This window comes from Phyllobates terribilis, unplaced genomic scaffold, assembly GCF_046119375.1.
Source record: "Phyllobates terribilis strain yellow unplaced genomic scaffold, ASM4611937v1 Scaffold_3__8_contigs__length_932513732, whole genome shotgun sequence".
In the NCBI taxonomy this organism is placed as follows: domain Eukaryota; kingdom Metazoa; phylum Chordata; class Amphibia; order Anura; family Dendrobatidae; genus Phyllobates; species Phyllobates terribilis.
In genome coordinates this window covers 732761994-732906172 of record NW_027362763.1, presented here as the reverse complement: position 1 = coordinate 732906172, position 144179 = coordinate 732761994, and positions in this window count along the sequence as shown.

Sequence of the window (144179 nt, the reverse complement as noted above, 5' to 3'; positions counted from 1 at the left end):
AGGCAGGGACGGGCTGCCCCCAACCACCAGCTGCCTATTTGTACCTGGTTGGACACAACAATATAGGGAAGCCCTTTTTTTCTTAATTATTCCATGAATTTCATGAAATAATTTAAAAAAAAAATGCGTGGGGCTTCGCCCTATTTTTGTGCCTAGCCAGGTACAACTAGGCAGCTGGGGGCTGGAATCTGCAGCGCAGGGAGGCCCAAGCTTTCTGGACCCCACCCGCTGCATATTGCAGTCCGCAGCCGCCCCGGAAAATGGCGCGTTCATAGAAGCGCCATCTTCTGGCGCTGTACCCAACTCATCCAGGGCCCTGGTGCGGTGGCTCACTGGGTAATAAAGGGGTTAAGGCCAGCTTGGCATTATCAGCTGGCCCTAAGCCCGAAATTCATGGGGTCACGCCAATATTAGACATGACCACCATGAATTTCTAGTAAAGTATTTAAAAAAACACAACACCCAGAATAAAGTCCTTTAATTGAAATAAACACACAATTCTTTATTGTTCTAAATTAAACCATACTTACCGTCACGCCCATTCCAGCTGAAGCCAATGTCTTCTGCAATAAAAGTAAAATAATAAAGCAACCTCATCCTTACCTTTCCATGGTTCCCACGACAGCTTCAGCTCTGCTACATCGAGATGACAGGCTGGACCGCAGCAAAACGCTGCCATCCAGCCTGTCATCCCGCGGACACTCAGAAGCGCAGGCATGCTTGCGCTCCTCAGTGTCTCGCTGTGACGGCATAAAGATGAGACAAGCTCATGTCCAATGAACTCGGCGCACCTCATGCACGTCACTGACAGTGTGGGAGAATTCTCCTGCACTCAGCACTTCAGCGTGAAAATTCTCCCACGCTGTCAGTGACGTACATGAGGTCAGCTGAGTTCATTGGACATGAATGAGCTCACCTCATGCACGTCACTGACAGCGTGGGAAAATTCTCACGCTGAAGCGCTGAGTGCAGGAGAATTTTCCCACGCTGTCAGTGACGTGCATGAGGTGAGCTCATTCATGTCCAATGATCTCAGCTCACCTCATGCACGTCACTGACAGCGTGGGAAAATTCTCCTGCACTCAGCGCTACAGCGTGAGAATTCTCCCACGCTGTCAGTGACGTGCATGAGGTGAGCTCATTCATGTCCAATGAACTCAGCTGACCTCATGCACGTCACTGACAGCGTGGGAGAATTGTCACGCTGAAGTGCTGAGTGCAGGAGAATTCTCCCACGCTGTCAGTGACGTGCATGAGGTGAACCGAGTTCATTGGACATGAACTCGTCTCATCTTTATGCCGTCACAGCCAGACACTGCAGAGCGCAAGCATGCCTGCGCTTCTCAGTGTCTGCGGGATGACAGGCTGGATGGCAGCGTTCTGCTGCGGTCCAGCCTGTTATCTCGATGTAGCAGAGCTGAAGCTGTCGTGGGAACCATGGAAAGGTAAGGATGAGGTTGCTTTATTATTTTTCTTTTATTGCAGGAGATCGTTGGCTTCAGCTGGAATGGGCGTGACGGTAAGTATGGTTTAATTTAGAACAATAAAGGAATGTGTCTTTATTTCAATTAAAGGACTTTATTCTGGGTGTTTGTGTTTTCTTTTAACTTTGACTATGGGTTAGTAATGGGGGTGTCTTATAGACGCCTCTCCATTACTAACCTGGGCTTGATGTCAGCTGGCATTATAAGCTGACATCAACCCCAACCCTATTACCCCCTGCCACCGCACCAGGGCAGCGTGGAAGAGCGAGGCTAAGTGCCAGAATTGGCGCATCCTATGGATGCGCCATTTCTGGGGCGGCTGACGGCTGGTGTTTCTAGCCTGGGAGGGGGCCAATATTCATGGTTCCCTTCCTGGGCTATTAATATCAGCCCCCAGCTGTCTGCCTAGCCTTTGCTAGCTATTAAATTAGGGGGGACCCCACGTCATTTTTTTGGGGGTCCCCCATTTTAATAGCTAGTAAAGGCTAGGTATTCAGCTGGGGGCTGATATTAGTAGTCTGGGAAGCTCCGTGGGTATTACCCCCTTCCCAGGCTTCAAACATCTGCCCCAGCTGTCTGCTTAACCTCCGCTAGAGACTAAAATTACGGGGAACCCCACGCCAATTTTTTTTAATAATAAATCCTTTATTTTAATACTAAATGACAAGTACAGTAACCAACACTGTCACTGTACTTATTATATATGTGACTGACATGTTTCTATCTATTTAATCTATGTGTGAAGCTCTATTCTGTCTGTTATAAATTGTCGGGTACAGATGCTGAATTGCCGGCCGGCTTTTTTAAAGAGACGGTGCATGAAAACACTATTATTTTTTTTAATAAATCCTTTACACTAAATGACAAGTACAGTAAGAAACACTGTCACAGTACTTCATATATATGTGGCTGACATGTTTCTATCTATCTAATCTATGTGTGATTCTCTATTCCTTCTATTCTAAATTGTCGGGTACAGATGCTGAATTGCCAGCCGGCTTTTTTAAAGAGACGGTGCATGAAAACACTATTATTTTTTTTAATAAATCCTTTGCAGTAAATGACAAGTACAGTAAGCAACACTGTCACAGTACTTCATATATATGTGACTGACATGTTTCTATCTATCTAATCTATGTGTGAAGCTCTATTCCTTCTATTCTAAATTGTCGGGTACCGGTGTATGCCGCTGCTGAATTGCCGGCTTTTCATGTTTCACTGTGAGCACTGTTCCCATCGATTTGGGCAATCACTGTAATGCTACAACCACCATGGCTGTGGCATTACAGTGAGTGGCAGACAATCCCTGCATGATTGGTGCTCTAAATAGCGCCAGACATGCAGGACACGCTTTTGGTGCACGAACAGTTATCGAACATAACCTCGAACAGCCGAATTTTTTGCAAATCGTTCGGGTTCGTCGAACAACTCGAACACCGCCCAAAACAGCTCGAATTTGAGATTGGCGAACAGTTCTAGTCGAACACCGCTCATCTCTAATCACTGCTTTTAGCCAACTCATACACTGACATCTCCTGATTCCGGTTTCTATCTCAGTTCAATATATACACCACTCACTACCATGTAATACCACTTATTAACTATCACAGTGGCCTGCAGCTGTTCCAATTAGTCTCCCTGGACTCAATCCATACTTACTAATGGCACTGAGATCATTTTATAACTCTATTCTAGGGAGAGCCTCAGCTCTTTTAGCAAAGTTAGTTGATTGTCCAAGATGACTGCTAGGTCCAACATGGCTGTTCAAAATATTAGGACTTATCATTCTCTTACACAACTCACTTCCGCTTTGATGGCGTTGCACCTAAGCACCACTGCTGGGACACATACACAATTGTCAGGGATTGTGCACATTTTCTACTCTGAATAATTAGAACACATATGCAATTCTTTCTGATAGTGGATACACCTCAGTGACATTGCTACAAATCCATGACACCACAGTAGGTACTAGGTTCAATCTCCTCATCATCCTGCTCATTAACGGGTTTTTCAATAGCCTAGTGCCTTTTGTCAAATGCCATTCTTGACGCATACAGACAGAGACAAATTATCTTTTATGATTTAGATTTTTACATTTGCATTTAATTCACATGAGCCATTTGTCATTTAATCTACTTACAACAGAACAAAAATTACTTTATATCTTTATGTATATTGAAGTAATAAAATTCTCATCACTGCAAACGGACACCAGCAGCTTTATACCTGTCATCTCACTAAATAATCATCTACTACTACCAGAATCCAATATAAGAAATTACATAAGAGTTATAACAAGTGCAAGACCTTGAAGAGAAGCCGAAAATGACAGAGAAGTATTTCTTAAGAGAAGTTAAGACACTGATTTTTGGAAATTGGCCAAATGGCAAACTCAAAATCAACAGTAATTATGGATGATGACAATTACAATACTAACAAAAGGTCCCAGTGGTGGTCACACCCACAGAGATCATACATTTATGACCTATCATATGAATAAATGATAAATGTGTTTAAAAGAGCAACCCTTTTAAATTTTAGATTGTTTTAGAAGAGCCTTCTAATTGTTTCAAACTCTTCCCATAAGCTGTACAAGTCATCATGTGCACGATCTATGTGCATTTTGCTTCCTTGTGCACAAAACCCAACTGTATTTTGCACAGTAATGTGGTCACTTACTTTTGCACGTTTCCATTTTTTTCCGTACAAGAACAAAATTGACTTTTTTCATCAGTGTGCAGGATCCAATTTCCATAATTTTTTTGGTCCGTATCCATCAGGGTGGCCTCCATTTTTTTAATATAACAAATAAATAAATATAACTTCCAAACTACTCATATCCATCAAACAATACAAAATGGACAGTATTTGGATAACAGTTGAATAGCATTTTTATTTCACAGACACACTGCGCAAGGTTGATCCACAAATGTGATCAAAGACTGACATGTCAAAGACAGATACAGTATATAAGAAGTGTCATAGAATAGTGAAAAACAAAGGTCCCATTCATGAAACATGGACGTCTGAATGAGGCATTAGAAACAATAGGTTTTATAGCTGGGTCGCCGAGAGGGAGAAACTCCCACCAGACCAGTGGGCAGAGGTACTGGCACCATACTTGATGGGAGAGCCCCAGAAGGCATACTATGACTTAACTTTGCAGGATGCCAAAGAGTATGGCAAGCTAAAGTCTGATATCCTCACACGCTTGGGGGTGACAATGACTATCACGGTACAGCAGGTTCACGGCTGGGCATATCACTGGGATAAACCACCTCGCTCCCAAATGTTTGACCTGTTGCATCTGGTCCAGAAGTGGCTGCAGCCGGAGTCCTCCACGCCTGCGCAGATGGTAGAGCGGGTGGTGATGGACCGGTTTGTGCACTCTCTACCGAGGCCCATACAGTCTTGGGTTGCCCAGGGTGATCCCCGGAATACAGATGACCTGATTGGACTGGTAAAGAGATACCAGGGGGTCGAAGATTCTTTGGGAAGGCAGCCCACTATATACTGGGGGTTCCATCAGGGGTCCGAGGCCCAAAAAGGGGTGGGGCATCCACGATCCAAAGGGGTGGGGGAGGTGGTGCCCAAGGTCCCTACGAATGATGTTGTTTGCTGCAGGTGAAACGGCCCAGGTCATATACAGCAGCTGCCCATTGTCACCTGACCCCCGAGCAGATGGACTGCTGCATAGGACACCGTTGTTCTTATTATACATATCCGGCCTGCAGTGTGAACTGTCCACCCAGCGAGGGCCCACAAACCTGTCCTGTGAAAGTGAACGGGCGGCAGGTAAAAGCACTGCTAGACTGCGGGAGTCTGGTGACCATATTGAGAGCCACTCTTCCCTTCCAACTGATCCCGGGGAAAAAAGTCGGCGTGCGGTGCATTCATAGTGATGCAAAGGACTATCCAATGACTAGAATGGACATTGAAACAGCCCACTGTACCAAGTCCCACGAGGTCGGCGACGTTCAGGACTTGTTGCACCCTATCATTATAGGCCGAGACTTTTGTTTATTTTGGGATCTGTGGGGGAAGGGTTCAGGGTTCGCTGAAGAGGTGACACCACGCCCAGAGTGAAACGGGTTTCCTTTTTGTGTTCTTGTGGGGGATGAGGAGGTAGTGTCCCCTGAGCCTGACATTCCAGAGTTAGGGGTGGCCAGCGAAAATTTTGGGTCTGCACAACATAGGGACCTAACTCTGAAGGAAGCCATTAATAATGTCACTGTACTAAATGGGGTTGCTCAGGAGCCGGGGGCTGACAAAAGGTTTCCCCATTTTTTTATGAGTGGGGAGTTATAGTACCGCATCACGAAAGTGAGGGAAGAGCGTGTGGAGCAGTTAATAGTGCCAGGCCCCTATAGACGGAAGGTGTTGGACATGGTTCATTCGCATATCTTGGGGGGAACATCTAGGGGTAGAAAAAACGCAGGAACGGATTATGCAAAGGTTCTACTGGCCTGGGTGTCACCAGGAAATATTAAAGTACTGTAGGTCCTGCCCTACATGTCAGCTAACCGCCCCCACCTCTCACTTTCGAAGTCCCCTTGTGCCATTACCCATTATTGAAGTGCCATTCGAGAGAACTGCCATGGACTTGGTCGGTCCCCTGGTTAAATCTGCTCATGAGCATCAATATATCTTGGTCATCCTGGACTATGCTACACGTTATCCGAAAGCAATTCCCCTGAGAAACTCATGCGCAAAGAGTATAGCCCGCGAATTGGTCCATGTTTTCTCTCGTACAGGCTTACCAAAGGAGATCCTGAGCGACCAGGGAACACCTTTTATGAGTAAGGTGATGGGGGAGTTTTGCAAGGTCCTGCAAATCTCCCAACTAGGAACTTCAGTGTACCATCCTCAGATAGATGACCTGGTGGAGAGGTTTAATAAAACGTTGAAGAGTATGCTGAGGAAGGCCATAGAATAGGATGGTAGAGACTGGGACTGTCTCCTACCGAATTTCTTGTTCTCCATCCAAGAGGTTCCACAGTCATCTACGGGGTTCTTGTCATTCGAACTGCTCTATGGCTGACATCCGCGAGGTCTCCTGGATATAGTTAAGGAACACCTGGGAAACTGAGGTCACGCCCCACAGGAGCGTTATCGAGCATGTCGCTCTGATGCAGGAGAGGATTGCGAAGGTGATGCGAACATCTCCTCCAGGCACGAGAAGCTCAGGCCAGGGTCTACAACTGGGCAGCCAGGGAGAGGCAATTCAATCAGGGAGACTGAGTCCTCATACTAATACCTACGGTGGAGAGTAAGTTCTTGGCAAGGGCCGTATGAGGTGGTGGAAAAAGTTGGTGAGGTGAACTACAAGATTCATCAACCGGGATGACGTAAGCCATACCAGGTATACCTCATCAAGCCGTGACAAGACAGAGAGGCTGTGGAAGCTCCATGCTTGCTAGGCAAACCAGAAAGTGACGATGGAGGAGTCGCAATAGCGGAAACGCTCACGAAGGCCCAAAAGCAGCAGTGTCCGGAGTTGCTGCACAAGAAGAGGGATCTGTTCTCGGAATTGCCGGGCTGCACAAGGGTCATGGAAGACAAGGTTCTGATGGAGCCACATGTGCGGGTGAACATGATGCCCTACCAGACACCTGAGGCCCAACGAGAGGTGATCTCCAAAGAGGTGGCTCGTATGCTGAAACTTGGTGGCATTGAAGAATCCAAGAGCGGTTGGTTGAGCCCGATTGTCTTGGTCCCAAAGCCCGATGGTGAATGGATATTCTGCAACGACTATCAGAAGTTGAATGAAGTCTCCAAGTTTAAAGCATATCCCACGCCACGTGTCGATGAGCTGATTGAGCGACTTGGGAAAGCAAGGTACATAACCACCTTGGATTTAATGAAGGGTTACTGGCAGATCCCCATGGCACAGGGAGCCAAGGAGAAGACTGCGCTTTCTACACCGGACGGATGCTTCCAGTATGTCCGAATGCTGTTTGGACGGCAGGGGGCCCCTGCCACCTTCCAGAGAGCCATGGATCAAATCCTGGTGCCCTATAAGAAATACGCTGCAGCATACTTGGACGATATTGCTATATTCAGCCTAGACTGAGAAAGTCATCTGGCAAAGGTCCAGATGGTGTTTGATGCACTAAGGAAGGCAGGGTTTTCGATAAACCTGAAGAAATGTGCGATGGGTAAAGAAGAGGCCAGATACCTCGGTTATGTGGTTGGTAGAGACTAGATCAAACCCCAAATCAGTAAAGTTGAAGCAATCCAAACCTGGCCGAGACCCCTGTCAAAAAAACAGGTTAGAGCCTTCCTGGGGATAGTGGGATACTACAGGAGTTTCATCCCAAACTTCGCCATGATGGCTGCACCCCTGACTGACCTTCTTAACAAAATCAGCCATGGCCAAGTGGACTGCAGAGGCGGAGACAGCCTTTCAAGAGATGAAAGTGGCTCTGTGTAGGCAAGTGGTCCTGGTTGCCCCTGACTTCAAGAAAGAGTTTATACTCCAGACAGATGCCTCAGATGTCGGTTTGGGAGCAGTCCTTTCCCAGGAGATGCACGGGGAGGAGCACCCTGTCCTCTACCTGAGTAGGAAGCTGTCCTCCTGCAAGAAAAATTATGCGGTCATAGAGAAGGTATGCTTGGCCATAAAGTGGGCGGTGGGCACGTTGTGGTACTGTCTGCTAGGTTGAAAATTTAGATTGTTATCCGACCATGCTCCACTCACATGGATGAGGGAAACAAAGAGGAAAAATGCCAGGGTCACCCGCTGGTTTTTAGCCCCACAGGATTTCAACTTCCATGCTGAACATAGAGCAGGGAAGCTACATGGTAATGCTGATTGATGCCCTCTCCAGAATCCCCTGTCTAGTGGTAGAAGGTACCAAGCCCCACGGCTTTAGGCAGAGGGAGGAGGTATGTAAGGTGGCTAATGGTCTTGTAATCGATGGGAGGTATGTATCTCAGAGATGGCTGGTCTCTGGGATGTAACCCGGTGTATTTTCTCTAGTGCATGCATGCACTAAGAGGATTGATTAGTGCAGCTGGGAGCCTGGGTATGGAGAGATGGGCAGGTCCAGCAACCCACATACCTCACCTCTGGGTGTGGTTAACAGCCTATAAAATGGAGGTTGTTTGTTTGGCACATGAACTGTGTTTGGAAGGAGAAGGCCTCCAGTGTGTTGTTTCCAGATGGAGCTGTGTGCTGTACGCTCACCAGCCTGTGTGACCACAGGTTCGGTGTACCAGAGACTTTGTTTAAAGTACTGTTCTCCTTTGTTTTGCCTGCACTAAAGGCTGTTTATTTGCACTTTTTACTTATGATGGTTTATGAAGTTAATAAACTGCTGTGGACATCTAAAGGAACCTGCCTCCTGTTTGCCTCTCAACGCACCTGAGTGAGTACCATACCTACAAGCTATTATAATTTATATATTTTTATAATACATTTTATATTTTGGGGAATTTAACACTAGGACTACTGGACTCGTGACCCAGCCTAGAACTACTGAAAGGAGTCATTTTGACTCCTTGCTTGTTTTCGTTTATTTTTAGAGTTTCATTTGTGGTTATTTATTAATAATTATATTTTTTGTAATGTATTATTATTGTGAGATCCAACAGTAATGCTTTTGATTGTTTTTTTTCTGCTTTTCTTATTTTTCTACAGAAAATAACAATAATTATAATAGACGTTTTTCAAACATTTTTTTTTATTCAAGTGCACACATATAAACAACAACTGAAGAACAAAAAGCAGAGAAAATGTAGGTGGAGGAGCATAAAAATGAATATATGGCGCAGAATTCACCTTCTAAACATTTGGTGTTTCGCATTTTAGGCATTGCCTTTGATTTATGGCAGTACATTGCCCACACAAAGACTTACCACAAGTCTTACAATTTCCGACAGATCTATTTTTCTTGCACTTTTCTTTGATCTGGCAAAATTTTGTTTGAACCATCACTTCTGAGCATGTAGAAACTTGGGACGTGGAACCCTTTTCCCTATCTGTGACATAAGGACCACTCAACTCTCTCACAAGCGTTTGCAAAAATGCCTTGCGTGACATTTTTTGGTGGGTAATCTCCTTGAATATTATCCATGCATTTATACCCGCAAAGTCTAAGGCATTTTCAAATGCATGAACAGGCCATCTCCTTGTGCATGTTCGTGTGGTATATTTTCGTGCCATCTGATCCACTACATCTACTCCATATTTTGTTTCATTGTAAAACTTTACCGTTTCTGGAGTTTTTTTAGCGGAATCAGACGCAACAACAACATCTGGATGGACGGAACTCAAAATGACAACATTTTTGTTGGGCTTTCCTTGATATACTGTAAGTGTAAAATTGTCTTCATTTCTAAACATTTTAGTGTTGTACAATTCCTCTTTCATGGATTTTATTTCTTTAGGCACTTCTCGCCTTATCTTGTTCAATGTTCCCACGATGGTTGTTCCTTTGCTTTTTAGCTGTTTAGCTAATTTTACTGAAGTAAAATAATTATTGGTTGCAACATTGCGACCTTTTTTCAAAAACGGGTCCAATAACTTCATTACCACATGGTCAGCTAAACGGTCCTCAGCACGGCGTGTGTCATCTTTGCCTAGATAAGGGAAGCCATTTGCCAGATATTTGCTCCTCTTATCAACAGCTAGCCAATATTTGTGGCCATATTTATCTGGTTTGGAAGGCATGTACTGCGTGAATGGACACCTAGTTTTGCTTGGGAAAAGTTGCTCAACCACCGTTATGTATGGGCCAGGTTTGTAACACGCAATACAATTTTCAATAAACCTGTCCCACACAGTAGAAAATAGAGCAAACTTGTCCGTTTGCAGTCTCTCCGATCGAGTAGATTTCTCATCAAATCTGAGAAACCTCATAATTTCAACAAAGCGGTCCCTAGACATTGTCGCTTTGCAAAACGGTATTCCTCAGTCATTACACCAAATACTGCTAATCGAGTGACGGTTCGTGCCAGATATTCCACGAGCATAGAATATCGCAATGAATGCATCTAGCTCCTCATCAGATAGAGTAAACTGTAAATTATTGTTCCTGCATGCTTCTGCAAGCGTACAGTTCTTTATATGTGTCAATATATATGAATCAAAAAATAAACGCCATGCGCTCAAAGGACTATCGATAATGATATTTCTTCTGGCGTATCCTGTAGGGCCAGGTGCTTCTCGAAGAATATTTTGGCTGTCACGCCTACCAGGCAAGTGTTCTCCAATTTCAACAGGTTTCCATTGAATACCATCCGCTGAAACTAGTATTCCTTCAGATTCGCCTTCTCTGGTGTTTGTTGTTGCATTACCTTCGCCGCCATCGTTATCTGTTGTTCTTTCATTTCTGGGACGTTTTGCAGATTTTTTCTGTCCACGACCAGGAGGATGGTCACGAGGCAACATAACTGCATGAGCCCGATCCCCAGTTGATGTGCTTGGAATATCTGTAAAAAAGTTGATGAATATTTAGAATTTTTGTTTTGTAAGGGTCCGTGCACACTGGCTGGATTAGCGGCGGAATATCCGACCGGATATTCTCACCACAATCCGGCCCGTACCTGCCCGCTCAGGTACAGAGCGGAGTTTCATACCTGAAGCTCCGCTCCGAACCCCGGGCTGGAGCCGCTGTCTGGGACGGAGCCGTGCTCGCGCGTAAGCAAGCGCTGCTCTGTCCCTGACAGCGGCTACAGCCTGGGGTTCGGAGCGGAGCTTCAAGCATGAGCGGGCAGGTACGGCCTGTATTGCGGCAAGAATATCCAGATGGCTATTCAGCCAGAATTCTGCTAGTGTGCACAGGCCCTAACTCAGTGTGTGGAAGAACAAATAAATACACATAACTACTTACCTTCTGGATTTGTTCCTTCTGAGTCTTCAGATTCACTTGATATGTTCTGAGGAATGAAATCTTCATCACTGTCAGAATCAAATACATGTTCCTGCAATTCGGATTCCGATTCATCCTCCGGTATGGATTGCAAAGTAGCCAGAATATCCTGAGGCTTTATCAAACGTCTTCTCTCCATATTCCTCACAAATTCCATAATTCTATATAGTTCCCTGCTGAAAAATAGAAATGAAATGAAAACTAAAAGAAATAATATCTGTTCTGCCACCTTCAAAAGTAGGTGGGCTGAATCAGTTGACAGACAGCTAAACTATTTCATAACAATTCATACCTGTATGAGTCTTCAGAACTCGTATGTCTGCGTCTGTTCTCTTTGTCTCTTCAGCTGAACTGAAAGTAAAGTTACTATCCAGAATACTGTCTCCTGCTAGGACCTTAGAAAAACACCACCCTTCATTAGCATAAGATAAGAGCCTAGAGTAAACAAGCTATTTTGTTCAGCATTACACAGTAATACAAGCAGGTAAAACACAAGGAAAATGTGAAAAGTTGACATGTAAATTGAACTACATCTATATGAACATCGGAGTAAATAAGACAGAGTGAAAAAATTATGCACAAAACTTTATAGCAACATTTAGTGACAAAAGGACCTCAAAATATAGTAGGGAGTCAAAATGACTCCCTTCAGTAGTTCTTGGTAAATTTTGAAAAAAACGCGCAAATTTTTCACCAAAATTATTTATTCTCACAAAATCTTTTTTCACATCATATTTGAGGAAAAGTCACCGAGTTTCAAGCCGGAATTCTGAAAAATGTAGTCACAGAAGAGAAATAAAAAACGAAAGGAGTCAAAATGACTCCATCAGTAGTTCTAGTGTTAAATGGTTAGGTTCTTGGAATATACATGAAGCAAATTGTTGACGCGTTCTTAGCAGTTGACTAGAAATGCTGAATGTAAGCCAGTAAAAATTAACTATTTTTGTGCTATATCTCTATTTCTTGATAATAATAATTAAATTAACAAGCAATACTAAGGTTAATAAAAAAGCAAATAATAATAATAGCTGATTAGTAGTGATAGGCAAACACTAAAATGCTCGGGTGCTCGTTGCTCGAGTCGAGCACATTGGAATACTCGGGTGCTCGACCCGAGCAACGAGCCAATGTAAGTCTATGGAAAACTTGAGTATTTTTCAGGCGGCTCCCTCCAGCGGTCTGCAGAGGGCCTAAAATTGCCCAAATCTGTCAAAACAGAGCTCAAATGGCATGGGAACACCCCGGGGAAGACCCCTGGAAGCATTTCTGACTCCCAGGTCACTGCTGTCAGCAACATTGTCAGGTATTATGACACTTTTACGGACTCACAATAAAACATACAAAAACAAAAACAAAATGGATTTTCCTGGGAAATATGTTAAGAAACATCCTTGCCAGGGTAATGACTATTGCTTTCAACGGTGACATATGCATTCACTGGGAAATGTCACTTTAACATTTTACAACCTTATTTGGCCATGTTGTATGTGAGACATGATCAGAAACATCCTGTGTCATTTATGAAGGATGGACTCTGAAAGTCACAAAGCCTATTTTTATAGGGCCATCAGGCAGCCTTTACTATTCTTAAAGGGCCAGCAGTCGGCCCTCACTATTCTTAGAGAGCCATCAGCTGGCTATACTTTATTGTTCCCATAACTAAAGAGTGGGGCTCCTATACTGTTACGGCGTATGCAGTGAGTGGCAGGTCTGCCCAAAATTTGGACACACCCCAATACCCCTTTGATAATTTTAATGCACCCCAATACCCCTTTGAAGAGACTTAGAGGAGGGCCTCCTGAAAACAATGTTCCCATTATTAGGAAGTGGGTCTCCCATAATGTTTGCCTATGCAGTGAATGCAAGGGCTGCCAAAAATTTGGACCTACTCCAATGCCCATTGGAAGAGAAGTAGAAGAGGGCCTCCTGAAAAAAAATGTTCCCATTATTTGGAACTGGGTCTTCCATTTTGTTTGCCTATGCAGTGAATGCAAGGGTTGCCAAATTTTGGTGGCACTCCAAGGCCCCTTGGAAGAGATGTAAAGGTCATAAGGCCTCCTGAAAACAATGTTACCATTTTTAGGAAGTAGGTCTCCCATGGTGTTGGCCTATGCCATGGATGCAAGGGTTGCCAAAAATTTGGTGGCACTCCAATGCCCCTTGGAAGAGACATGGAGGTCAGAAGGCCTTCTGAAAACAATGTTCCCATTATTAGGAAGTGGTTCTAGCATTGCGTTTTCCTATGCAGTGAATGCAAGAGTTGCCAAAAATTGTGAGGCACTCCAATGCCCTTGGAAGAGACGTAGAGGGCCTCATGAAAAAATGTTCCCATTATTAGAAAGTGGGTCTCCCATTGTGTTGGTCTATGCAGTGAATGCAAGGGTTGCCAAAAATTGGGAGGCACTCCAATGCCCCTTGAAAGATACATAGAGGGCCTCATGAAAAAATATTCCCATTTTTAGGAAGTGGGTCTCCCATTGTGTTTGCCTATGCAGTGAATGCAAGGGCTTAAAAAAATTGAGACGCACTCCAATGCCCCTTGGAAGAGACGTAGAGGGCCTCATAAAAAAATGTTCCCATAATTAGGAAGTGGGTGTCCCATAGTGTTGGCCTATGCAGTGAATGCAAGGGCTGCCAAACAGTGGGAGGCACTCCAATTCACCTTGGAAGAGATGTGAAGAAAGGCCTCATAAAAAAAATGTTCCCATTATAAAGGAGCGGGTCTCCTATACTTGTAATACCCATGCACTAAATGTATGGGCTGACAAACATTTACCCCTGGGGGGTATACATGAACATACTGTATAATTTTTTTTTTTACTGGCATCATAAACACCCTTTAAAAAAAATATGTGGGTGTTGTATCACGGACCACAATCACCCTAGTGTTATGGTAGTGGAGGATGAGGATGAGGAGAAGGAGGAGGACAAGAGCAAATAGCCAAAATCAGGACGAGTATACCCATGTGTGGGTGTGAAAAGGTGCATGGGAATACGCTTCCCAAAAAAAGACACTGGATTTGAGTTTAAGTTATGCTGCTATCATTCGGTGGTGCTGAGAAGTCTGGCCCAATCCAGCCCTTGTTCATTTGTATAAGAGTCAGCATGTCAGCATTTTCAGTTGACAGGCGGATCCGCTTATCTGTTATAATTCACCAGCGGCACTAAAAACCCGCTCTGATAAAATGTTAGTGGCAGGGCAGGCCAGGACCTCCAAAGCGTACAGAGCCAGTTTATTCAGCTTGGATACCCAATAATTATAAGGCACAGAGGAATCACAGAGGATGTTGGTACGATTGGCAAGAAACTCCCTCAGCATCTTCCCAATCTTTGCACTCCTTGTGAGAGTAGCCCACGCCTTAGGGCCTGTGCGAGGGGCTGAGAAAATTCTCCCAGAACTTTGACAATATTCCCCTGCCTCTGCTGGATTAGAGTTAAGCCTCTCTCGCCTGTACTCCTTGGATATCCAATGAACTGTGACCTCTGCCGCCAGCGTTTTCAGATGGGAATTTTTTAATAGTTCCGCAACAAAGGCCTTCTGGTACTGCCCCATTTTTGTAGACCTGTTCGCCTCAAGAATAAAAGATATAAAATTCTCCATGTAACGTGGGTCTAGAAGTGTCAACAACCAGTAATGTCTGTGACCCAAATTTTTGAGAACACGAGGGTCATGGGAAAGACAGCGTAACATAAACTCAGCCATGCGTGCCAGACTGACCATGCTCTCCTCCTCCTCCTTTCTGTCCTCAGGACATCCATGCTGAACAGACGGTATGACAGTTGGGCAGGTAGTACCTTCTATAGCGCATTAAACTAGCTCCTGTTCTTCCTCCTCCTCTTCCTCATTGTCACCCAATCCATGATGGGATGAGATGAGGCTGGGCTGTGTTTAATCACCCTGCATGGTTCCTTGCTCCATCTCATCATGCTCTGTCTGCAAAGCATCCTCTTTGATTGTGAGCAGAGAGCGTTTCAGAAGACAGAGAAGCATGATGGTGACACTAATTATGGCGTCATCGTTGCTCACCATCTTGGTGGAGTCCTCAAAGTTTTGAAGGATGGTACAGGTGTCTGACATCCATGTCCACTCCTGAGGTTTTTTGTGTGGAGTCTGAACTGAATACCGATGGCCTTGTTGATGCTGGTACTCAACAACTGCCCTCTTCTGCTCACAAATCCTTCCCAACATCTGCAGTGTAGAGTTCCAACGCATGGGGACATCACACACCAGTCTGTGAGCTGGAAGCTGCAAACTCTGCTGAAACACGGCAAGGGCGGCGGAAGCTGAGGTGACTTTCTAAAATGGGCACAGAGGCGGCGTACTTTAACAAGCAAATCTGGCAGCTCCGGGTAGGATTTGAGAAACCGCTGAACCACGAGGTTGAGCACATGGGCCAGGAATGGTACGTGTGTGAGCTTGTCTCGCCTCAGAGCCGCCACCAGGTTCTGGCCATTGTCACACACGACTATGTCTGGCTGTAGGTTCAGCGGTGTGAGCCACAGATCTGCCTGCTCTTTCAGAGCTGTCCACAACTCTTCAGCATTGTGCGGTTGTGTTACAACCCTCCTGTTTGTTTTTTCCATCTTGTGTTTTGTGGTCACGTGACCATCTGTCTTTATATTCCAGCTCCGCCCTTATGGCTGTGCTGGACTTCAGTGTTTGACTGTTTCTCTAGCCTGGTGCTTCGGTGCCTTTTTCTGTCAAGTTCGCTTGGTCCTTCTGGGACCTGTTGTACATTTTTGTCAGTTTGTCTTTTTGTGTTCTGCAACAACTTCTCTGTTTAGGAGGTGTACCATTTTTGTCCCAGTCCTTAGTTCTTTTAGGGACCCCTCCTTTAATGCTATAGGTCTTCGTTCAGACTAGCCGAGGACTAAGGCGGTTCTGTTCGCTAGGAACAGGCTGCCCACTACATCATAGGGATTCAGCTTAGTCTTACTGCAGGGACAGCTTTCCCCTATCTTTCCTTAGTACATGTTGCAGATCATAACAGTTTGTCATCCAAGCATATTAGCTTTGGCAGTGCAAAAGTTCTTCCAGCTTGTGACTCATGTGGTCATTTCGGAGATGGAGGCTGAAAAGGAAGAGGAGGCTAAGGAGGATGAGGTGCAGGAGCTGTAGACTGTGGGGCAACCCTGACTGACCTAGGGCTCGCAATCCTTGGCGTTGGGAGGATGTGTTCCGTCCCAAGGTCCGACAGAGTCCTGGCTTTCACTATGTTAACCCAGTGTGCCGTCAGCGAGATGTACCGTCCCTGCTCACAAGCACTTGTCCACATGTTCGTGGTTAAGTGGACTTTCCTGGTAACTGCGTTGTTGAGGGCACAGCTAATCTTTTGGGACACGTGCTTGTGTAATGCGGGGACGGCACACAGGGAGAAATAGAGGCTTCTGGGGACCGAGTACCATGGAACGGCTGCCGTCATCTGGTTGAGGAATGCTTCCGTCTCCATGAGCCTACAAGGCAACATTTCGAGCGCAAGTAGTAGCGAAATGTGGGAATTTAGTAGTGTGGCCTGTGGGGTGTTTGCTGCATATTTGCCCTTATGTAAGTCTATGAGAGCCAGATCAAGGCCAGAACAAGGGTCTCATAGACTTACATTGAGAGCTTGTGACTGTACCTCTGACTTTAGGAAACTTACATTAATGGCACCACTCCAGTGCTGAAATGAAAAAAATGCTGGCGTTGCCATCACTTCCACTGTTCACCTACAGTACCAGGGGCAGTTGGGTTTAGGATCTCAGGTTGGGATGGGACCAGTTGGGGTGGGAGAAGCTAAACTTGATTTGATTGACTTTGTCCGAAAAAGACTTGCGGCCTAGCGGGAATAACCGGTGACCCCCGCTAGGGCCATATACAGACTTAAAGAATTAATGTGGTGACTCCCACGATTGGGTGCATCACACTACCTTGAAAGACTTTGCATTATTTCTTCAAATTACCGTTTGCTATCCTTGTTACTTTTCCCTAGTTTAGAACACCTGTTACATATATATATAAACTGTTTATATCCATCCCTGACTGTCCTCGTCTTGCGTCTCTGCGCATTGCATTCCGGCACCTGCATTACACTAGCATGAGAGGTCCGGGTATTTCAGCAAGAGTGGCGGTGATCAGAAGATGCTGCAAGGTCTGAAGAGGTGATGGTGAGGAGCGGAGGGGGTGGAGAGGTGAGTGGTGAGATGAGAATAAAGATTTTTTTTTATTTTTAACCATTTGATGGCCCTTTTTTGGTTCAGAAAAATGGTGGTCATTGGACGACATTTTGCTGAGTCCTCGTGAAAATGACTAATTTGTAAACTTCAAGAAGAATTCAATTTCACTCAAATATATTTGCTCATCTCTAGTTTGAAACCTTTGTCCACCCTTGAAACCATTTTTGATGCATCAGAAATAAAAATACCGATGCACTTTGTAAATAATCTCAATTGCATGTTTCTTGCAATTCTTTTTCTACAGTATCTACGCAGATTTTTATGTCTCCATAATTACAAACAACAAGCAAATTCCAAGAAATCTAATCCTCCATTGATATTGCCATCCGTCAACTCTTGATTTTTGCTTATGGTAGATTTTCCGAGGAAAGATGGGAAAGTGAGAATCAATCTTCTACGTCTGGAGGAAAGAAGGTTTAATCATAATCACAGATGAGGATTCTTTACTGTAAGAGCAGTGAGACTATGGAACTCTCTGCCACATGATGTTGTAATGAGTGATTCACTACAAAAATTTAACAAGGGTATGGATGCCTTTCTTGAAAAGTATAATATTACAGGTTATATATACTAGATTCCTTGATAGGGCATTGATCCAGGGAACTAGTCTGATTGCCGTATGGAGTCAGGAAGGAATTTTTTTCCCTAATGTGGAGCTTAGTGTTTGCCGCATGGGTTTTTTTTTGCTTTCCTCTGGATCAACTTGTTAGGCTATGGGTTGAAATAGATGGTCTTAGTCTTCCTTCAACCTTAAAAACTATGTTATGTTACTGCAGGATCAGACTACACAAGAGTTTATTTAGTCCATTACTAGAAAAGCATTTGTGTTAGAGCAGACCTAACTCCAACTTAAAATGTTCTGGGATTCAGTATACAGCTGGTGAGAAAAGAAGAAATATGAAATATGAAATTTCCAACACTCTCCAAAGAGAGTACTCATTTACTTATAGTCTTTATGAATATGGGCATATCATGCATACATTTAGGCATGTCTTTCAGGATAGCAGAATTCATACCTGCATAATAACTAAAGACACTACATGTATCCACCCAGCTTAGTCACTCCCCTCAATGAGTCTTTGTTTTAGTGTGCTCTCCTAAGAATTACAACACCTTTTGAGATTTGGCAGACCTGAAGACATTAACACCTTCCTTAATCTAACATCTTGAAATTAATTTTAAAAAAATACAGCTACAGTCCATTATACTTGGATATAATGTCATGCTGTAAACATTCTTTTTCACCTATGCATTTTGTGACTTTGCAAAAACATCTTACAATATTCCTAAAGTTTAATGCTTATTTTATGTTGTTTTGATATCATGGAAAGTTACGAGAGATGGAGGTGTGGGGACAATGTGTATTAATGTAGACTAATTGCTGTATATTTGATAGAGTGCGGCTGAACTCATAAATTACTCATTTAACTACACCTAATATAAATGGATTAGAAATAAAAAAACTAATGTTGGAAGCCTATGGAGATAAAAGGTTTGGCAACAGTGTAGAAGTGCCTGGATTCTGTATTCAATATACATGGTACAAAGCGCGATCTCTGTGCAATGTTATTATTCATTCTCTTTTCTAGCTTTATGTTAACAGTGGGGACTTGGGGACTAATCCAAAGCAACTAAAACTTAATCTACATAAAACCGGTATTACATCATTTAGACACTTTATTTACATATTGCATCTTGATGGAAGGCAAAAAATTACATGTTTGGACATTTAAAGTGGTTACGCCAGGACTTTAAAGGGGTTCTCAGAGAAAAAAAAATACAGAAAGAAAATATAAAAAATAAATTCATTAATATCTTTAATCAAGAAAATAAATTAGCTTTACCAATGAAAGTGATTGCTGTAGTATATCAAAATGACTGTTGTCTTGATACACTCACAGAAACCTACATGTTCCTATAGGGATATGCAGTAGGAAGCTTCTCTGATATGACCTGGAGATTATTATTATTATTTATTATTATAGCGCCATTTATTCCATGGCGATTTACATGTGAAAAAGGGGGGTATACATAGCAAAAACATTTACATAATCTTAACAAAACGAGTCAGCGACTGGTACAGGAGGAGAGAGGACCCTGCCCGCGAGGGCACCCAGTCTACAAGGGATGGGTGGTGATACAGTAGGTGAGGGTAGAGGAGGTCATGCAGTAAAGTGGTGGAGTGGTGGTTACTGCAGGTTGTAGGCTTGTCGGAAGAGGTAGGTCTTCAGGTTTCTTTTGAAGGCTTTCAAGGTAGGCGAGAGTCTGATGTGTTGGGTTAGAGAGTTCCAGAGTAGGGGGGATGCGTGGGATAAATCTTGTATGCGATTGTGGGAAAAGGAAATAAGAGGGGAATAGAGCAGGAGATCTTGTGAGGATCGGAGGTTGCGTGCAAGTAGGTACCAGGAGACTAGATCACAGATGTATGGAGGAGACAGGTTGTGGATGGCTTTGTATGCCATGGTCAGGGTTTTGAACTTGAGTCTCTGGGCAATGGGGAGCCAATGAAGGGATTGACAGAGGGGAGAGGCCGGGGAATAGCGGGGGCACAGGTGGATTAGTCGAGCAGCAGAGTTTAGGATAGATTGGAGGGGTGCGAGAGTGTTGGAAGAGAGGCTGCAGAGCAGGAGGTTGCAGTAGTCAAGGCGGGAGATGATGAGGGCATGCACTAGTGTTTTTGCAGAGTCTTTGCTGAGGAATGCACGGATCCGGGAGATATTTTTGAGTTGGAGTCAGCAGGAAGTGGAAAGGGCTTGGATATGTGGTGTGAAGGAGAGATCAGAGACCAGGGTAACCCCAAGGCAGTGAGCTTGTGGGACTGGGGAGAGTGAACAGTCATTGACGTTGATGGATAGGTCAGATGGGGGATATGAATGAGAGGGTGGAAAGATGATGAACTCTGTTTTATCCAAGTTAAGTTTTTGAAATCTGGTAGAGAAGAAGGATGAGATAGCGGACAAACATTGTGGGACTTTGGTTAGTAGGGAGGAGATATCTGGTCCAGAGAGGTAGATCTGTGTGTCATCAGCATAGAGGTGATACTGAAAGCCGTGAGACTCTATGAGCTGTCCCAGGCCAAAGGTGTAGATGGAGAGGAGCAGAGGTCCTAGAACTGAACCTTGGGGAACACCGACAGATAGGGGGCGAGATGAGGAGGTGGTGCGTGAGTGGGACACGCTGAATATCCTGTCTGTTAGGTATCTAAGGAGGAGATCCAAGATAGGGCCAAGTCCGTGATAACGAGATGAGAGAATCTGTAGTAAGAGGGAATGGTCGACTGTGTCGAAGGCAGATGACAGGTCCAGAAGGAGGAGGATGGAGTAGTGTCGCTTGGATTTGGCGGTTAGTAGGTTGTTGGTGACTTTGGCCAGGGCAGTTTCAGTTGAGTGATGCGGTCAGAAGCCAGATTGTAAGCAGTCAAAGAAAGAACATGAGGAGAGATGGGAGGACAGTTCAAGGTGAACATGTTGTTCTAGTAGTTTTGAGGCATATGGGAGAAGTGATATATGGGGCGGTAGCTACTCAGAGAGGATGGGTCAAGGGAGGGCTTTTTGAGGATGGGTGTGATTGAGGCATGTTTGAAACATGAGGGGAAGATACTGGTTGTTAATGACAGGTTGAATAGGTGCATTAGGGTTGGGATGAAGACTGTGGTAAGGTTAGGGATGAGTTGGGATGGGATAGGGTCAAGTTCGCAGGTGGTGAGGTTTGATTTGGAGAGTAAAGAGGAGACTTGACCTTCTATAATGGTGGAAAAGTGGGGTTTGGAGGAGGAAGGTTGAGTAGATATGAGGAGGGGTTGTGCGGACTTTAGGCATAAGCTTTCTCTGATGGTGTTAATCTTCTGCTTGAAGAATGAGGCAAAGTCTTCAGCTGAGATGAGAGAAGAGGGAGGAGGCGCTGGGGGATGAAGGAAAGAATTGAAATTGTTAAATAGCTGTTTAGGGTTGTGGAACAGGGAAGATATGAGAGATGAGAAGTATGTTTGTTTTGCTGCAGTGAGTGTGGACTTGAATATAGTGAGGGATTGTTTGAATGTGATGAAGTGCTCGATGGAGTGAGACCTTTTCCGTTAGTAAGGTTGGTGTGCCAGGATTGCCTCTTGTTTGTGCAACCTTTAGTATGTGTGAGAGGGGCGATCGAGTCGAGAGCTGCAGCTATTGTGGTGTTATGCAAAGCAGCAGCAACATCTGCCTCATGTACGTGTAAAGAATTTATGTCTGTAAGAGGGAGAAGGGATTCAGAGAGTGAGTGTAGGTCAAGGTGTTTGAGGTTTCTGGAAGGTGTGTAAGTTTGTGGAATGGGGATTGTGGACCTGGAGAGGAGAGGGTAGAGAATGTGAGGAGGTTGTGGTCAGAGAGAGGGAGAGGTGAGTTAGAGAAGTTAGATAGGGAACAGAGGCGGGTGAAGATGAGGTCCAGTGTGTGGCCATCTCTATGAGTAGCTGCAGAAGACCATTGAGCAAGGCCAAGGGGGAAGTGAGGGATAGGAACTTACGAGACAGACGAGTGGGAAGTGTCACCTATAGATAATCTATAGCTACATTTTGTCATTCTATCTTCAGGTCCCAGCAGGGGTCAACATTCAGAAAGACAGCAGTGTGAGCAGCCTCTAATTACACACTGCTTGTACTGGCTCAGTGGTGCTTCTATAGTGCTGACTGGGGAAGGTACCAGAGCTTGCAATCTTAGGCCTTATCCACATGTCAGTATTTTTGCATCAGTGTTTGTATGCCAAAGCCAGGAGTGAAACTGATAGAGAAAAACTATAATTGAAAGATTGACACCTGTTCTGTGTTTTGGCATACAAATACTGATGAGATACTGATACAAAAAGACTGACGTGTGAATGAGGCTTTAGTGTGTGCTGCAAATCTTCCAGTCCGCAGAATGCCATATATTTCACAGGGTTCTTTTAATAAACCTACCTCTAGAAATGCTGAGACAGCTATATCCTTAACCGATGCTGAGGAGTCAGATATCGAGACCCAGGCAAAAACTCCAAGAGGAAGACAAATAGACAAAAAGGGGAGTGGATGGGCTAGATTTACCAATTGACAATTTACACAAGGGGTGGAGTTTTTTGGAACAACCGTATCCACTACGAAATTGTTTCAACTAACAGAACACCAACAACCCACTGGAAATAGATGATAAATCTCTCATCCAGTTATCTATAGATGAAATTAATTTTCTCAGAAAGGGCCATTCATTCGTTCTGACTTCAACTTATTTAAATGCATAAAATATATCCACCTTTTTGAGAGGAAACTCAGATGGCACTTTACACGGGAAAATAGACAACTTTGCAAGATTATGGTATTCCTGATTCTCTTCTACAGGATGTTAGATTTTTATATAATTTATCGAAAACTAATCCCAATGATCCTGTATTAGGCCTATTTAAAATCTGAAAAATAAAACTAAAAAGATGCCCCCAGCCCAAAGTGACGTCTTATCTACAGACCTCTTTGGACATGTGGTATGTGGTGACTTGGAAAATTGGAACAAGAGAAAAATTATGTAGGAAATAATCTAACGAAGACCGAAATGTAGAGTTTGTTGAGCCTTGAGCGCGACAATCATATAACAATAAAGTCCTCTAACAAGGGCAGAATGTGGTCATGATGGATACAGTGATTTACCATCAAATATGCTCCACAATTTGGGGTGATAGGAATTGTTATCCAATCCTTTCATCAGACCCCACCACACTTTACTTAAAATAACTTAAAAACATACTTTTGGAGAGTCTTTCCATAGGTGTAATAGATAAGAATGAGTATGATTTCATTTTTCCTTTACACCATATAACCTCCACATTTTACAGTCTTCCCAAGGTCCACAAAGGTCTCGCTCCTTTCAAAGGGAGTTCCATTGTCTCCAGCATAGGTAGCATCTGCCAGAATGCTGGTACTTACATGGATAAAATTTTAAGACCTTTTGTATTATCTTTGAATTCATACACTATGGACACTACCGACCTTTTGAGGAAGATCAAAGGGATCACTTTCTAGTCGGATATGCTGTTAGCAATCATAGATGTGGAGGCCCTAGTCTCGTCTATTCCCCCACAACAGGGGTTTGGAAGCAATAGAATATTATCTAAAAGCACGGAGTCTCCAAATGAAGTCTCACAATGAATTTGTCCTGAAGGTCTTGCGCTTTTGCCTAACCAGTAAATTTTTTCTCTTTTTTTTTTCTCTTTGACAGGAAGTACTTCCACTAGCTCAGGGGCACAGTAATGGGGAACCACTGTGCCCCCTCATATCATAATTTGCTCTGCACTGGTGGGAGGAAACTATAGTTTTTGGCAAAGGGACACATCCATTTGTTGAAAATATAGTAATATGGTCACGTTATATCAATGACTTTTTCATAATTTGGAACGGTGGTACATCTGAGTTTTCATCTTTTGTGCATAGTCTGAATACAAACAATTTGAGCTTACAATTCACATTTGAAACCAATTGAAATAGGTTACCTTTTTTGGACATTCTTATTGAGAGAGCTTCGGAGGTAACGCTGTATACACAGAGATAGAGGAAGACTATCTCTACCAACTCACTCTTGAGATAGGAAGTACAGCCATCCTGTTACCCTGAAAAGAGGAATGCCCAGGGGCCAGTACCTCAGGATCTGGAGTAACTGTTCTGATCGCACTTAAAAAGACAAACTAGTTCCTTGAAAGAGAGATATCAATGAAGCATTTTATATTGCCAACCAAAGGGACACGACACAATTATTAACATCTACATTGGTGAGGAAGAAAGATAATGTTATAAGACTCATCGCTACCTAAAACATTGGTGCTAAGGAGATAAGGTCCATACTGGAAAAATACTGGCCGATCCTCAAAATGGATAATGAAATAAGTGATTCCATAGCATCTTACCCTCAAATCACCTTTAGAAAAGGTAGATCTTTAAGGGACAGACTATACACAGCCATTATGCACCGCCTCCAGAACCAATAACCTGACTTGCCTCTGATATAACTAGCTACTATAGATGCAGGGGGTGTGTTGCTTGCCCTTTCCTCATGGTGACAAAGTCATTTAGGAGCACTGTCACAAATAGAATGTTTCACATAAAATCTTATATTAACTGCTCAGTCTGGCTCCAGACAGAAGACTGCATCCAGCTGTTACAGGTAAGAGGAGTGTATGGTGCCGGAGATTGCGGTATGCATAGTCACTGAATGCATACTGCGATTTCCGGCACCATAAGGACATACTTACCTGACCGGGAGGAGTGTTGCCCCGGCGACTCTGTTCTGGCCGGAGGCCGGGGCAGGAGTTTGTCATCGGAATCGGCGCATGTGCATAGCGCGCTGTCCAACGCCATTTTACTGACGACACATTTGCAGTGTGTCTTCAACAAAATGGCGCCGGACAGCGCGGTATGGGCAAGCGTGTACTCCAGCGCCAAACCCCTCCCCTGGCCTCTGGCAGAACAGGACGCAGCGCTGGAGCACAGGGAAGAAAGGTGAGTATAAGTGTTTATTTTTTTGTGTGTACAGCGTGATAGCGATGAGGGGCCATGAATACCAGGATAGGGATGAGGGGGTACCATGCATACCAGTATAGGGATGAGGGGGTACCATGCATACCACGGATGAGGGGGTACCATGCATACCAGGATAGGGATGAGGGGGGCCATACATACCAGGATAGGGATGAGGGGGTACCATGCATACCAGGGATGAGGGATGGGGTCCCATGCATATCAGGATAGTGATGAGGGGTACCATGCATACCAGGATAGGAATGAGGGGGTACTATGCATACCAGAATAGGGATGAGGGGTGTCATGCATACTAGGATAGGGATGAGTGGTGTCATGCAAACAAGGGATGAGGGATGGGGTCCCATGCCTACCAGAATAGGGATGAGGGGGCCATACATACCAGGACTGGGATGAGGGGTGCTGTGCAAGCCAGGATAGGGATGAAGGGGGCCATGCATACCAGGATAGGGATGAGGGGTGCCATGTGACTCGCCCAGGGGAATGGGGATGACTCGGTACCAGGGCCTTTAGCCTGGCCTTTAGGGATGTCACGGTGGTCGGCTCCCATGCCCATACCCTGGGGTTGCTCCTTAAAAGTGTTTATAGTTGTTTATTTTATTAAAGAGTTCGTGACTCCACCCTTGGCTTCTGGTGAGGATCACCAGGGCTGCGCAGTCCACTGAGGCCGATGATAAGGCAGCTCGATGGTATAGCTCCCCACAGGTGGAGCTAGGCCTCAGGGCAGTGTATGACGGGGAATGCAGGACAGGCGAGACCGAGCCGGGTCAGAGCAAGAACAGGGACAGACACGATAGTCACTTCAGTACCTTTTACTGATGTAAATTCAGGCACGTCCCGGAGCACTGTAGGGTGAAGGGTGCATATCAGGATCCTCCCCAATGAGCGGGTGTAGGGCCTCCTGTTTCTTGCCTCTGCATAGTAAGTTTCTGACCTGCCTGGAGCTAGGCCTTACTTCGTCTCTGTCCTGCGCTGGCTGACCTTGTGGTAGGGCCTTCTCTTGGAGTACACGCTCCTCAGCTTGCGGGGCCTATGTGTCTCCCGGCTCTGTTACGTATCAGCACTTTAGCGATCCTGGGACTTGTAGTTCTCCAGGGATTCCGGTTATGCCTTACTGGGTCATAGAGATCCCGGTAAACTTCGGACCCGGTGTCCGGTAACTTCTTCGGGGTGAGCAAGTTATGCTCCTCTGCCCCCTATGTACTAACTCTCCACTCGCCTTCGGCCTACTCGGGCCCTCACTAGGTTTATCACACTAACGGCAGCTTGCCGCGCTTCACCGATCTTATGGCGCCGGCACACCTAAAACTCACTTCTCTGAGCTACAACTGAGTCTGGACTGTGCTCTGCTGCAGACTGACCTCTCTCAGGCTTCTCTACTACAGGAACTCTCTCAACAGGTTTTGCTCTCTGTCGACTCCAGTCTAGACTAACTGCTGCCTGGCTCCACCTTCCCTATTTATCTATCCCTAACGGGCTCCCTCTGCTGGTGGAAGGTGAAGATGTGTGAATGGTTATGGGGGCCTCTTGTGGAGGAAACCATCGATACACCCTTCCAGGATCTGTGATACCAAGCGCAGCTGGGCGTCACATTCCCCCCTAGTTAAACTCAGCACTCCCGAGCTGAAGTACATTTTATAAAACAATAACATTAGGAAACATAAGCAATACAAGAACAATCTTCCCTTTATGGGAGGCACCAAGCTTAAACGTTACATAACAATAACAAATACAGAGTGTCCTCAGAATTCGAGTCTCCTATAGTGAGGTTCCCAAAAAGGATGTCCATCTCACAAGGTAGAGTACTTGGTGGTTTTGAGGGACCTGTTCTAAACCCTCAACGTAGGCCCTGGGGTGGCTGCAGGGCATGAAGATCCCGAGTTGGACCTCCATTAGAGCCACTAAAGACAGGTTTTTCTTCTGAGGTCACCTAAAGGGCACTCCAGGGAGCGCAATTATATACACAAGCAGTTTTTGGGCTGCACACAGTCCTCAGCTATGAAGTTCTTAGGTAAATAAGGAAGGAATTAATGAGGTAAAGCACAAATTAATGAAGACATACATTCAAGAAAGTGCACAATCAATACAGTACATTTCAATTTAATACACAATACCCCAGGGGTAACTATCTACATTTTCAGCAATTTGACTACTTACTGAGTGTACCTAGCAGGCGGTTTACCTCTCGTGCTATGTGTTGATCTGTTTAGTGCGGTGGTCCGTGGGGTATCAGTGTCTGTATTCTCAGTTACTCTACCAGTTCTACTTGTGACCATGTTGTAAAACTGCCTTAACCTCTCTCTTGGGTTGGCAAGTCTACCATTGGCTGGGCCCTCTTGCTCTGCTCCTACCAGGGATCCTTCATCCGGGGATACTTCTTGAGCTGGCTCTTCTGCAGCACTTACAGGTTCAACTTGCTGTGGAGGGTTTTTTGGCTGTTCATAGAATTGGAGTACTGGGATGATTGCTGCTCCTCGTATCTGAGGCCAATCTGCTGGGAAGTCTCCTAGGTCAGTGTGTATCACTGTTTCTTTAGGTTCTTCCGGGATTGTGAGAAGCACTTCATCTTGGGGTTTCAGTAAGTCTGGACACAATTTTAGGTGGTCCCTGGACACTGTTGTAGACGTTTTTCCTCCATCTCGACTGATTATGCATGTCTTCTTGTTGTCAAACCTTGACTGTAACACAGTGTAGGGGTCTTTTTCCCCACTGATCATCAAGTTTGTGGTTACGTCTTTTCCTTTTCAATACTGTTTCACCAGGTGTGAAGGGTTCTGCGGGTGCGTTTTTGTTGTAGTGCATTTTGTAGTGCATTTCCAGCTTTTCTCTCATCCGAGTTAGACTGTCCTCAACACAGGCTTGTACTCTTCTGCACTGCTCTTGTCTTGTCTTGTCCCAGTCCTCAGTGGTCATATCAGCTTCAGGCTCAACAACACCAAGCTCCAGATCCATGGGCAGCTTTCCTGGCCTTGCCCGCATGAGATATGCCGGAGTGCAGTTGGTGGAACTGACTGGTATATGATTGTACAGATCCACTAGGTCAGGTAGTAGGTCTGGCCACTGATTCCTCTCCTCAAGTGGTATGGTCCTTAGCAGGTCGATGATGATGTTGTTCATCTTTTCGCAGAGACCGTTTGTTTGCAGGTGGTAAGGTGTAGTTCTTATCTTTTTACAACCGTACAAATGGCAGAACTCCTTGAACAACTCAGCCTCAAAGGACGGGCCTTGGTCCGTCAGCACCGGCTCAGGGTATCCACGGGGTCTACAGAAATATGTTTGGAATGTCTTTGCTGCTGTCTCTGCCATCAGGTCTTTAATGGGGGTGACCACCAGGAAATGTGAGTAGTGATCCACCATGGTAAGAGCATAGGAGTACCCTGACCTGCTGGGGGACAGCTTGACATGGTCCAGAGCCACGATCTCCAGAGGTCGAGTCGTCTTGATGGGTTGCAGGGGTGCCTTCTGGCTGCTGAAGTATTTTCTTCTTAGGTCACAGGGTCCACAGTCTCGGCACCACCGTTCAATGGAGCTGCGCATTCCTACCCAGTAGAATCGACACTTCAGCAGGGTCTCTAGCTTTTTCCAGCCAAAGTGCCCCGCCTGATCGTGGTAAGCTTCTAATACCATCTGGATGTCTGTCTTCGGGACCACTATCTGCCATACCATCTCATGGGTTTTTGGATTGACGTACCTCCGGCACAGCTTCTCACGGTAGATAAACAGCCGGCTTCTCTCGTTCCACAGCTGCTTTGCTTGGAGAGACGCTTCCTTCTCCAGGTAGGCACCCTCTTGGGTTATCAGCTCCTTGATGCGGCTGACAACCGGGTCACTGTCCTGGGTCTCTTTCCAGCTGTGGTGAGGCAGGAGGTTTAACGTCTTTCCACGCTGCTTCCTGGAGACTCGTTGCTCGTGAATCATCCCACTCCGGTGAAAGGCATATAGCTCTATCTCTTCCAGGTCATCCACTTCTTCTTCTGTGTCTGACTGGTGAGGCATCCTAGACAGGGCATCGGCGTTGGCGTTCTTGCGGCCTGCCCGGTATTTAATTGTGAATTGGTAGTTTGACAGCCAAGCCATCCATCGTTCTTCCAGTGCCCCCAACTTAGCTGTTTCAAGATGGGTCAAGGGGTTGTTATCAGTGGAGGCAGTGAACTTACTGGAGGCTAGATAGTGCTTGAACCTTTCAGTGATGGCCCAGACCAAGGCCAGGAACTCTAACTTAAGGCTGCTATAGTTCTCTGGGTTTCTCTCGGTCGGGCGGAGATTCCTGCTTGCGTATGCGATCACCTTCTCTTGGCCATTCTGCTTCTGACTTAGGACAGCACCCAACCCTTCATTGCTGGCATCTGTATACAGCAGGAATGGTTGGCTGTAGTCAGGGTAGGCTAGGATCTCATCACCTGTCAGGATCTCCTTCATCTCCTGAAATAACTCGGCTTGCTCCTTACCCCAGTGGAATGGGGGATTTCTGCCTTTGGGGGACTGCCCTACCAGGAGGTCTTGCAGAGGAGCTGCTTTCTTAGTGTAGTCCTTTACGAACCTCCGGTAGTATCCTACTAGTCCCAAGAACTGACGCACCTCCTTGAGGTTCTTCGGCACCGGCCACTTCTGGATGGCTCTGACTTTCTCCGGGTCTGGTGCTACCCCTTCCGGACTGACAATGTGCCCCAGGTACTGTACCTTTCTCTTGAGCAGGTGGCACTTTGAGGGCTTCAACTTCATCCCGTACCGGGACAGTGACTCAAATACCTCTGACAGGTGTTTCAAGTGGTCCTTGTATGTTCTGGAGTACACAATTACATTGTCCAGGTAAAGTAACACAGTCTCGAAATTGCGGTGTCTCAGGCAGCACTCCATCTCTGGAACGTTCCGGGGGCATTGCAGAGTCCAAACGGCATACTTTTGAACTCACAGAGTCCCATCGGGGTGGTAAAGGCCGTCTTCTCCCGATCCTCCTCAGCCACAGCTACTTGCCAGTACCCACTAGTGAGGTCAAGGGTAGAAAAGTAATTTGCAGACTTTAAGGCAGCTAGGGACTCCTCTATGCATGGTAAAGGGTATGCATCCTTATGTGTAATGCGATTTACTTGTCGGTAATCTACACACATTCTCATGCTCCCGTCCTTTTTCCTAACCAGCACTAGGGGAGCTGGCCAGGGACTACAACTATCCCTTATTACTCCCGCCTTCCTCATGTCATGCAGCATTTCTTTTGCCTTTTGGTAGTGAGCTGGGGGTATAGGCCTATAACGTTCTTTGATTGGGGAATGGTTGCCCGTGGGGATATGATGTTGAACCCCCTTAACCCTCCCGAAGTCAAGTGGATGTTTACTGAACACCTGCGAGTATTCTTGAACCACCCGGTGTACACCCTGTTTTTGATGGGCAGGAGTGGTGTCTGTCCCAACATGGAGCTGTCGACACCAATCCTCCACCTGGGTAGCAGGGTCATTCTCCTCCACTTCGTCTGGTGAAGTTAAGGACTCCACCTCGTGAATGCAGTTGTTATAGACAGCATGTAATTTGGCAACAGTGGCATAACGTGGCAGTTTGACCTTCTCTTCCCCTAAATTGAGAAGACGGACGGGCACCCTCCCATTACATACATCTAACACTCCCCTGGCAGTTAAGAGTGTGGGTCTATGCTCGGAGCAAAGGGGTTCTACTACCGCCTGGTAACTCTGTCCTCTAAGACCTACAGCAGCTCTACACCAGATGAGCATTTCACTCATTGGGGGGATGACATCGGGTATTGGGTCCGTTACCCGCAGGTTACCGATTTCACCGTCTGTTAACCTTACTTGCTGTTGATACATCAGGACTCGGATCTCCCTTTGCAGTGCCCTCCTCTGTCTTGGTCTGGCAGTGTCGGCGATCTGTTGGAGTAAGAACACAACCTCTCCCAAATAGTTAGCAACTACGTTAGTGCCTAATACCATATACGGATTGGTGTCATCAGGATTAGTCTCCACTACAATTAGTCCCTGGTCCTTCAGCTCCACTCTCCTCACCTTTACAGTCACATTCTTAACCCCGAGTAGGTTAAGGGGGAGTCCATTTGAGGCATATACTGACAAATTTGGAGCTGGCGGACGTAGGTCGTCCATGGACCAGAACCTCTTGTAGAGGACGTCAGGCATGATGGTTACCTGAGATCCTGTGTCCAGCAGGGCATGCGTCGGGATCCCGTCCAACACAATGGACAGGAAAGGTCTTCCTCCGACGAACCTGTTGTACCAGTCTGATGGGCCTGGTGAGTATACTCCTGGGTGTCGGCATTCGGACCCAGGGTTTTCTCATTTAAAGGACAATTCTGGGCGATGTGTCCGGTCTTTCGGCAGCGGTAGCAGACAGGGTCCTTCTGTGGACGGCGCTGGTCACTGGTCCTCGGCGAGGGCGGTGTTGGCCTCCTCCTCCTACGCATCCAGGGGACATCCTCAGGGCTATCGGCTAACAGGATTTCCTTCCTTCCTCGGGCTCCGTCCGCAGCTGCAGAGCACTCAGCACAGTGGTCAGGGTTTTGCTCAACTGACGCACTTCAGAGCGCAGACTGTCCAGTTCTTTAGGGGACGTTGCTGGAACTTTAACTTCAGTAGCCACTGGGGAAAAGGTGGGTGTAGCAGGTACTGGGGTAGCCCCACCCTGGTAACATTGGATGGCATTTGTTTCCAGGGGCTGCAGTCTTGTTATAGCCATGTCCTTAAGGTTGTCAAAGGTGGCATCTGGATGATCCAGGGACCACCAACGCACAGTCCTACTCTCCTCTGGAGACCTCAGTCCCCGGACAAACTGTTCCTTCAGCATCTTGTTCTTATTCTCAACGCTGGTTGGACTAACCTGGTTCAGAGCCCGCAGGGCCCCTTGAAGATGCCAGGCGTAGTCCCGAACATTGTCCTCCGGTTGTTGGGAGCAGCTGTAGAACCTCATCCGGAGGTCCGCCTCAGTAAGATCCTCAAAGACAGTCTGTAGTTTTTGAAAGATTGCGGACACTGACTTCTGGTCTGCGGCCGACCATGTTTCCACTTCCCGTTCCGCAGCACCGGTCAGTTGTCCTAATACATAATATGTCCGGTCATAGAGGACATATCTAAGATACCACATATCTTCCGTTTGAATCCAGACAGGATATCTGGTTTGCCGTTGTACTGGGGGAGCCACTTTGCTCCAGGAATGTACGGCAGAGTCATAGGAATGACAGGGGTTACAGGCGCTGCTGGTGGAGAGGCTGCTTCGGCCTGCTCATCATCGGGCGCGGGTTGAACCTCAGGGACGTTGACCGGCATGTCGGCGTTCTGCTGTTCGTCGGACATTCTGGCGCCCCCCTAGTTAACCGTGGCCTACCTTCTAGTTTTTCTTCCGGTAGGCCGCAGCTCCGCAGGTGATGGTCATCTTCAGGAGCTTGTTCAGCGACGCTCCTTACAGGACCTGGCGCTTCCTGGTTTGACGTCGAGGATAGGGGCGTGTCCGAGGCTTCGCGCTCTTTTGCAGGTACGCCCCTTAGTTTCCCGCCGTCACGCCCTTCTTCTCGCTCGGCGGCCCAACAATGGCGGCAATCTTCACCACAGTCAAATCACACAGTTCAGAATAAAGGCGCACAGAACCCGGTGGCAACGGGTATAACACTGCGGCATGCAGGGGGCACGCGATCCTGTTCGTGATGCCAGTTGGAGATGACTCGCCCAGGGGAATGGGGATGACTCAGTACCCGGGCCTTTAGCCTGGCCTTTAGGGATGTCGCGGTGGTTGGCTCCCGGGCCCGTACCCTGGGGTTGCTCCTTAAAAGCGTTTATAGTTGTTTATTTTATTAAAGAGTTCGTGACGCCACCCGTGGCTTCTGGTGAGGATCACCAGCGCTGCACAGTCCACTGAGGCCAATGATAAGGCACCTCGATGGTATTGCTCCCCACAGGTGGAGCTAGGCCTCAGGGCAGTGTATGACGGGGAATGCAGGACTGGTGAGACCGAGCCGGGTCAGAGCAAGAACTGGGACAGACACGATAGTCACTTCAGTACCTTTTACTGATGGAAATTCAGACACGTCCCGGAGCACAGTAGGGTGAAGGGTGCATATCAGGATCCTCCCCAATGAGCGGGTGTTGGGCCTCCTGTTTCTTGCCTCTGCGTAGTAAGTTTCTGACCTGCCTGGAGCTAGGCTTAACTTCGTCTCTGTCCTGCGCTGGCTGACCTTGTGGTAGGGCCTTCTCTTGGAGTACACGCTCCTCAGCTTGCGGGGCCTATGTGTCTCCTGGCTCTGTTACGTATCAGCACTTTAACGATCCTGGGACTTGTAGTTCTCCAGGGATTCTGGTTATGCCTTACTGGGTCATAGAGATCCCGGTAAACTTTGGACCCGGTGTCCGGTAACTTCTTCGGGGTGAGCAAGTTAAGCTCCTCTGCCCCCTATGTACTAACTCTCCACTCGCCTTCGGCCTTCTCGGGCCCTCACTAGGCTACTCACACTAACGGCAGCTTGCCGCGCTTCACCGATCTTATGGCGCCGGCACACCTAAAGCTCACTTCTCTGAGCTACAACTGAGTCTGGACTGTGCTCCACTGTAGACTGACCTCTCTCAGGCTTCTCTACTGCAGGAACTCTCTCAACAGGTTTTGCTCTCTGTCGACTCCAGTCTAGACTAACTACTGCCTGGCTCCACCTTCCCTATTTATCTATCCCTAACGGGCACCCTCTGCTGGTCTGAGGTGGAAGGTGAAGATGTGTGAATGGTTATGTGGGCCTCTTGTGGAGGAATCCATCGATACACCCTTCCAGGATCTGTGATACCAAGCGCAGCTGGGCGTCACACATGCATACCAGGAGAGGGATGAGGGGTGCCATGCATATCAGGAATGGGATGAGGGATTGGGATGAGGGGTGCCATGCATACCAAGATTGGGATGAGGGGTGCCATGCATACCAGGATTGGCATGAGGGGTGCCATGCATACGATGATAAGGATGAGGAATTCCATACATATCAGGATGGGGATCAAGGGTGCCATGCATACCAGGATGGGGATCAGGGGCGCCATGCAAACCAGGGTGGGGATCAGGGGCGCGATGCATACCAGGATGGGATCAGAGGTGCCATGCGTACTAGGATGAGGATCAGGGGCGCCATGCGTACCAGGATGGGGATCAGGGGTGCCATGTGTACCAGGATTGGGATCAAGGGTGCTATGCATACCAGCATTAGGGAACAGGGGTGACATGCATACCAGCATTAGGGATGAGGGGGCCATGCATACCAGAATTGGGGTTGAGGGGGCCATGCATACCAGCATTGGGGATGAGGGGGGCATGCATACCAGGATGGGGGATGATGGGGCCACGCATACCAGGATTGGGGATGAGGGGGCCATGTATACCAGGATTGGGGATGAGGGGGCCATGCATACCAGGATGGAGGGGTGCCATGCATACCGGGATGGGGATCAGGCGTGTGATGCATACCAAGATGGGATGTGGGCCACGTATAATAAGAAGGGGGGGCATATATAACAGGATGGGGGATATTAACAGAATCGGGGGACATCTATAATATAATCAGGGATGTGTCCTTCTGTCCAAAGCCTCTATAGACTGCGCATGCACGATGCTCCTGCGCAGTCTGGCTCCAGACAGAAGAACACATCCAGCCATTACAGGTAAGAGGAGTGTATAGCCCTGGAGATCAGTGTATGCATAGACACTGAACGCATACCGCGTTCTCCGGCACCATAAGTACATACCTGATTGAGAAGATTGCTGCTGCGGTGCCTCTGTTCGGGCCGGAGGCCAGGAGAAGAGTGCGGCGCTGGAATCGGCGCATGCGCATAGCACGCTGATAGGTGCCATTTTACTGAAGACACATTTGTAGTGTGTCTTCATCAAAATGGCACAGGACAGCGTGTTATGGGCACGCACATACTCCAGCGCCACACTCCTCCCCCGGCCTCTGGATGAGTGAGCAAGATGGGGGCGCAGGATGGGGGCAGCACAAAAAAGAATGGGACTCAGCACAAAAGAGGGTGGGGTTGCAAGATGGGGGCAGCATATAGCAATAAAAATGCTCCCCACCCGGGTATAGAACGTGTTCAATAGCTAGTTTGTATATATGGTTATTGGTGTGTGGTTTAATACTGGGCTTATTGATTTTAGAGAACCTAGTAAAGGTTATATTTAGATACCTATATATTGCATTTTACATTTATGAATACCAGTGGGTCTTTTTCATTTATTGTTCTATTGCTAGATTTCTTTGAAGATTTCTACCAGGAAAAATTCATTGAGAATCTGAAATAAACATCAGTCTTATTTTGGATGTACAAAAATTCACATCAGAAATACCATTACATCTGAACATATTCTTAAAGGGGGCTATCCCATGAACTGAAAAAAAAAATCAAAACCCTCTGGAGAAATACATACAGCTCTGGTGAAAATTAAGAGACCAATGCACAGTTTTCTAAAAATCACAATCTCTACATGTCTGACAGCCATTCCATTCCAGTGTCAGTTGAATTCCAACCAAAGTCCACCTCATTCTACTTAATGTGCTTCTGATTAGGTGATCACCTGAACCAAATCTTATGTAATGAGGGAAAGTATAAAAAACACTGCTGTGGTCTTCACAATCCTAGTGCTAGGAATAGCCCTAAAGAAATTTGAATGAAAAAATAACTTTTAACCATGCCAAAGGAGTTGAAAAGAAAAGTCTTGAGTGAGGAAAAGAAGGGCTCAATTCTGGCTTTACTAGCAGAGGGATACAGTGAGCATCATGTTGCCTCCATCCTTAAAATTTAGAAGACGGCGGTCCATTACAACATGGTCAAGCAGCAGACATTGGGGACAACAAAGCTACAGACCGGCAGAGGGCGAAAGCGACTCTCCACTGACCGTCATCTTATTCGAATGTCACTCAGCAACCGCAGAATGACATCAAGTGACCTACAAAAGGAATGGCAAATGGCAGCTGGGGTGAAGTGCACGACAAGAACAGTTCGTAACAGGCTCTAGAGGCAGGCCCCAAGTCATGGAAAGCTAGAAAAAAGCCTTTCATCAATGAGAAGCAAAGGAGAGCCAGGCTGAAGTTTGCCAAAGACCATAAGGATTGGACCATAGAGGACTGGAGTAAGGTAATCTTCTCTGATGAGTCTAATTTTCAGCTTTTCCCAACACCTGGTCGTCTAATGGTTAGACGGAGACCTGGAGAGGCATACAAGCCATAATGTCTTGCACCCACTGTGAAATTTGGTGGAAGATCGGTGATGATTTGGGGATGCTTCAGCAAGACTGGAATTGGGCAGGTTAATCTTTGCGAAGGACGTGTGAAACAAGTCGGAAAAAAGATTATCCTTGAAAAACACTTGCTTCTGACGCGCCCCCTGGGGCCGTTAGGTGCTCGGTGGCCGGGCCGGTCCTTTTCGGGGTAGTCATGGTGGCAGTGACCCAGTCCATGGCCCCGGGCGGTCAAATAAATGAAAGGAAAAGTAAAAGACAATTTGAAGAAAAGAAGTGTTTGGGGATAAAAGTTTTTGGGATAATGTTCGTGACGCCACCCGTGGTATGCGGCTATATGGGGCCGCCGCTGCGGTGCAGATCCACTTGGGCTGATGGTGACGCAGCAGAGTTGGTTCAGCTCTCCACGGGCAGAGCTAAGCTCCAGGGCAGTATAGATGATTTTATGAGGTAGATGTTGTCGGCAGGGACAGTGTAGTGCAGGGCAGGTGACGCAGTAATTAGTCAAGGACACAGTAGAGTGCAGTCTTCAGGCTTTACTTATAGTTGTTAAGCTGCTCCAGGTTACAATGTCCAGATTATAACCGCCCACGTCGTCCTGTGTCCTCCGGGGAAGTGATCCAGCCAACTCTCAGATATCTTGGAAGCCCTTTCTGTGTACCTCTCCAGGTCGTCTCTCTGTGCTGGCTCTCTCCCTCCTGCCCTGCGCCTCACACACAGTGTCCCAAGCCAGTGGTCGCGGGCCTTATCAGGCAACGTCCGGTATGTCCCCTTGGTACTATATGGCCACCTTTTTGGCGATTATGTGTGGACTGTGGGTACGACACATAAAGATACCGCAACCTCCGGTTTGCTAGCTGAGCCTTAAAGTACTCCACTAGGCTGGGGCAAGTCCCCTACTGCGGCCTGATCCCTCCATGTCAGCATGACTTCGGGCGCACGGGTGGCATCCCGCACTTGCCGTGCCCCTGGGATCCCTCCTGTCTCTCTCTGGAGCCCTCCTCACTGCTCCGGTCTCTCTCCTCTCTCTCCTCCTGGGCCTCTCTGACTGGGCCCTAACTGAGCTGAACTACCCTCCTGCTCCAAGCACTGGAACAGGAGACTGGACTCTGCACTCTTCACTTGCTCCCCTGGGCAGACCCCCTTCTAGATGTTTCTATCTTCCTTTTATACTCCTACTTCAGTGATCCTGCAAACTACTTCCTTCACCCACCTCCTCTACTTGGTTCCACCCTCCAGACAGGGACCAGGGACTGTGCTCTCCCTCAGGAGCAATCTCACTCTTCCCTTATGAAGTGGTGTAGCATTGGATGTGAGTGTGTGGGTCCCGGGTAGTGCTCCCTTCTTACCTGAGAGTGGGGTACCACACCTCTGGCTGAGATGCAGTACCTCTGTGGCAACTGGACCCACAGGGGCGCCACACTTCCTTCTGCTCAGGCAATGTCCCCCAACTCCAAGGACTGGTTTTACCAGCAGGACAGTGCCCCATGCCACACAGCTAGGTCAATCAATGTGTGGATAAAGGAGCACCACATCAAGACCCTGTCATGGCCAGCCCAATCTCCAGACCTGAACCACATTGACAACCTCTGGAATGTAATCAAGAGGAAGATGGATAGTCACAAGCCATCAAACAAAGAAGAACTGCTTACATTTTTGTGCCAGAAGTGGCATGAGGTCACTCAAAAGCAGTGTGAAAGATTGGTGGAAAGCATGCCAAGTCGCATGAAAGCTGTGATTAAAAATCATGGTTATTCCAACAAATATTGATTTCTGAACTCTTCCTGAGTTAAAACATGAGTATTGTTGTTTCTAAATGAATAAGAACTTGTTTTCTTTGCATTATTTGAGTTCTGAAGGCACTGTTGTTTTTTTTATTATTTTGACGATTTCTCATTTGCTGCAAATAAATACAAAATTTTTAGCTTTGAATTTCGGAGACATGGTGTCAGTAGTTTATAGAATAAAACAGCAATGTACATTTTACTCAAAAATATAACTATAAAGAGAAAAATCTGAGAAAATTAAAATTTTGCAGTGGTCTCTTAATTTTTGCCAGAGCTATATAATTACTTTAACTGTATATAGTGTAATTGTCATACCTTTCAGCCTCTTTACTGACTTCTCTTCAATTTTGGTCTCTTCTCCTGTTGTGGATAGGCAGCAGCCTGTCTCTGTCTCCTGCCTTCCTCCCCTGAACAAGCTAAAAATCCCCAGCTCATTTCTATCCATTAATTATATTTGTTCTATCTAACTACTCGAGATAAGTGATCGATTTGAGGAGGTTCAAATAAGCCTCAAATTTTACCAAAAAAATGCAGTCGCCAGAATCCATATTTTTTGTGATTCACTTTTGGTGAATCCAGCTAATTGGCAGTTGGCCATTTACTAAGTTTTGTACTTTTTACTATATCCTTAAAGAAGTTAAAGGAGTAGTCTGTCTATCAAGGAACACACAAGTTTTGAAGGGTAGCTCCCCTGGCTGTTGAAAGTTCCATAAGAGCCAGCTGAACTACAGTAGGAGATGCAAATGAAAGCCGGACTGATTTTCCAACACTCAACGTTAAGTCAAAGTGAATGGGAATGGACACACTTTACAAATAGCAGAGAGAGCTGTCATGTTGGCTGCTGCTACATTAGTGCTTAGAGTAAAATCTGTAATATGTCCCCTCCCAGGTATCACATGCTTTTCCACCCCTATTGCCACAGCATTGGCATAAAGCTTCTCAACCCTAATGAATAATTTGCAATGGGCTCCAAAACTATTACACACTATTTGATTGCAGCATTAGTAGGATGCACAATAATCATCTTTGACATTATATTCTTTCAGGACTCATGTACAATCACACCTGGTCCAGTCCCTATAGCTACATCCATGTTTTCCACAAAAGGGCACATGAGCATATTGTCCAATCATGAAATTTCCATTTGAGAAAATTCACTGGATTTACTTACCAAATGATACATTCAACACTGATACTTGAGAAAATCTGTTTTAATGCTTGAATATGTAGAGAGAGTAACATACCATGTAAAAGTATATTTTATATTGAGAACTACAGTTATTATGGTCGATAAGATTTCTAGACTTATACATTGGGCCCTGCACAAATATTGTTCTTTTTCGGATAAACTGAGTTTGCACTTTAATAAATCTTCTGTACAGTCAGAGAAAGCACAAATTAGCATTCAAGACCTGTAAGAAGTAGTACTCCTTTATCTGACCTCTTCAGTTTTTCATCCAATAATGATGTTTCTGGTAAGATATCATTGTCAGTTCATTATTCATTGCACATCTTGGCCAACATCCACATGCTTTCAAAGTAACTTGGTCAGGCAAAAGAAGAATGGTACAGCTGGGATGAAATTTTCCTGGAGGGCATTGTAGCAATTAGATAGATGAATGACCATAAGTTTTAATTAGAACGCTAGGTACACATTCCATATCATTACTCCTGGAAACAAAGCTAATGCAGTGCCGAATGCCTCGGCTTTACAGAGCAGTCGATAACTTAGAGATACACAATCTTTAGCTTGATGTATCATTTTTAACACTGCTGCTTTCTTCTATGTCCAAGTGTTAAATAATCACTATATATTTCCCCATGAACTTTTCAATGCCAGGTCTATACATAAAGTTACTGTAAAGTAAAGTGGTACTATAAGAAATTATCTTTAGTAAAGTTAGGGCATTCTATCTATCTATCTATTTATCTATCTATCTATCTATCCATCTATCATAAATACTGCATATGGATACATTGTACATTGTTTCATAAAGGTTACGTGTTACTAGCCCATCCTCACTTTTGCTTACAGTTGTGTCTTGAGACTTTAAAGGGATAGTCTGGTGGAAATAAATTAGGTTTAAGAGGGCTTGGGCTGGTAAACAAAAGGAGGAAAACTGATTTCCAGCAGCGCCTGCTCCACATCTTATTTAGACCCATATAGTTTTAATTTCTAGTAATTTTTGACCTACCAGAACTAGCAGGAGATGCCTTAATCAGCCAATTGCTGGATGCAGCCCGTAATTATTTGAGCATGCATGCTGCCCATTTTAAATTTTTTGCAATGGGAGATCATTGATAAGTTAAATTGAACAAAAAGATTTGTAGGACCCTGGTCTAGTGTCCATGTTGGTACTCCATGGCAGTGGAAACCAGAACATTACGAACCTGTTGCTACCTGCAAACTCCTCTATGCCTATTCTGATTAGTAGGAAAAGATGTAGTTTAGGTGGTGCTCAGGTGGTAGAATAGAAGATGATGGGTGAAGAGTAGAGATGAGCGTTGTTCGACTAGAACTGTTCGCCAATCTCAAATTCGAGCTGTTTTGGGCGGTGTTCGAGTTGTTCGACGAACCCGAACGATTTGCAAAAAATTCGGCTGTTCGAGGTTATGTTCGATAACTGTTCGTGCACCAAAAGCGTGTCCTGCATGTCTGGCGCTATTTAGAGCACCAATCATGCAGGGATTGTCTGCCACTCACTGTAATGCCACAGCCATGGTGGTTGTGGCATTACAGTGATTGCCCAAATCGATGGGAACAGTGCCAACAGTGAAACATGAAAAGCCGGCAATTCAGCAGCGGCATACACCTGTACCCGACAATTTAGAACCGAAAGAATAGAGCTTCACACATAGATTAGATAGATATAAACATGTCAGCCACATATATACGAAGTACAGTGAAAGTGTTGCTTACTGTACTTGTCATTTAGTGTAAAGGATTTATCAAAAAAAATAATAGTGTTTTCATGCACCGTCTCTTTAAAAAAGCCGGCCGGCAATTCAGCAGCGGTACCCGACAATTTATAACAGACAGAATAGAGCTTCACACATAGATTAGATAGATAGAAACATGTCAGTCACATATATATGAAGTACAGTGATAGTGTTGGTTACTGTACTTGTCATTTAGTATTAAAATAAAGGATTTATTATTAAAAAAATTGGCGTGGGGTTCCCCTTAATTTTAGGCTCTAGCGGAGGTTAAGCAGACGGATGGGGCAGATGTTTGAAGCCTGGGAAGGGGGTAATACCCACGGAGCTTCCCAGGCTACTAATATCAGCCCCCAGCTGAATACATAGCCTTTACTAGCTATTAAAATGGGGGACCCCCCCAAAAAAATGACGTGGGGTCCCCCCTAATTTAATAGCTAGCAAAGACTAGGCAGACAGCTGGGGGCTGATATTAATAGCCCAGGAAGGGAGCCATGAATATTGGCCCCCTCCCAGGCTAGAAACACCAGCCGTCAGCCGCCCCAGAAATGGCGCATTCATAGGATGCGCCAATTCTGGCACTAAGCCTCGCTCTTCCACGCTGCCCTGGTGCGGTGGCAGGGGGTAATAGGGCTGGGGTTGATGTCAGCTTATAATGCCAGCTGACATCAAGCCCAGGTTAGTAATGGAGAGGCGTCTATAAGACACCCCCATTACTAACCCCATAGTCAAAGTTAAAAAAAACACAAACACCCAGAATAAAGTCCTTTAATTGAAATAAAGACACAATCCTTTATTGTTCTAAATTAAACCATACTTACCGTCACGCCCATTCCAGCTGAAGCCAACGATCTCCTGCAATAAAAGAAAAATAATAAAGCAACCTCATCCTTACCTTTCCATGGTTCCCACGACAGCTTCAGCTCTGCTACATCGAGATGACAGGCTGGACCGCAGCAGAACGCTGCCATCCAGCCTCTCATCCCGCAGACACTGAGAAGCGCAGGCTTGCTTGCGCTGCTCAGCGTCTCTCTGTGACGACATCCAGATGAGCCGAGTTCATGTCCAATGAACTCGGCTCACCTCATGCACGTCACTGACAGCGTGGGAAAATTCTCACGCTGAAGCGGTGAGTGCAGGAGAATTCTCCCACGCTGTCAGTGACGTGCATAAGGTGAGCTCATGTCCAATGAACTCAGCTCACCTCCTGCACGTCACTGACAGCGTGGGAGAATTCTCCTGCACTCAGCGCTTCAGCGTGAGAATTCTCCCGCTGAAGCGCTGAGTGCAGGAGAATTTTCCCACGCTGTCAGTGACGTGCATAAGGTGAGCTCATGTCCAATGAACTCAGCTCACCTCCTGCACGTCACTGACAGCGTGGGAGAATTCTCCTGCACGCAGCGCTTCAGTGTGAGAATTCTCCCACGCTGAAGCGCTGAGTGCAGGAGAATTTTCCCACGCTGTCAGTGACGTGCATGAGGTGAGCCGAGTTCATTGGACATTAACTCGGCTCATCTGGATGCCCTCACAGAGAGACACTGTGGAGCGCAAGCAAGCCTGCGCTTCTCAGTGTCTGCGGGATGACAGGCTGGATGGCAGCGTTCTGCTGCGGTCCAGCCTGTCATCTCGATGTAGCAGAACTGAAGCTGTCATGGGAACCATGGAAAGGTAAGGATGATGTTGCTTTATTATTTTTCTTTTATTTCAGGAGATCGTTGGCTTCAGCTGGAATGGGCGTGACGGTAAGTATGGTTTAATTTAGAACAATAAAGAATTGTGTGTTTATTTCAATTAAAGGACTTTTTTCTGGGTGTTGTGTTTTTTTTAAATACTTTACTAGAAATTCATGGTGGTCATGTCTAATATTGGCGTGACCCCATGAATTTCGGGCTTAGGGCCAGCTGATAATGCCAAGCTGGCCCTAACCCCTTTATTACCCAGTGAGCCACCGCATCAGGGCCCTGGATGAGTTGGGTACAGCGCCAGAAGATGGCGCTTCTATGAACGCGCCATTTTCCGGGGTGGCTGCGGACTGCAATTTGCAGCGGGGGTGGCCCAGAAAGCTTGGGCCTCCCTGCGCTGCGGATTCCAGCCCCCAGCTGCCTAGTTGTACCTGGCTGGACACAAAAACAGGGCGAAGCCCCACGTCAATTTTCTTTAAATTATTTCATGAAATAATTAAGAAAAAAAGGGCTTCCCTATATTGTTGTGTCCGGCCAGGTACAAATAGGCAGCTGGTGGTTGGGGGCAGCCCGTTCCTGCCTGCTGTACCTGGCTGGACACAAATATAGTGCGAAGCCCCACGTCAATTTTTTTTAAATTAATTCATGAATTTCCTGAAATAATTTAAAAAAATTGAAGTGGGGCTTCGCACTATATTTGTGTCCAGCCAGGTACAGCAGGCAGGAACGGGATGCCCCCATCCACCAGATGCCTATTTGTACCTGGCCGGACACAACAATATAGGGAAGCCCTTTTTTTCTTAATTATTTAATGAATTTCATGAAATAATTAAAAAAAATTGAAGTGGGGCTTCGCACTATATTTGTGTCCAGCCAGGTACAGCAGGCAGGAACGGGCTGCCCCCATCCACCAGCTGCCTATTTGTACCTGGCCGGACACAACAATATAGGGAAGCCCTTTTTTTCTTAATTATTTCATGAATTTCATGAAATAATTAAAAAAAAATGAAGTGGGGCTTCGCACTATATTTGTGTCCAGCCAGGTACAGCAGGCAGGAACGGGCTGCCCCCAACCACCAGCTGCCTATTTGTACCTGGCCGGACACAACAATATAGGGAAGGCCTTTTTTTCTTAATTATTTCATGAATTTCATGAAATAATTAAAAAAAAAGTACGTGGGGCTTCGCCCTATTTTTGTGTCCAGCCAGGTACAACTAGGCAGCTGGGGGCTGGAATCTGCAGCGCAGGGAGGCCCAAGCTTTCTGGGCCCCCCCCCCGCTACAAATTGCAGTCCGCAGCCACCCCGGAAAATGGCGCGTTCATAGAAGCGCCATCTTCTGGCGCTGTACCCAACTCATCCAGGGCCCTGGTGCGGTGGCTCACTGGGTAATAAAGGGGTTAGGGCCAGCTTTGTATTATCAGCTGGACCCAAGCCCAAAATTCATGGGGTCACGCCAGTATTAGACATGACCGCCATGAATTTCTAGTAAAGTATTTAAAAAAAACACAACACCCAGAATAAAGTCCTTTAATGGAAATAAAGACACAATTCTTTATTGTTCTAAATTAAACCATACTTACCATCACACCCATTCCAGCTGAAGCCAACGATCTCCTGCAATAAAAGAAAAATAATAAACCAACCTCATCCTTACCTTTCCATGGTTCCCACGACAGCTTCAGCTCTGCTACATCGAGATGACTGGCTGGACCGCAGCAGAACGCTGCCATCCAGTCTGTCATCCCGCAGACACTGAGAAGCGCAGGCATGCTTGCGCTAGTCACTGTCTCGCTGTGACGGCATCCAGATGAGCCGAGGTCATGTCCAATGAACTCGGCTCACCTCATGCACGTCACTGACAGCGTGGGAAAATTCTCACGCTGAAGTGCTGAGTGCAGGAGAATTCTCCCACGCTGTCAGTGATGTGCATGAGGTGAGCTCATGTCCAATGAACTCAGCTCACCTCCTGCACGTCACTGACAGCGTGGGAAAATTCTCCTGCAATCAGCGCTTCAGCGTGAGAATTTTCCCACGCTGTCAGTGACGTGCATGAGGTGAGCCGAGTTCATTGGACATGAACTCGGCTCATCTGGATGTCGTCACAGAGAGACGCTGAGCAGCGCAAGCAAGCCTGCGCTTCTCAGTGTCTGCGGGATGACAGGCTGGATGGCAGCGTTCTGCTGCGGTCCAGCCTGTCATCTCGATGTAGCAGAGCTGAAGCTGTCGTGGGAACCATGGAAAGGTAAGGATGAGGTTGCTTTATTATTTTTCTTTTATTGCAGGAGATCGTTGGCTTCAGCTGGAATGGGCGTGATGGTAAGTATGGTTTAATTTAGAACAATAAAGAATTGTGTCTTTATTTCAATTAAAGGACTTTATTCTGGGTGTTTGTGTTTCTTTTAACTTTGACTATGGGGTTAGTAATGGGGGTGTCTTATAGACGCCTCTCCATTACTAACCTGGGCTTGATGTCAGCTGGCATTATAAGCTGACATCAACCCCAACCCTATTACCCCCTGCCACCGCACCAGGGCAGCGTGGAAGAGCGAGGCTAAGTGCCAGAATTGGCGCATCCTATGAATGCGCCATTTCTGGGGCGGCTGACGGCTGGTGTTTCTAGCCTGGGAGGGGGCCAATATTCATGGCTCCCTTCCTGGGCTATTAATATCAGCCCCCAGCTGTCTGCCTAGCCTTTGCTAGCTATTAAATTAGGGGGGACCCCACGTCATTTTTTTGGGGGGGTCCCCCATTTTAATAGCTAGTAAAGGCTATGTATTCAGCTGGGGGCTGATATTAGTAGCCTGGGAAGCTCCGTGGGTATTACCCCCTTCCCAGGCTTCAAACATCTGCCCCAGCCGTCTGCTTAACCTCCGCTAGAGCCTAAAATTAAGGGGAACCCCACGCCAATTTTTTTAATAATAAATCCTTTATTTTAATACTAAATGACAAGTACAGTAACCAACACTATCACTGTACTTCATATATATGTGACTGACATGTTTCTATCTATCTAATCTATGTGTGATGCTCTATCTTTCTGTTCTAAATTGTCGGGTACCGCTGCTGAATTGCCGGCCGGCTTTTTTAAAGAGACAGTGCATGAAAACACTATTATTTTTTTAAATAAATCCTTTACACTAAATGACAAGTACAGTAAGCAACACTATCACTGTACTTATTATATATGTGACTGACATGTTTCTATCTATCTAATCTATGTGTGAAGCTCTATTCTTTCTGTTCTAAATTGTCGGGTACAGATGCTGAATTGCCGGCCGGCTTTTTTAAAGAGACGGTGCATGAAAACACTAATATTTTTTTTAATAAATCCTTTACACTAAATGACAAGTGCAGTAACCAACACTGTCACTGTGCTTCTTATATGTGTGACTGACATGTTTCTATCTATCTAATCTATGTGTGATGCTCTATTCCTTCTTGTCTAAATTGTCGGGTACCGGTGTATGCCGCTGCTGAATTTGCCGGCCGGCTTTTTTAAAGAGAGTGTCTTCTGAGCAGTTTGTCAGCTTTTGGACACCTTTGCAGGTGTTTTCTATGTGTTTCTATGTGTTTTTGTTTGCCTGCCATTGGTTTTAACGGTGTTCGACGGTGTTCTAAGGTGTTCGACGAACAGTTCGACGAACAGTTCCTCGAACATCCCGGTGTTCGACGAACCGAACCGAACCCGAACACTACGGGGGTGGCTCAACACTAGTGAAGAGTTAACTTCACCTCTGGGACAGGAGATGGCACCAGAAGAGAACTCGGACAGGGAAGGAGCAGTTAACAACTGATAGAAGAAACAGCAAGGTGTCAGTGCGCTACCAGGTAAAAAGGTACAATAAATAATTTTGAGGTACCTTTATAAGCTAATTTAGTAATATGTTTTTATGTGTTTTTTACATAATTTGTACAATATAACAAATGTATAACATAAAAGCCATTTAAGCAGCCCTTGGCACATACTCTTCTGTATAGATACCTGATGAAGGCCCCTGGTTTGTAATCTGTGTACTGTGGACTTTCAATAAAGGTAACTTAAAATGTACTGAGTATTGTACCTTTATACTGGGTAGTTTACCAACATCTTGCTGTTTCTTCTTCTGATTAGTAGGCTTCATAACATCATTATTATGTTGTGGTGCAATGCATTCTTGATGTCACGGGGTAACTAACCAGAAGAGGAGCTGGGGATGCCACAGGCAGTAGGAAGCTCTCAGTGCACTAGTCCAGCAGCAATAGAATACTGACGTGGCTACTGGAACTGTGTCCTTTGAACATTTTTGATTAACTCTATTGATAAGTATTGATTTTTTCATGATGAACCTGATGAGGATCCAACTACTTGATCGAAAACGCAATCGTTAAATCAATCTAAATCTAATTTTAATGTTTTAAATGACTGTTCTTTGTTTTGTTTTTAAATAGCCTGAAATTAATCCAGTAGTTTTAAGCTTCCTATGGAAAGTGCCAGAGACTCCAATTTTCCTACACTATGTATATCTTCTTCTCCTGACTTATCTGACATTCCGGATTGGAGCGGAAGCAGTCCCAATATTGCTATGCTTTGGTTCATTGCTCACAAGGCAGATAAAAACTGTAGGAAACAGAGTGCACCAGAGCATAGAGTGATACCTTTATAAAAAGGTATATTAGATCCAGGTAATGTGCTCAGTTGAGCAGGTTGTGGAGGCACAAATTCTGTAAAAGCTCAATAATGGCTGCTGCTGGTGGACGGACTCCACCAGGATGCTTGAAGGAAAATACAATTCATGGATTTGGGAAGTGCTAGCCAAAATTAAAATCCTTGAACTAATAATATAAAAAAGCAGTTTTTATCCCACAATGCATTTCCATGCCAGACTGGCGTCTTTCTCAAATGTAAAAACCAACCATACCACAAGGCGAAAATGTTTTATTCTTTATTAATTTTCACTAACTTTACTATAATACCTATAGGAATGCTCCAGTCTCTCTTATATTTTCCCAATGCTACTATATTCTAACTAGGAAAATCTTCCTTTCCAGATGTCTCAATTTCCACTTTTTTTGCCTACGGGAATTTTCTAAGAATTTGGTTACCTCCTTAAGTACACAATACACAGAAAATAGAAGATATGTTTCTCTCTGTGTTTCTACCACTTCATCTCTTTCTATCTATGAAATAACATTTGTGGAATGGAAAAACATAAGAAGCATGAAGATATCTGATGGGTTTAGAGTACTTTACAGAGAATTTGTCTGCACAATTTTTGTAATATAGAGTAAACACATGGCTGTCATGGTTCTGTAATACTGATTAAATTAATACCTTTGATGAAGAAACCAGTTTTGTGGTTCTTCTTTAATCTCTATTTGAAGTTTACTGTTAATTAGATTTTGGTTCACAGGGGCCGGACTGTGCATTGGGTCTTTTCCCTGTCTGTGACTCTCCAGCCCCTCTGCTGCCTCCGGTCACTGTTGAAATTTAAAGTAGAAGAGGGAGGCCATTAACAGACCGGAGGCAGGTGAGAGGGCCGTGGAATCACAAACAGGGAGAAGAAAATCCAGTGCACTGTCCGGCCCCTGTGCACCAAAATCTAATTAGCAGAAAACTTCAAATGGAGATTACTGAAGAACCACACAGCGGATTTCTTATTCATATGTATCAATTTAATCTGTTTTACACCATCATTACAGCCATGTGTTTACTTTACATAACAAAATCGAACTGAAAGAAAGGTTCTCTTTAAGTTCTCACCAAGTTGAACGTATTTGCTCACAAGAGATGTCGGGAGAAGGAAAAAGAGGCATCGCAATTTTAAGCTGCACTACATTTTCTATACTGCTATAGCTATCTAATGAGTGACCCTTTTTTTTTTTTATTGTTTAGCTATGCTTTCAGTATTTTGACTTCAACCACTGTTTTCAGATATTAGAAATGTTCTTTACTTTGCCTCTCGTTTTAACTTTGTCACCTATGCCACCTGGCAAGTGACACCAGAGGATGCAGTAATTTTATGTGTTTGTAATTTCCGGTGCCTGAAGGAGTCTTAATTAGAGATGAGCGTTGCTCGACTTGAACTGTTCGCCAATCTCAAATTCGAGCTGTTTTGGGCGGTGTTCGAGCCGTTCGGCGAACACGAACGATTTGAAAAAAATTCGGCTGTTCGAGGTTATGTTCGATAACTGTTCGTGCACCAAAATCATAACTGGATTTTTTCTCAGTAATGATGAAAATTAATGTTAATACGCAGTTTGAGTGTACAGCAGGGTGGGGGGAGGGGCAGGGGATGGATCTCTGCAGGAATAATGAAGATCTCCATTTTTTTTTCTCTTTCCCGCATTTACAGTGGGGAGGTGCAATCTGTCAGCCTATCAGCAGCGCACACACGGAGCGAAGTGCTTTTTTTCACACAAGCAAGGGCATGTGTCATTGGCAGTGTATGTCACATGTCCTTGCCCTATAAGACCCAGCCATTTTCCCCGTCGCCACCATTTTCTCACTGCTGCAGCTGCGTGTTAGACGGCACCGCTGTTGCTGTGTGCGCTATACCTTGTTAATTTCAAGCCAATTTTCGCACAAATCTACAGATAGCTTGGGAGTAGGGAATAGTTGTGATTGCAGTCCTTTTAAGGACTAGGTTACAGCATTTCCTGCGACTTTTATCAGGCAGGTCTGTGCTCTTAAATAGATAGGTTGGGAGTAAAGAATAATTGTAATTGCAGTCCTTTTCAGGACTAAGTTAGATCAGCTCCTATCAGTTTTTGCCAGGCAGATCTGTGCAAGTGCTGTGCAAGTTTTTTTCACGGCATTTGGCTAAATCTAGCAAAGCTAATACGTTTTGGCCTATTGCAGAGTGTGTTAGTCAGTGGAGTAGCCTATCTGTGTTGCAAGCTACACCACCTGTGTATAGAATACCAATTTTTTTACTGCACATAGTAAAGTAAAACCTTTTGGGCATAGCATCATTCTATTAGTCCATCTATACTGACCTCCATAAGGATGCAAATTGAATATAATATTTTTCTGCATCTAGCTCTGAAAAAATATTTGGCCTTCTAGCAGTGTGTGGGACTTGTTCTATTAGTCAATCTATACTGACCTTCATCAGGTTGCAAATTGAATATAATATTTTTCTGCATCTGGCTCTGAAAAAATATTTGGCCTTCTAGCAGAGTGTGGGACTTGTTCTATTAGTCCATCTATACTGACCTCCATCACGTTGCAAATTGAATATAATATTTTTCTTCATCTAGCTCTGAAAAAATATTTGGCCTTCTAGCAGTGTGTGGGACTTGTTCTATTAGTCCATCTATACTGACCTCCATCACGTTGCAAATTGAATATAATTTTTTTCTGCATCTAGCTCTGAAAAAATATTTGGGCTTCTAGCTGTGTGTGGGACTGGTTCTATTAGTCCATCAATACTGACCTCCATCAGGATGCAAACTGAATATAATATTTTTCTGCATCTACCTCTGAAAAAATATTTGGGCTTCTAGCTGTGTGTGGGACTTGTTCTATTAGTCCATCTATACTGACCTCCATCAGGTTGCAAATTGAATATAATTTTTTTCTGCATCTAGCTCTGAAAAAATATTTTGCCTTCTAGCAGTGTGTGGGACTTGTTCTATTAGTCCATCTATACTGACCTCCATCAGGTTGCAAATTGAATATAATTTTTTTCTGCATCTAGCTCTGAAAAAAATATTTGGCCTTCTAGCAGTGTGTGGGACTTGTTCTATTAGTCCATCTATACTGACCTCCATCAGGTTGCAAATTGAATAAAATATTTTCTTGCATCTAGCTCTGAAAAAATAATTGGCCTTCTAGCAGTGTGTGGGACTTGTTCTATTAGTCCATCTATACTGACCTCCATCAGGTTGCAAATTGAATATAATATTTTTCTGCATCTAGCTGTGAAAAAATATTTGGCCTTCTAGCAGTGTGTGGGACTTGTTCTATTAGTCCATCTATACTGACCTCTATCAGGTTGCAAATTGAATATAATATTTTTCTGCATCTAGCTCTGAAAAAATATTTGGCCTTCTAGCAGTGCGTGGGACTTGTTCTATTAGTCCATCTATACTGACCTCCATTAGGTTGCAAATTGAATATAATATTTTTCTGCATCTAGCTCTGAAAAAATATTTGGCCTTCTAGCAGTGTGTGGGACTTGTTCTATTAGTCCATCTATACTGACCTCCATCAGGTTGCAATTTGAATATAATGTTTTTCTGCATCTAGCTCTGAAAAAATATTTGGCCTTCTAGCAGTGTGTGGGACTTGTTCTATTAGTCTATCTATACTGACCTCCATCAGGTTGCAAATTGAATATAATTTTTTTCTGCATCTAGCTCTGAAAAAATATTTGGCCTTCTAGCAGTGTGTGGGACTTGTTCTATTAGTCCATCTATACTGACCTCCATCAGGTTGCAAATTGAATATAATTTTTTTCTGCATCTATCTCTGAAAAAATATTTGGGCTTCTAGCTGTGTGTGGGACTTGTTCTATTTGTCCATCTATACTGACCTCCATCAGGTTGCAAATTGAATATAATTTTTTTCTGCATCTAGCTCCGAAAAAATATTTGGCCTTCTAGCAGTGTGTGGGACTTGTTCTATTAGTCCATCTATACTGACCTCCATCACGTAGCAAATTGTATATAATGTTTTTCTGCATCTAGCTCTGAAAAAATATTTGGGCTTCTAGCTGTGTGTGGGACTTGTTCTATTAGTCCATCTATACTGACCTCCATCAGGTTGCAAACTGAATATAATATTTTTCTGCATCTAGCACTGAAAAAATATTTGGGCTTCTAGCTGTGTGTGGGACTTGTTCTATTAGTCCATCTATACTGACCTCCATCAGGTTGCAAACTGAATATAATATTTTTCTGCATCTAGCACTGAAAAAATATTTGGGCTTCTAGCAGTGTGTGGGACATGTTCTATTAGTCCATCTATACTGACCTCCATCAGGTTGCAAACTGAATATAATTTTTTTCTGCATCTACCTCTGAAAAAATATTTGGGCTTCTAGCTGTGTGTGGGACTTGTTCTATTAGTCCATCTATACTGACCTCCATCAGGTTGCAAATTGAATATAATATTTTTCTGCATCAAGCTCTGAAAAGATATTTGGCCTTCTAGCAGTTTGTGGGACTTTTTCTATTAGTCCATCTATACTGACCTCCATCAGGTTGCAAATTGAATATAATATTTTTCTGCATCTAGCTCTGAAAATATATTTGGGCTTCTAGCAGTGTGTGGGACTTGTTCTATTAGTCCATCTATACTGACCTCCTTCAGGTTGCAAATTGAATATAATTTTTTCCTGCATCTAGCTCTGAAAAAATATTTGGCCTTCTAGCAGTGTGTGGGACTTGTTCTATTAGTCCATCTATACTGACCTCCATCAGGTTGCAAATTGAATATAATTTTTTTCTGCATCTAGCTCTGAAAAAATATTTGGCCTTCTAGCAGTGTGTGGGACTTGTTCTATTAGTCCATCTATACTGACCTCCATCAGGTTGCAAATTGAATATAATTTTTTTCTGCATCTAGCTCTGAAAAAAATATTTGGCCTTCTAGCAGTGTGTGGGACCTGTTCTATTAGTCCATCTATACTGACCTCCATCAGGTTGCAAACTGAATAAAATATTTTTCTGCATCTAGCTCTGAAAAAATATTTGGCCTTCTAGCAGTGTGTGGGACTTGTTCTATTAGTCCATCTATACTGACCTCCATCAGGTTGCAAATTGAATATAATATTTTTCTGCATCTAGCTGTGAAAAAATATTTGGCATTCTAGCAGTGTGTGGGACTTGTTCTATTAGTCCATCTATACTGACCTCTATCAGGGTGCAAATTGAATATAATATTTTTCTGCATCTAGCTCTGAAAAAATATTTGGCCTTCTAGCAGTGCGTGGGACTTGTTCTATTAGTCCATCTATACTGACCTCCATTAGGTTGCAAATTGAATATAATATTTTTCTGCATCTAGCTCTGAAAAAATATTTGGCCTTCTAGCAGTGTGTGGGACTTGTTCTATTAGTCCATCTATACTGACCTCCATCAGGTTGCAATTTGAATATAATATTTTTCTGCATCTAGCTCTGAAAAAATATTTGGCCTTCTAGCAGTGTGTGGGACTTGTTCTATTAGTCCATCTATACTGACCTCCATCAGGTTGCAAATTGAATTTAATTTTTTTCTGCATCTAGCTCTGAAAAAATATTTGGCCTTCTAGCAGTGTGTGGGACTTGTTCTATTAGTCCATCTATACTGACCTCCATCAGGTTGCAAATTGAATATAATTTTTTTCTGCATCTAGCTCTGAAAAAATATTTGGGCTTCTAGCTGTGTGTGGGACTTGTTCTATTTGTCCATCTATACTGACCTCCATCAGGTTGCAAATTGAATATAATTTTTTTCTGCATCTAGCACTGAAAAAATATTTGGCCTTCTAGCAGTGTGTGGGACATGTTCTATTAGTCCATCTATACTGACCTCCATCAGGTTGCAAACTGAATATAATTTTTTTCTGCATCTACCTCTGAAAAAAATATTTGGGCTTCTAGCTGTGTGTGGGACTTGTTCTATTAGTCCATCTATACTGACCTCCATCAGGTTGCAAATTGAATATAATATTTTTCTGCATCAAGCTCTGAAAAAATATTTGGCCTTCTAGCAGTTTGTGGGACTTTTTCTATTAGTCCATCTATACTGACCTCCATCAGGTTGCAAATTGAATATAATATTTTTCTGCATCTAGCTCTGAAAATATATTTGGGCTTCTAGCAGTGTGTGGGACTTGTTCTATTAGTCCATCTATACTGACCTCCATCAGGTTGCAAATTGAATATAATTTTTTCTGCATCTAGCTCTGAAGAAATATTTGGCCTTCTAGCAGTGTGTGGGACTTGTTCTATTAGTCCATTTATACTGACCTCCATCAGGTTGCAAACTGAATATAAGTTTTTTTCTGCATCAAACCCAGACAATAGTTTTGGCCTAATACCACAGTTTGGCCACTCAGCTCTGCTCGGTTCCCATCCATTGTTTTTTTTTGCAAACAACTCCAGAGTTGGGAATTAGTTAACCACCAAAATGAGTGGAAAAAGGCCTGCTGCTGGTGGAAAGGGGAATGGGCATGTTGGGAAGGGGAAAAAAGGTTGTGTCCGTGGAGTAAGTGTTAAAGCAACAGTAACATCTACAGAAGAAAGACCATATTCCAGCAAAACTAAAATGTCTACTTCTTTTAGCGGACAATATGATAAGATCCCTTTCTTACGGCCACGCCAATCGCTACAAATTCCAGATGAGGCACAAAAACAGCAGGTGCTTCAACGGATATCAAGTGCTCCTTTAAGTTGGCTCTCCTCCACATCAACTTCAACATCACAAATACTCCAGTCCTCAAAGGTGTCACCCCAATCGCACTTGCTTCCTCACAGCTCCCAAATCTCCAGCTGCCCATCTGAGTATGAGGTAGAACAGATGGTTGAGTCTGCAGAGCTGTTTACTCATACTATAGCCTGGGAATCAGAGGTCGACTCCAGAGCTTCTGTGAATCCAGACGAGGAAATGATCTGCACTGATGCCCAGAATCTTTATGAGTCGGATCCAGGACCAGACGCAGAAGGTTCTGTCCATAATGTAGACCCTCATTCCCAAACTGTAACTCCTGTTGGTGGAGACAATGAGGAAGACGATGATGAGACTCAAATACCTGATTGGAGCGACAACTTTAGTTTTTTGTCAGGGCAGGAACAGGTTGGCTCTGAGGACGACGGGTCTGATAACACACAGGGTGATGATGATGAGGTTGGAGATCCCACTTACTGTCAACCGACAGTCAGCCAAGAGATGAGGTCAGCAGAGGAGGTGGAGGAGGATGCTAGTGACGACGAGGTCAGGTTGCGCCTTCCTGGACAGAGACGTAGTACTGGAAGCAAGTCAACAACTGCATCCTCAAACACAACTCTGCCTCTGACCACAAGTCGTGGTGGCTCTTCAGGTCGCATGGGTGCTAAGCCTTGCATAGCCTGGGCATTTTTTCAGATCGATAAAGATGACCCAACTCGTGTTATCTGTAACATTTGTCAACAAAAGCTAAGTAGAGGCCAAAAAATACATAGTTTGAGTACTTCATGCATGAACCGACACATGGACATGAAGCATAAGTTGCAGTGGGAAGCTCACTGTGCTACAATGCGGCCTAGCCGGCCGGGCCAACCACCGTCTGCCCCATCTTGTGCATCTGCGGCCTCTTCATCCTCTGTGACTGGGGGGACAGCAGTCACACCTGTTTTGGGACACAGACCTGCCACCTCTTTACCCGCAACAGCCAGCGTGATTGGCAGGTCATTTTCTTTGGAGGTGGTAACACCAGCTGGTGTTGAGCGCTGTCCGACATCGATAGCACCACCTTTGGATCAAGGCAACCTAACATGTCCGCCTGCATCTTCCTCTCAGACCGGCAGTTTGCCGGGGACACCCTTATCAACCCCGTCTAAGCACAGCAGCCAGCCCTCAGTCCCTCAGATGTGGACAAGTAAAAGACCATTTCCTCCTAGCCATGAGAAAGCTAAGAGGTTGAATTTCACCATCTGCAAGCTCTTGGCTACAGAAATGCTGCCTTTCCGCCTGGTGGACCCAGAGGATTTTCGAGACCTTATGTCCATCGCAGTGCCCCAGTACCAGATGCCCAGTCGGCACTACTTCTCAAAGAAAGGTGTGCCTGCGCTCCACCAGCATGTCGCACACAACATCACCGCTTCTTTGAGAAACTCTGTGTGTGACAGGGTGCATTTCACCACAGACACTTGGACGAGTAGGCATGGACAGGGGCGTTACATGTCGCTGACTGGACACTGGGTAACTATGGTGACAGCAGGAAAAGGGGCTGCTGTCCAAGTCTTTCCGTCCCCACGAGTTGTGCGTCAATCCTCTTTATGTCAAAGTTCCTCCACTGCGTCTGCCTCCTAAACCTCCTCTCGGTCCTCCACCTGCACCCAAAGCCTGTCTGGTCATGCCACAAGCTTTCAAACTGCGCAGAAGGGATCCTGCACACCTCCTTACTATGCTGGCAGTAGGGCTCAACGTCATCAGGCGGTTTTTACTTTGAAATGTCTGGGAAATGTGAGTCACACAGCTGAGGAGTTGTGGTCAGCTCTGGAGAACCAATTACATGAATGGTTGTCTCCACTGGACCTGAAACCAGGGAAGGCCGTGTGCGACAAGGCTGCAAACCTGGGTGCGGCCCTTCGCCGGGGCAATGTCACACACGTGCCCTGAATGGCTCACGTGTTGAACCTGGTTGTCCAGCAATTTTTAGCCCACTGTCCCGGACTAGATGGCCTTCTGCAGAGGGCACGGTCGCTGTGTGCTTACTTCCACCATTCGCATCCCGCAGCTCAGCGACTTACATCTCTACAGAAGTCGTTGGGCCTGCCACTTCACCGGCTAAAATGCGATGTGCCTACCCAGTGGAATTCAACTCTGCACATGTGGCAGCGACTGTGGCAGCACTGACAAGCCCTGGTGCAATACGTTCTGACGTATAGCCTGGGCCAACGGGATCCAGAGGTGGGGCAAATCACGCTGGAGGAGTGGTCTCAGATCAGGGACCTATGCACCCTTCTGCACAGTTTTGAAATGGCGACGAAGATGTTTAGTGGTGACGATGCCATTATCAGCATGACTATTCCGGTGATTGACATGCTGGAGCACATGTTAAACAGAATTCGGAGTCAGGTGGTGGCACAAGAGTAGGTGGAGGAAGTAGAGGAGGAGGAGTTGTATGCGGAAGGGCTAACATCTGCAAGGTCCAGACGGTCGGCAGCACCAAGGCGGCAGGCATGTGAGGGTGGGGGAGATGGTTTTACCAGTGCGCATGGTAGCAGCCAAACTAGTAAGGAAGGTGCAGGAGCCCAGGAAGAAGTGGAGGACGAACTGATGGAAGACTCATCAGATGAGGGAGACCTTGATCACATTTCTGTTGTGCGAGGTTGGGGGGAGAGAACAGAGGAAGGAAGCATGATTGTTACCTCGCCACCAACACAACAAGGACTTGGTGCTCCTGGATGCGCAAGACACATGAGTGCCTTCTTGCTGCACTACCTGCAACATGATCCTCGAATTGGGAGAATTAGAAATAATCCTGACTACTGGGTTGCCACACTGTTAGATCCCCGGTACAAAAGTAAATTTGCAGAAATTTTTCCTGCCATAGAAAGGGATGCACGCATGCAGGAGTATCAGCAGAGACTGTTGCAGAATCTTACATGTGCTTTTCCACAAAATACCAGTGGTGCATGTAGTGAATCTCACAGTTCCAACTTGCCAACCGTGGGACCGTCGAGTGTTCTGCACTCAAACCGTAGCAGAAACACAGTATCTGCTGGTAACATCAATTTTGCGGAATCATTTCACCAATTTTTTAGCTCATCCTTTGCAAGGCCACAGGAGACAAGAAGTCTGACACATAGTCAACGCCTAGAGACGATGGTACAGGAGTATCTGCAAGTAAACATTGAAGCCATGACTGTGTCACGGCGCAAGACACATAAGTGCCTTCTTGCTGCACTACCTGCAACATGACCCTCAGATTGTCAGAATTCAAAGTAATCCTGACTACTGGGTTGCCACACTCTTAGATCCCCCACACTCTTCGATCAACCTTTTCATTTTAATAAAGACCAAAAAAATGGTCATTTTTGAAATTATAAGCATTAGCAGGTTATTAGAAACTGAAATCAAACAGTTTTCAACTCAAAACTTTATTCTAGGTGATGTTACATTTGCACATAGGACCCCTTGTTCGAAAGGAGCTTCTGAACTCTCTCGTCCATTGAATTTGTCAGGTTTTGGATGGTTTCTGCTTCAGTTGTTTTGCATGAGGACAGAATACCCTCCCAGAGCTGTTGCTTAGATATGATCTGCCTCCCGCCATCATAGACACTCCTTTTGATGATGCTCCAGAGGTTCTGAATGGGGTAGAGGTCAGGGGAGCATGGGGGTCACACCATAAGTTTGTCCCCTTTTATGCCCATATCAGCCAGAGATGCAGATGTGTTATGTGCAGCATGAGACGGTGCATGAAAATGATCTTGCTGCGGAATACACGGTTCTTCTTCTTGAACCATGGCAGGAAGTGCTGTTTGAGAAACTCCACATACATTATGGAGTTCATCTTTACCCCTTCAGGGATCCTAAAGGGGCTGACAATCTCTCTCCCCATGATTCCAGCCCAAAACATTACTCCACCTCCTCCTTGTTGGCGCTGTAGCCGTGTTTGCGTGGGGTGTCCATCAACCAGCCATCCTCCACTCCATCCATCTGGACCATCGAGCGTTGCACGGCACTCATCCGTGAACAAAACAGTTTTGAAATCAGTCTTCATGTAATGTTTGGCCCACTGGAGCCGTTTCTGCTTGTGTGCAGTGGATAGAGGAGGTTGACAGGATGGCGTACGCACAGCTGCAAACCTCTGAAGGACCCTGCATCTTGATGTTCGGGGGACGTTGGAGGCACCAGCAGCTTCAAAAACTTGTCTGCTGCTATGGCAAGGCTTTTTTGCCGCTGCTCTTTTAACCTGACGTAATTGCCTGTAGGAAAGAGTCCTCAATTTGCCCTTATCAGCACGCACACGTGTGTACTGTGAATCAGCTACATACTTCTTGATTGCCAAGACACTTCATCCTGATCATCGCACAATGTTGATTGTAGTCATGCCTTGACCTAAACACTCCACAATTTGTTGCTTCTCAGCAGCCGACACATCCTTTTTCTTTCCCATTTTGGCAGAAAATGTAGGCTGCTTAATAATGTGGGACAGCCTTCTTAAGTAGTCTTGCCGTTCATTGGACACACCTGCCAAACTAATTAGCACAGGTGTCTGCAATTGCTTACAGTGATATAAAGAGCCCTGACACACATCACCATCAATGAGTTTAACTGACAAACAAACAAATTCTTCCCTTATCACTCCTAAACACTTTTTGCATAATAATTTGGAGCACAGTGTACATGTGCTTTTCCACTAAACACCAGTGGTTCACGCAGTGAATCTTATAGTTCTAACTTGCCAACTGTGGTCTGTAGGGAGTTGTTCATTAAAGGGCCCAAAATTAAGATAACATAGACGGGAGAGGTCTCTATGAATAGGAATTCCTAAGAATTTGATACCCTGTGAGGGCCAGGCAAAGGGAAAGTTGGAGTGGATGGAATCCTGTATTGATTTGGGGAGGGAGACATCGAGGGCCTCAGACTTCGCTGTATTGATTTTAAAATTTGACCATGTAACAAAGTGATCTATTTCAGCCATAACAGCAGGGATGGATATATGTGATTGAGTGATATATACTAGGACATCATCAGCAAATAGAGAGCACTTGTACTCGGTGCCTCCCACCTCAATCCACCTAATATTGGGGTTATGGCAAATTGATGAGAGCAGGTGCTCTGTCACTAGGATGTATAAGAGAGGGGACAGAGGACATCCCTGCCTTGTCCAATTGGTGATTATGAAAGGTGATGAAAATGTTCTGACGCGCCCCCTGGGCCTTGGGACATCTGGAGCCGGACCCTTTTTGGTGGATGCTGGTGGTTGTAGTCTCCGTGGCGGCGACCCGGTTCCGTGGCTCAGGGTGGTCAAACCAGTGGCGGAACTATTTATGTGGTTTTGATGTTTAAATGTCCGACTATGCCACCCGTGGATTGTGGTCAGATTGAACCGCCGCTGCAGGGCAGACCGCTGAGGCTGGTGTTGTGGGTGCAGCAGAGCGTAGCATAATTCCCCACGGGAGGAGTATAGCCTCAGGGCAGTGTATGCGGATGATGGGGGTGATGGTGCAGGGCAGCAGCAGTAATGACACGGAGTCAGTGATGCAGTGCTGGGCCTTTACTGACAGTTCTTATTATCCAGACCACTTCTGAAGGTAACGGCTGCCCACGTCGTACTGTGCTCACCAGGTGAGGGGCTCAGACAACTCCCAGATAACTTTGGAGCGCTTCACAGGACCCCCTTTGTGTGTGTCCTTTGTCTGGCCTTTCTTACCAACCCTTCTGTCCGGCTGCCTAGGGCCTCCTCTTGGTAAACTTGGCGCCAGTTTCCCTGACCCTATGTGCTGCCCTCCTAGCGGGTGTAGCGAGGGGCTGCGCCACATAAAATGTCACAGCCTCCGGTTTCTAGCTGAGGGTCGTTTCCCGCCTCCACTAGTTTCGGGGACCGGTCTCCCCCTTTGGCCTGACCCCTCCACGCAGGTGGATTCAGGCGTGCGGTGGCGACTCGCCCGTCCACACCCCTGGGATCCCTTCGTTCCTCGTTCCTGGAGCCTTCTCCGCTCCTCTTCCTTCCTTCTCCCTCTTCCAGGCCTGGGCCTCTGTTACTAGGCCCGCCTCTGGAGCAGAGCTCATGCAGAGCCCCTGCTCCCTGTCACTTCTGCTCAGACTTCTCTGCACTGAACTAAGATGGTGCCCACCTTTTATACTCCCTTCTCAATGCACCCAGGAACTGCTTCCTCCCTGCTCCTGCACTACAGGGTTCCCCTTCCTCAGTGTTCCCTCCCCCCACTCCAGCCAGGGACAGGGACTGTCGTGCCCATCTCAGGGGCATAATGGTCGCCCTGCCCCACGGCAATGTGGTGTAATACATGCAGGTGTCGGGGTCCTGATCCACACTCCATCTTTACCTGAGAGTGAGATATTACACCTCTGGGTGAGGTGCAATACCTCTGCAGCAATCGAGCCCTCGGGGTGCTACAGTTCCATTTATCTTCAGCCTAGGTGACGCATTGCGATACAGGGCCGTGATTTTGGCTATAAAAGGGTCCCCTAGACCCCTACCCCAAGCTTTTTAAGAGAATAATATATGGGGTACCAGGAGACTCTATGGAATGCTTTCTCAGCATCCAACGAGAGTATCTAATTACAAATTTTTAACTGCATCTAGCCCAGGAAATACTTTGTGCCTAGTAGCAGTGTCTGCTAGTCAGCGGATTATCCCGGCTGTTAAGCAAGCTACACCACCTGTAGTTTGGACACTTAATATTTTCAAAGTAAATGCTTCGGGACCACGGGATACTCAGTGAAGAGCATCAGGAGGCACCCCAAGGCATAGGGGCTGGAACTGGCGGTAGGACGCCTTGCGGTGGACAGCCGAGCTCGATCCTTATAAAAGCTTTTTAACTGCAGCAGCTTTAGTGGACGCCACTGGAGCTGGAATTACGTGGCTGCTGGCATGAGACTTGCCCTTCAATAGATCCTTGTAAAAGGATTTAAAGTGTATTCATTCAAATTAGAGAGACAATTTAAATTAAAAAGCTTAGAGCTGCCTCCACCACAGGGTGGCTCACTCGACCCACCAGCGGACAGGCACCAGTATTGGGAGAGGGGGGCTGGAAGTCAGGGTCCACCGCGGCTCTGGCACAAACGGAGGTGGCACGGGCAGGAACGGACTGGCCGTGTCGGCTTCTCACTTTTTGGATTTTAGAAGGGCATGACATGCCTATATCTGTGTCTCCCCCTCCTTTTAATCCTCCACCTCTTTTCTTTTCGCATGACTATATGTACTTGTCACTTTTCCATGTGTTAGTTGTGTCTTCTGAGCAGTTTGTCAGCTTTTGGACACCTTTGAAGGTGTTTTCTATGTGTTTCTATGTGTTTTTGTTTGCCTGCCATTGGTTTTAACGGTGTTCGAAGGTGTTCGACGAACAGTTCGACGAACAGTTCAGCGAACACAAGGGTGTTGGACGAACCGAACCGACCTCGAACACTACGGGGGTGGCTCAACACTAGTCTTAATGTCAAATAATAAGCACCAATATAATTAGAACTTGATATGTTTCTTTTCCCATTTTAGGTTTTACAATGGAGCCTAGGAAAAGTTAAGCCTCAGGTTGCCACCAACTGTAACCCAGTGGGCTATCTATATAGCAAAAATAATGCTTCCAAGTAGATTCTAAGGGTGGTGACCAGGGATTTCCTACAATTCCTTGCCTCAGATTAACCTATGCCAACCTGACCATGGAAAAAGTCTTTTTATTTTTTCAACAATAGACCTTGTTCTACTCTTCTTTCTAAAAACTTGTACATTAACCTCAGGCTTTAAATAAAAACTCAAACTACATTGTTATGGGTATTTGATGTTCTTCTAAAGCATTTCACTTGTTTCGACACATATTTCACATTTGAAATCACCCTTAAATTTGTTTTAGGGGATGGGGTGGGGGCTGCAGATACCTGAACTTCTCTTCCTTGTTCTCTATGTGTTTTGCTATCGTATTTTCAGATCTCTCCTATATGAAAGCTTTGTAGCGTGAGATAAAATGTTATTGCAATCAGAGGATTAGCTCAGGCAAAGCGAATCATCCTCGATTATACTATGAACTATAGAGACGGTTGTGGGAATCTAAACTTCAGGAGGTAAATTACATGACAAAGATTTAATAGAGAAAAGTCACATATTGTGAAGGATTAATAGTGACATTATGTGAAGGGTCTTTGAAGTTTGTGCTAGAATGATTTTTAGTCCTTGGAACACTGAAATTGATTTTAAATAAAAGTAATATTGCAGGTAAAATATGCAGGATTTCTCTTTCTTCCTAAATATAAAAAAAAATCACCATATAGGTATAGTATTGTTTGTATAGCTGTTGTATAGGTGTTAGGCTCGGTGTACTTTTCATTCATGCACAATAAGCCCCATTCAGCCGATATGTAACAAGAGTACTTAATTGGCCTCCATCCAACCGGTAGGCATGTCATTTATTTAAGGCTACTTTCCCATGATGAGTATTTGGTGAGTTTTTGATGTTGCAGATTTTCTGAACCTATTAGATAAATTAGGTTACTTATATATTTTTTTGTTGAGCGCATTTTTTAGATATGTTTTCATCTCATTTTTGACTCTGCAATTTTTGTCTACTGTTGATATGTCATGCTTGAAATAAAAGCTACTTTGTTTTTGTTGCTTCCTAGTATTTGGCTTTGACAAAACTTTATTGATAAACTCATGTGCACATTGCGTTTTTAGTGTGGTTCTACAGAGAAAGTGCACAAAAACCTCACATGCTTTTGTTTACCTTTAGATTTGCCCCATCTAATGCTATTCTTTGGAGAAAATCCACTCATAAAATATAGCATACCCGCCAGAGAAATTGACATGTTGTGGATTTCAAGCAGTCAGTTTCCACAGTGTAAAAAAAAAGTACAACAGGTGTGAGATTTCAGTAAATTCCACGTGTTTTGCTGGACCTGTAAGATGCTAATTTTTATACACAGAGTAAATCCGCAGCATCAAAAAATAAAAAAAATTATTATGCAGCAAGTCAATGACCCCAAACTTGTAGGCAATTGTAACATACCTGGCGGCGTCCTTGCATAGTGGTCCATCTCCCACTGTGCAAGAGCGCGCACTTGATCTCCTGTCCAGAATGTCTCTCTGGCTTCCCTCCATGCTGTCTGTTTGTGTCTGTTTCTGCTGCTTAAGGGCGGCGCCCGATCACTTCCTGCTTTTTGTACCTGCTGTGGGTCACACCTCTTGTGCGTCCTCAGCCTATTGCTGTCTGTCACCTGGTATATAGCTCAGCTGCGCCCATCTATCCCTGCCTGAGCATAGTGTTTCATTCAGTGTGTGCTTGCACTCTGAAGGTGCCAGGTCCCGTTCTGTGTTCTCTTGTCTGCCTATCCTGGAGGCTGTATTTCCAGGCCTGTCTGAACACGCTCCTAGCCTGTTCCTCCTGCCTTCTAGGGGCCGATTACCTAGACCTGTTCCTGTATCTTGTCTGACCTGTCTGAACACGCTCCTAGCCTGTTCCTCTCGCCTTCTAGGGGCTGATTACCTAGACCCGCTCCTGTATCTTGTCTGTCCTGTCTGAACACGCTCCTTGCCTGTTCGTCCTGCCTCTCTGGGGGCCGTATTCCCAGACCCGCTCCTGTATCCCGCTGCAGTGTCGGTCTCCTCCGTACACTCAGTTCCAGTCTGAACTCTCTCCTATCCTTTACCTGTTTTGCCTCTATGTCCGTTCCCTTCCTTTTTCTGCAGAGTCTGAACTCGTACCTAACTCCTGCTTGTTGTCTCTGTACTCCCGTTTGTGAGTTTGTGGTCCACTCGCTACTTCACTGCAAGTACCCTGTGGGTGTCTGGCTCTGCCTTTCCCTTCCTGTCTGTTCCGTGTGAACAGAGCCCTGTCCCCCCTACTCAGCCTAGCCTGCTCTGACTCCTTTGCTCACCGCTCCGGCGGTTCTAGCCTGCTCTGACTCCTTTGCTCACCGCTCCGGCGGTTCTAGCCTGCTCTGACTCCTTTGCTCACTGCTCCGGCGGCTCTAGTCTGCTCTGACTCCTTTGCTTACCGCTCCGGCGGTTCTAGCCTGCTCTGACTCCTTGCTCACTGCTCCGGCAGTCCTGTCCTGCCCTGCTTCTGCCCACTGCTCCGGCAGTCCTGTCCTGCCCTGCTTCTGCCCGCTGCTCCGGCAGTCCTGTCCTGCCCTGCTTCTGCCCGCTGCTCCGGCAGTCCTGTCCTGCCCTGCTTCTGCCCGCTGCTCCGGCAGTCCTGTCCTGCCCTGCTTCTGCCCGCTGCTCCGGCAGTCCTGTCCTGCCCTGCTTCTGCCCGCTGCTCCGGCAGTCCTGTCCTGCCCTGCTTCTGCCCGCTGCTCCGGCAGTCCTGTCCTGCCCTGCTTCTGCCCGCTGCTCCGGCAGTCCTGTCCTGCCCTGCTTCTGCCCGCTGCTCCGGCAGTCCTGTCCTGCCCTGCTTCTGCCCGCTGCTCCGGCAGTCCTGTCCTGCCCTGCTTCTGCCCGCTGCTCCGGCAGTCCTGTCCTGCCCTGCTTCTGCCCGCTGCTCCGGCAGTCCTGTCCTGCCCTGCTTCTGCCCGCTGCTCCGGCAGTCCTGTCCTGCCCTGCTTCTGCCCGCTGCTCCGGCAGTCCTGTCCTGCCCTGCTTCTGCCCGCTGCTCCGGCAGTCCTGTCCTGCCCTGCTTCTGCCCGCTGCTCCGGCAGTCCTGTCCTGCCCTGCTTGTGCCCGCTGCTCCTGCAGCCCCGTCCTGCTCTGTTCTTGCCCACCGCTTCGGGCGTTCCCTCTCTGCTGTGGTTGTCTACCGCATCTGCGGTTCTGTGACCCAGTCTGTACTGGGTCTTAACCTTTCTGTGCTTCAGCCCGTCCTTTCGGCCAGTACCTCCCTGCCTGCATACTCGCCTGTATCCACCCATCTGCATACCTGCCGTGTTTGCTTATATCCACCAGTCTGTGCCAGCCTAACCTGCCTGTTCCTGAGTCCCAGTGTGTACTGGGTCCTATCCCGCCTGTGTTCCTACCTGCTAGTGCCTCCCTGTCTGCACTCTAGCTGTGCTTGCCTGTACCCCTCTACCTGTATTGTTCCTGAGTCCCAGTGTGTACTGGGTCCTATCCCGCCTGTGTTCCTACCTGCTAGTGCCTCCCTGTCTGCACTCTAGCTGCGCTTGCCTTTACCCGCCTGCCTGCTTACCAGTCGTGCCTGCCTATACCCTCCAGTCTGTGCGCCAGCCTAACCAGCCTGATCAAGTAATCCCTGTGTGGGTCAACCCCCGTGTCCGGAGTTTGACCTGGAGTAGCACCTGGTCCCTCTGCCCGGTTTCTCCCTGGTGCACTGGCGTCGTATGCCGTCGTGCCATCTTGGTCGGATCGGCCAGATACTTAGTCACGCCCCTCCAGGCACTCTCCGGTTCATGGTCCAGTGGAATCACTACAATCACACGCACACGCCGCTCAGCCCGGGCGTGTGCATAACAGCATGCTCAGGCCATGGTTCCCGTTGAGCCCCACGGCCTTCGCTCTCTGAGAAGTTTTCCAGCGAATACATGCATTAAAATAAATAAATAAATTTTTTTTTCCTTAGTTGAGTTCCAGGCGAATTACGCACCGTCCAGATGGATCTATCAGCTCTCGTTCCTGCGGATCCGCCACGTTACTATGGGGATCCAAGACAGTGTCGTGCATTTGTGGAGCAATGCATGCTACACTTTAAGGCCTACCCTCTCTATTTTCCTTCCGATTGGGCTAAAGTGGCCTTTATGATTGACTACCTAGCGGGTGATGCCTTGAAATGGGTCACCCCCCTATGGGAAGCATGGGATCCTGTCGTCCTTGACCTGCAGGCCTTCCTGGTGGCCTTTCGTATGGTCTTCGAGGACCCTAACCCTGAAGCCCCTGCTGAAGCTTCACTTCCCAATATCCCGGAGCAGCCCCGACGGGTAATGTGTGTGGGTAGCGCAATAGTCCTCCAGCCCAATGAGACTCCTGCCCACCCAGAATCCTCACAGGGTGACTACGCTTTCCAGAATACTTCTCCCAACCTCAAGAGGCAGTCCAGACGTGCTAGACGTAGAGGCAAGCCGTCACGCCAGGGTCTGTCCTCCCTGAGACCTCCTGACCCCAACCTTGAAGTCCCTACTGAAGCTTCATCTCCCTGTATCCCGGAGAAGCCCCAACGGGTAATGTGCATGGGTAGTGCACCAGTTCTCCTGCCCGAAGAGACTTCTGCCCATCCAGACTCCACACAGGAGAACTTCCTGCACCCGGCATCAGATGCTTCACCCACTTTAACCGGTGTGCATGTCCAAGGATGCTCCAAAGCTGTGGTTACCTCAGAGTCTGTGCACCTCTACTACCTGGTGGAGGACCCCCTGTTGCCTCCTGAATCCTCCGGGATACCACTCGATGACAAATGGAGAGAGACTTCTCTACACCCGGTACTCGATACTTTGTCCGCTTCGTCCTGTGAGCCTGACAATGGGTACCCCAAAGTGGTAGTTACCCCCGAGTCTCTACACCCCTCCGACCAGGCGGAGGACCTCCAGTTGTCTCCAGAACCCTTCTGGGTGCCACCTGGTGGTGAATGGACAGAGACTTTCCTATATCCTAGATCTGATACCTCGCTTGCTTCGTCCAGTGAGTCCGACCTAGTGTACTCTGAAGCAGAGGTTACCCGTGAGTCTCTACACCCCTCTGACCAGGCGGAGGACCGCCAGTTGTCTCCAGAACCCTTCGGGGTGCCACCTGGTGGTGAATGGACAGAGACTTTCCTATACTCGGTACCCGATACCTCGCCTGCTTCGTCCAGTGAGTCCGACCTAGTGTACTCTGAAGCAGATGTTTTCTCTGAGCCTCTGCACTCTTCTGACCCGGCGGAGGACCTCCAGTTGTTTCCTGAATCCTCCGGGGTACCACCAGATAACAAAGAGACAGTGACTTTTCCTCATTATGTACCTGATAACCCGTCTATTTCTTCCTGTGAGCTTGACAAGATGTACCTCGAAGCAGAGATTACCCCCAAGTCTCTGTCCCCCTCCAACCCGGTGAAGGACTTCCAGTTGTCTCCTGTACCCTCTGGGGTGCCACCTGAAAATATGTGGAGAGAGACTTCCTTGTGTGCTGTTCCTGGTACTCCACCCGTTTCGTCTGTTGCTGAGGATGGCTGGATAGGAGGTAGCATCCTAGCTAACCAGATGAGATCAGTTTTTCCTGTGGACAGTGGAAGTGATCTCCTTGAAGTGAACGACTGGTCCTCGAATTCCCTGCGGAAGATTCTGGCAGGCCTGAAGAAGAGGGGGCGTAAGGGGGGGGGTACTGTAACATACCTGGCGGCGTCCTTGCATAGTGGTCCATCTCCCACTGTGCAAGAGCGCGCACTTGATCTCCTGTCCAGAATGTCTCTCTGGCTTCCCTCCATGCTGTCTGTTTGTGTCTGTTTCTGCTGCTTAAGGGCGGCGCCCGATCACTTCCTGCTTTTTGTACCTGCTGTGGGTCACACCTCTTGTGCGTCCTCAGCCTATTGCTGTCTGTCACCTGGTATATAGCTCAGCTGCGCCCATCTATCCCTGCCTGAGCATAGTGTTTCATTCAGTGTGTGCTTGCACTCTGAAGGTGCCAGGTCCCGTTCTGTGTTCTCTTGTCTGCCTATCCTGGAGGCTGTATTTCCAGGCCTGTCTGAACACGCTCCTAGCCTGTTCCTCCTGCCTTCTAGGGGCCGATTACCTAGACCTGTTCCTGTATCTTGTCTGACCTGTCTGAACACGCTCCTAGCCTGTTCCTCTCGCCTTCTAGGGGCTGATTACCTAGACCCGCTCCTGTATCTTGTCTGTCCTGTCTGAACACGCTCCTTGCCTGTTCGTCCTGCCTCTCTGGGGGCCGTATTCCCAGACCCGCTCCTGTATCCCGCTGCAGTGTCGGTCTCCTCCGTACACTCAGTTCCAGTCTGAACTCTCTCCTATCCTTTACCTGTTTTGCCTCTATGTCCGTTCCCTTCCTTTTTCTGCAGAGTCTGAACTCGTACCTAACTCCTGCTTGTTGTCTCTGTACTCCCGTTTGTGAGTTTGTGGTCCACTCGCTACTTCACTGCAAGTACCCTGTGGGTGTCTGGCTCTGCCTTTCCCTTCCTGTCTGTTCCGTGTGAACAGAGCCCTGTCCCCCCTACTCAGCCTAGCCTGCTCTGACTCCTTTGCTCACCGCTCTGGCGGTTCTAGCCTGCTCTGACTCCTTTGCTCACCGCTCCGGCGGTTCTAGCCTGCTCTGACTCCTTTGCTCACTGCTCCGGCGGCTCTAGTCTGCTCTGACTCCTTTGCTTACCGCTCCGGCGGTTCTAGCCTGCTCTGACTCCTTGCTCACTGCTCCGGCAGTCCTGTCCTGCCCTGCTTCTGCCCACTGCTCCGGCAGTCCTGTCCTGCCCTGCTTCTGCCCGCTGCTCCGGCAGTCCTGTCCTGCCCTGCTTCTGCCCGCTGCTCCGGCAGTCCTGTCCTGCCCTGCTTCTGCCCGCTGCTCCGGCAGTCCTGTCCTGCCCTGCTTCTGCCCGCTGCTCCGGCAGTCCTGTCCTGCCCTGCTTCTGCCCGCTGCTCCGGCAGTCCTGTCCTGCCCTGCTTGTGCCCGCTGCTCCTGCAGCCCCGTCCTGCTCTGTTCTTGCCCACCGCTTCGGGCGTTCCCTCTCTGCTGTGGTTGTCTACCGCATCTGCGGTTCTGTGACCCAGTCTGTACTGGGTCTTAACCTTTCTGTGCTTCAGCCCGTCCTTTCGGCCAGTACCTCCCTGCCTGCATACTCGCCTGTATCCACCCATCTGCATACCTGCCGTGTTTGCTTATATCCACCAGTCTGTGCCAGCCTAACCTGCCTGTTCCTGAGTCCCAGTGTGTACTGGGTCCTATCCCGCCTGTGTTCCTACCTGCTAGTGCCTCCCTGTCTGCACTCTAGCTGTGCTTGCCTGTACCCCTCTACCTGTATTGTTCCTGAGTCCCAGTGTGTACTGGGTCCTATCCCGCCTGTGTTCCTACCTGCTAGTGCCTCCCTGTCTGCACTCTAGCTGCGCTTGCCTTTACCCGCCTGCCTGCTTACCAGTCGTGCCTGCCTATACCCTCCAGTCTGTGCGCCAGCCTAACCAGCCTGATCCAGTAATCCCTGTGTGGGTCAACCCCCGTGTCCGGAGTTTGACCTGGAGTAGCACCTGGTCCCTCTGCCCGGTTTCTCCCTGGTGCACTGGCGTCGTATGCCGTCGTGCCATCTTGGTTGGATCGGCCAGATACTTAGTCACGCCCCTCCAGGCACTCTCCGGTTCATGGTCCAGTGGAATCACTACAATCACACGCACACGCCGCTCAGCCCGGGCGTGTGCATAACAGCAATGTAATTAAGAACAATGTTCAGTGTAAACAAGAACAAAGAGTCCTGGAAGTGATTTTATGACCCCCACCAAGCCCTGATCTCAACATTACTGAGTCTGTCTTGGATTACATGAAGAGACAGAAGGATTTGTGCAGCGACATCCACAGAAGATCTGTAGTTAGTCCTCTAAGATGTTTGGAACAACCTTCCTGCCGAGTTTCTTCAAAAACTGTATGCAGGCGTACCTAGAAGAAATGATGGTGTTTTGAAGACAAAGGGCGGTTACATCAATTATTTAGATTTTTTTTGTTCATTCACTTTGCATCTTGTTAATCGATAAAAAGAAACTATTGACACTTCCATTTTTAAAGAATTTTTTATATTGCAGCAATTTTTCCACAATGACCTAAAAGTTTTGCACAGTACTGTACATCATTGAACTGTATGACATGTATTTCCCCAGTGGACACACATGCGCAGATTATAAATAAGTCATCTGAACCTTCCGATTTCATCGTTTTTAAGGTAGAAAGTAGACTAAGGTCCATTGAGTTTAACCTACAGTATAGCCTAACATGTAGAAAACCAGAGGAACTAGGAGTTTTTATGCAAAAAAATGACAATCTTTATTGAATACAAATACTTACATAGAAAAAACAGACAATTAAATATATAACCAGTGTGCATAGGAAACAGTGTCGTAAACACCTCCCTAAAAATAGACCAGCCGAAGGTAGTAAAGTGACCTGTGCAGTGTATGGACTAGGAAAGCGGAATAAATTCAGCTAATGGTAAAGAATTGACCCAGATAAACAGTTATATGAAAAAGTTTGGGCACCCCAATTAATCTTAAGCTTAATGTTTTATAAAAATTGGTGTTTTTGCAACAGCTATTTCAGTTTGATATATGTAATAACTGTTGGACACAGTAATGTTTCTGCCTTGAAATGAGGTTTATTGTACTAACAGAAAATGTGCAATCTGCATTCAAACAAAATTTGACAGGTGCATAAGTATGGGCACCTCACCAGAAAAGTGACATTAATATTTAGTAGATCCTCCTTTTGCAAAAATAACAGCCTCTAGTCGCATCCTGTAGCTTTTAATGATTTCCTGGATCCTGGATGAAGGTATTTTTGACCATTCCTCTATACAAAACCATTCCAGTTCAGTTAAGTTTGATGGTCGCCGAGCATGGACAGCCCTCTTCAAATGATCCCACAGATGTTCAACGATATTCAGGTCTGGGGACTGGGATGGCCATTCCAGAACATTGAAATTGTTCCTCTGCATGAATGCCTGAGTAGATTTGGAGCGATGTTTTGGATCATTGTCTTGCTGAAAGATCCATCCCCTGCGTAACTTCAACTTTGTCACTGATTCTTGAACATTATTGTCAAGAATCGGCTGATACTGAGTAGAATCCATGCGTCCCTCAACTTTAACAAGATTCCCGATGCCGGCATTGGCCACACAGCCCCAAAGCATGATGGAACCTCCACCAAATTTTACTGTGGGTAGCAAGTGTTTTTCTTGGAATGCTGTATTTTTTTGCTGCCATGCATAACGCCTTTTTGTATGACCAAACAACTCAATCTTGGTTTCATCAGTCCACAGGACCTTCTTCCAAAAAGAAATTGGCTTCTCCAAATGTGCTTTTGCATACCTCAGCCGACTCTGTTTGTGGCGTGCTTGCAGAAACGGCTTCTTTCGCATCACTCTCCCATACAGCTTCTCCTTGTGCAAAGTGCGTTGTATAGTTGACCGATGCACAGTGACACCATCTACAGCAAGTTGATGCTGCAGCTCTCTGGAGGTGGTCTGAGGATTGTCCTTGACTGATCTCACCATTCTTCTTCTCTGCCTTTCTGATGTTTTTCTTGGCCTGCCACTTCTGGCCTTAACAAGAACTGTCCCTGTGTTCTTCCATTTCCTTACTATGTTCCTCAGAGTGGAAACTGACAGGTTAAATCTCTGAGACAGCTTTTTGTATCCTTCCCCTGAACAACTATGTTGAATAATCTTTGTTTTCAGATCATTTGACAGTTGTTTTGAGGAGCCCATGATGCCACTCTTCAGAGGAGATTCAAACAGGAGAACAACTTGCAAGTGGCCACTTTAAGTAGCTTTTCTCATGATAGCATACACCTGGCTATGAAGTTCAAAGCTCAATGAGGTTACAAAACCAAAAAAAGTGCTTTAGTAAGTCAGTAAAAAGTAGGTAGGAGTATTTAAAACAAGAAAATGATAAGAGTGCCCATACTTATGCACCTGTCAAATTTTGTTTGAATGCAGATTGCACATTTTCTGTTAGTACAATAAACCTCATTTCTAGGTAGAAACATTACTGTGTCCAACAGTTATTACATATATCAAACTGAAATAGCTGTTGCAAAAACACCAATTTTTATAAAACATTAAGCTTAAGATTAATAGGGGTGCCCAAACTTTTTCATATAACTGTATTATATAGACCTGGTGATCATAGTATAAGCACAACATGTGCAACCGTAGTAAGGTAACAGGGTCAAAGATCAGGAGCCTATAAATAACAAAGTAGTAAGCTAAAAACCCAAAACCGCTTAGCCTAAAGAAGTTAAATCCCGTAGACCCCTAGACAGGTGTATAGGGTGGTTTAGCTTCTTCCCAAGGCGCGTTTCGTGCTGCCTGTGCGTTGCTTTCTCAAGGGAAGTGGCGGATTTTCCCTTCCAGGACCTTAACGTATCATAGCAACCGATTACATGGGGAAACCATGTGATCGGGAGCTTAACCAATGATGCTGCTGAATTCGGCGCATGCGCCTCCAGGAGGTCACGCCCCTCTGCCGCAAACCCAGCGATTAAACCCACAGAGGACGCACACAGCTCCCAAAACCGCTTACCCTAAAGAAGTTATGTCCTGTAGACCCCCAGATTCTCTTCCTTGAGGTCTACATCGTCTTTTGATAATTCGCAACCCAATACTAAAGTCTCCAATACTGTGACGCATGAAGCTTCATATTCCATGCATCGTGTGAAAACGCGACAATACGCCAAACGACAGGGACCTGCAAGTGGTCAGACAGCGACGGGCAATGTAGGAGGTCTCCAGATGATTAATCTGTCCACCCGTGTCCTCTCCAAACATGAGATTGATGTATTAAGCAAGGGTCTTTCTTTCTTACCAACTACTGGTTTCCATTACTTTACAGACCTCAAAGACCTTCAGCTGTTTTTTTCGGAAATTAATTTAAAAAAAAATTACATAAGAATTACAATACTCCATCCCTCTAGTCCATAATAATTGGGGACTTCAAATCAGGAGTCATACCTAAGAAGGTGCTTGAAGGACTGACCGTTCGATTTCCTAGGATCACTACTTTGTACTTACTGCTAGAGATGAGCGGTGTTCGACTAGAACTGTTCGCCAATCTCAAATTCGAGCTGTTTTGGGCGGTGTTCGAGTCGTTCGACGAACCCGAACGATTTGCAAAAAATTCGGCTGTTCGAGGTTATGTTCGATAACTGTTCGTGCACCAAAAGCGTGTCCTGCATGTCTGGTGCTATTTAGAGCACCAATCATGCAGGGAAATCATGCAGGGATTGTCTGCCACTCACTGTAATGCCACAGCCATGGTGGTTGTGGCATTACAGTGATTGCCCAAATCGATGGGAACAGTGCCAACAGTGAAACATGAAAAGCCGGCAATTCATCAGCGCATACACCGGTACCCGACAATTTAGAACCGAAAGAATAGAGCTTCACACATAGATTAGATAGATAGAAACATGTCAGTCACATATATATGAAGTACTGTGACAGTGTTGCTTACTGTACTTGTCATTTAGCGTAAAGGATTTATCAAAAAAAATAATAGTGTTTTCATGCACCGTCTCTTTAAAAAAGCCGGCCGGCAATTCAGCAGCGGTACCCGACAATTTAGAATAGAAGGAATAGAGAATCACACATAGATTAGATAGATAGAAACATGTCAGTCACATATATATGAAGTACAGTGACAGTGTTGATTACTGTACTTGTCATTTAGTGTAAAGGATTTATCAAAAAAAATAATAGTGTTTTAATGCACCGTCTCTTTAAAAAAGCCGGCCGGCAATTCAGCATCTGTACCCAACAATTTAGAATAGAAGGAATAGAGCTTCACACATAGATTAGATAGATAGAAACATGTCAGTCACATATATATGAAGTACTGTGACAGTGTTGCTTACTGTACTTGTCATTTAGTGTAAAGGATTTATTTAAAAAAATAATATTGTTTTCATGCACCGTCTCTTTAAGAAAGCCGGCCGGCAATTCAGCATCTGTACCCGACAATTTATAACAGACAGAATAGAGCTTCACACATAGATTAGATAGATAGAAACATGTCAGTCACATATATATGAAGTACAGTGATAGTGTTGGTTACTGTACTTGTCATTTAGTATTAAAATAAAGGATTTATTATTAAAAAAATTGGCGTGGGGTTCCCCTTAATTTTAGGCTCTAGCGGAGGTTAAGCAGACAGCTGGGGCAGATGTTTGAAGCCTGGGAAGGGGGTAATACCCACGGAGCTTCCCAGGCTACTAATATCAGCCCCCAGCTGAATACATAGCCTTTACTAGCTATTAAAATGGGGGACCCCCCCAAAAAAATGACGTGGGGTCCCCCTTAATTTAATAGCTAGCAAAGGCTAGGCAGACAGCTGGGGGCTGATATTAATAGCCCAGGAAGGGAGCCATGAATATTAGCCCCCTCCCAGGCTAGAAACACCAGCCGTCAGCCGCCCCAGAAATGGCGCATCCATAGGATGCGCCAATTCTGGCACTTAGCCTCGCTCTTCCACGCTGCCCTGGTGCGGTGGCAGGGGGTAATAGGGCTGGGGTTGATGTCAGCTTATAATGCCAGCTGACATCAAGCCCAGGTTAGTAAAGGAGAGGCTTCTATAAGACACCCCCATTACTAACCCCATAGTCAAAGTTAAAAAAACCACAAACACCCAGAAAAAAGTCCTTTAATTGAAATAAAGACACAATTCTTTATTGTTCTAAATTAAACCATACTTACCGTCACGCCCATTCCAGCTGAAGCCAACGATCTCCTGTAATAAAAATAAAATAATAAAGCAACCTCATCCTTACCTTTCCATGGTTCCCACGACAGCTTCAGCTCTGCTACATCGAGATGACAGGCTGGACCGCAGCAGAACGCTGCCATCCAGCCTGTCATCCCGCAGACACTGAGAAGCGCAGGCATGCTTGCGCTCCACATTGTCTCTCTGTGACGGCATAAAGATGAGCCGAGGTCATGTCCAATGAACTCGGCTCACCTCATGCACGTCACTTACAGCGTGGGAGAATTCTCACGCTGAAGCGCTGAGTGCAGGAGAATTTTCCCACGCTGTCAGTGAGGTGCATGAGGTGAGCTGAGTTCATTGGACATGAGCTCACCTCATGCACGTCACTGACAGCGTGGGAGAATTCTCCTGCACTCAGCACTTCAGCGTGAGAATTTTCCCACGCTGTCAGTGACGTGCATGAGGTGAGCCGAGTTCATTGGACATGACCTCGGCTCATCTGGATGCCGTCACAGCGAGACACTGAGGAGCGCAAGCATGCCTGCTCTTCTCAGTGTCTGCGGGATGACAGGCTGAATGGCAGCGTTCTGCTGCGGTCCAGCCTGTCATCTCGATGTAGCAGAGCTGAAGCTGTCGTGGGAACCATGGAAAGGTAAGGATGAGGTTGGTTTATTATTTTTCTTTTATTGCAGGAGATCGTTGGCTTCAGCTGGAATGGGCGTGATGGTAAGTATGGTTTAATTTAGAACAATAAAGAATTGTGTGTTTATTTCAATTAAAGGACTTTATTCTGGGTGTTGTGTTTTTTTTAAATACTTTACTAGAAATTCATGGCGGTCATGTCTAATACTGGCGTGACCCCATGAATTTTGGGCTTAGGGCCAGCTGATAATGCCAAGCTGGCCTTAACCCCTTTATTACCCAGTGAGCCACCGCACCAGGGCCCTGGATGAGTTGGGTACAGCGCCAGAAGATGGCGCTTCTATGAACGCGCCATTTTCCGGGGTGGCTGCGGACTGCAATTTGCAGCGGGGGTGGCCCAGAAAGCTTGGGCCTCCCTGCGCTGCAGATTCCAGCCCCCAGCTGCCTAGTTGTACCTGGCTGGACACAAAAATAGGGCGAAGCCCCACGTATTTTTTTTTTAATTATTTCATGAAATTCATGAAATAATTAAGAAAAAAAGGCCTTCCCTATATTGTTGTGTCCGGCCAGGTACAAATAGCCAGCTGGTGGTTGGGGGCAGCCCGTTCCTGTCTGCTGTACCTGGCTGGACACAAATATAGTGCGAAGCCCCACTTCAATTTTTTTTAATTATTTCATGAAATTCATGAAATAATTAAGAAAAAAAGGCCTTCCCTATATTGTTGTGTCCGGCCAGGTACAAATAGTCAGCTGGTGGTTGGGGGCAGCCCATTCCTGCCTGCTGTACCTGGCTGGACACAAATATAGTGCGAAGCCCCACTTCAATTTTTTTTAATTATTTCATGAAATTCATGAAATAATTAAGAAAAAAAGGCCTTCCCTATATTGTTGTGTCCGGCCAGGTACAAATAGGCAGCTGGTGGTTGGGGGCAGCCCATTCCTGCCTGCTGTACCTGGCTGGACCCAAATATAGTGCGAAGCCCCACTTCAATTTTTTTAAATTATTTCAGGAAATTCATGAAATAATTAAAAAAAAATTGACGTGGGGCTTCGCCCTGTTTTTGTGTCCAGCCAGGTACAACTAGGCAGCTGGGGGCTGGAATCCGCAGCGAATGGAGGCCCAAGCTTTCTGGGCCACCCCCGCTGCAAATTGCAGTCCGCAGCCACCCCGGAAAATGGCGCGTTCATAGAAGCGCCATCTTCTGGCGCTGTACCCAACTCATCCAGGGCCCTGATGCGGTGGCTCACTGGGTAATAAAGGGGTTAGGGCCAGCTTGGCATTATCAGCTGGCCCTAAGCCCAAAATTCATGGGGTCACGCCAATATTGGACATGACCACCATGAATTTCTAGTAAAGTATTTAAAAAAAACACAACACCCAGAAAAAAGTCCTTTAATTGAAATAAACACACAATTCTTTATTGTTCTAAATTAAACCATACTTACCATCACGCCCATTCCAGCTGAAGCCAACGATCTCCTGAAATAAAAGAAAAATAATAAAGCAACATCATCCTTACTTTTCCATGGTTCCCATGACAGCTTTAGCTCTGCTACATCGAGATGACAGGCTGGACCGCAGCAGAACGCTGCCATCCAGCCTGTCATCCCGCAGACACTGAGAAGCGCAGGCTTGCTTGCGCTCCACAGTGTCTCTCTGTGAGGGCATCCAGATGAGCCGAGTTAATGTCCAATGAACTCGGCTCACCTCATGCACGTCACTGACAGCGTGGGAAAATTCTCCTGCACTCAGCGCTTCAGCGTGGGAGAATTCTCACACTGAAGCGCTGAGTGCAGGAGAATTCTCCCACGCTGTCAGTGACGTGCAGGAGGTGAGCTGAGTTCATTGGACATGAGCTCACCTTATGCACGTCACTGACAGCGTGGGAAAATTCTCCTGCACTCAGCGCTTCAGTGTGGGAGAATTCTCACGCTGAAGCGCTGAGTGCAGGAGAATTCTCCCACGCTGTCAGTGACGTGCAGGAGGTGAGCTGAGTTCATTGGACATGAGCTCACCTTATGCACGTCACTGACAGCGTGGGAGAAGTCTCCTGCACTCAGCGCTTCAGCGTGAGAATTTTCCCACGCTGTCAGTGACGTGCATGAGGTGCGCCGAGTTCATTGGACATGAACTCGTCTCATCTTTATGCCGTCACAGCCAGACACTGCAGAGCGCAAGCATGCCTGCGCTTCTCAGTGTCTGCGGGATGACAGGCTGGATGGCAGCGTTCTGCTGCGGTCCAGCCTGTCATCTCGATGTAGCAGAGCTGAAGCTGTCGTGGGAACCATGGAAAGGTAAGGATGATGTTGCTTTATTATTTTTCTTTTATTGCAGGAGATCGTTGGCTTCAGCTGGAATGGGCGTGATGGTAAGTATGGTTTAATTTAGAACAATAAAGGATTGTGTCTTTATTTCAATTAAAGGACTTTATTCTGGGTGTTTGTGTTTTCTTTTAACTTTGACTATGGGGTTAGTAATGGGGGTGTCTTATAGACGCCTCTCCATTACTAACCTGGGCTTGATGTCAGCTGGCCTTGTAAGCTGACATCAACCCCAGCCCTATTACCCCCTGCCACCGCTACAGGGCAGTGGGAAGAGCGAGGCTAAGTGCCAGAATTGGCGCATCCTATGAATGCGCCATTTCTGGGGCGGCTGACGGCTGGTGTTTCTAGCCTGGGAGGGGGCCAATATTCATGGCTCCCTTCCTGGGCTATTAATATCAGCCCCCAGCTGTCTGCCTAGCCTTTGCTAGCTATTAAATTAGGGGGGACCCCACGTCATTTTTTGGGGGGGTCCCCCATTTTAATAGCTAGTAAAGGCTATGTATTCAGCTGGGGGCTCATATTAGTAGCCTGGGAAGCTCCGTGGGTATTACCCCCTTCCCAGGCTTCAAACATCTGCCCCAGCTGTCTGCTTAACCTCCGCTAGAGACTAAAATTAAGGGGAACCCCACGCCAATTTTTTTTAATAATAAATCCTTTATTTTAATACTAAATGACAAGTACAGTAACCAACACTGTCACTGTACTTCATATATATGTGACTGACATGTTTCTATCTATCTAATCTATGTGTGAAGCTCTATTCTGTCTGTTATAAATTGTCGGGTACAGATGCTGAATTGCCGGCCGTCTTTTTTAAAGAGACGGTGCATGAAAACACTATTATTTTTTTTAATAAATCCTTTGCACTAAATGACAAGTACAGTAAGCAACATTGTCACTGTACTTCATATATATGTGACTGACATGTTTCTATCTATCTAATCTATGTGTGAAGCTCTATTCTGTCTGTTATAAATTGTCGGGTACAGATGCTGAATTGCCGGCCGGCTTTTTTAAAGAGACAGTGCATGAAAACACTATTATATTTTTTAATAAATCCTTTACACTAAATGACAAGTACAGTAAGCAACACTGTCACTGTACTTCATATATATGTGACTGACATGTTTCTATCTATCTAATCTATGTGTGAGGCTCTATTCCTTCTTGTCTAAATTGTCGGGTACCGGTGTATGCCGCTGCTGAATTGCCGGCCGGCTTTTTTAAAGAAAGCGTCTTCTGAGCAGTTTGTCAGCTTTTGGACACCTTTGAAGGTGTTTTCTATGTGTTTCTATGTGTTTTTGTTTGCCTGCCATTGGTTTTAACGGTGTTCGACGGTGTTCTAAGGTGTTCGACGAACAGTTCGACGAACAGTTCCTCGAACATCCCGGTGTTCGACGAACCGAACCGAACCCGAACACTACGGGGGTGGCTCAACACTACTTACTGCCTAAAATCCACAAAGATGCTGTCAACCCCCCCCCCCCCCCGGGACCTCTGATCGTGTCAGAGATTGAGGGTCTCTGTGAACCAATTTGCAAATTTATTGATTACTATCTGAAGCCATTGGTGGAGACCATACCGTCATATACAGTTATATGAAAAAGTTTGGGCACCCCTATTAATCTTAAGCTTAATGTTTTGTAAAGAGAAATGGTCAAAAATACCTTCATCCAGGATCCAGGAAATCATTAAAAGCTACAGGAAGCGACAAGAGGCTGTTATTTTTGCAAAAGGAGGATCTACTAAATATTAATGTCACTTTTCTGGTGAGGTGCCCATACTTATGCACCTGTCAAATTTTGTTTGAATGCAGATTGCACATTTTCTGTTAGTACAATAAACCTCATTTCAAGGCAGAAACATTACTGTGTCCAACAGTTATTACATATATCAAACTGAAATAGCTGTTGCAAAAACACCAATTTTTATAAAACATTAAGCTTAAGATTAATAGGGGTGCCCAAACTTTTTCATATAACTGTATCATGGACACAATGGAGGTCCTTACTTGGGTTAATGGCATCTTTGTGGATGATAATACTCTCCTCATCACGGTGGATATCGAAACACTTTATACCTGCATCAGCCATGACAATGGTCTGAAGGCGGCCTGCCTTTACCTGGGTGCCTCGGACCTGGCCGACCCTCTATGTGGGTTTATCCTAGATCTGCACTTTGCCCTCACTCATAATTATTTTACTTTTAAAGATCTTTTTTACCTACAGGTATGTGGCACGGCCATTGGTGTGGCCTGTGCCCCCTCATACGCCAATCTCTTCCTGGGTTCCTGGGAGAGATCCATCTTTGGCGATGGGGGGGCAAGGGCCGCTGACCATGTGCTGTGCTGATACAGGTATATTGACGATATTTTTTTTAATGTTGAAGGGCACAGCGCAGCAGCTCTGGATGTTCATGAACAGACGTAATTTCAATGATAAAAATATTCGTTTAACTTACAAGTATGATACCACCAAGATTGACTTCCTGGATGTCAGTCTGAAGGTCGACTCCACATTGGCCATCCAGACTGATGTCTTCAGAAAGACAACTGCAGTCAATGCACTTATTCATGCCTCATCTGCTAATGATCCCGCGACTATTGGGGCCGTCCCGGTCGGACAATTTCTCCCGGCTGTTCCTCAGTACAAAAGTTGGAAACACAGGACCCGATTTAAACAACGTGGTTGTAGCCAGCGGTCCATCAAAAGAGAATATGCCAGGGGTAAAAGAACTCCGAGATCACTGTTGTTGTATCCCCGTAAGAGAGAGGACATGGGTGATGACAAGATAAGATTCATCTTCAGGTACAACAGAGGATGGAACACAATGAGATCAATCTTAACCAAACATTGGTCCATTCTCAGTACAGAACCGTAGCTGTCTCCACTCTTTGGTGCTAAACCCTCTATGACACCAAGAAAATCGCGTAATCTTAGCGATCTTCTTGTTAGGAGCCATTATTTCCCAGGCTATAATACATTTCTGGCCACATTCACACCCACAGTGGTGTGCTTTCCATGCGGGCACAGCCTGGCATGCGCAAATGTCCTTCGTTGTAAGACTTTTGGGTCTGCTGGAGGTGAACGCCAATTTAAAATTCAACTTTTGATCTCTCGTGGCAGCACTAAGGTTATCTACTATCCCACATGTGGATGCCTACTTATTTATGTGGGGCTCACTTCCAGAGAGCTCAGAGTCAGAGTCTGCGAACAAGTTAGGGAGATTCGTGCAGCCAGGCAAGTGACCGACGCATCAGAAGTCAAGACAATTCCCCGCAATTTCAAGGACTTTCACAATTGTGACCCACGTTCACGTATGGTTAGGGGTATTGACTTGATACATCTAGGCACTCAGGGAGGAAATGTTAAAAAGATTCTCGCACAGCACGAGACACGCTGGTTAGTGACTCTTGACACAATGGCTCTTAAGGGTCTTAACAAAGCCCTTAGTTTTTCTTCCTTCCTCTAGGAGTATAACTCTTTTTTGAACATTTATTGACCTTCCATATATTTTGGCACATACCCCCCCCCCCTAGATTTTGTCCATCCCATTTTTCCTCCCTTCCTTAGTCCCCTCTTTTTCCACTTCTTTTGTCATTACAATTTTAAATTTATCATTTTGTACGGTCTTTTAGTTTTTTGTTTTTGCCCTTATCACATTTTAACTATTTATTTTTCTGTTCCCACTTTTACATATTTTGTTTTTGTCCAGGTTTTAATCTTCATTTGGCATCATTTGTCAGTTATCTTTTTCCCACCTTCTCATCATGGAGGAATCATCTGGCCTGAAATATCTGCAAAAAGCTTTGGAAGACCTATGACCTACAGTGGGGGAAATAAGTATTTGATCCCTTGCTGGTTTTGTAAGTTTGCCCACTGACAAAGACATGAACAGTCTATAAATTTAAGAGTAGGTTAATTTTAACATTAAGAGATAGAATATCCAAAAAATCAAGAAAATCACATTGTGTAAAGTAAATAATTTTTTTTTTGATCCCTCTGGCAAACAACGTACAAAAACATCAAGGGATCAAATACTTATTTCCCCCACTGTATATTGTCCTTTCATATTGAATTATGTAGCAGCTGTGTCTTCCTGTTGCCTCTTCTTCTTACATAGCTATTGTTCTGTTCCATGGTCTCTAATCCCCCTTTACTTGTTGGGTACAAATACACATATCATTAGTGGTGCTGTGGTGCGCATGCGCTTACCTGCCGCAGTCAGGCGTCTTATGGCCCAGCAGGCACATTGGCGGCTGTCTCTGGAGCTGTGTGCGTCCTCTGTGGGTTTAATCGCTGGGTTTGCGGCAGAGGGGCGTGACCTCCTGGAGGCGCATGCGCCGAATTCAGCAGCATCATTGGTTAAGCTCCCGATCACATGGTTTCCCCATGTAATTGGTTGCTATGATACGTTAAGGTCCTGGAAGGGAAAATCCGCCACTTCCCTTGAGAAAGCAACGCACAGGCAGCACGAAACGCGCCTTGGGAAGAAGCTAAACCACCCTATACACCTGTCTAGGGGTCTACGGGATTTAACTTCTTTAGGCTAAGCGGTTTTGGGTTTTTAGCTTACTACTTTGTTATTTATAGGCTCCTGATCTTTGGCCCTGTTACCTTACTATGGTTGCACATGTTGTGCTTATACTATGATCACTAGGTCTATATAATATATCTTGGTCAACTCTTTACCATTAGCTGAATTTATTCCGCTTTCCTAGTCCATACACCACACAGGTTACTTTACTACCTTCGGCTGATCTATTTTTAAGGGGGCGTTTATGACACTGTTTCCTATGCACACTGGTTTTATATGTAATTGTCTGTTTTTTCTATGTAAGTATCAGTATTCAAAAAAGATTTTGTCATTTTTTTGCATAAAAACTCCTAGTTTCTCTGGTTTTCTATATGCTTTTTGGAGTTGCATGAGCACACTCTTGCTTATATGTGCCAATGTGCCCTAGTTTAATATGATTTTGGGAAATGTTTTATACAAGTGTAGCCTAACATGTTGATGCAGAAGAAGGCAAAAAACCCATGAGGCAGATACTAATAGCTACATACTAGGGGAAAAATTCCTTGCCTGCTCCACATACAGCAATCAGACTAGTTCCTTGGATCAGCGTCCCATCACAGAATCCAGTGTCCATAAGCTTTAATATTATATTTATCAAAAAAGGCTTCCTGACCCTTCTTGACTTTTAGTAGTGAATCAACCATTACAACATCATGTGGCAAAAAGTTCCTTAGTCTCACTGCTCTTACAGTAAAGAATCTGCGCCTGTGATTGTGATTAAATCACCTTTTCTCTAGACCATTTAATGTTTATTTAATGTTTGAACATCATTTGTTGAGCCTATGTTAGGGAAAAAGCATCAGGAATGTTTAATTTCAACACGCTTGTTCTATTAGGCGTTTGGCAGCACCTTACTTCCTTTTCCCCATTTTGGGCAAATTCAGGCTCAGTCCTATTGAGCATCAATGTTTAAAGGAGGAATAATTGTTGGCTGAATGAGCACTTGGCTAACACTTCCTGAATTTATAACCAACTTAGCACATAAACTAGCTTGAAGTCAAAGAAGTGAAGATCTCGCTACAGGACACATCACATCATACATATATCTAACATTGTCCTGGGGGGCTCAGACTCTCCCACTATAGTGGGCACCTACAGTAAAAATTAGCAGAGTTTACCCTATTTGAAGCTTTTTCAACTATTACTACCAGACTCCTTTATCAGCAGTTTATCTCTCAGAGAATAAAAGGATCGTCCATTTGAAATCTGACATGTTGGGTCCTTCTCTACCATAACACCAAGAGAGAAGAGTAGACGACACCCATACACATTAGTCTGTCGCTTTATTCTTATTTGCATGGAGGCTTTCATTAATGACAACTAGTAATGAGCAAGCATGCTCGCTACTGCTCGGTGCTCACCTGAGCATCTCGCTGCTTGAGATGCTCGGCGCTCACCGAGTATTTCCGGGGTTGCTCAGCGGGAGCTCGGGTCCCCTCCCTGCATGTTTGGCGCTCTTTAGAGTGCCAATGAACATGCAGGGATTGTCTGCCACACACTGTAATTCCGCAGCCATGTTGGTTGTGGCATTACTATGATTGGCTGGCAGCACAGCACCATCAGGTCTATTTCAGACCTGGCGCCGCCATCCTCATCACAGTCTACTTCAGAATCAGGCAGAGTAAGGAGAGGTGCTGCTGAGCTAGGGAGAGATTTGCTTGTTTCTTAGTTAGTGTAAGTATACCACCATATGTTATTCACATATCCATCTCAACTAACAGTCCTTATAAGGACTAATCCAGCTGCATAGATATCAGTGCTAGGCAGGCAGGCAGTGTATTTGGCAGAGTGCACATAGCAAGAGGGTCTATTCCAGTTCTGTCTGCCGCTGGTGCTTTTACAGATATTTCTAGAAATAGCCCCAGGTATCAGGGGCCAGGAATAATTTTTTTGGGGATCTTAATCCTGATTATTTGCTTAACCCTCCGTCACATACAATATCGGTTCTAACGAGTTCACATACAATGTGACTGTCAGGCGCAGGCTAGAAAAATACCTATAATATTTAATGTTTGCCATTTCAGTGCTCTAAAAGTGATCAGTGACCTTCATAGGGATGTAATAAAAGAGACTACACATAATCAGGTGCAAAAAAACCCCATTTACTTAACATAAAACTAATAACTCTGAAATACAAACATTTCAAAACTCCCGCCAAATAGTCCCCAGTTCGACTCTGTCAAAAAACTCTACAAAGAAAATTTATGGAAACAAACTTAATTTTAAGGTACCTTAACCATCCGCCACATACAATATCGGTTCTAACGAGTTCACATACAATGTGACTGTCAGGCGCAGGCTAGAGAAATACCTATAATATCTATTGTTTGCAATTTCAGTGCTCTAAAAGTGATCAGTGACCTTCATAGGGATGTAATAAAAGAGACTACACATAATCAGGTGCAAAAAAAAAACCATTTACTTAACATAAAACTAATAACTCTGAAATACAACATTTCAAAACTCCCGCCAAATAGTCCCCAGTTCGACTCTGTCAAAAAACTCTACAAAGAAAATTTATGGAAACAAACTTAATTTTAAGGTACCTTAAGTACTATTAAACACATATTCAATCAGAATTAGATCCTGAAGTTTCCCCAGAAAAATTACACTTGCAGAGCAAAGAGCAAGAATTACACATCATTTTTGCATGTGTCAGGCAGATTGCATTATGACATTTGTGACATTCATAATTAGAAAGCCTTCTGATTCCGCTTTCCGTGGTGCAGGTGGTGCATCTCCTTCTTTTGGGAGGTGGTGCAGGTGGTGAATTTTCACTATCATCTTCTGGGCGGAATCTTTTGAGCTGAACTTGAAGGTGACAGGGGATACCGATTGTTTTCATACTTCTCTTGCGTAGCTCTCCAAGCACTAGTTTATGGGCCAATTTTTTCAGATAGAATCGTCTATGGAGTGGTTCAAGCTTGTTTTCAAGGTAAATGACTTGTGAATTTATACCACCCAAATTCAACATAGCAAAAAATATGACCATTGGCCAGCGTTTGGTGTTTCTGCTGACGTTGAAAGTTGAGCACATCTGATCAGCTGTATCAACACCCCCTTTGGTTGCATTATAAAATTTAATTATCTCCGGGTTTTTTTGTGCCTCAGTCCCAGGATCGATGGCATCATCGTCATGAAGTGTTGATAGAAGAAGTACAATTTTTTTTGCTTGTGGTACATAGGAAACCAAAACCTTTCCATTATGGAATGCAAACATACTGCTATACTGTTGTCTCCCTTTCACACTTACAAACTGTGTAGGCAATTTGTCACGCTGTCTCAGAATACTGGAGGTAGGGGGCCTAAGCTGACCCTAAGCTGGGGCCCTGACTAATCCCTCAACCTGGAGGTACTGTTAAAGGTACAGAGGTCCAGGCCGCCAGCGTAACCCCTACCTCCTGAGGATCCCTGCACCTAAGTAATCTAGTCCTGAGAAGGACCCCGATCACAACAAAAGGGGACAAGAAATAATATGCCCACACACAGTACTTAGACGAACGAGACAGTACAAGGGAAAAACCAAAACCACCTTGCATACAACAACTACACAACTACAACAGAGGGAACACCAACGGGAAAAGGAGATAAATGATAAAGCGAGGAAGGGAAAATACACTCCAAGTACACTTATCTCAGAAACTCCAAACACCACGATCCGCTCTGTAAGTCTGAATGAAATGCTTTCACCGACACTTCCCAAACAGACCAGCAGGCATTTGAAGGAGTCTCACTACAGAAGTATTGATTGCAGCTGGGCGAGGCTGGACCTCGTCTAGCACAGAGAGAGAGAGAATTAACTCCCTCACTGCCGAAAAACACAAAGCACCAACAAGTCAGCTGCGAGAAGTCAGGCTGTGTACTCGTGACGATCTTCGTGGCGACACACCCGTGACAGTACCCCCCCTTCTACGAGGGGCCTCCGGACCCTCAGGGCCAGGTTTATCCGGGTGAGTCGTGTGGAAGGCCCGAACTAATCGGTCTGCGTTAATATCCGACGCAGGAACCCACATCCTCTCCTCAGGACCATACCCTTTCCAATGAACCAGGTACTAAAGGGACCGGCGATTAAAGCGTGAATCGATGACCCTCGATACCTGGAACTCCAAGTTACCATTGACCACCACTGGAGGGGGAGGTAAAGGTGATGGTACCACCGGCGCCACATACCTCTTAAGCAATGATCTGTGGAACACGTTGTGAATTTTAAACGTAGGGGGGAGGTCAAGACGGAATGCCACCGGATTAATAATAGAACTGATTCTGTACGGCCCGATGAACCTGGGACCCAGTTTCCAGGAGGGAACCTTAAGTTTAATATTCCTGGTAGACAACCATACCCGATCGTTCACACTTAGGTCCGGACCAGACACTCTCCTCCTATCAGCCATACGTTTGTATCGGTTCCCCATAGTATTCAGATTCTTCAGCACCCCTCTCCATACTGAAGCGAGTGATGAGGAAAATCGTTCCTCCTCAGGAACCCCCGAAGAGCCCCCCCTACTGAAAGTACAAAACTGGGGGTGAAAACCATATGCCCCAAAAAACGGGGACTTACCAGTGGACTCGCTCCGCCTATTATTAAGAGCAAACTCTGCCAGAGGTAAGAAAGAAGCCCAGTCCTCCTGGTTCTCTGACACAAAACACCGGAGATATGTCTCCAAGCTCTGGTTCATACGTTCCGTCTGACCATTGGTCTGAGGATGAAAAGCCGATGAGAATGACAAATGCATCCCCCGCCGTGCACAAAACGCCTTCCAGAATTTGGACACAAACTGAGACCCCCGATCAGACATCACCTCGGAGGGTACCCCGTGAAGCCTCACAATCTCCCCAATGAACACCTGCGCAAGAGTTTTAGCATTAGGGAGAGCCGGAAGAGCGATAAAATGTGCCATCTTGCTGAACCTGTCCACTACAACGAGTATGACCGTTTTACCCGAAGACGGAGGGAGGTCCGTAATAAAGTCCATAGACAGATGAGTCCAAGGACGCTCCGGGATCTTCAAAGGTAAGAGGGCCCCAGACGGTATGTGAGGTCTTAGAGCGCGCACAAACCCCACAGGACGCGACAAAAGTTACCACCTCCTTATGTAAGTTAGGCCACCAAAACCGACGCGAGAGGAGATCCACAGTTGCTTTACTCCCCGGGTGTCCTGCAAAAACTGAGTTATGGTGTGCCTCGATCACCTTTTGTCGCAACTGATCTGGAACAAACAGTCTCCCCGGAGGTCCAACAGGGGCGTCCCCCTGAGCCTCCAATACCTCCTCCTCCAGCTCAGAGCATACTGCCGAAACCACCACCCCCTCCTGAAGGATAGGAATCGGGTCGTCCGTATTCCCGGCCCCAGGGAAACTACGAGATAAGGCATCCGCCTTTACATTTTTTGACCCAGGACGATATGTAACGACAAAATTAAGCCTGGTAAAAAACAATGACCACCTAGCTTGTCTGGGATTCAGACGTTTCGCGGACTCCAGATATAGCAGGTTCTTGTGATCGGTGATGACGGTGACCGGATGGACTGCCCCCTCCAAAAAATGGCGCCACTCCTCAAAAGCTAACTTAATGGCCAAGAGTTCCCTATTGCCGACATCGTAATTCCTCTCAGCGGACGACAATTTTTTAGAGAAAAAGGCGCACGGATGCCACTTACCAGGGGACGAACCCTGTGACAATACTGCTCCCACCCCTACCTCGGAAGCGTCTACCTCTACAATGAATGGCTGTGACGCATCAGGTTGAATGAGTATGGGTGCCGAGGCAAAACATTTTTTCAAGGAGGAGAATGCTTGACAAGCCTTGTCAGACCACCTAGAAAAATCCGTCCCCTTTTTAGTCATGTCTGTGAGAGGCTTAACCATGGACGAGAAATTACTAATGAACTTCCGGTAATAATTAGCAAACCCCAGGAAACGTTGTAGTGCCTTAAGATTCTCTGGCCGATCCCACTCAAGAACTGCCCGCACTTTCCCAGGGTCCATACGAAAACCGGACGCTGAAACCAGGAAGCCTAAAAACTGGAGTTCCTGTACGGCGAACACACACTTTTCCCATTTGGCATACAGTTTATTATCCCGCAAGATCTGTAACACCTGCCTAACGTGCTCCTGATGAGACACCAGATCCGGCGAGTAAATTAAGATATCATCCAGATATATGACAACAAACTGTCCCACCAGGCGGCGAAAAATGTCATTAACAAAGTGTTGGAACACCGCCGGGGCATTAGTCAGACCGAATGGCATGACAAGGTTCTCATAATGCCCCTCCGGAGTGTTAAACGCCGTCTTCCACTCATCCCCCTCCTTCATCCTAATCAGATTGTACGCCCCCCTGAGATCCAACTTAGAGAACCATTTGGCGCCCACGATCTGATTAAAGAGATCGGGAATAAGTGGGAGCGGATACGGATCTCGGACCGTAATCCGATTAAGTTCACGGAAATCCAGGCAAGGGCGTAGGCCTCCATCTTTCTTCTTAACAAAGAAGAACCCCGCAGCCACCGGTGAAGATGAAGGTCTAATATGCCCCTTAGCCAGACTTTCTGAAATATAATCCTTCATGGCCTGCCTCTCAGGACCAGAAAGGTTATACAACCTAGCTTTAGGTAACTTGGCCTCAGGGAGCAGTTTTACAGAACAGTCATACTCGCGATGAGGAGGTAGTTCCTGACACCCTTTCTCCGAGAATACATCCTCAAAGTCCGCCAGAAATGGAGGTAAGACCCAAGGAGTAACCGCACCGATGACCGTGTTCATGCAGTTTTTATTACAGAATTTACTCCATTGGCTTATCTCTCTGGTTTGCCAATTAATAACCGGGTTATGCTTAGCTAACCAGGGAAGGCCCAACACTATAGGAGTGGGAAGACCCTCCAACACGTAGCAAGACAACAGTTCTTTATGTATCGCCCCCACTTGAAGTTTTACGTCATGCACAGCTTGCAAAAAACTTCCCTGACCGAGAGGCCTGGCATCGATCGAGAATATGGGGATGGGTTTAGCCAACTCACTCAATCGCATACCTTGAACCCGGGCAAACCGAGCATCAACCAGATTAGCCCCGGCCCCACTATCCAGAAGAACAGATATCCTCTCAGTTCTCGTACCCACCACCACCTCCGCCGGTACGAGAAACTGAGACGAACCTAGGGACGAAATACCTACTCCCAGATTGCCGTCCACCACACAACCTGGGATCAACAGTTTTCCGACGACTCTTCACTCTGCAAGGGACGGGATGGACACCCCCCAATAAAATGTCCCTTTCTCCCGCAGAAGAAACACCTTCCTGTCTTATGGCGCACCACCGGTCCCCTCCCCCGAAATGATGTCCCTCCTAATTGCATAGGCTCCTCTGGACTGACCAGGGGAACCACCATATGAGGGGACCTTGTAGGAGGTGGAGTCATCACAGGGGGTAGAGTTATCCCGCACCTCTCCCGAAGCCGTCTGTCAACGCGAATAGCAAGGGCCATAGCGGCTTCCAGTGACGCGGGAGAGTCATACTGTGCCAACACATCCTGTAATTTGTCGGATAAACCATGACAAAACTGGCTCCTAAGAGCCGGGTCATTCCACTGGGTGTCCGTGGCCCACCTATGGAACTCCGAACAGAATTCCTCCGCCGGACGATCTCCCTGCTGGATCCTACGTAACTTAGACTCAGCAAGGGAGATCCGATCTGGGTCATCATATACGAGTCCCAGAGCAGCGAAAAACCTATCCACTGACTGGAGAGCCGGGGAGCCCGGGGGAAGAGAGAACGCCCAAGATTGTGGGTCCCCTAGTAGGAGCGAGATGACAATTCCCACCCTTTGTTCTTCACTCCCCGATGACCGAGGCCGCAGCCGAAAGTACAACTTGCATGCCTCCCGGAAAACAAAAAACTTGTCCCGCCCCCCAGTGAACCTGTCAGGGAGAGCTACTTTAGGTTCTGGTCCGGCTTGCTCCTGAGGATGCAAAACCTTGGACCTAACGTCCGCCAGCTCCATGGACAAACTCTGCAACTGCCGAGCTAGACCGGCTACTGGATCCATGGTAGCTGGAGAAAAACTAAGTGGGTCGGTGAAAATGTCACGCTGACTCAGAATACTGGAGGTAGGGGGCCTAAGCTGACCCTAAGCTGGGGCCCTGACTAATCCCTCAACCTGGAGGTACTGTTAAAGGTACAGAGGTCCAGGCCGCCAGCGTAACCCCTACCTCCTGAGGATCCCTGCACCTAAGTAATCTAGTCCTGAGAAGGACCCCGATCACAACAAAAGGGGACAAGAAATAATATGCCCACACACAGTACTTAGACGAACGAGACAGTACAAGGGAAAAACCAAAACCACCTTGCATACAACAACTACACAACTACAACAGAGGGAACACCAACGGGAAAAGGAGATAAATGATAAATCGAGGAAGGGAAAATACACTCCAAGTACACTTATCTCAGAAACTCCAAACACCACGATCCGCTCTGTAAGTCTGAATGAAATGCTTTCACCGACACTTCCCAAACAGACCAGCAGGCATTTGAAGGAGTCTCACTACAGAAGTATTGATTGCAGCTGGGCGAGGCTGGACCTCGTCTAGCACAGAGAGAGAGAGAATTAACTCCCTCACTGCCGAAAAACACAAAGCACCAACAAGTCAGCTGCGAGAAGTCAGGCTGTGTACTCGTGACGATCTTCGTGGCGACACACCCGTGACACAATTCTTTTTTATTTTTTCTTACAGCTCCGACATATGAAAGCTTCTGCATTTTCAGATAATCAATCAGATCACAATTTGAAAACCAATTGTCAGCTGTTATATTACGACCCGATCCAAATAAGGGCTCAGCCAGTCTTTTTACAACATCACTAGGTTTGTTGCTGACACAGTAAGGACCTTCTGGTTGTTTTCCTGCATAAACTTCCAGGTTGTAAGTGTAGGTCTTACTGGCATCAACAAGGGCATACATTTTTGTTCCATAATTGTTAGGCTTTGATGGAATATATTGACGAAAGACACATTTACCACGAAAACCAGGGAGCATTTCGTCAATAGCGAGATTCTCCCCAGGGCAATAGCTTTTTTTACAGTTTTCAACAAATTTTTGGAATATATCATGAATTGGAGCAAGTCGGTCATGTGTTTTACGTTATGTTCGGGTAGTTCTGTCGTCAAACTGAAGGCAACGAATTAGAAGCTTGAATCTGTTTATGGACATAACAAGGCCAAATTTTTCAACTCCATCCCCATCTTTACTCCAAAGTTCCTCCAAACTTTGTCTATTTGCCCTATAAGCTCCTGCAAGGTATAATAATCCAAAACAAGCACACAGTTCTATTTCATCTGGGGCCTTGATGGTTCTGTTGCAGATGAACTTGTCCTTTATAATGTCTATATATTGGTTGGTATATGTGACAATAGAGACCAGAATGTCATCTGTAAATAAACTATTCCAGCATTCAACTGCAGTTTTTGCATTACTTGCAGTTCCTATAACTGCAGGAAGGTGAGTAATAATGTTTTGAGGTTCCCTACGTTTTTTCTGGAGTGGCTTCCTTTTCCATTGTTTTTTTTTTATCTTTTCCCATATAATAAGATTCTACATCTTCATCCTCATCACTGTCACCATCTTGCTCTGTTTCAGAATCCACTTCACATACTTCCACCTCATCATGAGAATCAATCTCACTTTCCTCTCCTAAATTCTCATTCAGTGTGGGGTCTGCATCATCTAACAGCATGTTTGTTACTTCCTCAACATCAAGGTTTTTTGATAACTTGTACATTTTCCTCTCCATTTCAGCAGATAATCTGAAGCAAGAGAAGGAATATGTGTTAGGGAACTACTGTATATGCCTGAGCAGCACACTTTCTTTTTTAATCTGCCTTATTTCTATGAAATATCCTCACACTTTGTGCTATACATTCATAAAACAAGCTAAATAAACAATTGTGATGAAAAAAAACATAAAATACCAACCTTATTGAGTGTGACGTGTTCACATGCAATGAGCCTGAGAGATTAGTGCAGTTATATCTGTCCTCCTGAAGCTCTGCAATCCAACTGTGGTATGAGGTTTCACAGAGCTGCTAGAGACAGGAGACTACCTGGAGGGAGGGGATTTCCTCACAATCTGGTGAGGAAGGAGAAATGAAAGTAAAAGAGATGTGCCTGTCAGGCCTATTGTATGTGACGGAGGGTTAAGAATTATTAAACACATATTCAATCAGAATTAGATCCTGAAGTTTCCCCAGAAAAATTACACTTGCAGAGCAAAGAGCAAGAATTACACATAATTTTTGCATGTGTCAGGCAGATTGCATTATGACATTTGTGACATTCATAATTAGAAAGCCATCTAATTCCGCTTTCCGTGGTGCAGGTGGTGCATCTCCTTCTTTTGGGAGGTGGTGCAGGTGGTGAATTTTCACTATCATCTTCTGGGCGGAATCTTTTGAGCTGAACTTGAAGGCGAGAGGGGATACCGATTGTTTTCATACTTCTCTTGCGTAGCTCTCCAAGCACTAGTTCATGGGCCAATTTTTTCAGATAGAACCGTCTACGGAGTGGTTCAAGCTTGTTTTCAAGGTAAATGACTGGTGAATTTATACCACCCAAATTCAACATAGCAAAAAATATGACCATTGGCCAGCGTTTGGTGTTTCTGCTGACGTTGAAAGTTGAGCACATCTGATCAGCTGTATCAACACCCCCTTTGGTTGCATTATAAAATTTAATTATCTCCGGGTTTTTTTGTGCCTCAGTCCCAGGATCGATGGCATCATCATCATGAAGTGTTGATAGAAGAAGTACAATTTTTTTTGCTTGTGGTACATAGGAAACCAAAACCATTCCATTATGGAATGCAAACATACTGCTGTACTGTTGTCTCCCTTTCACACTTACAAACTGTGTAGGCAATTCTTTTTTATTTTTTCTTACAGGTCCGACATATGAAAGCTTCTGCATTTTCAGATAATCAATCAGATTACAATTTGAAAACCAATTGTCAGCTGTTATATTACGACCCGATCCAAATAAGGGCTCAGCCAGTCTTTTTACAACATCACTGGGCTTGTTGCTGACACAGTAAGGACCTTCTGGTTGTTTTCCTGCATAAACTTCTAGGTTGTAAGTGTAGGTCTTACTGGCATCAACAAGGGCATACATTTTTATTCCATATTTGTTAGGCTTTGATGGAATATATTGACGAAAGGCACATACCACGAAAACCAGGGAGCATTTCGTCAATAGTGAGATTCTCCCCAGGGCAATAGCTTTTTTTACAGTTTTCAACAAATTTTTGGAATATATCACGAATTGGAGCAAGTCGGTCATGTGTTTTACGTTCGGTTCGGGTAGTTCTGTCGTCAAACCGAAGGCAACGAATTAGAAGCTTGAATCTGTTTATGGACATAACAAGGCCAAATTTTTCAACTCCATCCCCATCTTTACTCCAAAGTTCCTCCAAACTTTGTCTATTTGCCCTATAAGCTCCTGCAAGGTATAATAATCCAAAAAAAGCACGCAGTTCTATTTCATCTGTGGTCTTGATGGTTCTGTTGCAGATGAACTTGTCCTTTATAATGTCTATATATTGGTTGGTATATGTGACAATAGAGTCCAGAATGTCATCTGTGAATAAACTATTCCAGCATTCAACTGCAGTTTTTGCATTACTTGCAGTTCCTATAACTGCAGGAAGGTGAGTAATAATGTTTTGAGGTTCCCTACGTTTTTTCTGGAGTGGCTTCTTGTTCCATTGTTTTTTTTTACCTTTTCCCATATAATAAGATTCTACATCTTCATCCTCATCACTGTCACCATCTTGCTCTGTTTCAGAATCCACTTCACATACTTCCACCTCATCATGAGAATCAATCTCACTTTCCTCTCCTAAATCCTCACTCAGTGTGGGGTCTGCATCATCTAACAGCATGTTTGTTACTTCCTCAACATCAAGGTTTTTTGATAAATTGTACATTTTCCTCTCCATTTCAGCAGATAGTCTGAAGCAAAAGAAGGAATATGTGTTAGGGAACTACTGTATATGCCTGAGCAGCACACTTTCTTTTTTAATCTGCCTTATTTCTATGAAATATCCTCACACTTTGTGCTATACATTCATAAAACAAGCTAAATAAACAATTCTGACGAATAAAAACATAAAATACCAACCTTATTGAGTGTGACGTGTTCACATACAATGAGCCTGAGAGATTAGTGCAGTTATATCTGTCCTCCTGAAGCTCTGCAATCCAACTGTGGTATGAGGTTTCACAGAGCTGCTAGAGACAGGAGACTACCTGGAGGGAGGGGATTTCCTCACAATCTGGTGAGGAAGGAGAAATGAAAGTAAAAGAGATGAGCCTGTCAGGGCTATTGTATGTGACGGAGGGTTAAAAAGCAATCCAGAGAACACTGTCTTTCAGCTCCATTTGCTTGTTGGCACTGCAGAATACAGCCAGATCCTTTCCATATTACAGCGCTAAAAATCCATCTATCTAAAACTGTGGTTTGTCTGTCACACGGATCACATATCAGTGCGCTCAAAATTCTGCCATTTCTGGCCTCCATTGAAATTTTGTTGCAGAGTGTTAGCGAAGTTATAGACACCAGTTGGCTGTTAAAAATAGTTACCTACAGGCCAGCTATTTAAAACCGTGATTTGTCCTTCACACGGATCACATATAAGTGTGCTGAAAATTCTGCCATTTCTGGCCTCCACTGAAATTTTTTTGCAATGTGTCAGTGAATTTATTGACACAAGGTCGCTGTTAAAAATAGTTACCTACAGGCCAGCTTTTTAAAACTGTGGTTTTCCATCACACATATCACATATCACTGTGGTTCAAATCCAGCCATTTGTAATTAACGTGGAAAATATTGTCCTCCATTTAAAATGGGCAAGGCGCGTAGCAAGAGTCGGGGAAGTGGACGTGATGGTGATGACGGTGCATGCAGAGGATGAGGCCGAGGCCGTGGGCTAGCTGAAATTGTGCCACAACAAACAACTACATCTTCTCGCTCGACCTTCCTGTCCCAATTAATAGGGAACTGCAGAACACCACTACTGAACACAGGGCAGTGTGAAAATGTTATTGGTTGGATAGCAGATAATGCTTCCAGTCACTTAGCAACCACCACCAACCTGTCTTCCACATGGTCAAGTCTCAGTAGCTGTGAGTCTGGACTGCATATTCCTCACCCTGATCCTCCTTCCTCCCACCATGCCGAGTGCCCAGAGACAACTGATCAAACACTTGAACACTGCGAAGAACTGTCCACTTTTCCATTTATAGATTCTGGCCTCTTACCCGGTCCACTTGAAGCGGGGCAAGAGGAGTGCATGCATGTAGCAATGCCCAAATATTTGAGCAGCCACGGTCACACAAAGGCGACGGTGGGAAACTGTCACGAGAGGTGGACGATAATGAGACACAATTGCCAGACAGTCAGGAGGAGGACCAGGGTGCGGAAGTGGAAGATGAGGTGGTGGATGATATAGTAACTAACCCAACCTGGTAGGGGGACATGCGAGCAAGGAAAGCAGCACAAAGGGGGAGGGAGGTGTAGCACCACAACAGGCAGGAAGAAGGAGTGTGCTGGCCTCAGACAGAAGGCAGGCAACTGTTCCCTGTAACATCAACATGACGGAAGTTGCCAGTACAACTGTTAGGTCTTCCCGAGTCTGGTTGCTTTTTAAAGACTCTGCCGATAACCCCAAAAAGGCCATTTGCACCGCCTGCAAGGTCAGCATCAGCAGGGGTAGCAAAACCACCAGCCTGACCACCACCAGCATGATTAGGCACATGGTAGTAAAGCACCCGACTAAGTGGGCCGAACCCCTGGGTCGAGGAAAAGGGTCTGCGGGTGGCACCACTGCTCCTTCCGCTGTTGTGCATGCAAGCCAATCCTCTGTCCATCGTACATGCTAGGGCCTGGAGCACTAGCAGCTGGCTAGTTTCTTCTCTGGTGCCCTTGGAGGACACTTGGCGTTATCTCTTTGGTGTCTGCTCAAGCTAAGTGTATCCCCTTTGTTTGTTTACCTAGTTGTCTTTAGTTTGTAGTGGGGCTTGACTAGTGCTCACCCTGTCCCCTCCCTATCTAGGGCCAAGCTCTAGGGACAATCAGGGCTTAGGTTCCTGCTCGGCGATAGGTGTGGAACCTATATAGGCACAATAGGGTAGGCAGGGTGATATTAGATCTGCCTAGGGGTCTCCACTCTCCCTTTCCCTGTTGTTCCTCCCCCTCATCCCTTTGTGTTGCACTTAGTTTTTCCCTTACATTGCATGACACAGGCCCAGGAAACCCATCCTACACTCTATCACCATGGCCCATAAAATCCAATCTAAGCCATTTAATTAGGTGCTGAAATTCACAAGTAATGTACAACCTCCTTGTAAATTTGAATAAATATTCAATGGGTAGAATTGTGTCTTTTATTTTAGCACTTTTATGGCATCTTACCCTTTACTTTATCGTACATTTCTCTGTACCTGAAAAAATATGTAACCAAGGTCTGAAAATATATTATTTTTAGAATTAATTATGGGGTCAAAATAATTTTAAGTGCAATATTTGCATAAACCATATAATATCTCATGAACAATTGACAAGGTGTAATTCATGGTTATTATGTATGAGAAACAGTAACTTACTTAATAATCCTCCTGATAAAATCTTCCAAAAGACACATCCACACAACCAAGCTGTCCTTTCATCCCAGTGCAAGTTAATGGAAGATGATTTATCTTAAAGGATACTGTTGCATTAATATTAATAAAATGTCTCATTTCTTGCATAATGAACTCATTTGTATTATTAGAGTCACCCTCACTAATGTCTGATATACATACAGAAGATACTGTATCTCCTTCGTATGTCTGTGCAACGATTATGCAATGTGCTAAAACAGATCACAGGATGCATATTAAAGAGAAATTAAATAAAAACTGTTGCCTTAACCGAAGTTGACAAAATTAGCTTAATATGTAAAATGGCAACTTATGAGTAATGGAAGATCGGAACGGTATAAATCTGCTAATAAATTCTTGAGATTTGTTGAAAAGGTCTCCAAAGATAGCATTAAATGTACAAATGTAGTTTATACCACCTACAAGAAGGAATACCTTATTAACACCTTAGCAAGAAAACAGCATAACTATTTTCGCCAAATACGGGGAAAAACAGGGGAGAATATTGGTATTCCTACATCAGGTAAGTTCCCACCTGTTAACTCTTACTCAATCACTGGTGTATGTTAACTTGCTTAGCCTGCTAAAAATGGCTTTAAGGGGAACTTATAAGCTGCCATTGCCCCCCTAAACTGCCACCATGTCTGTATTGCACTCTTTTCCAGCATTCTAAAAAGTCCTTTTTTCCTGCTTAGCAATTGCTGAATAAATGCAAAAAGAACTGTGTACCCTTCACTTGCGCTATATGAATCAGTAAGTGACTAATCAGGTCGGGACATTGATTTCTCCAGACTAATCCTCCCTCTTACCATGCAAGCATGTTCTTCAGCAACAAAGATTAATAGTTAAAACTTAGCCTTTAATCATTTTTGGATAAAAACATTGGCAGAATGTGCACATATTAGCCAGCTATGATTAAGATTTTGTCTAGCCAAAACGCGTAAGCATTAAAGTTTTTTTTAATATGTGCACATTCTGCCATTTTTTTTATTCTACTGTATATGATTAAAGGCTGTCTTATCAATTTTCATTGGTGCTGGAGAACATCCCCTTTTGGACCATAGAGAGCTATTTGACCTAGAAGCCAGATCAGTGCATACTCCGTGCACCACAATCAAACTGCAGACTTTATATCCTGAAAGTTTCCTAGGATACTTATCTCTACACAAGAGACCAGTGCATAGTTCATGCACCACTTCCAGACCACAGACTGTCTACCCTGGAAGTTTCCTGGAATAATTATCTCTAACACAGGAGACCAGTGCATAGTCCATGCTCCACTCCAAGACCACAGACGGTCTACCCTGGAAGGTTCCTGAAATATTTATCTCTAACACAGGAGACCAGTGCATACTCCGTGCACCACTCCCAGACCACAGATGGTCTACCCTGGAAGTTTCTTGGAATACTTATTTCTAACACAGGAGACCAGTGCATACTACATGCACCACTCCCAGATTACAGACAGTCTACTCGAAAACCTCGAAAACGTATGTCTCTCTAACACAGTAGACCAGTGTATATGCCATGCACCACTCCCAGACCACAGACAGTGTACTTTGGAAGTGTCCTGAGATACTTATCTCTAATACAGAAGTGGGAAGCTGATTTAACACTTTTTGTATTTTTAGTATTTTACCCTTACCTGGTTTTGGCTTACAAATTCTGATATAAAATACTGACAACATACTGAATGTGTGAATGTAGCCAAACAGTGTGTAAAGGATTTGGCTTGAAACAGTGCCTAACGAAAATTAGCCTGAGCCAGTAAACCGTGTTTAAATGTTTATGCCCTTCAAGTCCCAGAAATCAAAAAAGGGTCAACAATTCGGCTTAACTTTCTGCCGCAACAAGTCATCAAATTCCAAAATGCTATTGATGTGTCTGTATTGTCAATGAGCTTGTTCTCCCTTCTTCTATCATTTGCCACACAGGTACCTTGGTTTCACTTGGATATCACTGCTTGTTCTATTAGTTATATCCCCTATTTTGTTGTGAGCTGCTTCTCTTAGACAGACATCGCCTATATCCATTTCTCCTTATTTGTGTTGTGTCTTTATAGATTGCTCATAACCCATTTTCTTTGTGATTGCTTTTGCTCGCTGTGTTTGCTATTGCGCATTATATCATGTAGAGCTAATTACATGGACGCTCAGTCAGAGAAGGATGAAGAAGAATAAACTACGGTTGGATGTTGATATATTAATATATATAGTTTAGCAATTCGTGTCCACATAGAATTTTACAGCTATGATTAGGCAAATATGCCAAACCTATAATGTGGCTGATAAAAGCTGACAGTTTGTTTGATAAAAATAATGGGAACACTAGAAGAAAGGAAAAACATTTACATATTTCATTATTATTTGCGCCTTAAGCAATCTCTCTCACAAGCCTTTTCTATTTTTTCATATTACCACTTGTCTGCTTAAAAAAGCCACAACAGCTCCCATAGTACAAAATAATATGCCCATAGTAATAATTTATTGTATATTGTCCATCTCACTATATACATTTATCTTCTTCCATAGGAATTACTAGCTTTATTGTGTTGTTTTTATGTACTTTTTATGCAAGTACAATATAATCAAGAATGATGTAAGTAAGATGTGAAACCGCCTTGCATGATGCATCTTTGTACTCATGTAGCAAGGCTGAGCTTGTCAGATGTAGAAAATCCAGGTTTGTCTTCAGTCGCAAAACACTAGGATTTCTTTATGACAAGTGATAAGTGCTTACTTCCAGCAGCCTCTGAGTCTGAAAGAAGCTGACAATTGTCGGGCCCCCAACAGTCTGATATTGATTGACCTATTCAGAGAAAAGGGGATGCAAAATAACAGTAACCTTGGAATTTTGAGGTTTTGTTCTTTAGATTTTGTTTGTATTCATTCACCATATATGTGAGTTGCTAAATTTGTTCTACATGTTAGTAGAATTAAGACAATGCTAAATTTATACAGTTTTTTATATTGCTGTTCCTGGATCCAGGCTTTGCTTCATTCACCCCAGTCTGCTAAACTCTGTTGTGATCCACAACTGGTTTTGCAGATAGCCCGACATGTACCTTATGTGATCATCTGCCTGGGCTCACCAAGACACACACATGTGTCATGGTATTAAGACTTTAGTGTTTCTTCAAAAAAACTGCAGTCTCCAGGGCATCATCTGTCTGCCTGTGGCTTCCAGTACCTCTGCTACCTGTCTGCAGTATTTCTGCTATCTGTCTGTGGTCTCAAGGACATCTCCTGTCTGTCTGTGGCTTCCAGTACCTCTGCTACCTATCTTCAGCACTTCTGATACATGTCTGTGGTCTCCAGGACATCTCCTGTCTGCCTGTAGCTTCCAGTACCTCAGATATCTGTTCCCTGTCCCCTGCCCACCTGAGGGCTCCAGCACCTCTTCTACCTGTCTCCCACTTGCCTCACCTGCCTGCTCCACCAATGCCCGTGGCCCGTGTGGCCTGTGTGCCCATCCAGACCTTGGGCTTGGAGGATCTACCTCACCAGGTGAGTCTAAGAATTTCATTAGTGTTATAATAATTTGTTTTTGTTTCTCAATTTTCTGAAAGCCATAACTTTTTAATGTTTCTATAGACAGAGCTGCGTGTGGGCTAGTTTTTCAGCAAGACAAGTTGACATTTTTATTTGTATCTAATGATTAACATATCTATTGAAATTCAAATTTGTTACATTTTTCTCAAAAAATGTGATTTGCAGAAAATTGATGCCTAATAGTGATGCGCGAATATGTTCGGATAAGGGGTTATCCAAACACAATCGGGTGCTAATCGAGTAGCTTTGGCGTTCTTGAAAGCTACAATTGAAACCAGAAGTTTACATACACTATATAAAAAGACACATATGCATGTTTTTCTCAATATCTGACATGAAATTAGAATAAACCTTTCTCGTTTTATTTCAATTAGGATTACCATAATTTTTAATATTTGCCAAATGCTAGAATAATGAGAGAAAATGTTTTAAGGCATTTTCATTACTTACTGCAAAGTCAAAAGTTTACATACACTAAGATTACTATTCCTTTAAACAATTGTGGACTGCCCATATGATGATGTCATGTGTTTGGAAGTTTCTGATGTTTTTTTTGGCAACATCTGAGTTAATTAGAGACACATCTATGGATGTATTTTAATGCACACCTGAAACACACTGTTTGTTTGTGTAGCACCATGGAAAGTCTAAAGAAATCAGCCAAGATATCAGGAAGAGAATTGTGGACTTGCACAAGTCTGGCTCATCCTTGGGTACAAATTCAAGATACCTGAAGGTGCCTCGTTCATCTGTACAAATAATTATATGCAACTACAAACAAGATGGGAATGTCTAGCCATTCTAATGCTCAGAAAGGAGACAGGTTCTGTGTCCCAGAGATGAACGTGCTTTGGTCCAACATGTGCATATCAACCCAAGGACAAAAGCAAAAGACCTTGTGAAGGTGATGGCGGAAGCTGGTAAGATTGTGTCAATATCCACAGTGAAACGAGTACTGTATCAACATGGGCTGAAAGGCCACTCTGCCAGGAAAAAAACATTACTTAAAAAGAAACATAAAAAAGCCAGATTAATGTTTGCAAATGCACACAGGAACAAATACCTTAATTTTGGAGACATGTCCTGTGGTCTGATGAAACTAAAATTAAACTTTTTTGGCATAATGACCATCGTTACGTTTGGAGGAAAAAGGGAGAAGCTTGGAAGCCTAAGAATACCATCCCAACTGTGAAACACGGGGTTGGCAGCATCATGTTGTGCGGTTGTTTTGCTGCAGGAGGGACTGGTGCACTTCACAAAATAGATAGCATCATGAGAAAAGAAGATTATGTGGCAATACTGAAGCAACATCTCAAGACATTAGCCAGAAAGTTAAAGCTTGGGCGGAAATCGGTCTTCCAAATGGACAATGACCCAAAGCATACTGCCAAGATGGTAACAAAGTGTCTTAAGGATAACAAAGTCAATGTTTTGGAGTGGCCATCACAAAGCCCTGATCTCAATCCTATTGAAAATGTATGGGCAAAGCTGAAAACACAGGTGCGAGCAAGGCGACTTACAAACCTGGATCAGTTACACCAGTTTTTTTCAGGAGGAATGGGCCCAAATTCCGACCAACTACTGTGAGAAGCTTGTGGGAGGATATCCCAAAGGTTTGACCCAAGTCATTCAGTTTAAGGGCAATGGTACCAAATACTAATGAAATGTATGTAAACTTTTGACTTTGCAGCAAGTAAAAAAAATTTCTTAAAACATTCTCTTTCTCTCATTATTCTGGCATTTGGCAAATATTAAAAGTTGTAGTAATCCTAATTGACCTTAAACGGGAAAGGTTTATTCTGATTTCATGTCAGATATTGAGAAAAACATGCACATGTGTCTTTTTATATAGTTTATGTAAACTTCTGGTTTCAACTGTATGTTCAAGTCGACGCGGTTGCATTTCTTGCGGCTGTTAGACATGAGGGAATGGCATAACAAACAGGCAATCCCCTCTTGTGTTGTGAATGTCTAACAGCCAAGAGACATGCAGCCTCAGCGGCTTGAACGTAGTTTTCCAGCACGCCAAAGCTACTCGGTTGGCACCCGAGCATGCTCAGATAACCCTTTATCCGAGCACGTTCGCGCATCACTAATGCCTAATAAATAGCAATTTTTCAAAATCTTCTGTTTCCAGAAAAAAAAAAATACAAAACACTGTATTGAACCTCTTTTGAGATCTTTAACATAAAGCTTTAGAAATGTCAAAGTGATCTCACTGTAGAAAGTGCTGGAAACCTGATAGTAACCAACAGTCTGTTTAATAACACTGCATTTTTCATGCTTTTTAAAATTAATAAAGAATTTAAAATTAATCTCTCCTAGTCTTTTGTGATCAGGCACATTGCCTTTAAGTATGCCAGATGGCTGGTGGCAGTGGTGGTGCTGCCGTGTTATGGGGTATTTTTTCTTTTACACAACCCCTTCCTTTGGCATTGCCACTTTTTCATTAACCCTATACCATGCACAGTTGTCAAATTGGACTACTAAAACAGATATGTAAAAACAGCCATGCACAGTTAAATGTCTATATAAATGATTTTTTTTCTATTTTTTTTTTTTAAATGTAACTTTTCTTCCCAAAAAGGGCAAATAAGAAATGCTAGGTAGCATAGGCAGATTATAATGAGGGCAATCTGGGCTACCCCCTGGGGCCCAAACTCCAGGGTGGCCCATGGCCAGATTGCCCTCATTATAATATTTTTTGAACCAACATTGGTGGTGCTTTTCACAAACAGGGAGTGCTCCTCTTGCTCTGCTGCTGGCAATAGAGAGACTGAGCGTAGCTGCAGCAGTCACCCTCTCTATGACTCAGCTGGAGAGATGATGTCATCGCGTGGCTGTGTTGTTTACCATGTACGCGCTGGCAAAAAGAGGAAGGAAGTAGAGCTGCAGGGGATCACCAGTAGAGGTGAGGTATTCTTTTTTTTCTTTAAAAAAAAAAATGGGTGAGAGAACGGCACAGTACGTAATAATGAATTGGGGTGGGAGGATGGGTGAGAGCACTGCACATTATGTGATAATAAATTGGGGTTGAGAGGATGGGTGAGAGCACTGCACAGTATGTTCTAATGAATTCGGGTGGGGGGATGGGTGAGAGCACAGTATGTTACAATGAATTGGGGGGTTTGTGGCTATACCGAATTGGGGTATGTCTATAATGAATTGGGGTATGTGACTAATGAATTGGGGCACGTCACTGTATTGAATTGGGGTATGTGACTATACTGAATTGGGGTTTGTAATTATAATTAATTGGGGGTATGTGGATATACTGAATTGGGGTATGTGACTATAATGAATTGGGGGTATGTGGCTTTACTGAATTGGGGGTATGTGGCTATACTGAATTGGGGGTATGTAATTTTAATTTCGGGGTATACAATTAGAATGAATTGGGGAGAGGACTAGAGATGAGAGTTGTTCGACTAAAACTGTTCGCCAATCTCAAATTCGAGCTGTTTTGGGCGGTGTTCGAGCCGTTCGGCGAACACGAACGATTTGAGAAAAATTCGGCTGTTCGAGGTTATGTTCGATAACTGTTCGTGCACCAAAATCATAACTGGATTTTTTCTCAGTAATGATGAAAATTAATGTTAATACGCAGTTTGAGTGTACAGCGGGGTGGGGGGAGGGGCAGGGGATGGATCTCTGCAGGAATAATGAAGATCTCCATTTTTTTTTCTCTTTCCCGCATTTGCAGTGGGGAGGTGCAATCTGTCAGCCTATCAGCAGCGCACACACGGAGCGAAGTGCTATTTTTCACACAAGCAAGGGCATGTGTCATTGGCAGTGTATGTCACATGTCCTTGCCCTATAAGACCAAGCCATTTTCCCCGTCGCCACCATTTTCTCACTGCTGCAGCTGCGTGTTAGACGGCACCGCTGTTGCTGTGTGCGCTATACCTTGTTAATTTCAAGCCAATTTTCGCACAAATCTACAGATAGCTTGGGAGTAGGGAATAGTTGTGATTGCAGTCCTTTTAAGGACTAGGTTACAGCATTTCCTACGACTTTTATCAGGCAGGTCTGTGCTCTTAAATAGATAGATTGTGGGAGTAAAGACTAATTGTAATTGCAGTCCTTTTCAGGACTAGGTTACATCAGTTCCTATCAGTTTTTGCCAGGCAGGTCTGTGCCAGGACTGTGCACGTTTTTTTCACAGCATTTGGCTGAATCTAGCAAAGCTAATCCTTTTTGGCCTATTGCAGAGTGTGTTAGTCAGTGGAGTAGCCTATCTGTGTTGCAAGATATACCACCTGTGTATAGAATACCAATTTTTTTACTGCACCTAGTGAAGGAAAATCTTTTGGGCATAGCATCATTTTATTAGTCCATCTATACTGACCTCCATCAGGTTGCAAATTGAATATAATTTTTTTCTGCATCTAGCTCTGAAAAAATATTTGGGCTTCTAGCAGTGTGTGGGACTTGTTCTATTAGTCCATCTATACTGACCTCCATCAGGTTGCAAACTGAATATAATTTTTTTCTGCATCTAGCTCTGAAAAAATATTTGGCCTTCTAGCAGTGTGTGGGACTTGTTCTATTAGTCCATCTATACTGACCTCCATCACGCTGCAAATTCAAAATAATTTTTTGTCTGCATCTAGCTCTGAAAAAATATTTGGCCTTCTAGCAGTGTGTGGGACTTTCTCTATTAGTCCATCTATACTGACCTCCATCAGGTTGCAAATTAAAAATAATTTTTATCTGCATCTACCTCTGAAAAAATATTTGGGCTTCTAGCTGTGTGTGGGACTTTCTCTATTAGTGCATCTATACTGACCTCCATCAGGTTGCAAACTGAATATAATTTTTTTCTGCATCTTGCTCTGAAAAAATATTTGGCCTTCTAGCAGTGTGTGGGACTTTCTCTATTAGTCCATCTATACTGACCTCCATCAGGTTGCAAATTAAAAATAATTTTTATCTGCATCTAGCTCTGAAAAAATATTTGGCCTTCTAGCAGTGTGTGGGACTTGTTCTATTAGTCCATCTATACTGACCTCCATCAGGTTGCAAACTGAATACAATTTTTTTCTGCATCTACCTCTGAAAAAATATTTGGGCTTCTAGCTGTGTGTGGGTTTTGTTCTATTAGTCCATTTATACTGACCTCCATCAGGTTGCAAATTGAATATAATTTTTTTCTGCATCTAACCCAGCCAATAGTTTTGGCCTAATACCACAGTTTGGCCACTCAGCTCTGCTCGGTTCCCATCCATTGTTTTTTTGTGCAAACAACTCCAGAGTTGTGAATTAGTTAACCACCAAAATGAGTGGAAAAAGGCCTGCTGCTGGTGGAAAGGGGAATAGGCGTGTTGGGAAGGGGAAAAAAGGTTGTGTCCGTGGGGTAGGTGTTAAAGCAACAGTAACATCTGCAGAAGAAAGACCATCTTCCAGCCAAACTAAAATGTCTACTTCTTTTAGCGGACAATGTGATAAGATCCCTTTCTTACGGCTACGCCAATCGCTACAAATTCCAGATGAGGCACAAAAACAGCAGGTGCTTCAACGGATATCAAGTGCTCCTTTAAGTGGGCTCTCCTCCACATCAACTTCAACATCACAAATACTCCAGTCCTCAAAGGTGTCACCGCAATCGCACTTGCTTCCTCACAGCTCCCAAATCTCCAGCTGCCCGTCTGAGTATGAGGTAGAACAGATGGTTGAGTCTGCAGAGCAGTTTACTCATACTATAGCCTGGGAATCAGAGGTCGACTCCAGTGCTTCTGTGAATCCAGACGAGGAAATGATCTGCACTGATGCCCAGAATCTTTATGAGTTGGATCCAGGACCAGACGCAGAAGGTTCTGACCATAATGTAGACCCTCATTCCCAAACTGTAACTCCTGTTGGTGGAGACAATGAGGAAGACGATGATGAGACTCAAATACCTGATTGGAGCGACAACTTTAGTTTTTTGTCAGGGCAGGAACAGGTTGGCTCTGAGGACGACGGGTGTGATAACGCACAGGGTGATGATGATGAGGTTGGAGATCCCACTTACTGTCAACCCACAGTCAGCCAAGAGATGAGGTCAGCAGAGGAGGTGGAGGAAGATGCTAGTGACGACGAGGTCAGGTTGCGCCTTCCTGGACAGAGACGTATTACTGGAAGCACGTCAACAACTGCATCCTCAAACACAACTCTGCCTCTCACCACAAGTCGTGGTGGCTCTTCAGGTCGCATGGGTGCTAAGCCTTGCATAGCCTGGGCATTTTTTCAGATCGATAAAGATGACCCAACTCGTGTTATCTGTAACATTTGTCAGCAAAAGCTAAGTAGAGGCCAAAAAATACATAGTTTGAGTACTTCATGCATGAACCGGCACATGGACATGAAGCATAAGTTGCAGTGGGAAGCTCAGTGTGCTACAATGCGGCCTAGCCGGCCGGGCCATCCACCGTCTGCCTTATCTTGTGCATCCGCTGCCTCTTCATCCTCTGTGACTGGGGGGACAGCAGTCACACCTGTTTTTGGGCGCAGACCTGTCACCTCTTTACCCGCAACAGCCAGCGTGATTGGCAGGTCATCATTTTCTTTGGAGGTGGTAACACCAGCTGGTGTTGAGCGCTGTCTGACATCGATAGCACCACCTTTGGATCAAGGCAACCTAACATGTCCGCCTGCATCTTCCTCACAGACCGGCAGTTTGCCGGGGACACCCTTATCAACCCCGTCTAAGCTCAATAGCCAGCCCTCGGTCCCTCAGATGTGGACAAGTAAAAGACCATTTCCTCCTAGCCATGAGAAAGCTAAGAGGTTGAATTTCACCATCTGCAAGCTCTTGGCTACAGAAATGCTGCCTTTCCGCCTGGTGGACACAGAGGATTTTCGAGACCTTATGTCCGTCGCAGTGCCCCAGTACCAGATGCCCAGTCGGCACTACTTCTCAAAGAAAGGTGTGCCTGCGCTCCACCAGCATGTCGCACACAACATCACCGCTTCTTTGAGAAACTCTGTGTGTGACAGGGTGCATTTCACCACAGATACTTGGACGAGTAGGCATGGACAGGGGCGTTACATGTCGCTGACTGGGCACTGGGTAACTATGATGACAGCAGGACAAGGGGCTGCTGTCCAAGTCTTGCCGTCCCCACGAGTTGTGCGTCAATCCTCTTTATGTCAAAGTTCCTCCACTGCTTCTGCCTCCTCAACCTCCTCTCGGTCTTCCACCTGCACCCAAAGCCTGTCTGGTCATGCCACAAGCTTTCTAACTGCGCAGAAGGGATCCTGCACACCTCCTTACTATGCTGGCAGTAGGGCTCAACGTCATCAGGTGGTTTTTACTTTGAAATGTCTGGGAAATGTGAGTCACACAGCTGAGGAGTTGTGGTCAGCTCTGGAGAACCAATTTCATGAATGGTTGTCTCCACTGGACCGGAAACCAGGGAAGGCCTTGTGCGATAATGCTGCAAACCTGGGTGCAGCCCTTCGCCGGGGCAATGTCACACACGTGCCTTGTATGGCTCACGTGTTGAACCTGGTTGTCCAGCAATTTTTAGCCCACTATCCGAGACTAGATGGCCTTCTGCAGAGGGCACGGTCGCTGTGTGCTCACTTCCACCGTTCGCATCCCGCAGCTCAGCGACTTACATCTCTACAGAAGTCGTTGGGCCTGCCACTTCACCGGCTAAAATGCGATGTGCCTACCCGGTGGAATTTAACTCTGCACATGTTGCAGTGACTGTGACAGCACTGACAAGCCCTGGTGCAATACGTTCTGACATATAGCCTGGGCCAACGAGATACAGAGGTGGGGCAAATCACGCTGGAGGAGTGGTCTCAGATCAGGGACCTATGCATCCTTCTGCACAGTTTTGAAATGGCGACGAAGATGTTTAGTGCTGACGATGCCATTATCAGCATGACTATTCCGGTGATTTACATGCTGGAGCACATGTTAAACAGAATTCGGAGTCAGGTGGTGGCACAAGAGGAGGTGGAGGAAGTAGAGGAGGAGGAGTTGTATGCGGAAAGGCTAACATCTGCAAGGTCCAGACGGACGGCAGCACCAAGGCGGCAGGCATGTGAGGGTGGGGGAGATGGTTTTACCAGGGCGCATGGTAGCAGCCAAACTAGTGAGGAAGGTGCAGGAGCCCAGGAAGAAGTGGAGGACGAACTGATGGAAGACTCATCAGATGAGGGAGACCTTGATCACATTTCTGTTGTGCGAGGTTGGGGGGAGAGGACAGAGGAAGGAAGCATGATTGTTACCTCGCCACCAACACAACAGGGACTTGGTGCTCCTGGATGCGCAACACACATGAGTGTCTTCTTGCTGCACTACCTGCAACATGACCCTCGAATTGTGAGAATTAGAAATAATCCTGACTACTGGGTTGCCACACTGTTAGATCCCCGGTACAAAAGTAAATTTGCAGAAATTATTCCTGCCATAGAAAGGGATGCACGCATGCAGGAGTATCAGCAGAGACTGTTGCAGAATCTTACATGTGCTTTTCCACAAAACACCAGTGGTGCATGTAGTGAATCTCACAGTTCCAACTTGCCAACCGTGGGACCGTCAAGTGTTCAGCACTCAAACCGTAACAGAACCACAGTATCTGCTGGTAACATCAATTTTGCGGAATCATTTCACCACTTTTTTAGCCCATCCTTTGCAAGGCCACAGGAGACAAGAAGTCTGACACATAGTCAATGCCTAGAGACGATGGTACAGGAGTATCTCCAAGTAAACATTGAAGCCATGACTGTGTCACTGGACCCTTGCTCTTTTTGGGCTTCCAATCTGGATAAATGGCCGGAGCTAGCCACTTACGCCTTGGAGATCTTGTCATGCCCCGCAGCCAGCGTTCTGTCTGAACGTGTGTTCAGCGCTGCTGGTGGTGTGCTGACAGATAAGCGCACGCGGCTCTCCACTGATAATGTAGACAGACTCACGTTCATAAAGATGAACAAATCATGGATCCGAAACGACTTTTCTACCCCTGTGTCATCCTGGGGAGAGTAAAAGCTTGATGAATGGTTAAAATCACCCTACCAACCGTTTTAAGCTTTCAAATTACTAATCATATTTATCTGTATCTTGGCTGGAAAATAATTTGGGCTTTGTAGCAGTGTGCAGCACTGATTCTATTAGGCCATCTATAATAAGCTCCACCAGATTTAAAATTACTAATCATGTTTATCTGTATCTTGACTGGAAAATAATTTGGGCTTTGTAGCAGTGTGCAGCACTGATCCTATTAGGCCATCTAAACTAAGCTCCACCAGATTTAAAATTAATAATAATTTTTAGCTGCATCTAGCCCGGAAAATAATTTTGGGGCTCCGAGATGCGCAAGACACATAAGTGCCTTCTTGCTGCACTACCTGCAACATGACCCTCATATTGTCAGAATTCGAAGTAATCATGACTACTGGGTTGCCACACTCTTAGATCCCCCAAACTTTTCGATCAACCTTTTCATTTTAATAAAGACCAAAAAAATGGTCATTTTTGAAATTATAAGCATTAGCAGGTTATTAGAAACTGAAATCAAACAGTTTTCAACTCAAAACTTTATTCTAGGTGATGTTACATTTTCACATAGGACCCCTTGTTCGAAAGGAGCTTCTGAACTCTCTCGTCCATTGAATTTGTCAGGTTTTGGATGGTTTCTGCTTCAATTGTTTTGCATGAGGACAGAATACCCTCCCAGAGCTGTTGCTTAGATGTGAACTGCCTCCCGCCATCATAGACACTCCTTTTGATGATGCTCCAGAGGTTCTGAATGGGGTAGAGGTCAGGGGAGCATGGGGGTCACACCATAAGTTTGTCCCCTTTTATGCCCATATCAGCCAGAGATGCAGATGTTTTATGTGCAGAATGAGATGGTGCATTATCATGCAAAAAAATGATCTTGCTGTGAAATACACGGTTCTTCTTCTTGAACCATGGCAGGAAGTGCTGTTTGAGAAAATCCACATACATTATGGAGTTCATCTTTAGCGCTTTCAGGGATCCTAAAGGGGCCGACAATCTCTCTCCCCATGATTCCAGCCCAAAACATTACTCCACCTCCTCCTTGTTGGCGCTGTAGCCGTGTTTGCGTGGGGTGTCCATCAACCAGCCATCCTCCACTCCATCCATCTGGACCATCGAGCGCTGCATGGCACTCATCCGTGAACAAAACAGTTTTGAAATCAGTCTTCATGTAATGTTTGGCCCACTGGAGCCGTTTCTGCTTGTGTGAAGTGGATAGAGGAGGTCGACAGGATGGCGTATGCACAGCTGCAAACCTCTGAAGGACCCTGCATCTTGTTGTTCGGGGGACGTTGGAGGCACCAGCAGCTTCAAAAACTTGTCTGCTGCTATGACAAGGCTTTTTTGCCGCTGCTCTTTTAACCTGATGTAATTGCCTGTAGGAAAGAGTCCTCAATTTGCCCTTATCAGCACGCACACGTGTGTACTGTGAATCAGCTACATACTTCTTGATTGCCAAGACACTTCATCCTGATCATCGCACAATGTTGATTGTAGTCATGCCTTGACCTAAACACTCCACAATTTGTTGCTTCTCAGCAGCCGACACATCCTTTTTCTTCCCATTTTGGCAGAAAATGTAGGCTGCTTAATAATGTGAGACAGCCTTCTTAAGTAGTCTTGCCTTTCATTGGACACACCTGCCAAACTAATTAGCACAGGTGTCTGCAATTGCTTACAGTGATATAAAGAGCACTGACACACATTACCATCAATGAGTTTAACTGACAAACAAACAAATTCTTCCCTTATCACTCCTAAACACTTTTTGCATAATAATTTGGAACACAGTGTACATGTGCTTTTCCACAAAACACCAGTGGTTCACGTAGTGAATCTTACAGTTCTAACTTGCCAACCGTGGTCTGTATGGAGTTGTTCAATAAAGGGCCCAAAATTAAGATAACATAGATGGGAGAGGCTCTATGAATAGGAATTCCTAAGTATTTGATACCCTGTGAGGGCCAGGCAAAGGGAAAGTTGGACTGGATGGAATCCTATATGGATTTGGGGAGGGAGACATCGAGGGCCTCAGACTTCGCTGCATTGATTTTAAAATTTGACCATGTAACAAAGTGATCTATTTCAGCCATAACAGCATGGATGGATATATGTGATTGAGTGATATATACTAGGACATCATCAGCAAATAGAGAGCACTTGTACTCGGTGCCTCCCACCTCAATCCACCTAATATTGGGGTTATGGCGAATTGATGAGAGCAGGTGCTCCGTCACTAGGATGTATAAGAGAGGGGACAGAGGACATCAATGCCTTGTCCCATTGGTGATTGTGAAAGGTGATGAAAATGTTCTGATGCACCCCCTGGGCCTTGGGACACCCAGAGCCGGACCCTTTTTGGTGGATGCTGGTGGTTGTAGTCTTCGTGGCGGCGACCCGATTCCGTGGCTCAGGGTGGTCAAACCAGTGTCGGAACTATTTATGTGGTTTTGATGTTTAAATGTCCGACTACGCCACCCGTGGATTGCGGTCAGAGTGAACCGCCGCTGCAGGGCAGACCGCTGAGGCTGGTGTTGTGGGTGCAGCAGAGCGTAGCATAACTCCCCACGGGAGGAGTATAGCCTCAGGGCAGTGTATGCGGAGGATGGGGGTGATGGTGCAGGGCAGCAGCAGTAACGACACGGAGTCAGTGATGCAGTCCAGGGCCTTTACTCACAGTTCTTATTATCCAGACCACGTCTGCAGGTAACGGCTGCCCACGTCGTACTGTGCTCACCAGGTGAGGGGCTCAGACAACTCCCAGATAACTTTGGAGCGCTTCACAGGACACCCTTTGAGTGTCCTTTGTCTGGCCTTTCTTACCAACCCTTCTGTCCGGCTGCCTCGGGCCTCCTCTTGGTAAACTTGGCGCCAGTTTCCCTGACCCTATGTGGTGCCTTTCTAGCGGGTGTAGCGAGGGGCTGCGCCACATAAAATGTCGCAGCCTCCGGTTTCTAGCTGAGGGTCGTTTCCTGCCTCCACTAGTTTCGGGGACCGGTCTCCCCCTTTGGCCTGACCCCTCCACGCAGGTGGATTCGGGCATGCGGTGGCGACTCGCCCGTCCGCACCCCTGGGATCCCTTCATTCCTCGTTCCTGGAGCCTTCTCCGCTCCTCTTCCTTCCTTCTCCCTCTTCCAGGCCTGGGCCTCTGTTACTAGGCCCGTGTCCGGAGCAGAGCTCATGCAGAGCCCCTGCTCCCTGCCACTTCTGCTCAGACTTCTCTGCACTGAACTAAGATGGTGCCCACCTCTTATACTCCCTTCTCAATGCACCCAGGAACTGCTTCCTCCCTGCTCCTGCACTACAGGGTTCCCCTTCCTCAGTGTTCCCTCCCCCCACTCCAGCCAGGGACAGGGACTGTCGTGCCCATCTCAGAGGCATATTGGTCGCCCTGCCCCACGGCAATGTGGTGTAATGCATGCAGGTGTCGGGTCCTGATCCACACTCCATCCTTACCTGAGAGTGAGATATCACACCTCTGGGTGAGGTGCAATACCTCTGTAGCAACCGAGCCCTCAGGGTGCTACAGTTCCATTTATCTTCAGCCTAGGTGACGTATTGTGATACAGGGCCGTGATTTTGGCTATAAAAGGGTCCCCTAGACCCCTACCCCAAGCTTTTTAAGAGAATCATATATGGCGTGCCAGGAGACTCTATGGAATGCTTTCTCAGCATCCAACGAGAGTATCTAATTACAAATTTTTAACTGCATCTAGCCCAGGAAATACTTTGTGCCTAGTAGCAGTGTCTGCTAGTCAGCGGATTATCCTGGCTGTTAAGCAAGCTACACCACTTGTAGTTTGGACACTTAATTTTTTCAAAGGAAATGCTTCGGGACCACGGGATACTCAGTGAAGAGCATCAGGAGGCACCCCAAGGAATAGGGGCTGGGACTGGCAGTAGGATGCCTTGCGGTGGACAGCCGAGCTCGATCCTTATAAAAGCTTTTTAACTGCAGCAGCTTTAGTGGACGCTACTGGAGCTGGAATTACGCGGCTGCTGGCATGAGACTTGCCCTCCAATAGATCCTTGTAAATGGATTTAAAGTGTATTCATTCAAATTAGAGAGACAATTTAAATTAAAAAGCTTAGAGCTGCCTCCACCACAGGGGGGCTCGCTCGACCCACCAGCGGACAGGCACCAGTATTGGGAGAGGGGAGCTGGCCGTCAGGGTTCACCGCGGCTCTGGCACAAACCCGGCGACACGGAGGTGGCACGGGCAGGAGCGGACTGAACGTGTCGGCTTCTCACTTTTTGGATTTTAGAAGGGCATGACATGCCTATATCTGTGTCTCCCCCTCCTTTTACTCCTCCACCTCTTTTCTTTTCGCATGACTATATGTACTTGTCACTTTTCCATGTGTTAGTTGTGTCTTCTGAGCAGTTTGTCAGCTTTTGGACACCTTTGAAGGTGTTTTCTATGTGTTTCTATGTGTTTTTGTTTGCCTGCCATTGGTTTTAACGGTGTTCGAAGGTGTTCGACGAACAGTTCGACGAACAGTTCGGCGAACACACGGGTGTTCGATGAACCGAACCGAACTCGAACACTACAGGGGTGGCTCAACACTAGAGAGGACATGTAATTATAATGAATTGGGGAGCGGGAGGAGCACAGTGAGGGGTTGAGGATGCAGGAGAGTGAATGGTAATGAATTGGGGGAAAGAGCACATGGGCTAATTAATTTATATTTTTATTGGGCGGAAAAGTGACTAATTATAGTTAGTGGGGGTCAAAGTGGTGGTGTATTTATATTTTGAATGGTGGGTAGCACAATGGCTAATTAATTATATATTAATGGTGGATGCATGTCTGTATTCAGCTGAGCAGTGTGGGGGATTCTTTTTTCAGGAAACAAAAATGTGTGTATATGTATATATATATAATGTATATATACTGTATATCTATTGTGGTAAAGCGACTTGCTCGGCTGTATGCGGAGGTAGACAGGTAACACTGTCACTTTAAATTTCTGGTTAGTTTAACCCCTTTAAAGCCCATGACGTACTAATACGCGTCTGTGCCCTGGGACTTAAGAGCCTGACCCGTATTAGAACGTCATCGCGATCGCGCACGCACACAGGCTGTGCTGGCGTGGTCGCCGCCGGGTGTCAGCTGATTGACACAGCTGACACCCGGTACTATGTGCAGGGAGCAGTCCCGCACTGCTCCTGGCACATTAACCCCCGCAATGCTGCGATCGAAGTTGATCGCAGCATTGCGGTGGCTAAGGGGAGGTGATCGCAATACTCACCTCCTCTTCCGGCCTCCAGCGCTGTCTGCCACGGCTTCCCGGGTGTTGCCATGACGACCCGATGTCATCATGACAACATTCGGGTCACCAGACAGCAGGAAGATTGTTTGGTCATGCGCAGTGCATGACAAAACAATCTTCTCATTGTGCAGTGCTGACTGCCTGCATGGCACAGGGATGGTGCTCCATCCCTATGCTATGCAGGCGATCAGAATAAAAAAAGTGAAAGTCCCAGAGTGGGACAAAGTAAAAAAGTAAAAAAACTTTCAGAAAGTGAAAAAACATTTTTTAAAAAATTGTAAAAATATAAAAAAAAAAATAAAAAAAATAATCCACCAAAAATAAAAATATAATGTACCCATCAATAAATATTATTATGAAAAAAACAAACAAACAATAAAAGTACACATATTTGGTATCGCCGCTTCCGTAACGACCTGACCTATAAAACTGTCCAACTAGTTAACCCCTTCAGTGAACACGGTAAAAAAAAAAAAAAAAAACGAAGCAAAAAACAATGCTTTATCATCATACCACCAAACAAAAAATGGAATAACATGCGATCAAAAAGACGAATATAAATAAAAATGGTACTGTTGAAAATGTCATCTTGTCCCGCAAAAAAACAAGCTGTCATACAGCTCCATCATCCGAAAAATCAAAGAGTTATAGCTCTCAGAATAAAGTGATGCAAAAAAATATTTTTTTCTATAAAATAGCTTTTATTGTGTAAAAGCGCCAAAACAAAGAAAAACGATATAAATGTGGTACCGCTGTAAATGTACTGACCCAAAGAATAAAGCTACCTTATCAATTTTACCACACACGGAGTATAATAAAAAAATTAAAAAAAAAAACAATTCCTAAATTGTTGGTTTTTGCTTATTCTGCGTCCCAAAAGCTGGAATAGAAAGCGATCAAAAAATGTCACGTGCCTGAAAATGGCACCAATAAAAACGTCAACTCATCCCGCAAAAAACAAGCTGTCACATGACTCTGCCGGCCAAAATATGGAAAAATTATAGCTCTCAAAATATGGCGATGCAAAAACTAGATAATACAAAATATGTCTTTTAGTGTGTGACAGCTGTCAATCATTCTGGATTCTCTGTAGTCTCACCAATGCGAAGAATAAGGTCATCTAATTGCTTATACTGCACTAGGAATGGCGTAAAAATAAACGCTAAGGCTGGGGTTGGGGTTAGGGTTGTGCTAATGTTAGGGTTGTTTTTTTTTTCAAAAGTAAAAAAAAAAAAAAAAAAAAAGATGACGATATGGCAACTAGTGTTGAACGCAAGTGCTCGCTACTTGAGTTTGCATCGGGTGCTCGGGTATGCATTGAGTATCGCGAGTGCTTGAGTCTCCACCCCATATGCTTCGGGGCCAAAAAAACCTTGCGGAGATTGCCTGCCATGCACGAGCGATCTCCGCATGTTTTTTTTGCGGTGTCTAATAACCGTGAAACATGCGTGCGGGGACTCGATCATTTCACTTGAGCACCCGTGATACATGGTGCATACCTGAGTACCCGATGCAAACTCAAGTAGCGAGCAATTGCGCTCAAGACTAATGACAACTTATTCAAAATGATGACCTAATGTCATCAAATTCTGTGTCGTACCTCTGGGTTCAAAATGTTCACTATACCCCTTGATAAAATCCTTGAGAGGTGTAGTTTCCAAAATGGGGTCACTTGTGGGGGGTTTCAACTATTTAGGCACATCAGGGGCTCTCCAAACGCGACATGGCGTCCGCTCTCGATTCCAGCCGATTTTGTGTTCAGCAAGTCACACAGTGCTCCTTCCCTTCTGAACTCTGCTGTGCGCCCAAACACTGTATTTTCCCCACATGTGGGGTATTGGCATACTCAAGAGAAATTGCACAAAAGTTTTTGGGGTCCATTTTCTCCTCTTACCCTTGTGAAAATAAAAAAATTGGGGCTAAAACATCATTTTTGTGGAAAAAGTTTGATTTTTTTATTTTCACGGCTTCATGTTATAAACTTCTGTAAAGGACTTGGGGGTTCAAGGTGCTCACCACACATCTAGATAAGTTCCCTGAGGGGTCTAGTTTCCAAAATGGTGTCACTTGTGGGGGGTTTCCACTGTTTAGGCACATCAGGGGCACAACCGCTAATTATTCAAGCAAATTTTACAATCAGAAAGTCAAATGGCGCTCCTTCCCTTCTGAACCCTGCCGCGCGCCCAAACAGTGGTTTCCCCTCACATATGGGGTATCTGCTAACTCAGGAGAAATTGCACAACAAACTGCATAGCGCAATTTCTTCTGTTACCCTTATGAAAATGCAAAAGTGGGGGCTGAAAAACATTTTTGTGGGAAAAATGTGCAAATTGTATTTTTACGTCTCAATGTTATAAACTTCTGTGAAGCACCTGGGGGTTCAAGGTGCTCACCACACATCTAGATAAGTTCCCTGAGGGGTCTAGTTTCCAGAATGGTGTCAGTTGTGGGGGGTTTTTACTGTTTAGGCACATCAGGGGCTCCCCAAATGCAACATGGCGTCCGCTAATTACTCAATCAAATTTTACATTCAAAAAGTCAAATGGCGCTCCTTCCCTTCTGAACCCTGCCGTGCGCCCAAACAGTGGTTTTCCCCCACACATGGGGTATCTGCTTACTCAGTAGAAACTGCACAACAAATTTTGATGTCCACTTTTTCCTGTTACCCCTGCAAAATAAAAAAAATTGGGTCTAAAGTAACATTTTTGTGAAAAAAGTTAAATGTTAATTTTTTTCTTCCACATTCCAAAAATTCCTGTGAAGCACCTGAAGGGTTAATAAAGTTCTTAAATGTGGTTTTGAGCACCTTGAGAGGTGCAGTTTTTAGAATGGTGTCACTTTTGGGTATTTTCTTTCATAAAGACCCCTCAAAGTGACTTTAAATATGATGTGGTCCCTAAAAAAATGGTTTTGTAAATTTTGTTGGAAAAATGAGAAATCGCTGGTCAACTTTTAACCCTTATAGCTCCCCAATAAAAAAAAATTTTGGTTCCAAAATTGTACTGATGTAAAGTAGACACGTGGAAAATGTTATTTATGAACTATTTTGTGTGACATATCTCTCTGATTTAAGGGCATAAAAATTCAAATTTTAAAAATTGCAAAATTTTCTAAATTTTCGCCAAATTTCCATTTTTTTCACAAATAAACGCAAGAGATATCGAAGAAATTTTACCACTGTCATGAAGTACAATACGTCACGAAAAAACTCAGAATCAGGGGGATCCGTTGAAGCATTCCAGAGTAATTATCTCATAAAGTGACAGTGGTCAGAATTGTAAAAATTGGCCTGGTCATTAACGTGCAAACCACCTTGGGTTGTAAAGGGGTTAATAAACATCATAAACTAACCTGGAGTCCATAAAGAAAACACAGCCAATTCGGCATAAAGGCAAAACAAAATACCAAAGTTTCAACACAGTCCGTATATCAGCCGGCGTCCGGCCAATCAGGGTTAGTCGCTCACGGTTCAACACAGCACATGCAAGCTCCTTTCTGAAGCATTTTTTTCCAGATACTGAACACCTCCTGAATCAAAAGGCTGGCTCTTTATAGCTCCAAACCACAGCTTTGAGATAGGGTGGATGGAGTCCCTCCCAGCACTTAGCCATCCACCTGTAAAGCATGCCATTGTAAACCTGGCTATTAACCCCCTCTGCACCTAATGAGCAGGAGAAACTTCCATGTTTCACATCACTGAAGCCAATAATCTCAGCAAAACATATCTCCCCTCCAGTATTCTGCCAGTGACTTTGTCACATATCCCCTCCCTGTGGCCAAAGCCGTGGGTTTTGGCATCTTCACTTACTAAACATGGAAGTCTGGACAGAGCATCAGAGATCCCATGTAGCTTCCCGGGCCTATGCTCCACCGAAAAACTAAAGTCCTGGAGTGCTAAAAACCACTTAGTCACCCGGGCATGCTTCCCCATCCTTTCCCTCATCCATCTCAGGGGTGCATGGTCTGACACTAACCTGAACTTCCGATCTAACAGGTAGTAGTTAGAGATGAGCGTTGTTCTACTCGAACTGTTTGCCAATCTCAAATTCGAGCTGTTTTGGGCGGTGTTCGAGCCGTTCGGCGAACACGAACGATTTGAGAAAAATTCGGCTGTTCGAGGTTATGTTCGATAACTGTTCGTGCACCAAAATCATAACTGGATTTTTTCTCAGTAATGATGAAAATTAATGTTAATACGCAGTTTGAGTGTACAGCGGGGTGGGGGAGGGGCAGGGGATGGATCTCTGCAGGAATAATGAAGAACTTCATTTTTTTTTTTCTTTCCCGCATTTGCAGTGGGGAGGTGCAGTCTGTCAGCCTATCAGCAGCGCACACACGGAGTGAACTGCTGTTTTTCACACAAGCAAGGGCATGTGTCATTGGCAGTGTATGTCACATGTCCTTGCCCTATAAGACCAAGCCATTTTCCCCATCGCCACCATTTTCTCACTGCTGCAACTGCGTGTTAGACGGCACCGCTGTTGCTGTGTGCGCTATACCTTGTTAATTTCAAGCCAATTTTCGCACAAATCTACAGATAGCTTGGGAGTAGGGAATAGTTGTTATTGCAGTCCTTTTAAGGACTAGGTTACAGCATTTCCTATGACTTTTATCAGGCAGGTCTGTGCTCTTAAATAGATAGATTGTGAGAGTAAAGACTAATTGTAATTGCAGTCCTTTTCAGGACTAGGTTACATCAGTTCCTATCAGTTTTTGCCAGGCAGGTCTGTGCCAGTGCTGTGCAAGTTTTTTTCACAGCATTTGGCTGAATCTAGCAAAGCTAATCCTTTTTGGCCTATTGCAGAGTGTGTTAGTCAGTGGAATAGCCTATCTGTGTTGCAAGATATACCACCTGTGTATAGAATACCAATTTTTTTACTGCACCTAGTGAAGTAAAATCTTTTGGGCATAGCATCATTCTATTAGTCCATCTATACTGACCTCCATCAGGTTGCAAATTGAATATAATTTTTTTCTGCATCTAGCTCTGAAAAAATATTTGGGCTTCTAGCAGTGTGTGGGACTTGTTCTATTAGTCCATCTATACTGACCTCCATCAGGTTGCAAACTGAATATAATTTTTTTCTGCATCTAGCTCTGAAAGATATTTGGCCTTCTAGCAGTGTGTGGGACTTTCTCTATTAGTCCATCTATACTGACATCCATCAGGTTGCAAATTAAAAATAATTTTTATCTGCATCTAGCTCTGAAAAAATATTTGGCCTTCTAGCAGTGTGTGGGACTTTTTCTATTAGTCCATCTATACTGACCTCCATCAGGTTGCAAATTAAAAATAATTTTTATCTGCATCTACCTCTGAAAAAATATTTGGGCTTCTAGCTGTGTGTGGGACTTGTTCTATTAGTCCATCTATACTGACCTCCATCAGGTTGCAAACTGAATATAATTTTTTTCTGCATCTAGCTCTGAAAAAATATTTGGCCTTCTAGCAGTGTGTGGGACTTTCTCTATTAGTCCATCTATACTGACCTCCATCAGGTTGCAAATTAAAAATAATTTTTATCTGCATCTAGCTCTGAAAAAATATTTGGCCTTCTAGCAGTGTGTGGGACTTTCTCTGTTAGTCCATCTATACTGACCTCCATCAGGTTGCAAATTAAAAATAATTTTTATCTGCATCTACCTCTGAAAAAATATTCTGCTTCTAGCAGTGTGTGGGACTTGTTCTATTAGTCCATCTATACTGACCTCCATCAGGTTGCAAACTGAATATAATTTTTTTCTGCATCTAGCTCTTAAAAAATATTTGGCCTTCTAGTAGTGTGTGGGACTTTCTCTATAAGTCCATCTATACTGACCTCCATCAGGTTGCAAATTAAAAATAATTTTTATCTGCATCTAGCTCTGAAAAAATATTTGGTCTTCTAGCAGTGTGTGAGACTTTCTCTATTAGTCCATCTATACTGACCTCCATCAGGTTGCAAATTAAAAATAATTTTTATCTGCATCTACCTCTGAAAAAATATTTGGGCTTCTAGCTGTGTGTGGGACTTGTTCTATTAGTCCATCTATACTGACCTCCATCAGGTTGCAAACTGAATATAATTTTTTTCTGCATCTAGCTCTGAAAAAATATTTGGCCTTCTAGCAGTGTGTGGGACTTTCTCTATTAGTCCACCTATACTGACCTCCATCAGGTTGCAAATTCAAAATAATTTTTTGTCTGCATCTAGCTCTGAAAAAATATTTGGCCTTCTAGCAGTGTGTGGGACTTTCTCTATTGGTCCATCTATACTGACCTCCATCAGGTTGCAAACTGAATATATTTTTTTTCTGCATCTACCTCTGAAAAAATATTTGGGCTTCTAGCTGTGTGTGGGACTTGTTCTATTAGTCCATCTATACTGACCTCCATCAGGTTGCAAATCGAATATAATTTTTTTCTGCATCTAACCCAGCCAATAGTTTTGGCCTAATACCACAGTTTGGCCACTCAGCTCTGCTCGGTTCCCATCCATTGTTTTTTTGTGCAAACAACTCCAGAGTTGTGAATTAGTTAACCACCAAAATGAGTGGAAAAAGGCCTGCTGCTGGTGGAAAGGGGAATAGGCGTGTTGGGAAGGGGAAAAAAGGTTGTGTCCGTGGGGTAGGTGGTAAAGCAACAGTAACATCTGCAGAAGAAAGACCATCTTCCAGCCAAACTAAAATGTCTACTTCTTTTAGCGGACAATGTGATAAGATCCCTTTCTTACGGCCACGCCAATCGCTACAAATTCCAGATGAGGCACAAAAACAGCAGGTGCTTCAATGGATATCAAGTGCTCCTTTAAGTGGGCTCTCCTCCACATCAACTTCAACATCACAAATACTCCAGTCCTCAAAGGTGTCACCCCAATCGCACTTGCTCCCTCCCAGCTCCCAAATCTCCAGCTGCCCGTCTGAGTATGAGGTAGAACAGATGGTTGAGTCTGCAGAGCTGTTTACTCATACTATAGCCTGGGAATCAGAGGTCGACTCCAGCGCTTCTGTGAATCCAGACGAGGAAATGATCTGCACTGATGCCCAGAATCTTTATGAGTCGGATCCAGGACCAGGCGCAGAAGGTTCTGACCATAATGTAGACCCTCATTCCCAAACTGTAACTCCTGTTGGTGGAGACAATGAGGAAGACGATGATGAGACTCAAATACCTGATTGGAGCGACAACTTTATTTTTTTGTCAGGGCAGGAACAGGTTGGCTCTGAGGACGATGGGTGTGATAACGCACAGGGTGATGATGATGAGGTTGGAGATCCCACTTACTGTCAACCCACAGTCAGCCAAGAGATGAGGTCAGCAGAGGAGGTGGAGGAAGATGCTAGTGACGACGAGGTCAGGTTGCGCCTTCCTGGACAGAGACGTAGTACTGGAAGCACGTCAACAACTGCATCCTCAAACACAACTCTGCCTCTCACCACAAGTCGTGGTGGCTCTTCAGGTCGCATGGGTGCTAAGCCTTGCATAGCCTGGGCATTTTTTCAGATCAATAAAGATGACCCAACTCGTGTTATCTGTAACATTTGTCAGCAAAAGCTAAGTAGAGGCCAAAAAATACATAGTTTGAGTACTTCATGCATGAACCGGCACATGGACATGAAGCATAAGTTGCAGTGGGAAGCTCAGTGTGCTACATTGCGGCCTAGCCGGCCCGGCCAACCACCGTCTGCCATATCTTGTGCATCTGCGGCCTCTTCATCCTCTGTGACTGGGAGGACAGCAGTCACACCTGTTTTGGGGCGCAGACCTGCCACCTCTTTACCCGCAACAGCCAGCGTGATTGGCAGGTCATCATTTTCTTTGGAGGTGGTAACACCAGCTGGTGTTGAGCGCTGTCCGACATCGATAGCACCACCTTTGGATCAAGGCAACCTAACATGTCCGCCTACATCTTCCTCACAGACCGGCAGTTTGCCAGGGACACCCTTATTAACCCCGTCTAAGCACAATAGCCAGCCCTCGGTCCCTCAGATGTGGACAAGTAAAAGACCATTTCCTCCTAGCCATGAGAAAGCTAAGAGGTTGAATTTCACCATCTGCAAGCTCTTGGCTACAGAAATGCTGCCTTTCCGCCTGGTGGACACAGAAGATTTTCGAGACCTTATGTCCGTCGCAGTGCCCCAGTACCAGATGCCCAGTCGGCACTACTTCTCAAAGAAAGGTGTGCCTGCGCTCCACCAGCATGTCGCACACAACATCACCGCTTCTTTGAGAAACTCTGTGTGTGACAGGGTGCATTTCACCACAGACACTTGGATGAGTAGGCATGGACAGGGGCGTTACATGTCGCTGACTGGGCACTGGGTAACTATGGTGACAGCAGGACAAGGGGCTGCTGTCCAAGTCTTGCCGTCCCCACGAGTTGTGCGTCAATCCTCTTTATGTCAAAGTTCCTCCACTGCTTCTGCCTCCTCAACCTCCTCTCGGTCTTCCACCTGCACCCAAAGCCTGTCTGGTCATGCCACAAGCTTTCTAACTGCGCAGAAGGGATCCTGCACACCTCCTTACTATGCTGGCAGTAGGGCTCAACGTCATCAGGCGGTTTTTACTTTGAAATGTCTGGGAAATGTGAGTCACACAGCTGAGGAGTTGTGGTCAGCTCTGGAGAACCAATTTCATGAATGGTTGTCTCCACTGGACCTGAAACCAGGAAAGGCCGTGTGCGACAATGCTGCAAACCTGGGTGCGGCCCTTCGCCGGGGCAATGTCACACACGTGCCTTGTATGGCTCACGTGTTGAACCTGGTTGTCCAGCAATTTTTAGCCCACTATCCCAGACTAGATGGCCTTCTGCAGAGGGCACGGTCGCTGTGTGCTCACTTCCGCCATTCGCATCCCGCAGCTCAGCGACTTACATCTCTACAGAAGTCGTTGGGCCTGCCACTTCACCGGCTAAAATGCGATGTGCCTACCCGGTGGAATTCAACTCTGCACATGTTGCAGCGACTGTGGCAGCACCGACAAGCCCTGGTGCAATACGTTCTGACGTAAAGCCTGGGCCAACGAGATCCAGAGGTGGGGCAAATCACGCTGGAGGAGTGGTCTCAGATCAGGGACCTATGCACCCTTCTGCACAGTTTTGAAATGGCGACGAAGATGGTTAGTGCTGACGATGCCATTATCAGCATGACTATTCCGGTGATTTACATGCTGGAGCACATGTTAAACAGAATTCGGAGTCAGGTGGTGGCACAAGAGCAGGTGGAGGAAGTAGAGGAGGAGGAGTTGTATGCGGAAGGGCTGACATCTGCAAGGTCCAGACGGTCGGCAGCACCAAGGCGGCAGGCATGTGAGGGTGGGGGAGATGGTTTTACCAGGGCGCATGGTAGCAGCCAAACTAGTGAGGAAGGTGCAGGAGCCCAGGAAGAAGTGGAGGACGAACTGATGGAAGACTCATCAGATGAGGGAGACCTTGATCACATTTCTGTTGTGCGAGGTTGGGGGGAGAGGACAGTGGAAGGAAGCATGATTGTTACCTCGCCACCAACACAACAGGGACTTGGTGCTCCTGGATGCGCAACACACATGAGTGCCTTCTTGCTGCACTACCTGCAACATGACCCTCGAATTGTGAGAATTAGAAATAATCCTGACTACTGGGTTGCCACACTGTTAGATCCCCGGCACAAATGTAAATTTGCAGAAATTATTCCTGCCATAGAAAGGGATGCACGCATGCAGGAGTATCAGCAGAGACTGTTGCAGATTCTTACATGTGCTTTTCCACAAAACACCAGTGGTGCACGTAGTGAATCTCACAGTTCCAACTTGCCAACCGTGGGACCGTCAAGTGTTCAGCAATCAAACCGTAACAGAACCACAGTATCTGCTGGTAACATCAATTTTGCGGAATCATTTCACCACTTTTTTAGCCCATCCTTTGCAAGGCCACAGGAGACAAGAAGTCTGACACATAGTCAACGCCTAGAGACGATGGTACAGGAGTTTCTCCAAGTAAACATTGAAGCCATGACTGTGTCACTGGACCCTTGCTCTTTTTGGGCTTCCAATCTGGATAAATGGCCAGAGCTAGCCACTTACGCCTTGGAGATCTTGTCATGCCCCGCAGCCAGCGTTCTGTCTGAACGTGTGTTCAGCGCTGCTGGTGGTGTGCTGACAGATAAGCGCACGCGGCTCTCCACTGATAATGTAGACAGACTCACGTTCATAAAGATGAACAAATCATGGATCCGAAACGACTTTTCTACCCCTGTGTCATCCTGGGGAGAGTAAAAGCTTGATGATTGGTTAAAATCACCCTACCAACCGTTTTAAGCTTTCAAATTACTAATCATGTTTATCTGTATCTTGGCTGGAAAATAATTTGGGCTTAGTAGCAGTGTGCAGCACTGATTCTATTAGGCCATCTATAATAAGCTCCACCAGATTTAAAATTACTAATCATGTTTATCTGTATTTTGGCTGGAAAATAATTTGGGCTTTGTAGCAGTGTGCAGCACTGATCCTATTAGGCCATCTATACTAAGCTCCACCAGATTTAAAATTAATAATAATTTTTAGCTGCATCTAGCCCGGAAAATAATTTTGGGGCTCCGAGATGCGCAAGACACATAAGTGCCTTCTTGCTGCACTACCTGCAACATGACCCTCATATTGTCAGAAATCGAAGTAATCATGACTACTGGGTTGCCACACTCTTAGATCCCCCAAACTTTTCGATCAACCTTTTCATTTTAATAAAGACCAAAAAATGGTCATTTTTGAAATTATAAGCATTAGCAGGTTATTAGAAACTGAAATAAAACAGTTTTCAACTCAAAACTTTATTCTAGGTGATGTTACATTTTGACATAGGACCCCTTGTTTGAAAGGAGCTTCTGAACTCTCTCGTCCATTGAATTTGTCAGGTTTTGGATGGTTTCTGCTTCAACTGTTTTGCATGAGGACAGAATACCCTCCCAGAGCTGTTGCTTAGATGTGAACTGCCTCCCGCCATCATAGACACTCCTTTTGATGATGCTCCAGAGGTTCTGAATGGGGTAGAGGTCAGGGGAGCATAGGGGTCACACCATAAGTTTGTCCCCGTTTATGCACATATCAGCCAGAGATGCAGATTTTTTATGTGCAGCATGAGATGGTGCATTATCATGCAAAAAAATTATCTTGCTGTGAAATACACGGTTCTTCTTCTTGAACCATGGCAGGAAGTGCTGTTTGAGAAAATCCACATACATTATGGATTTCATCTTTAGCGCCTTCAGGGATCCTAAAGGGGCCGACAATCTCTCTCCCCATGATTCCAGCCCAAAACATTACTCCACCTTCTCCTTGTTGGCGCTGTAGCCGTGTTTGCGTGGGGTGTCCATCAACCAGCCATCCTCCACTCCATCCATCTGGACCATCGAGCGCTGCACGGCACTCATCCGTGAACAAAACAGTTTTGAAATCAGTCTTCATGTAATGTTTAGCCCACTGCTTGTGTGAAGTGGATAGAGGAGGTCGACAGGATGGCGTATGCACAGCTGCAAACCTCTGAAGGACCCTGCATCTTGTTGTTCGGGGGACGTTGGAGGCACCAGCAGCTTCAAAAACTTGTCTGCTGCTATGACAAGGCTTTTTTGCCGCTGCTCTTTTAACCTGACGTAATTGCCTGTAGGAAAGAGTCCTCAATTTGCCCTTATCAGCACGCACACGTGTGTACTGTGAATCAGCTACATACTTCTTGATTGCCAAGACACTTCATCCTGTTCATCGCACAATGTTGATTGTAGTCATGCCTTGACCTAAACACTCCACAATTTGTTGCTTCTCTGCAGCCGACACATCCTTTTTCTTTCCCATTTTGGCAGAAAATGTAGGCTGCTTAATAATGTGAGACAGCCTTCTTAAGTAGTCTTGCCTTTCATTGGACACACCTGCCAAACTAATTAGCACAGGTGTCTGCAATTGCTTACAGTGATATAAAGAGCCCTGACACACATCACCATCAATGAGTTTAACTGACAAACAAACAAATTCTTCCCTTATCACTCCTAAACACTTTTTGCATAATAATTTGGAACACAGTGTACATGTGCTTTTCCACAAAACACCAGTGGTTCACGTAGTGAATCTTACAGTTCTAACTTGCCAACCGTGGTCTGTATGGAGTTGTTCAATAAAGGGCCCAAAATTAAGATAACATAGATGGGAGAGGTCTCTATGAATAGGAATTCCTAAGTATTTGATACCCTGTGAGGGCCAGGCAAAGGGAAAGTTGGACTGGATGGAATCCTATATGGATTTGGGGAGGGAGACATCGAGGGCCTCAGACTTCGCTGCATTGATTTTAAAATTTGACCATGTAACAAAGTGATCTATTTCAGCCATAACAGCATGGATATATGTGATTGAGTGATATATGCTAGGACATCATCAGCAAATAGAGAGCACTTGTACTCGGTGCCTCCCACCTCAATCCACCTAATATTGGGGTTATGGCGAATTGATGAGAGCAGGTGCTCCGTCACTAGGATGTATAAGAGAGGGGACAGAGGACATCCCTGCCTTGTCCCATTGGTGATTGTGAAAGGTGATGAAAATGTTCTGATGCACCCCCTGGGCCTTGGGACACCCGGAGCCGGACCCTTTTTGGTGGATGCTGGTGGTTGTAGTCTTCGTGGCGGCGACCCGGTTCCGTGGCTCAGGGTGGTCAAACCAGTGGCGGAACTATTTATGTGGTTTTGATGTTTAAATGTCCGACTACGCCACCCGTGGATTGCGGTCAGAGTGAACCGCCGCTGCAGGGCAGACCGCTGAGGCTGGTGTTGTGGGTGCAGCAGAGCGTAGCATAACTCCCCACGGGAGGAGTATAGCCTCAGGGCAGTGTATGCGGAGGATGGGGGTGATGGTGCAGGGCAGCAGCAGTAACGACACGGAGTCAGTGATGCAGTCCAGGGCCTTTACTCACAGTTCTTATTATCCAGACCACGTCTGCAGGTAACGGCTGCCCACGTCGTACTGTGCTCACCAGGTGAGGGGCTCAGACAACTCCCAGATAACTTTGGAGCGCTTCACAGGACCCCCTTTGTGTGTCCTTTGTCTGGCCTTTCTTACCAACCCTTCTGTCCGGCTGCCTCGGGCCTCCTCTTGGTAAACTTGGCGCCAGTTTCCCTGACCCTATGTGGTGCCTTCCTAGCGGGTGTAGCGAGGGGCTGCGCCACATAAAATGTCACAGCCTCCGGTTTCTAGCTGAGGGTCGTTTCCTGCCTCCACTAGCTTCGGGGACCGGTCTCCCCCTTTGGCCTGACCCCTCCACGCAGGTGGATTCGGGCGTGCGGTGGCGACTCGCCCGTCCGCACCCCTGGGATCCCTTCATTCCTCGTGCCTTCTCTGCTCCACTTCCTTCCTTCTCCCTCTTCCAGGCCTGGGCCTCTGTTACTAGGCCCGCCTCCGGAGCAGAGCTCATGCAGAGCCCCTGCTCCCTGCCACTTCTGCTCAGACTTCTCTGCACTGAACTAAGATGGTGCCCACCTTTTATACTCCCTTCTCAATGCACCCAGGAACTGCTTCCTCCCTGCTCCTGCACGACAGGTTTCCCCCCTCCTCAGTGTTCCCTCCCCCCACTCCAGCCAGGGACAGGGACTGTCATGCCCATCTCAGAGGCATATTGGTCGCCCTGACCCACGGCAATGTGGTGTAATGCATGCAGGTGTCGGGTCCTGATCCACACTCCATCCTTACCTGAGAGTGAGATATCACACCTCTGGGTGAGGTGCAATACCTCTGTAGCAACCGAGCCCTCAGGGTGCTACAGTTCCATTTATCTTCAGCCTAGGTGACGTATTGTGATACAGGGCCGTGATTTTGGCTATAAAAGGGTCCCCTAGACCCCTACCCCAAGCTTTTTAAGAGAATCATATATGGCGTGCCAGGAGACTCTATGGAATGCTTTCTCAGCATCCAACGAGAGTATCTAATTACAAATTTTTAACTGCATCTAGCCCAGGAAATACTTTGTGCCTAGTAGCAGTGTCTGCTAGTCAGCGGATTATCCCGGCTGTTAAGCAAGCTACATCACCTGTAGTTTGGACACTTAATTTTTTCAAAGGAAATGCTTCGGGACCATGGGATACTCAGTGAAGAGCATCAGGAGACACCCCAAGGCATAGGGGCTGGGACTGGCAGTAGGATGACTTGCGGTGGACAGCCGAGCTCGATCCTAATAAAAGCTTTTTAACTGCAGCAGCTTTAGTGGACGCTACTGTAGCTGGAATTACGCGGCTGCTGGCATGAGACTTGCCCTCCAATAGATCCTTGTAAATGGATTTAAAGTGTATTCATTCAAATTAGAGAGACAATTTAAATTAAAAAGCTTAGAGCTGCCTCCACCACAGGGGGGCTCGCTCGACCCACCAGCGGACAGGCACCAGTATTGGGAGAGGGGGGCTGGCCGTCAGGGTTCACCGCGGCTCTGGCACAAACCCGGCGACACGGAGGTGACACGGGCAGGAGCGGACTGAACGTGTCGGCTTCTCACTTTTTGGATTTTAGAAGGGCATGACATGCCTATATCTGTGTCTCCCCCTCCTTTTACTCCTCCACCTCTTTTCTTTTCGCATGACTATATGTACTTGTCACTTTTCCATGTGTTAGTTGTGTCTTCTGAGCAGTTTGTCAGCTTTTGGACACCTTTGAAGGTGTTTTCTATGTGTTTCTATGTGTTTTTGTTTGCCTGCCATTGGTTTTAACGGTGTTCGAAGGTGTTCGATGAACAGTTCGACGAACAGTTCGGCGAACACACGGGTGTTCGACGAACCGAACCGAACTCGAACACTACGGGGGTGGCTCAACACTAGTAGTAGTTCAAGATGTCAACTGCCCACTTGATGGCCAAGCACTCCTTTTCCACAATAGCATAGTTTTTTTCATAAGTCGAAAGTTTTCTGCTTAGTTGTTCCTCCCCATTTATTTCATGAGACAACACGGCTTATCAGAGTCACCAAACTCCCTGAGTCCAAAAGTCCTGCCACCAGTATCCCATTTAGGTCACAGGACATGACTTTGGCCCCTCGCTGGTCTGATAGTTCACACTGCAGGCGAGGTAGGTATAATAAGAGCACCGGCATCCCAGGCTACAGTCCATATGCTCTGTGGTCAGGGGGCAACGGGCAGCCATGTGGCCTGGGCCATGACACCTACAGCATATAATATCACCCATAGGGACTTGGTTATTGCCTCCCCCACTCCTTTGGACCTTGGACACCCTGTTTTGGGCCTCTGTCCTCTGTTGAGTTCCCCAGTATGGAGTGGACTGCCTTCCCAAGGAACCCTCGGCCCCCTGATACCTCTCAACCAGAGCCACCAGTTCATCAGTGTCCCAGGGATCACCCTGGGCAACCTAAACCTGTATCGGCCTTGGCAGGGAATGTACTAACCGGTCCATAACCACTCGCTCTACCATCTGCACAGGTGTAGAGGACTCAGGCTGCAACCATTTTTGGACCAGGTACAGTAAGTCAAACATTTGGAAGAGAGGGGGTTTCTCACAATGATAAGCCCAGCGATGGACGCGCTGTGCCCTGAGAGACATTGTTACCCCCAAGTGTGCCAAAATTTCAGTTTTCAACTTTGTATACTCTTTTGCGTCTTGCAACGCCAGGTCATAATAGGTCTTCTGTGGCTCCCCTGTTAAATATGGTGCCAGCACCTCCGCCCACTGCTCTGGAGGTAATCTTTCCCGCTCCGCCACCCTGTCAAACAAAGTCAGGAATGCCTCAATGTCATCCCCCGGGGTCATCTTTTGTAATGCTCTTCTTACCATCTTCCTGATGTGTGAGTCATCACCTGGATTTGGGGGTGGGGTGGTTGTCCTGCCATGGATCTGCTCTGCTAGGAGTTCCATCTGTCTTTGCTGCTGTTGGATCTGCTGCATCAGGAGTTTATTTGTCTCCTGCTGCTGCTCCCATTGCTGCTGTAGCTGCTCCCGATGTTGCTGCTGCGTGCTCTGCTGGCTCTGCATGTGCTGCATACTGCACCTGCTGTTGCTTAGCATCTGCTGGTGCTGCGCTTGCTGTTGCTGGTGCTGAATTTGCTGCGCCTGCTATGCCTGCAACAGATGCTTAAACAGGTCCTCCATTTTATCCGGTGTCACTTGTTGGCTTACGGCCGACTTCACCCAGGACATGCAGCACCTTTTGTAACCATCATAAATATTCGTTGGAAGTTCTACCCACACTTCTAACACCATTTGTGGTAAAGCGACTTGCTCGGCTGCATGCAGAGGTAGGCAAGCAACACTGTCTCTTTAAATTTCGGGTTAGTTTATTAACCCCTTTCCGACATTTGTGGTAATAGTATGTCACTGTGTCCTGGGCCTATTGGACCAGGGACGTACTATTATGCGTGCTGTGATCGCTCCCACACAAAAGCGGTGCAGGGCGATCACCGCTCGGTGTCAGCTGATAGTTAGAGCTGACACCCAGTGCTATGTGCAAGGAGCGGTCCCGCACCGCTCCCGGCACATTAACCCCTGCAATGCTGCGATCAAAGTCGAGGGGAGGTAAGTGCCGATACCTCCTATCCGGGGTCCCGCGGTGTCTGTGGCCGGTTGCCAGATGTTGTCATGGCGACCCGATGTCGTCATGACAATATCAGGGTCACCAGGAGACAGGAAGTAATTTTGGTCATGCGCAGTGCACGATCAAAGTAACTTCTCCCTCTGCAGCTGTGACAGCCTGTATAGCACAGGGATGCTATAAAAATGGTACCGCTTAAAACGTCATCTTGTCCTGCAAGAAACAAGCTGCCTTACAGCTCCTTCAGCCGAAAAATAAAAAAGTTATAGCTCTCAGAATGAAGAGATGCAAAAAAACTTATTTTTTCAATAAAATAGTTTTTATTGTGTAAAAACGCCAAAACAATTAAAAAAAATATAAATGGGGTATCGCTGTAAGCATACTGACCCGAAGAATAACGCTGCCTAATCAAGTTTACCACACGCGGAACGGCATAAAAAAAAAACAACAATTCCTGAATTGTTGGTTTTTGCTTATTCTGCCTCCCAAAAATTGGAATAGAAAGTGATCAAAAAATGTCACGTGCCTGAAAATGGTACCAATAAAAAAGTCAACTTGTCACGCAAAAAATAAGCCATCATATGACTGTCGGCCGAAATATGGAAAAATGATAGCTCTCAATATATTGCGATGCAAAAACTAGTCTTTGCAAAAAAAAATTTTTTTTAGTGTGTGATAGCTGTCAATCATAAAAACCCGATATGAATCTGATATCGCTGTAATTGCACCGACCCGAAGAATAAAGTCGTCTAATCACTTATACCGCACGAGGAACGGCATAAAAAATAAACTCTAGGGTTAGAGTTGTGCTAGGGTTAGGGTTAGAGTTGTGCTAGGGTTAGGGTTGTGCTAGGGTTAGGGTTGGGCTAGGGCTAGGGTTAGGGTTGGGCTAAGGTTAGGGTTGGGCTAGGGTTAGGGTTGGGCTAAAGTTAGGGTTGGGCTAAAGTTAGGGTTAGGCTAAAGTTAGGGTTAGGCTAGAGTTAGGGTTGGACTAGGGTTAGGGTTGGGCTAGGGTTAGGGTTGGGGTTGTAATAGGGTTGGGGTTGTATTAGGGTTGGGGTTGTGGTTGTATTAGGGTTGGGGTTGTATTAAGGTTGGTGTTAGGGTTGTGTTGGGGTTGGGATTTTTTCAGAAGTAAAGAAAAAATGATGACGATATGGCGACTAGTGTTGAGCGCAAGTGCTTGCTACTTGAGTTTGCATTGGGTGCTCGGTTATGCACCGAGTATAGCGGTTGCTCGAGTGACATGCTCCAGTCTCCGCCCCAAATGTTTTGCAGCTGTTATACAGCCAAAAAAACCTCGCGGGGATTGCCTGCCATGCACTTTTTTGGGTTTCTAATAACCGTGAAACATGCGGGCGGAGACTCGAGCATGTCACTTGAGCACCCGCGATACTTGGTGCATACCTGAGTACCCGATACAAAATCAAGTAGCGAACACTTGCACTCAAGCACAATGCACCAATCAGCATGCAGGGATTGTCTGCCACACACTGTAATTCTGCAGCCATGTTGGTTGTGGCATTACAGTGATTGGTTGGCCGCACAGCGTCATCAGGTCTATATCAGACCTGGCGCCGCCGTGCTAGTCACAGTCTACTCCGGAATCAGTCAGTGTAGGGAGAGGTGATGCTGAGCTAGGGAGAGATTCGGTTGTTTATTAGTTAGCGTATTGACACGAGGTCGGCACTGTTAAACATAGTTACCTACAGGCCAGCTATTTAAAACTGTGGTTTGTCCGTCACACGGATCACATATAATTGTGCTGAAAATTCTGCCATTTCAGCCCTCCATTAAAATTTTGTTGCAGTATGTCAGCGAAGTTATTGACACGAGGTCACTGTTAAAAATAGTTACCTACAGGCCAGCTATTTAAAACTGTGGTTTATCCGTCACACGGATCACATATAAGTTCACTCAAAATTCTGCCATTTCTGGTCGCCATTAAAATTTTGTTTCAGTGTGTCAGTAAACTTATTCACACGAGGTCGGCGCTGTTAAAAATAGTTACCTACAGGCCAGCGATTTAAAACTGTGGTTTGTCCGTCACACGGATCACATATAAGTTCGCTCCAAATTCAGCCATTTGTTGTGAGCGTGGAAGATATTGTCCTCCATTTAAAATGGGCAAGACACGTGGCAAGGGAAGGGGAACTGGATGTGATGGTGATGGTGAATGCAGAGGTTGAGGCCGTGGGCAAGCTGAAATTGTGCCACAACAAACACCCACATCTTCTCACTCGACCTTCCTGTCCCAATTAATAGGGGACCGCAGAACACCACTATTGAACACAGAGCAGTGTGAAAAGGTTATTGGTTGGATAGCAGATAATGATTCCAGTCACTTAGCCACCACCACCACCACCTTGTCTTCCTCACGGTCAAGTCTCAGTAGCCGTGAGTCTGGACCGCATATTCATCACCCTGAACCTCTTTCCTCCCACCATGCCGAGTGCCCAGAGACAACTGATCCCACACTTGGACACTCAGAAGAGCTGTTCACTTTTCCATTTATAGATTCAGGCCTCTCGTCCGGTCCTTTTGAAGCGGGGCAAGAGGAGATCACATGTAGAGATGCCTAAATATTTGAGCAGCCACGGTCACATGAAGGCGACGGTGGGAAAGTGTCACAAGAGGTCGATGATGGTGAGACACAATAGCCAGAAATTCTCTGTTAGTGATTTGTGATTTTTTATTGCAGTCCAAAAGGATAGTATACAGAACACAAAACGTTTCGGTCTATACGACCCTCATCAGTTGACTGCAGAAAACAATAAATAAAGTATAACTACAATAACATAAATCAGCAGAGTACATCTGTCATGAACATAAATCCGAACAGAGTGAATAAACGACAGGATCACAGGGGATGGGAAAGCGGAATACAAGTCACGGGTAATGCAAAGTAGAGGAGAAGGATGGGCGAGGAGGGGGGGAGGGGGGAGGAGGTTGAGGAGAAAGGAGAAAAAGAGAAAGAGTTCTATGAAAGGTATAAGGCACCTACCCGTGTAATCTGTGAGCAGGTATGTGAGAGAGCAGTTTGATGGTCCAAGAGGACTACCTAGAAGAGATGGTACAACAGGTAAAAATGCTAAAGAAGATACTAGTATGTTCCAAAACATTGGAACAAACGTGGTATTTACCTGCAGTAAGGTATGTGAGGATGAGGAGTGTCAACGCGGCGTCCACCGCTAGCTGTATAACCCCAGGTGAGAGGGAGGGTCTTAATATAGGGCTGAAGGTAATGAGGTGACCAATGGTAACAGGAGCGCTAAAGTGACAGACTGCGCATGACCGGAAGTGTCACAATGCCGAAACCGGAAGTGGCTGGTCACGTGTGCGTTCCACAGTGCGAAAGCTTGCGTTCCAGGATACAGGAAGTGCGTGCACAAGCTAAGGAGATTGGTGAGGTGCTCCGTTGTCAGACAAAGCGGTCAGGAACTGAAGAGGACAGCAGGGAGGGACCAGGTAATAGGTGATTCTGCAAGAGAACAGAAATATGTTACTGTGGAGACTATGACTTAGTATAGATCGTAGATATCTGCTGCAGACCATATATCAGCTGGTAGATGAATGACAGATTGTAAAAACCTAAATCACTGGTCAATCATAGGAAAAAATATAAAGATCACAATGTATCATAATATACGTGATATGGATGAATATAGCTTAAGTCTAGTACATGGATCCTAAATGGCACACAAGTATGAACATTAGATGGAATAAAACAGTGGAACCCAACATAAGACATTTAGTAATAGCGTGCAATACCGTATCAAGCCCCCAGGGGTTAAGAGAGGAGGTAAAGGAGATGTAACGGTGTTCATATAAAAGATAATAAATTGTAATCTCTATTCAGTCCCCTGGGGGAAAGGGAGTCTAGCTCATGGATCCAGAACGCTTCACGTTGTTTGAGCAGGCGGATTCGGTCGCCGCCACGCCGAGGTGGCGCAAAGTATTCCAGATCTTGGAATCTCAGTTGGGAAATGCTATGGCCTGATGCTATGAAATGCTGTGGGATGGGTAGCAGGAGGTTCTTGCATCTAATTGTGTACTTGTGCTTGGATATCCTGTCCCGTATGGGCTGGGTGGTTTCCCCTATGTACAGAAGCCCACAGGGAGATTTTATCAAATAGATCACATATGAGCTTTCACAGGTGAAATATCCTTTGATATAGTATTTTCTGCCAGAATGGGGGTGGTGTATAAGGTTGCCCTTCACAACATTACTGCACTGCCTGCACTGTAGACAAGGGAACGTGCCCATTTTGGGATTTTGAAGAAAACATTGGGTCGATTTTAGTCTGTTTGTGCCCATGTCAGCTCGGATGAGCGAATCCCTAAGATTGGGGGCTCGTTTGAAGCATGGCATAAACGGTTTGTGAAAACTGGTAATGGACGGATAGCCGGTACGTAAGATGTTCCAGTGTTTACGGATGGTCTTGTGAAGTAGATAGGAAAAAGGGTGGAATGTATGCACGAAAGCAATACGATCTGATTTATTGGTATGTGTGTCATGAAGAGTGGCTTGTAAAGGCTGAAGAGATGATGGAGGGTAGCCCCTTTCGGTAAACTTCTGGTGCATCTCCCTCAATCTCACTTGGCGAGTAGTGGGGCTAGACACAATCCGTTCGACCCCTTTGAACTGTGGTCGGGGTATGGACCTTTTGATATGCAATGGATGACTGCTGGTGTAATGCAGTAGTCCATTACGATCAGTGGGCTTGGAGTATAAGTCTGTAGTGAGGAAGCCTTCGGTGTCCTTGATAACTAGTGTGTCCAAGAAACTGATCTGGTGTAGGTCATGGGTGATGGTAAAGTGTAGGTCAGGCCAGGCCGTATTGAGATCAGAGTAGAATGATTCCAGAGTGGTTAAGGGGCCATTCCAGATGCAGAAGATATCATCGATGAATCTCTTCCAGACAACGGAGTGTGCCTGGAAGAGAGGGTGGGCGTATACTACCATTGTTTCAAACGCTGCCATGTAGGTATTTGCGTACGGCGGTGCTACATTTGAGCCCATAGCGGTGCCCTTAGTTTGTAAGAAGAACCTGTCTTGAAAGAGAAAATAGTTATTTTTGAGTATCAGAGTCAATAGGTCCATGACTAATTCTGTGACCTGGACTGCAATAAAAAATCACAAATCAGAGAATTTTGAGTGCCAAAGTTTTTTTGCATAGTATTAGGGCTCGGTCCCTTCTTGAGCACCACACTAGGGAGTGCAGTGATTACTCTTCTACAATAGCCAGAAAGTCAGGAGGAGGACCAGAGTGCAGAAGTGGAAGACGAGGCGGTGTATGATTTAGTAACTGATCCAACCTGGCAGGAGGACATGAGCCAGGAGGACCTGGCGAAGCAAGGACAGCAGCACACAGGGGGAGGGAGGCAGAGCACCCCAGCAGGAACAAGCAGTGTGGAGGCCACAGACAGAAGACAGGCAACCGTTCCCTGTAACACCAACATGACGAAGTTGCCAGTACAACTGTTAGGTCTTCCCGAGTCTGGTTGTTGTTTAAAGACTCTGCCGATAACCTCAAAAAGGCCATTTGCACCACCTGCCAGGCCTGCATCAGCAGGGGTAGCAAAACTACTAGCCTGACCACCACCAGCATGATCAGGCACATGGCAGCAAAGCACCCAACTTTGTGGGCCGAGCCTCAGTGTCCAGGAACAGTGTCTGCGGTTGACACCACTGCTTCTACCGCTGTTGTGCACTGTCCATAGTGCATGCGAAGATGCCTCCAGCCCTGCACCTGTCGTTGTATACTCTCAACTAGCACCATCAGCAAGCACTTCCTTGTCCCAACGTAGCGTTCATTTGTCCATACCCCAGTCCTTGGAATGCAAGCGCAAATACGCAGCCAACACCCCACAGGCCACACTACTAAATTCCCACATTTCGAGACTGCTTGCGCTCAAAATGCTGCCTTTTAGGCTCATTGAGATGGAAGCTTTCCGCAACCTGATGGTGGCAGCCGTCCCTCAGTACTCGGTCACCAGTCGCCACTATTTCTTCCGGTGTGCCGTCCCCACATTACACAAGCACATGTTCAACAATATTAGCCGTGTGTTCAACAACATTAGCCGTGCCCTCAACAATTCAGTTACTGGGAAAGTCCACCTAACCATGGACACGTGGACAAGTGCTTGTGGGCAGGGACAATACATCTCACTGCCGTCACACTGGGTTAACATAGTGGAAGCTGGGACGCAGTCGGACCTTGGAATGGAACACATCCTCCCGTTTCCGAGGATTGCAGGACCTAAGTCAATCAGGGTTGCCCGCATAGTATAAAGCTCCTGCACGTCATCCTCCTCAGCCTCCTCCTCCTCTTCAGCCTCCATCTCCGATATGATCACATCTGTCACAAGCTGGAAGCTAATATGCTTAGGTTACAAACCACACAATGCTGAAGAGTTGTGGACAGCTCTGAAAGAGCAGGCAGATTTGTGCCTCACACCACGGAACCTACAGAAAGGCATGGTTGTGTGTGACAATGGCTGGAACCTGGTTGCAGCTTTGAGGCCATGCCTGGCCCATGTGCTTGACCTCGTGGTTCAGCAGTTTCTCAAAACCTACCTGGAGCTGCCGGATCTGCTTGTCAAAGTACGCCGCCTGTGTGCCCATTTTAGAAAGTCAGCTACAGCTTCCGCCATTCTTCAGCAGCATTTGCAGCTTCCTGCTCACGGACTGGTGTGTGATGTCCCCACGCATTGGAACTCTACACTGCGGATGTTGGGAAGGATTTGTGAGCAGAAGAGGGTAGTTGTTGATTATCAGCATCAACAAGGCCATCGGTATTCAGTTCAGACTCCACACATAAGACCTCAGGGGTGGACATGGATGTCAGACATATCTACCATCCTCCAAAACTTTGAGGACTGCACCAAGATGGTGAGCGGCGATGAAGCCATAATTAGCATCACCATCCCACTTCTCTGTTTTCTGAAACGCTTTCTGCTCACAAAGAGGATGCATTGCAGGCGGAGCACGATGAGATTGAGCAAGGAACCATACAGGATAATTACACATAGCCCAGCCTCATCTCACCCCAACGTGGATTGGGTGACAATGAGGAAGAGGAGGAGAAGGAAGAACAGGATCTAGTTTCATGCGCTAAAGACGGTACTACCTGCACAACTGTCATACCGTATGTTCAGCGTGGCTGGCCTGAGGACAGGGAGGAGGAGGAGAGCATGGTCAGTCGTCCTCTTGGTGAGGACACGGAAGTCTTGCCTGTTAGCAGTCTGGCACGCATGGCTGAGTTTATGTTATGCTGCCTTTCCCGTGACCCTTGCGTTCTCAAAATTTTGGGTGACAGTCATTACTGGTTGGTGACCCACGCTACAAGGAGAACTTTATATCTCTTATTCCTGAGGTGGACAGGTCTACAAAAATGGAGCAGTACCAGAAGGCCCTTGTTGCCAAACTATTAAAAAAATTCCCATCTGAAAACGCTGGCGGCAGAGGTCACAGTTCATTGGACAACCAAGGAGTACAGGTGAGAGAGACACAACTCTAATCCCGCAGAGGCAGGGGAACACTGTCAAAGTTCTCGGACAGTTTTCTCAGCCCCTCCCATCTTAAAGGCCCTGAGGCGTAGGGTACTCACACAATGAGTGCAAAGTTTGGAAAGATGCTGAGGGAGTACCTTGCCGACCGTACCAATGTCCTCCATGATTCCTCTGTGCCTTATAATTATTGGGTATCCAAGGTGGACACCTGAAATGAACTGCCTCTCTACGTCTTGGATGTCCTGGCCTAGCGTTTTATCAGAGCGGGTTTTAAGTCCCGCTGGTGGAATTATAACTGATAAGCATATCCGCCTGTCAACTGAAAATGCTGACAGACTGACTCTTATAAAAATGAACAAGGGCTGGATTGGACCAGACTTCTCAACACCACCGAATGATAGCAGCGTAATATAAACTCAAATCCAGTGTCTTTTTTTGGGAGGTGTTTTCCCATGCACCTATTCACACCCACCACGGGTATACGCTTCCTGATTTTGGCTATTTGCTCTTGTCCTCCTCCTTCTCCTCATCCTCATCCTCCACCACCATATCACCAGGGTGACCGTGGTCCGTGATGCAACACCCGCATATATTTTTTAAAGGGTGTTTATGATGCCCATAAAAAAAACATTTATACAGTATGTTCATGTATACCCCCCAGGAGTAAATGTTTGTCAGCCCATACACTTAGTGCATGGTCATTACTAGAGATGAGCGTTGTTCGACTCGAACTGTCCGCCAATCGCAAATTAGAGCTGTTTTGGGCGGTGTTCGAGCCGTTCGGCGAACACGAACGATTTAAAAAAAATTCGGCTGTTCGAGGTTATGTTCGATAACTGTTCGTGCACCAAAATCATAACTGGATTTTTTCTCAGTAATGATGAAAATTAATGTTAATACGCAGTTTGAGTGTACAGCGGGGCGGGGGGAGGGGCAGGGGATGGATCTCTGCAGGAATAATGAAGATCTCCATTTTTTTTTCTCTTTCCCGCATTTACAGTGGGGAGGTGCAATCTGTCAGCCTATCAGCAGCGCACACATGGAGCGAAGTGCTTTTTTTCACACAAGCAAGGGCATGTGTCATTGGCAGTGTATGTCACATGTCCTTGCCCTTTAAGACCCAGCCATTTTCCCCGTCGCCACCATTTTCTCACTGCTGCAGCTGCGTGTTAGACGGCACCGCTGTTGCTGTGTGCGATATACCTTGTTAATTTCAAGCCAATTTTCGCACAAATCTACAGATAGCTTGGGAGTAGGGAATAGTTGTGATTGCAGTGCTTTTAAGGACTAGGTTACAGCATTTCCTACGACTTTTATCAGGCAGATATGTGCTCTTAAATAGATAGGTTGGGAGTAAAGACTAATTGTAATTGCAGTCCTTTTCAGGACTAAGTTAGATCAGTTCCTATCAGTTTTTGCCAGGCAGGTCTGTGCCAGTGCTGTGCAAGTTTTTTTCACAGCATTTGGCTAAATCTAGCAAAGCTAATCCTTTTTGGCCTATTCCAGAGTGTGTTAGTCAGTGGAGTAGCCTTTCTGTGTTCCAAGCTACACCACCTGTGTATAGAATACCAATTTTTTTACTGCACCTAGTGAAGTAAAACCGTTTGGGCATAGCATCATTCTATTAGTCCATCCATACTGACCTCCATCAGGTTGCAAATTGAATATAATTTTTTTCTGCATCTAGCTCTGAAAAAATATTTGGGCTTCTAGCAGTGTGTGGGACTTGGTCTATTAGTCCATCTATACTGACCTCCATCAGGTTGCAAATTAAAAATAATTTTTTTCTTCATCTAGCTCTGAAAAAATATTTGGGCTTCTAGCAGTGTGTGGGACTTGTTCTATTAGTCCATCTATACTGACCTCCATCAGGTTGCAAATTGAATATAATTTTTTTCTGCATCTAGCTCTGAAAAAATATTTAGGCTTCTAGCAGTGTTCGGGACTTGGTCTATTAGTCCATCTATACTGACCTCCATCAGGTTGCAAATTGAATATAATTTTTTTCTGCATCTAGCTCTGAAAAAATATTTGGGCTTCTAGCAGTGTGTGGGACTTGGTCTATTAGTCCATCTATACTGACCACCATCAGGTTGCAAATTAAAAATATTGTTTTTCTGCATCTAGCTCTGAAAAAATATTTGGGCTTCTAGCAGTGTGTGGGACTTGTTCTATTAGTCCATCTATACTGACCTCCATCAGGTTGCAAATTGAATATAATTTTTTTCTGCATCTAGCTCTGAAAAAATATTTGGGCTTCTAGCAGTGTGTGGGACTTGGTCTATTAGTCCATCTATACTGACCTCCATCAGGTTGCAAATTAAAAATATTTTTTTTCTGCATCTAGCTCTGAAAAAATATTTGGGCTTCTAGTAGTGTGTGGGACTTGGTCTATTAGTCCATCTATACTGACCTCCATCAGGTTGCAAATTGAATATAATTTTTTTCTGCATCTAGCTCTGAAAAAATATTTGGGCTTCTAGCAGTGTGTGGGACTTGGTCTATTAGTCCATCTATACTGACCTCCATCAGGCTGCAAAAAAAAAATAATTTTTTTCTGCATCTAGCTCTGAAAAAATATTTGGGCTTCTAGTAGTGTGTGGGACTTGTTCTATTAGTCCATCTATACTGACCTCCATCAGGTTGCAAATTAAAAATAATTTTTTCTTCATCTAGCTCTGAAAAAATATTTGGGCTTCTAGCAGTGTGTGGGACTTGGTCTATTAGTCCATCTATACTGACCTCCATCAGGTTGCAAATTAAAAATAATTTTTTTCTGCATCTAGCTCTGAAAAAATATTTGGGCTTCTAGCATTGTGTGGGACTTGGTCTATTAGTCCTTCTATACTGACCTCCATCAGGTTGCAAATTGAATATAATTTTTTTCTGCATCTAGCTTTGAAAAAATATTTGGGCTTCTAGCATTGTGTGGGACTTGGTCTATTAGTCCTTCTATACTGACCTCCATCAGGTTGCAAATTAAAAATATTTTTTTTCTGCATCTAGCTCTGAAAAAATATTTGGGCTTCTAGCAGTGTGTGGGGCTTGGTCTATTAGTCTATCTATACTGACCTCCATCAGGTTGCAAATTGAATAAATATAATTTTTTTCTGCATCTATCTCTGAAAAATTATTTGGGCTTCTAGCAGTGTGTGGGACTTGGTCTGTTAGTCCATCTATACTGACCTCCATCAGGTTGCAAATTGAATATAATTTTTTTCTGCATCTAACCCAGCCAATAGTTTTGGCCTAATACCACAGTTTGGTCACTCAGCTCTGCTCCGTTCCCATCCATTGTTTTTTTGTGCAAACAACTCCAGAGTTGTGAATTAGTTAACCACCAAAATGAGAGGAAAAAGGCATGCTGCTGGTGGAAAGGGGAATAGGCGCGTTGGGAAGGGGAAAAAAGGTTGTGTCCGTGGGGTAGGTGTTAAAGCAACAGTAACATCTGCAGAAGAAAGACCATCTTCCAGCCAAAATAAAATGTCTACTTCTTTTAGCAGACAATGTGATAAGATCACTTTCTTACGGCCACGCCAATCGCTACAAATTCCAGATGAGGCACAAAAACAGCAGGTGCTTCAACGGATATCAAGTGCTCCTTTAAGTGGGCTCTCCTCCACATCAACTTCAACATCACAAATACTCCAGTCCTCAAAGTTTCACCCCAATCGCACTTGCTTCCTCACAGCTCCCAAATCTCCAGCTGCCCGTCTGAGTATGAGGCAGAACAGATGGTTGAGTCTGCAGAGCTGTTTACTCATACTATAGCCTGGGAATCAGAGGTCGGCTCCAGCGCTTCTGTGAATCCAGACGAGGAAATGATCTGCACTGATGCCCAGAATCTTTATGAGTCGGATCCAGGACCAGACGCAGAAGGTTCTGACCATAATGTAGACCCTCATTCCCAAACTGTAACTCCTGTTGGTGGAGACAATAAGGAAGACGATGATGAGACTCAAATACCTGATTGGAGCGACAACTTTAGTTTTTTGTCACGGCAGGAACAGGTTGGCTCTGAGGACGACGGGTGTGATAACGCACAGGGTGATGATGAGGTTGGAGATCCCACTTACTGTCAACCCACAGTCAGCCAAGAGATGAGGTCAGCAGAGGAGGTGGAGGAGAATGCTAGTGATGACGAGGTCAGGTTGCGCCTTCCTGGACAGAGACGTAGTACTGGAAGCACGTCAACAACTGCATCCTCAAACACAACTCTGCCTCTCACCACAAGTCGTGGTGGCTCTTCAGGTCGCACGGGTGCTAAGCCTTGCATAGCCTGGGCATTTTTTCAGATCGATAAAGGTGACCCAACTCGTGTTATTTGTAACATTTGTCAGCAAAAGCTAAGTATTGGCCAAAAAATACATAGTTTGAGTACTTCATGCATGAACTGGCACATGGACATGAAGCATAAGTTGCAGTGGGAAGCTCAATGTGCTACAATGCGGCCTAGCCGGCCGGGCCAACCACCGTCTGCCATATCTTGTGCATCCGCGGCCTCTTCATCCTCTGTGACTGGGGGGACAGCAGTCACACCTGTTTTGGGACGCAGACCTGCCACCTCTTTACCCGCAACAGCCAGCGTGATTGGCAGGTCATCATTTTCTTTGGAGGTGGTAACACCAGCTGGTGGTGAGCGCTGTCCGACATCGATAGCACCACCTTTGGATCAAGGCAACCTAACATGTCCGCCTGCATCTTCCTCACAGACCGGCAGTTTGCCGGGGACACCCTTATCAACCCCGTCAAAGCACAATAGCCAGCCCTCAGTCCCTCAGATGTGGACAAGTAAAAGACCATTTCCTCCTAGCCATGAGAAAGCTAAGAGGTTGAATTTCACCATCTGCTAGCTCTTGGCTACAGAAATGCTGCCTTTCCGCCTGGTGGACACAGAGGATTTTCGAGACCTTATGTCGGTCGCAGTGCCCCAGGACAAGGGGCTGCTGTCCAAGTCTTGCCGTCCCCACGAGTTGTGCGTCAATCCTCTTTATCTCAAAGTCCCTCCACTGCTTCTGCCTCCTCAACCTCCTCTCGGTCCTCCACCTGCACCCAAAGCCTGTCTGGTCATGCCACAAGCTTTCTAACTGCGCAGAAGGAATCCTGCACACCTCCTTACTATGCTGGCAGTAGGACTCCACGTCATCAGGCGGTTTTTACTTTGAAATGTCTGGAAAATGTGAGTCACACAGCTGAGGAGTTGTGGTCAGCTCTGGAGAACCAATTTCATGAATGGTTGTCTCCACTGGACCTGAAACCAGGGAAGGCCGTGTGCGACAATGCTGCAAACCTGAGTGCGGCCCTTCGCTGGGGCAATGTCACAAACGTGCCTTGTATGGCTCACGTGTTGAACCTGGTTGTCCAGCAATTTTTAGCCCACTATCCCGGACTAGATGGCCTTCTGCAGAGGGCACAGTCACTGTGTGCTCACTTTCGCCGTTCGCATCCCGCAGCTCAGCGACTTACATCTCAACAGAAGTCGTTGGGCCTGCCACTTCACCGGCTAAAATGCGATGTGCCTACCCGGTGGAATTCAACTCTGCACATGTTGCAGCGACTGTGGCAGCACCGACAAGCCCTGGTGCAATACGTTCTGACGTATAGACTGGGCCAACGAGATCCACAGGTGGGGAAAATCACGCTGGAGGAGTGATCTCAGATCAGGGACCTATGCACCCTTCTGCACAGTTTTGAAATGGCGAC